The 128,978-nt window shown below is 43.1% G+C and overlaps 4 protein-coding genes and 1 long non-coding RNA gene across 5 annotated transcripts in view; 1 reads left to right on the top strand and 4 right to left on the bottom strand.

Annotated features, from left to right (window-relative positions):
• Positions 1 to 30,880: 30,880 nt before the first annotated feature.
• LOC310867876 lies at positions 30,881 to 33,376 on the bottom strand. Its single transcript, XR_014570035.1, has 5 exons — positions 33,326 to 33,376; positions 32,823 to 33,017; positions 32,008 to 32,052; positions 31,686 to 31,924; positions 30,881 to 30,929 (listed from the first exon to the last, which is right to left on the bottom strand). It is a non-coding gene; the product is annotated as an uncharacterized lncRNA (long non-coding RNA).
• Positions 33,377 to 43,345: 9,969 nt separating this feature from the next.
• On the top strand, positions 43,346 to 45,843 carry foxh1 (forkhead box H1; the record flags this gene model as incomplete). The annotated part of the gene is made up of 3 exons (XM_083777795.1): positions 43,346 to 43,849; positions 44,586 to 44,690; positions 44,875 to 45,843. The coding sequence occupies 3 exons, from the start codon at positions 43,346 to 43,348 to the stop codon at positions 45,841 to 45,843; spliced, it is 1,578 nt and encodes a 525-aa protein (XP_083633921.1).
• Positions 45,844 to 49,574: 3,731 nt separating this feature from the next.
• oplah (5-oxoprolinase, ATP-hydrolysing) lies at positions 49,575 to 78,089 on the bottom strand. The gene is made up of 29 exons (XM_083778170.1): positions 77,940 to 78,089; positions 77,185 to 77,401; positions 75,185 to 75,376; positions 71,597 to 71,711; positions 70,404 to 70,527; positions 69,577 to 69,772; positions 69,253 to 69,418; positions 68,838 to 68,976; positions 68,114 to 68,181; positions 67,519 to 67,691; positions 67,194 to 67,337; positions 65,758 to 65,870; positions 64,090 to 64,260; positions 63,332 to 63,469; positions 62,823 to 62,961; positions 62,007 to 62,119; positions 61,103 to 61,254; positions 60,543 to 60,703; positions 59,106 to 59,207; positions 58,775 to 58,949; positions 56,496 to 56,680; positions 56,055 to 56,201; positions 55,021 to 55,155; positions 53,794 to 53,943; positions 53,361 to 53,518; positions 52,808 to 52,968; positions 52,316 to 52,413; positions 51,438 to 51,645; positions 49,575 to 49,649 (listed from the first exon to the last, which is right to left on the bottom strand). Exons 2-28 carry the CDS (start codon positions 77,353 to 77,355, stop codon positions 51,484 to 51,486), a joined length of 3,948 nt encoding a protein of 1,315 aa, XP_083634296.1. The 5' UTR covers positions 77,356 to 77,401; positions 77,940 to 78,089; the 3' UTR covers positions 49,575 to 49,649; positions 51,438 to 51,483.
• A 4,737-nt stretch (positions 78,090 to 82,826) lies between these two features.
• Positions 82,827 to 102,694, bottom strand: shrprbck1r (sharpin and rbck1 related). The gene is made up of 14 exons (XM_083778700.1): positions 102,222 to 102,694; positions 101,445 to 101,619; positions 99,229 to 99,315; positions 98,503 to 98,644; positions 98,189 to 98,279; positions 97,352 to 97,691; positions 96,689 to 96,807; positions 95,334 to 95,516; positions 88,583 to 88,743; positions 88,048 to 88,159; positions 87,058 to 87,237; positions 86,218 to 86,316; positions 85,075 to 85,218; positions 82,827 to 84,374 (listed from the first exon to the last, which is right to left on the bottom strand). The coding sequence occupies exons 1-14, from the start codon at positions 102,495 to 102,497 to the stop codon at positions 84,294 to 84,296; spliced, it is 2,190 nt and encodes a 729-aa protein (XP_083634826.1). The 5' UTR covers positions 102,498 to 102,694; the 3' UTR covers positions 82,827 to 84,293.
• A 15,684-nt stretch (positions 102,695 to 118,378) lies between these two features.
• The window catches only part of myripb (myosin VIIA and Rab interacting protein b), a gene marked incomplete at its 5' end in the record, with an annotated part of 181,460 nt that continues 170,860 nt past the window's right edge, over positions 118,379 to 128,978 (bottom strand). Inside the window, 7 exons of the mRNA XM_083777794.1 lie at positions 118,379 to 119,259; positions 122,054 to 122,126; positions 122,299 to 122,394; positions 122,714 to 122,875; positions 123,301 to 123,489; positions 127,893 to 127,955; positions 128,255 to 128,762. Of these exons, the coding sequence (XP_083633920.1) occupies positions 119,222 to 119,259; positions 122,054 to 122,126; positions 122,299 to 122,394; positions 122,714 to 122,875; positions 123,301 to 123,489; positions 127,893 to 127,955; positions 128,255 to 128,762 (1,129 nt within the window). The 3' untranslated portion in view covers positions 118,379 to 119,221. The remainder of the gene's footprint in view (positions 119,260 to 122,053; positions 122,127 to 122,298; positions 122,395 to 122,713; positions 122,876 to 123,300; positions 123,490 to 127,892; positions 127,956 to 128,254; positions 128,763 to 128,978) is intronic.

Genomic DNA, 128,978 nt, shown 5'->3' with positions numbered 1-128,978 from the left:
GGCTGCTGTGTTGCAAGATAAATTTCAGTGTGAACTGACAATAAAGTACCATATCATATATATCATATCGTCACCTTATTAAACTAGTGGCCTAAGTAATGGACCAATGAACCATGTAAATACAACACATTGAGCAGGGCACTGCAGGGAGTTGAACCCCGTTCCGGTAAACCAGAAGTCCGACACCAGTGCCTTAGTTTTTGTGTTGTTGTTCATTTACAGGTCCAGGTGTGCATACGCATGTGCGCCTGTGCGTACTGTGTAGGTGCATGTGTGCATGTGTGTGTGCACGCTTTAATGACCACTGTTGGACCCCATGGGGATCAAGGACCTCTGGGAGCCACCCATAATTCACAACGGTCACAGCGAACTCTGTTGCATCACAACTGGTGGCCAACAGTCGTAACCAACACCGCCGCCAACCCACAGGAGAATACCATCGCTCAGTGGTATCAGACCAACCACAATCAGCCAGCCCTCAAACCAAACCCTTCGACTTAGAAGAACGTGAAACTGCAATGGGAAAGTTGAAACCCGGAAAAGCAGCGGGGATTGATGACATACTGGCAGAAATGATACAGCACCTGGGACCTAACGCAAATACCTGGCTTGTGGGGGTGCTGAAAACATGCATAGCACATAAAACCATCCCTTCTGTCTGGAAAAAGGCCAAAGTGGTTGCAATCCCTAAACCTGTCAAAGACCCATTATCCCTGAAGAGCTACCGACCCATTTCCCTCTGCATCACCTACAAGGCTATATGAGAAGCTGCTACTCCAACGCCTTGTTGCCACTCATAGATACCAAGCTGACTAAAGACCAAGCTGGTTTCCGTCCCAGCCGCTCCTGTGCTGGACAGAGCTCAACCTCACCCAACACATTGAGGATGGGTTTGAGGGGAAACAAATAACTGGAGCAGCATTCAGAGATCTCTCTGCTGCCTACGACACTGTCCAACACCGCACAATGGTCAGGAAAAGCCTCCTCAACAACAGGCGCTTCTATGTCCAGTTAAATGACCAGAGGAGTAAATGGAAAGCCCAAAAGAACGGCCTCCAACAAGGTAGCGTGCTCGCCCCCCTCCTTTTCAATATCTACACAAACGACCAGCCACTACCCAATGCCTAATGCCAGCGTTTCATCTACGCCGACAACCTCTGCATTACGACCCAACAAGCAGACTTCCAGAAGATTGAGTCTGTCCTTGAAAGTGCCCTCCAAGAAATGTCAAGCTACTACAATACAACCACCTGAAACCCAACCTATAGAGAACACCTCACACACACATAATTTCCTTTCGTGGCCGTTTACATTCGAGGGTCGCTGGTCCTCTCGAACGGAACAGTTTAACGTCATGCCCAGGACGAAAAGATATAGAGAACACCAACATGTCAAATAACAGCAGGAAGGCATGGGCCACAATCCACCGTCTTGGCAAAAACCACACCACCCATAATTCACAACGGTCACAGCAAACTCTATTGCATCACAACTGGTGTAGTTATTGGATGGAGCCCGCACACCACCAAAAAAAAGAAAAACAACATACTATAGTATGCCCTCCGTGACCATGGACTTTAGCCTTTCGCTTTTCTGCAATTTAACCTTTTTTCAAATCCTCAACAATGATGAAGAATCGCGCACTATAGCGTGCCACTTAATGACCTTGACCAATATCAATGACCTTGAGCAGTATAAATTACCTTCAATAAGACTAGTAAATGACCTTGACCAGTATAAATGACCTTGACAAGTACAAATGACCTTGACCAGTATAAATGACCTTCACCAGTAGAAATGACCGTGACCAGTATATGACTGTGACCAGTATAAATTACCTTCATGAGACTAGTAATTGACCTTGACCAGTATAAATGACCTTTAGAAGACTAGTAAATGATCTTCACCAGTATAAATGACCTTTAGAAGACTAGTAAATGATCTTCACCAGTATAAATGACCTTGACCAGTATGCGGTCCGTGACCATGGACTATAGCCTTTTGCTTTTCCTTGATTTTCACCTTTAAAAAATCCTCAACAATGATGAAGAATCGCACACTATAGCGCGCCGCTCAATGACCTGAGACCATGGACCAATGAATGAAATACAACACATTGAGCAGGGCACTGCAGGGAGTTGAACCCCGTTCCGGTAAACCAGAAGTCCGACACCAGTGCCTTAGTTTTTGTGTTGTTGTTCATTTAAAGGTCCAGGTGTGCATACGCATGTGCCCCTGTGTGTGTAGGTGCATGTGTGCATGTGTGTGCACGCTTCAATGACCACTGTTGGACCCAATGGCGATCAAGGACCTCAGGGAGCCACCCATAATTCACAACGGTCACAGCGAACTCTGTTGCATCACAACTGGTGGCCAACAGTCGTAACCAACACCGCCACGACCCACAGGAGAATACCATCGCACAGTGGTATCAGACCAACCACAATCAGCCAGCCCTCAAACCAAACCCTTCGACCTAGAAGAACTCAAAACTGCAATGGGAAAGTTGAAACCCGGAAAAGCAGCAGGGATTGATGACATACTGGCAGAAATTATACAGCACCTGGAACCTAACGCAAAGACCTGGCTCGTGGGGATGCTGAACACATGCATGGCACAGAAAACCATCCCTTCTGTCTGGAGAAAAGCCAAAGTGGTTGCAATCCCCAAACCTGGCAAAGACCCATCATCCTCAAAGAGCTACCGACCCATTTCCCTCCTCTGCATCACCTACAAGAGAGGCTGCTACTCCAACGCCTCATACCACTCATAGACACCAAGCTGACTAAAGACCAAGCTGGTTTCCGTCCCGTCCTGTGCTGGACAGAGCTCAACCTCACCCAACACATTGAGGATGGGTTTGAGGGAAAACAAATAACTGGAGCAGCAACTGGAGGGCGAAGCAAGCACGCAGGCAGCTTGTGCCTGCCTGCGTGCCTGCCTGCCTTCCTCATGTGGAAGCTGCATAGTTGAGTTTGTGTGTGTGTTTCTTTTTCTGTCTTTCTTTCTTAGGACGAAGATCAAGGTAGACGCCGTTGGAAGGCTCAACACAAGCCGATGCCCCTAGAGATCCATCCCAAAGCTTCCCTCAGGGAGTCCAGCAAGCCAGCTAGCCAGCAAGCCCGCCCAGTCAGCCAACGCAGCCAGCCAGCTCCGCCAGTCAGCCAGTGTAGAAAGTCAGGCTGCCAAGCCAGCGCACATCAGCCCTTGCAGTCAACCATTGTAGCCATACCAGCCTTGCTCAGTCAGCTCAGCCAGGCCTCTCTCGAGGCCTGGCTCTCTGTCTGCCTGGCCCGGTCTGCCCCGCCCTGCCTTGCAGCAACAGAACCAGCCTTGCTGGCAAGCCAGCCAGCTCAGAATACGAGCTCAGCAAGCCAGCGCAGCTGGCAAGCACGCAGTTAGTCTAAACCAGTTTCAGACTGGCAGGCCAAGGCAGACAGACAGGAAGACCGAGGCGCCTAGGCAGGCAGACAGGCCAGGAAGGCAACAAAGTGCAGGCAGGGGGACTGTCCGGCCTAAGGCTGCGCTGCAAGGGTTGGAGCCTGGCCAGCTCCTGCTGGTCTAGACTGAGTGGCTGTGGCTGCACAGTAAGGCTGCGGTAACCTAGTCTGGGCTTGCTGCTGCACTGGCTTGCTCAGCTCGCATTCTGAGCTGGCTGGCTTTCCAGAAAGGCTGGTTCTGTTGCTGCAAGGCAGGGCAGGGCAGACCGGGCCAGGCAGACAGAGAGCCAGGCCTCAAGAGAGGCCTGGCTGAGCTGACTGAGCAAGGCTGGTATGGCTGCAATGGCTGACTGCAAGGGCTGATATGCTCTGGCTTGGCAGCCTGACTTTCTACACTGGCTGACTGGCGGAGCTGACTGGCTGCGTTGGCTGACTGGGCAGGCTTGCTGGCTAGCTGTGCTCCCTGAGGGAAGCTTTGGGATGGATCTCTAGGGGCATCGGCTAGTGTTGAGCCTTCCTATGGCGTCTACCTTGATCTCCGTCCTAAGAAAGAAAGACAGAAAAAGAAAGACACACAAACCCAACTATGCAGCTTCCACCTGAGGAACCGAGACGCGAGAAAAGAACTGAGCGTCACTTGGGATGGTCACAAACTCTCCAACCATACCCACCCCATGTATCTTGGAGTTACACTGGACAGGACACTCTTCTTAAAAGAAACACCTGGAGAACACAAAAGCCACGGTCAACACCCACAATAACATCCTGTGAAAACTAGTGAACTCCCAAGTGGGGCGCAGACCCACAAACAATCCGTGCAACTGCCATGGCCCTGTCTTTCTCTATAGCAGAGTATGCCTGCTCAAGCTGGAGCCGATCACGTCACACCAAATTGGTCGACACAGCCCTAAATGACACCTGTCGCATCATCACGGGATGGGTCAAGACAACACCTGTCCCGTCCGTGCCTTTATGCGCTAGCCGGCACCTCCCCCCGCACATCAGACGACTGTGTAACGCTCAAGATGAATGGAAAACACAGGAGATAGACAGTGAAGTCTGGAATGAAATGATAGAGAACACCTCACACACACAGTTTCCTTTCGTGGCCGTTTACATTCGAGGGTCGCCGGTCCTCTCGAACGGAACAGTTTAACGTCATGCCCAGGACGAAAAGATATAGAGAACACCATAATGACAAATAACAGCAGGAAGGCATGGGCCACAATCCACCGTCTTGGCAAAGACCACACCACCCATAATTCACAACGGTCACAGCAAACTCTGTTGCATCACAACTGGTGTAGGTATTGGATGGAGCCCGCACACCACAGGTATAAGAAAGACGTGATGCAGAGGAGGGAAATGGGTCGGTAGCTCTTCGGGGATAATGGGTCTTTGCCAGGTTTAGGGATTGCAACTACTCCAGCCTTTTTCCAAACAGAAGGGATGGTTTTCTGTGCTATGCATGTGTTCAGCATCCCCACAAGCCAGGTCCTTGCGATAGGTCCCAGGTGCTGTATCATTTCTGCCAGTATGCCATCAATCCCTGCTGCTTTTCCGGGTTTCAACTTTCCCATTGCAGTTTCACGTTCTTCTAAGTCGAAGGGTTTGGTTTGAGGGCTGGCTGATTGTGGTTGGTCTGATACCACTGTGCGATGGTATTCTATGTGGGTCGGTGGCGGTGTTGGTTACAACTGTTGGCCACCAGTTGTGACCAAGACCGCCACCGACCCACAGGAGAATACCATCGCACAGTGGTATCAGACCAACCACAATCAGCCAGCCCTCAAACCAAACCCTTCGACCTAGAATAACTTGAAACTGCAATGGGAAAGTTGAAACCCGGAAAAGCAGCAGGGATTGATGACCTACTGGCAGAAATGTTACAGCACCTGGGACCCAACGCAAAGACCTGGCTTGTGGGGATGCTGAACACATGCATAGCACAGAAAACCATCCCTTCTGTCTGGGAAAAGGCCAAAGTGGTTGCAATCCCTAAACCTGTCAAAGACCCATTATCCCTGAAGAGCTACCGACCCATTTCCCTCTGCATCACCTACAAGGCTATATGAGAAGCTGCTACTCCAACGCCTTGTTGCCACTCATAGATACCAAGCTGACTAAAGACCAAGCTGGTTTCCGTCCCAGCCGCTCCTGTGCTGGACAGAGCTCAACCTCACCCAACACATTGAGGATGGGTTTGAGGGGAAACAAATAACTGGAGCAGCATTCAGAGATCTCTCTGCTGCCTACGACACTGTCCAACACCGCACAATGGTCAGGAAAAGCCTCCTCAACAACAGGCGCTTCTATGTCCAGTTAAATGACCAGAGGAGTAAATGGAAAGCCCAAAAGAACGGCCTCCAACAAGGTAGCGTGCTCGCCCCCCTCCTTTTCAATATCTACACAAACGACCAGCCACTACCCAATGCCTAATGCCAGCGTTTCATCTACGCCGACAACCTCTGCATTACGACCCAACAAGCAGACTTCCAGAAGATTGAGTCTGTCCTTGAAAGTGCCCTCCAAGAAATGTCAAGCTACTACAATACAACCACCTGAAACCCAACCTATAGAGAACACCTCACACACACATAATTTCCTTTCGTGGCCGTTTACATTCGAGGGTCGCTGGTCCTCTCGAACGGAACAGTTTAACGTCATGCCCAGGACGAAAAGATATAGAGAACACCAACATGTCAAATAACAGCAGGAAGGCATGGGCCACAATCCACCGTCTTGGCAAAAACCACACCACCCATAATTCACAACGGTCACAGCAAACTCTATTGCATCACAACTGGTGTAGTTATTGGATGGAGCCCGCACACCACCAAAAAAAAGAAAAACAACATACTATAGTATGCCCTCCGTGACCATGGACTTTAGCCTTTCGCTTTTCTGCAATTTAACCTTTTTTCAAATCCTCAACAATGATGAAGAATCGCGCACTATAGCGTGCCACTTAATGACCTTGACCAATATCAATGACCTTGAGCAGTATAAATTACCTTCAATAAGACTAGTAAATGACCTTGACCAGTATAAATGACCTTGACAAGTACAAATGACCTTGACCAGTATAAATGACCTTCACCAGTAGAAATGACCGTGACCAGTATATGACTGACCAGTATAAATTACCTTCATGAGACTAGTAATTGACCTTGACCAGTATAAATGACCTTTAGAAGACTAGTAAATGATCTTCACCAGTATAAATGACCTTTAGAAGACTAGTAAATGATCTTCACCAGTATAAATGACCTTGACCAGTATGCGGTCCGTGACCATGGACTATAGCCTTTTGCTTTTCCTTGATTTTCACCTTTAAAAAATCCTCAACAATGATGAAGAATCGCACACTATAGCGCGCCGCTCAATGACCTGAGACCATGGACCAATGAATGAAATACAACACATTGAGCAGGGCACTGCAGGGAGTTGAACCCCGTTCCGGTAAACCAGAAGTCCGACACCAGTGCCTTAGTTTTTGTGTTGTTGTTCATTTAAAGGTCCAGGTGTGCATACGCATGTGCCCCTGTGTGTGTAGGTGCATGTGTGCATGTGTGTGCACGCTTCAATGACCACTGTTGGACCCAATGGCGATCAAGGACCTCAGGGAGCCACCCATAATTCACAACGGTCACAGCGAACTCTGTTGCATCACAACTGGTGGCCAACAGTCGTAACCAACACCGCCACGACCCACAGGAGAATACCATCGCACAGTGGTATCAGACCAACCACAATCAGCCAGCCCTCAAACCAAACCCTTCGACCTAGAAGAACTCAAAACTGCAATGGGAAAGTTGAAACCCGGAAAAGCAGCAGGGATTGATGACATACTGGCAGAAATTATACAGCACCTGGAACCTAACGCAAAGACCTGGCTCGTGGGGATGCTGAACACATGCATGGCACAGAAAACCATCCCTTCTGTCTGGAGAAAAGCCAAAGTGGTTGCAATCCCCAAACCTGGCAAAGACCCATCATCCTCAAAGAGCTACCGACCCATTTCCCTCCTCTGCATCACCTACAAGAGAGGCTGCTACTCCAACGCCTCATACCACTCATAGACACCAAGCTGACTAAAGACCAAGCTGGTTTCCGTCCCGTCCTGTGCTGGACAGAGCTCAACCTCACCCAACACATTGAGGATGGGTTTGAGGGAAAACAAATAACTGGAGCAGCAACTGGAGGGCGAAGCAAGCACGCAGGCAGCTTGTGCCTGCCTGCGTGCCTGCCTGCCTTCCTCATGTGGAAGCTGCATAGTTGAGTTTGTGTGTGTGTTTCTTTTTCTGTCTTTCTTTCTTAGGACGAAGATCAAGGTAGACGCCGTTGGAAGGCTCAACACAAGCCGATGCCCCTAGAGATCCATCCCAAAGCTTCCCTCAGGGAGTCCAGCAAGCCAGCTAGCCAGCAAGCCCGCCCAGTCAGCCAACGCAGCCAGCCAGCTCCGCCAGTCAGCCAGTGTAGAAAGTCAGGCTGCCAAGCCAGCGCACATCAGCCCTTGCAGTCAACCATTGTAGCCATACCAGCCTTGCTCAGTCAGCTCAGCCAGGCCTCTCTCGAGGCCTGGCTCTCTGTCTGCCTGGCCCGGTCTGCCCCGCCCTGCCTTGCAGCAACAGAACCAGCCTTGCTGGCAAGCCAGCCAGCTCAGAATACGAGCTCAGCAAGCCAGCGCAGCTGGCAAGCACGCAGTTAGTCTAAACCAGTTTCAGACTGGCAGGCCAAGGCAGACAGACAGGAAGACCGAGGCGCCTAGGCAGGCAGACAGGCCAGGAAGGCAACAAAGTGCAGGCAGGGGGACTGTCCGGCCTAAGGCTGCGCTGCAAGGGTTGGAGCCTGGCCAGCTCCTGCTGGTCTAGACTGAGTGGCTGTGGCTGCACAGTAAGGCTGCGGTAACCTAGTCTGGGCTTGCTGCTGCACTGGCTTGCTCAGCTCGCATTCTGAGCTGGCTGGCTTTCCAGAAAGGCTGGTTCTGTTGCTGCAAGGCAGGGCAGGGCAGACCGGGCCAGGCAGACAGAGAGCCAGGCCTCAAGAGAGGCCTGGCTGAGCTGACTGAGCAAGGCTGGTATGGCTGCAATGGCTGACTGCAAGGGCTGATATGCTCTGGCTTGGCAGCCTGACTTTCTACACTGGCTGACTGGCGGAGCTGACTGGCTGCGTTGGCTGACTGGGCAGGCTTGCTGGCTAGCTGGCTTGCTGTGCTCCCTGAGGGAAGCTTTGGGATGGATCTCTAGGGGCATCGGCTAGTGTTGAGCCTTCCTATGGCGTCTACCTTGATCTCCGTCCTAAGAAAGAAAGACAGAAAAAGAAAGACACACAAACCCAACTATGCAGCTTCCACCTGAGGAACCGAGACGCGAGAAAAGAACTGAGCGTCACTTGGGATGGTCACAAACTCTCCAACCATACCCACCCCATGTATCTTGGAGTTACACTGGACAGGACACTCTTCTTAAAAAAAACACAAAAGCCACGGTCAACACCCACAATAACATCCTGTGAAAACTAGTGAACTCCCAAGTGGGGCGCAGACCCACAAACAATCCGTGCAACTGCCATGGCCCTGTCTTTCTCTATAGCAGAGTATGCCTGCTCAAGCTGGAGCCGATCACGTCACACCAAATTGGTCGACACAGCCCTAAATGACACCTGTCGCATCATCACGGGATGGGTCAAGACAACACCTGTCCCGTCCGTGCCTTTATGCGCTAGCCGGCACCTCCCCCCGCACATCAGACGACTGTGTAACGCTCAAGATGAATGGAAAACACAGGAGATAGACAGTGAAGTCTGGAATGAAATGATAGAGAACACCTCACACACACAGTTTCCTTTCGTGGCCGTTTACATTCGAGGGTCGCCGGTCCTCTCGAACGGAACAGTTTAACGTCATGCCCAGGACGAAAAGATATAGAGAACACCATAATGACAAATAACAGCAGGAAGGCATGGGCCACAATCCACCGTCTTGGCAAAGACCACACCACCCATAATTCACAACGGTCACAGCAAACTCTGTTGCATCACAACTGGTGTAGGTATTGGATGGAGCCCGCACACCACAGGTATAAGAAAGACGTGATGCAGAGGAGGGAAATGGGTCGGTAGCTCTTCGGGGATAATGGGTCTTTGCCAGGTTTAGGGATTGCAACTACTCCAGCCTTTTTCCAAACAGAAGGGATGGTTTTCTGTGCTATGCATGTGTTCAGCATCCCCACAAGCCAGGTCCTTGCGATAGGTCCCAGGTGCTGTATCATTTCTGCCAGTATGCCATCAATCCCTGCTGCTTTTCCGGGTTTCAACTTTCCCATTGCAGTTTCACGTTCTTCTAAGTCGAAGGGTTTGGTTTGAGGGCTGGCTGATTGTGGTTGGTCTGATACCACTGTGCGATGGTATTCTATGTGGGTCGGTGGCGGTGTTGGTTACAACTGTTGGCCACCAGTTGTGACCAAGACCGCCACCGACCCACAGGAGAATACCATCGCACAGTGGTATCAGACCAACCACAATCAGCCAGCCCTCAAACCAAACCCTTCGACCTAGAAGAACTTGAAACTGCAATGGGAAAGTTGAAACCCGGAAAAGCAGCAGGGATTGATGACCTACTGGCAGAAATGTTACAGCACCTGGGACCCAACGCAAAGACCTGGCTTGTGGGGATGCTGAACACATGCATAGCACAGAAAACCATCCCTTCTGTCTGGGAAAAGGCCAAAGTGGTTGCAATCCCTAAACCTGGCAAAGACCCATTATCCACAAAGAGCTACCGACCCATTTCCCTCTGCATCACCTACAAGGCTATATGAGAAGCTGCTACTCCAAAGCCTTGTTGCCACTCATAGATACCAAGCTGACTAAAGACCAAGCTGGTTTCCGTCCCAGCCGCTCCTGTGCTGGACAGAGCTCAACCTCACCCAACACATTGAGGACGGGTTTGAGGGGAAACAAATAACTGGAGCAGCATTCAGAGATCTCTCTGCTGCCTACGACACTGTCCAACACCGCACAATGGTCAGGAAAAGCCTCCTCAACAACAGGCGCTTCTATGTCCAGTTAAATGACCAGAGGAGTAAATGGAAAGCCCAAAAGAACGGCCTCCAACAAGGTAGCGTGCTCGCCCCCCTCCTTTTCAATATCTACACAAACGACCAGCCACTACCCAATGCCTAATGCCAGCGTTTCATCTACGCCGACAACCTCTGCATTACGACCCAACAAGCAGACTTCCAGAAGATTGAGTCTGTCCTTGAAAGTGCCCTCCAAGAAATGTCAAGCTACTACAATACAACCACCTGAAACCCAACCTATAGAGAACACCTCACACACACATAATTTCCTTTCGTGGCCGTTTACATTCGAGGGTCGCTGGTCCTCTCGAACGGAACAGTTTAACGTCATGCCCAGGACGAAAAGATATAGAGAACACCAACATGTCAAATAACAGCAGGAAGGCATGGGCCACAATCCACCGTCTTGGCAAAAACCACACCACCCATAATTCACAACGGTCACAGCAAACTCTGTTGCATCACAACTGGTGTAGGTATTGGATGGAGCCCGCACACCACAGGTATAAGAAAGACGTTCTTTGTTGAAATACTGACAGCGTTTCGATCCATTTGATCTTCATCAGGTCATGTGTACACAAAACATACACTTTTATACTAAGGGAGTGCCCCCATTAAACAATCAAAATACCACATTTTGGTGCCCCTCCCATCACTGCAGGTGTGACACGTCAACCCTGAGTGAGTAGGTGGGGACCCAGACATATTGATGTAAATATAGTCTGTTCAGAAATTGTAGTGCCTCTCATAGAGCTTGTAGGTGATGCAGAGGAGGGAAATGGGTCGGTAGCTCTTCGGGGATAATGGGTCTTTGCCAGGTTTAGGGATTGCAACTACTCCAGCCTTTTTCCAAACAGAAGGGATGGTTTTCTGTGCTATGCATGTGTTCAGCATCCCCACAAGCCAGGTCCTTGCGATAGGTCCCAGGTGCTGTATCATTTCTGCCAGTATGCCATCAATCCCTGCTGCTTTTCCGGGTTTCAACTTTCCCATTGCAGTTTCACGTTCTTCTAAGTCGAAGGGTTTGGTTTGAGGGCTGGCTGATTGTGGTTGGTCTGATATCACTGTGCGATGGTATTCTATGTGGGTCGGTGGCGGTGTTGGTTACAACTGTTGGCCACCAGTTGTGACCAAGACCGCCACCGACCCACAGGAGAATACCATCGCACAGTGGTATCAGACCAACCACAATCAGCCAGCCCTCAAACCAAACCCTTCGACCTAGAAGAACTTGAAACTGCAATGGGAAAGTTGAAACCCGGAAAAGCAGCAGGGATTGATGACCTACTGGCAGAAATGTTACAGCACCTGGGACTCAACGCAAAGACCTGGCTTGTGGGGATGCTGAACACATGCATAGCACAGAAAACCATCCCTTCTGTCTGGGAAAAGGCCAAAGTGGTTGCAATCCCTAAACCTGGCAAAGACCCATTATCCACAAAGAGCTACCGACCCATTTCCCTCTGCATCACCTACAAGGCTATATGAGAAGCTGCTACTCCAACGCCTTGTTGCCACTCATAGATACCAAGCTGACTAAAGACCAAGCTGGTTTCCGTCCCAGCCGCTCCTGTGCTGGACAGAGCTCAACCTCACCCAACACATTGAGGATGGGTTTGAGGGGAAACAAATAACTGGAGCAGCATTCAGAGATCTCTCTGCTGCCTACGACACTGTCCAACACCGCACAATGGTCAGGAAAAGCCTCCTCAACAACAGGCGCTTCTATGTCCAGTTAAATGACCAGAGGAGTAAATGGAAAGCCCAAAAGAACGGCCTCCAACAAGGTAGCGTGCTCGCCCCCCTCCTTTTCAATATCTACACAAACGACCAGCCACTACCCAATGCCTAATGCCAGCGTTTCATCTACGCCGACAACCTCTGCATTACGACCCAACAAGCAGACTTCCAGAAGATTGAGTCTGTCCTTGAAAGTGCCCTCCAAGAAATGTCAAGCTACTACAATACAACCACCTGAAACCCAACCTATAGAGAACACCTCACACACACATAATTTCCTTTCGTGGCCGTTTACATTCGAGGGTCGCTGGTCCTCTCGAACGGAACAGTTTAACGTCATGCCCAGGACGAAAAGATATAGAGAACACCAACATGTCAAATAACAGCAGGAAGGCATGGGCCACAATCCACCGTCTTGGCAAAAACCACACCACCCATAATTCACAACGGTCACAGCAAACTCTGTTGCATCACAACTGGTGTAGGTATTGGATGGAGCCCGCACACCACAGGTATAAGAAAGTCGTTCTTTGTTGAAATACTGACAGCGTTTCGATCCATTTGATCTTCATCAGGTCATGTGTACACAAAACATACACTTTTATACTAAGGGAGTGCCCCCATTAAACAATCAAAATACCACATTTTGGTGCCCCTCCCATCACTGCAGGTGTGACACGTCAACCCTGAGTGAGTAGGTGGGGACCCAGACATATTGATGTAAATATAGTCTGTTCAGAAATTGTAGTGCCTCTCATAGAGCTTGTAGGTGATGCAGAGGAGGGAAATGGGTCGGTAGCTCTTCGGGGATAATGGGTCTTACTCTTTGCCAGGTTTAGGGATTGCAACTACTCCAGCCTTTTTCCAAACAGAAGGGATGGTTTTCTGTGCTATGCATGTGTTCAGCATCCCCACAAGCCAGGTCCTTGCGATAGGTCCCAGGTGCTGTATCATTTCTGCCAGTATGCCATCAATCCCTGCTGCTTTTCCGGGTTTCAACTTTCCCATTGCAGTTTCACGTTCTTCTAAGTCGAAGGGTTTGGTTTGAGGGCTGGCTGATTGTGGTTGGTCTGATACCACTGTGCGATGGTATTCTATGTGGGTCGGTGGCGGTGTTGGTTACAACTGTTGGCCACCAGTTGTGACCAAGACCGCCACCGACCCACAGGAGAATACCATCGCACAGTGGTATCAGACCAACCACAATCAGCCAGCCCTCAAACCAAACCCTTCGACCTAGAAGAACTTGAAACTGCAATGGGAAAGTTGAAACCCGGAAAAGCAGCAGGGATTGATGACCTACTGGCAGAAATGTTACAGCACCTGGGACCCAACGCAAAGACCTGGCTTGTGGGGATGCTGAACACATGCATAGCACAGAAAACCATCCCTTCTGTCTGGGAAAAGGCCAAAGTGGTTGCAATCCCTAAACCTGGCAAAGACCCATTATCCACAAAGAGCTACCGACCCATTTCCCTCTGCATCACCTACAAGGCTATATGAGAAGCTGCTACTCCAACGCCTTGTTGCCACTCATAGATACCAAGCTGACTAAAGACCAAGCTGGTTTCCGTCCCAGCCGCTCCTGTGCTGGACAGAGCTCAACCTCACCCAACACATTGAGGATGGGTTTGAGGGGAAACAAATAACTGGAGCAGCATTTAGAGATCTCTCTGCTGCCTACGACACTGTCCAACACCGCACAATGGTCAGGAAAAGCCTCCTCAACAACAGGCGCTTCTATGTTCAGTTAAATGACCAGAGGAGTAAATGGAAAGCCGAAAAGAACGGCCTCCCACAAGGTAGCGCGCTCGCCCCCCTCCTTTTCAATATCTAAACAAACGACCAGCCACTTGAAACCCAACCCATCAAAAACCCAACTATGCAGCTTCCACCTGAGGAACCGAGACGCAAAAAAAGAACTGAGCATCACAAACTCTCAAACCATACCCACCCCATGTAACTTGGAGTTACACTGGACAGTTTAACGTCATGCCCAGGACGAAAAGTTATAGAGAACACCAACATGACAAACCCTACACTTAAACCCTCTATATTTAATAAAAAACAATTCTGGACAGGAATCCTGTATTGCAGGGGTGCCCAAAAGGTACATCGTGATCTACCAGTAATCACAAAGGCTGTGCAGGTAGACCATATGGCATGCCCCTGTATATAATCTATCACTTGAATTAAGGTGACTTGACACCAGCTCAAATGTTGCACACAAACATCAGTAGCAAAAGTACAAAGTTATTGTGACAGTAATAATTGCTATAGTGTGTGTTCAGTAACAGGAATGTTCCTGTCTCTCCAGCTCTTTAATAAATAGAAAAGGGTTTAATCAGGAGTTGTAGTAGCCACAGGATAATCAAAGCGGTGGATATTGCTCTTGTCTTCATGTCTTTATGTATGTAAATTGTCTTGTTGTTTGTGTTATGTCAAATGCGTGTATACGTGTTCTGCATATACTTGGCTGCTGTGTTGCAAGATAATGGGAGTTACTGATACTATGGGACTGAATGGGAGTGAAAGGGAGGTACTGTTACTATGGGACTGATACTATGGGAGTGCATGGGAGTGGATGGGAGTGAATGGGAGGTATTGTTACTATGGGACTGATACTATGGGAGTGAATGGGACTGAATGGGATGTACTGTTACTATGTGACTGAATGGGAGTGAATAAAAGTGAATGGGAGTGAATAAAAGTGAATGGGAGTGAATGGGACTGAGTCGGAGTGAATGGGAGGTACTGTGACTATGGGACTGTGTTTAACAAAAAGCTGGAGAGACCGGGAGACCTCTGTTACTGAACAAACACTATAGCAATGATTACTGTCACAATATAGAGCTATTTAACACTGTTACTGAACACACACTATAGCAATGATTACTGTCACAATATCTATTTAACACTGTTACTGAACACACACTATAGCAATGATTTCTGTCACACTATAGAGCTATTTAACACTGTTACTGAACACACACTCTATAGCAATGATTACTGTCACAATACAGAGCAATTTAATTTAGGTAACCAAATTGACCCCAATAGTAGATCTTTACACTCTCAATAGTTCAATTGTTGTTAAGCATCTGCTTAATTTCCAAAAAACTACACAATTAGAGAATGTATAAGATTGCTACTTTTGATCCTTCGATTATATAATGCTGATTGTAGCATAGTGGTTAGTGACTGAGCTTTGTTAACGTGAGTGCCATCCCGGGCACTCACGCTAACTCTTTTCACCTCTAGTCGATTATTTATTCAGCATTTGAGCCACGGACCACCATTTGAGCCCATCTAGTCTCTCAGTCAGACCCATTTGAGCCACTGACCACCATTGTGAGAGTCTATTAATGTGAAATGGTGGGTAGCTCAAGCATGTTATCGCTTTTGAAGTTACTTGATGTGTTTATATATGTAAATACTACTACTCTTTAAAGACGTGTTTCAGTAGTCGAGTGGGTACCGTCGACGGTTAGTCAACATTGAGGCCGGGGATCTCCTCCCCGTCCAGGACGGAGAGTGTGTTTTCTTCTTACAAAGCAAAACATTGTTTTTGCATCTAGTCGAGGTCCATTCAGTATCTGAGCCACTGACCACCATTGTGAGTCTATAAATGTAACATGGTGGTCCGTAGCACAAATACTGAATGAATAATGGACCTCGACTAGATGCAAAACAATTGTGTTTGTTTGGTGAAAAGGAAAAACATTCTCGGTCCTCGACCGGGAAGTGAACTCGGGCCCGATGTTTATAGACCGTCGACACTAACCGTTCGGCTACTGAAACACTGTTTAAAAGTTTTGTAAAAACATCATATATAAACATCATAACAAGTAACTTCATAAGTGATCGACGTTTGAACACAAAAACAACAACAGCGTTAAGTATTAAATAACATACCTTGCTCCGAAGAGGGACCCGATGGTGACGTGGCACTTCCAAACAAACACTGACCAAACTCACCTCCACGCATCTCTTCCGTATTTGAGGGTTCCGTCCGTCACTTCCTTCCGGGGTCAAAGGGTGAGGCCACGCCCGCGAGATTTAACCGCGACTTTCTTGTAGTCATTGTAGTCCTCCTACGTTACATCCGGGTCCCATCCGCGTCTCATTGACGTCTCAATACAAAATAGCTACATATGCGTGAATCTTTTATTTTTATTTTTACAATAACGTTATTTGTCAGAAAGGAAGCCATTGAGGGTTACAACTTACAATGGGTCTTAATGCTTCCAACTCGAGTAGAATTATTAATGTAACTGTATAAAGTGTCCATGACAAAGAAAATAGATGACGTGGAACTTCCTTTAGTAGAACCCCGGAAGTGGCTGACGTCACGCTTAAATACCCAATACAGATCCCGATCTCTAACTTGGCAGTGTCCTCGCGGTGGTCTAGAGGACTAGTCCTCTGACTTACAGTCCTAACCTCTTAACTTTGCTTGTTCAAACCCCGTTGGTAAATTTCCTACAACACGGACCACTTGTTTTTGTGAGGTTATGGTTAGGGCTAGTTGTCTCCACCAGGCCGAAGGCATGTGGGGAGAGTATGTTTTGCACTCCGTCCGTCCGTGTGTCCGTGTGTCCGTCCGTGTGTCCGTGTGTCCGTGTGTCCGTGAACAGCTAATCTCGGCCACCGTTAACCCGGTCGATGCCATATTTTGCACACACACTCCCTGGATGCCAACCATGAACCTCTGCCCCAAACTTTCCAGAACGGCCTGTTATAGCGCCACCAGGAGGCCGCTTTGTGCAAAACAAGTTTTTCAATGCCATATTTTGCACACACACTCCCTGGATGCCAACCATGAACCTCTGCCCCAAACTTTCCAGAACGGCCTGTTATAGCGCCACCAGGAGGCCGCTTTGTGCAAAACAAGTTTTTGCACAGTACACCTACAGATTTTGTCCAAACATCACGCAAATTGGTACACAGTCTCTCTAGAGCCATTCAACGAAACGGGTCTTTCAGATTTATCAGACTCCATCCTGATTGGTTAAGATTGGCTTCCAAAGTTCACAGGAGTGCTCAGTTTCAAACAAAATGCTGCAAATCATGAACACATCGCGTGATTTCCGTGAAATTGTGCACCCACATTCCCACTAGGCCGAGGACGAAATGCCACATGAACAATTTCAACTCAGCCTCAAGGTGGCGCTATAACTGGCCGAAAAGTGTTTTTACCTCTAACTGCACGGATCTGTGGATAACCTGGTGGAGACCTGTGCCCGGAAGGGCACTTTTTCTAGTTTGACATGCATTAGACTGCGGACCCCCATTTATAGTGGCATTTCTATCTCTGGGACCCCCAGCCAGTAGCCTAACGGGGGTCCCCGGACCCCAGCAACTGATAGGTAGGTAGGTTTTGATTGATTGATTGAAATATTTATTAACAGTTTGTAGAATTTACAGTACATTTTAAGCACAAACTCAATACAAAGACTGTCAACTGTGAGTGGACGACCCAATTAAGCATTACACTTGTTTACAACAGGGTCCACATTGTTCAATTCATCAAAACATTTAAAGACATACAGACATTTAGAGACATACAAATAGACATTTCTATGTAGCTAAAGTACAGAACAGGAATTCATCATATGGGAAGCAAAAAAGGGAAAAGATACAATATACAGTGAGGGAAAATGGGGGGGGGGGGGGTCTACACTGGCAGGAACTGACAGGTAGGTAGGCCTACTGGGGGTCCCCGGACCCCCCAGTCTGTGACTCACTGTGCTATTGTAGGCTATAGGCCTATTGTTATTATAGGTCAGTCCGTAAACACTGAAGTTGGTGCTTTGCATTAAAGTAAGGATAGCACTCAATACATTGATTCACAATACACTTGTATGGCGTCTATATCGTATGACGCCGAGAGGCTAAAGCGGGGAAACGTTTTAGCTGTCAGACTCGCTGCTTTAGTCGTTGTCTGCATGAGAATCACTGCTCCAGGCCAGGGTGCTGCTTTTGTTATATTGTATTAAAGTTAGAGAACAGTACCACAGTGAATCACAGCATAGTAACTAACCCCTCTCTCCTTCCATTCATGAAATGCCGCCTCGCGAACAGCTGACTTTACTATGAGTGACGTAGGGTCACTCATATCAACACCACGCGTGACCCATATAACTGTCACCAACAACACTTTTAATTATATTTATTACATGAAGCAGACAGCCCTGTGATGAAACCTTTAGCATTACACTGTGGTTAATACGTTTTTATTCACAATGGAATGTTATTGTACTCTTAATATATCATGGTGTAGCACAGCACAGTAGATTCATATTTCAATCGATCTGGGATGTTAACATTGTGCAAAACTCTGTTCAATGAATGGCCTCTTCTGCTACATTAAACATTACTAAACATTAAACGTTACTTATACCTGTTATTGAGACTCCTATAGAGCATGTTGACATGGATAGCTTGGTTAGTAGTATCTCTGTTATAGTTAATGCAGTTTGATTAAATTAATAGCCTATTTTATTAGACAAAAATGTCAACAGATGACCGATGTCAGACAGATGTCAGTCACCCTCTTGGGGTTCCTAGAAAGATGTCCGTGAGGGCTTAGCAGTCACTACTTATAGAAATGACCAGTTGCCCTCTGAAAGATCTGAGGAAACAGCAGTCCTACCTCCACCACTGTACCACACCCCAATATCCCTATCTGGTCAGCATATAACTCAATCCTGGCATTTGAGAAGCCTTTGACAGAGAGGTCTTCGTGCTTTGCATTTGAGATGAGATGAGATTCAATGTATTGTCAATGTACAGTACAGTACAGTGCAGTACAGTGCAGTGCAGTACAGTACAGTGCAGTACAGTACAGCACAGCACAGCGAAAAGTATTTTCGCATCTCACCAAAAATACTTTTCACTGTAGGCCTACTGTACTTGTAGGCCTACTGTGATTTGATTGCAGCTCTACCTTATGAATGGCAACACTGATAACAGTCCTGAAGCAGACACAACGGATGTAGGCCTACTGCATGATCACTGGAATACCGATAAGCTTGGACCCAACACAATAGATAGAAGATTAGTTTATTGTTTGTTTATTGAATGGATCCCCATTAGCTGACGCCGTGGCGACAGCTAGTCTTCCTGGGGTCCATATAAAATACATACAAAAAATACATACGGTAATTACAAATACATTCAACAAAGGTAAATTCATGAAAATACATAACAATTTATTCTATAAAATTATTATTAATAATTGCAACATAATGAGAATAACATTATGGTCATGTGGTCAGCTGTAGCAAGTGTTCCTTTAAAGCATATTTGAAAGATAATTTATGTTGTGTTATATTAATGTGAGGTGGTAACATGTTCCAAAATGATATTGATCGATACATAACTGTTTGTTTAAGGAGGTTCGTTTTTGGAGCAGGGAGTGATAAATAACCAAGGCTTGCAATTCTGGTGTTATGATTATGTATGTCACTCGATTTTAATAACTGTAACTGGCTTGATGGAGCCTGGAAATAGGCACATACAGTATAATGGCCCTACCCTACCAACAAGGCATATACCACCATTAGATCTCCACATATGGAGCTGACCTGTTCTGACATTCCATATGTTGATCTGACCTCATCAAACCCTGTACACTCAAGATACGCTCCATATATGGCCAGACCTCATCAAACCCTGTAAAGACTTAAGACACTGCCCCCGCTGCCACCCTTAGATCTCCATATATGGAGCTGACCCGTTCTGACATTCCATTATGTTGATCTGACCGAATGAAACCCTACACACTCAAGACACGCTCCATATTTTGCATGTTTTATTAAAAAAAACTGTTAGGCGATTTTTCATTCTGTGAATCCATAGTTGGTGTCTTTGAAGGCTGATAACAGCAACTAAGCTACCACTTGGGAACTGCTATCATGTTGAAATATTATCCATTTAAATTAAAAAAACATTTGAATGTCCCTCACTAGTGAAAATCCTGGTCTGAGCCCATGGACTATTTTAAGCAATAATTAAATCACCAAAGCACCAAATATAAATGCTGCAACCTGAGAAGGGGAAAAAAATACATCATTGTCTTCAGTGTGAATCAACTTCTTTATTTTTTTCTTCTTTTTTCGTTGTTATTATTATTGATGTCAGGTCAGCCATTTTGACAGCAAAGGAAAGGTTTCAAAGTGAACTTCACAGGGAATGTGTTCAGTTGATAGTGAGGGACAAGCATGCATGGCAGAGGTAGAGTGGTAGAGTGGTCGCCTGGGAAACGGTAAGGTTCACAGTTCCATCCCTGTGGGACTCCCCCACTGTCGAGGTGATCCTTAATTGAGCCAGACACTTAACCCTCATTTAACCCATTTTGACCTGGGAACGATTCTACAAATGTCTTCTAAATCATGAAAGTTTTCTGAGAAAAACCCCATGTTTTCGTTCTCACACATTCTCATGCCAAGGACCCCCAAAAATATATGAAATTGACCGCCGACCCCCATCTGAAAATATGTTGTTCCAGGGACCCCCCCCCCCTACAAGCTTGTAGATCTGCTATTTTTCAATAGCTATACTATAACATAATCCTTAAAACACCAACAGGTAAAAGGTGCCATATAAATTAGCGGTGGGCAAAAAAAGAAGTGATTCATGGATATAGCGCAATTTTTAATGCCACAATATAAAAATGGAATCGCAAAGTATAGGCCTATAATAAAAGCAAAGTAACTTCGAAACGCAATATAGATCAAATCGGCACCCTAGGTATCAATATCGTCCCACCCCTAATATAAATGCGCCATTTGATGATACGACACATAATTAGCTTGTATATAATACAGATTATACACTAGGCTAAACAAGGCATGAATGAATCACCCACACACATACAGTATGGTGAAACCATACAGTGAAAAAGATGAATAAATATACAGAGAAACTTACAGATGTTTTCTTTTACTTTCAGAAATACCACACAGTGTAGCAAATCAATACTCAAGTCCTGCATTCAAAATTTTAAATTTGAAAAACCTTTTATGATAAAAAAAAAGAAAAAAGAAAAAGCCGATCTACAAGCTCAAATGTTGCGATTCGTTTTGAGCTTGTAGATTCGCTATTTTCACACATTTTGTAAGTAGGGCAATAATTTAAAAAAATGAAAAAGAGAAAATAAAAAGATGTAAACCATGAATTTCCGGGGGTCTGCATCCATACATAAGAGACCCAAACACCTCAAAAACAAAGCGACGTCATGAAAATACATTCCTACAACTGCACAAGTCCAGGACAGTTGGGTGCATCATTATTGCATCATAAGCTTACCCAATATACTAAAGGGGACATTACATTTTGAAGGTACCATAAAAATGTATTTCAGCAGAACAGTCTTTTTTTTCTGCAGTTTTCTGCATGTACAGTACTACCGTTGCCAGGCAATGCAGAGAGAGAGAGAGACCCTCGCGTACCTCATGCCACACCACTAAAAACCAAATGATTGGGGAAGCGTTGTGCATCAATTAGCACCTGAGAACAGACTATAAACAGAATATAAACATTACATTATTGATTGCATAGAAAATCACTGACTGGTCTGGGTGGGAGCATGGAATCCTCTTCGTGTTTGAGTAAATGGTCACGCCCCCCTCCTACTGTGTTTGTATGTTTTGTTTTGTTATGCTTGTTTTGCTTTTCTGTCTGTTTTGTTTTTTTGTTGTATCTTTATCCTTTTTATAGCTATTTTGAATATTAATAGGGCTGACATTATAAGCTGAGGCTTCTGCCAAACACTCCCTTTTGGTCAACAAAAAAATATTGTATAAGGTGTGTTTATTTTAAATGACCAATAAACTTGAAACTACTAGTTTAGGAGTAGGGGATAAAGTCCAGAAGTCCAGTCCGTGACGGAGGGACGCCGTCTCAAGCGAAACTTGAGCCCACGAGAGAGACACCACCGAGCGAGCTAAAGCGCAGCGAGTTGCCGAGTCAAACGTTTGCGAAGTTCGCTTTAAGTCGACTCGGCCCCGTTGGAGTTGCAACCCGATACAGGCACAGAATAGTGAAATCATGTTCTGGCAAAACAAGTGCAGTGGCCAATCATAGCGCGTCCTTTACGCAAACGCCAAGAGGATTCCATGCTTGCCATCTGGGTGGGTTATATAGCCAGCCTTTCCTGGCTATGGGTCCTGAACCCACGCTTGGAGAGCTCCTTGTACCTTGTTGTACTGCTCGCCATGCAGCCTCCATAACATGGCCTGGAGGCCACTGTACCCATTAGGATTATTATTTTACAGTAGTTTTAGAGTTTTAGTACCTACAAGATCAAACCCAGGGATGCTTCATTCATGCGCCCCAACTATATGCAGACGTCCGTGGCTGTGTGCGCCACGAACACAACAAACAAGCTTAACCCATTCTGACCTGAGATCAGATTCTAAAAATGTCTGTTTGAAAATGACAGTTTTCTGAAAAAGCTATGTTTCTGTCAGTCGTTCTTCGATTTAAAAATAAATAGCAGATCTACAAGCTCATATGAGCTATGAGCTTGTAGATCTGCTATTTTTCAATAGCTAAAGCATAACATAATGCTAACACCAAAATGGGTTAAATGTGTGGGGAAATGGAGAAATCACGTGTCAGTCAGTGGCTAATATGCCAATGCATTATGAAGTCCATGCCTCTCTGGGGCTAATATTAAAACATCTATTTTATAATTTTTCTTTACATTGATTTAAGTTATATTCTTTTTTAAGTAGGCCTATTGTCTGTATTATTTGTTTGTTTTACAGACTTGCGGGTGGCCTACAGTATTATATATAGCCTACGATTGAAGAATCCTCTCCATTATGCTGCTATTGCACATATAAAAATAAAACCTCTCTCTTGGATAAAAAATAGGAATAAAAAGGGAATTGATTAATGGGTCAAAGGAGTCCACTTTCTTATCAACTAACGATTAAACAGTTTTGATTTAAGAAATAATTAGCAAACCTAATAATGCGTTTGCTGAGTTTTTTTTCGGGGAATAAAAAAATAAATAAAACGAGAAAAGCCGACGCAGAAAAGAAGTCGGAAAAAGAACAGTCAGTTTATGTGGTACAGTAATTACCTAATGACAGTCAACAGGTGTGACGTTTTCGCACACCTTTAAAATTGACACACACACTGGTGTGGGCGGTTTGGGGATGGGCGGGGCGTTGTCGGGGATGGGCACGTTCTCCAGGTCCAGGAGGCGGAGCTTGATCTCCAGCTCACTGCGCATCGACTCGCTGCTCATGTCGCGCCCCAGGAGCACGCTCAGACCGTCCGTCCACAGGCAGAACTACAAACACAGAACAGGAGAACTACAACAACCACAGAGCAACAACATGGAGCACGCTCAGACCGTCCGTCCACAGGCAGAACTACAAACACAGAACAACAGGAGAACTACAACAACCACAGAGCAACAACATGGAGCACGCTCAGACCGTCCGTCCACAGGCAGAACTACAAACGCAGAACAACAGAGAACTACAGCAATCATCTACTGTTCACATGTTAAACCACCAGGGGGCAGTGATGTGTCATATTCAGAGCTGTCTCATTATGGAATAATAATGCTTCATTTCCAATAATGCTCATTTGCAGTTAGCCGGCCCAACCTCCCTATCTCATTTTAACTGTTCGTCGACTACCTTTTTCCACTGACGAAAATTACATAGAAAATAAATGAAAACTAAGCTATGGTGACTAAAACGGACTAAAACTAAGACTAAATATACTGATGATTTCGTCAACAAATACAAACTAGACTAAAATGTTAGGAAGGGACTAGTGGACAAGAGATCCAGTTCGAGTCATTTTACACATGCATGCTGAAAATAGCCGATCTACAAGTCCACAACGTGTCACGACTCACGACACGTTGTGAGCTTGTGAGCAAGTGAAAAAGAAACGTCCGTCATTACGACGGCATCAAGGCCCGCCAAAATAAATTTTAGTCGACTAAATCAACTGTAGATTTAGTCGACTAAAACTAGACTAACACTAAAACACTCCAGGTGTCTAAAATGTGACTAAAACTGAAGGGAAACGACTATGACTGCCCCCAAAAACAACACTGGACCCAGCTGGACTCACGTCTGTTCTGGATGAGGCGATGAAGTTGAGGCTGTATTCCTCCACGTCGTACATGATGCTGAACGCTGAATCCAGCACTTCCTACAGAGGACACACACACACACACACACACACACACACACACATACACACACACTTAGGACTGAGACCAGATTCAGATTCTACCCCAGAAGCAAAGATTTGTGTTTAAAACTCGCTCTGAAAAAATAAATATTCAAAGATTCGCACCACATTTTCAAGGCTCGTAGCTTGTAGATCTACTATTTTTCAATAGCTAAAAGTATAACATAATCCTTAAAACACCACTGAATGGGTTAAGGCTAGGCTACAGCCACTAACTACAATGAATTACAGCACACTTTTTATTTCGTACATTTCGTATGATATAATATATGATACGCTGCGTACTACTGGACAATGGCAAATCATTGACCATGTTCATAGTTTACAATGGTGGCCATTTTGCCATCACACTGTAGGGTACCGGTACAACTGCTTTCTGTTGTTACAAACTGGAGCTCTGGGTGGGTGTCAGTCAGTAAGTGCCATTTTGACAGCAAATCTGATATCGTTTTAGTCTTAGTCTTTAGATTACATTTGATTTAGTTTTAGCCATCTAAAATGCTTTAGTTTTAGTTGATTAACGGTCATATGACTTTATATAATGCGTTGTCGGAGCACGACACTGTGTGCAACCAAGCATAACATTTTACTTGTCTTAGTTCTACTAGTTTTAACGTTTTAGTCTAGCTTAAATTTGTTGACAATATATTTAGCCATAGTTTAGGTCATCATAGCATAGAGAAGTGTGGAAGGAGAAGTGTGCTCACCTTGGTCTGTTTGCCTTTGCTCTCCTTCATGTGAGGACAGTCTTTACCCCGTTAACAAGGCCTTGATGTCTGCCACGGGAACTGAGAGGAGATAGGAAGGAAAGAAAGAAAGAAAATGAATGGCAATTAGAGAGAGGAAGAGTACAGAAAGTACAGCAGTCGTCAGGGTCAAATTGTAGACCCGTCGAGACCCGTACGACATGGATTTCAAAAGCAATTCTCCTGAACGCTGCCTTCCGGCATGGCATGGAAAGGAGTGCCATTTGCATTTCTTTCACCAGATGATAAAAGACTTCATCATTCACTAAACTCACCCCACACGGGCGGCAGTTTTTTTTTACTGACATAGTGGACTACTAGTGAATCAAACTAGTGTTTACTTTTTGTCGAGTCTCGAACTGGCGCTAATCTTTTCAACAGTGAGAAAGCCTGGACAGATAGTGGCGCTGGCTGATGATGACGTATCAGCAACAACGTGGATACGTAATAGATTAGAGCAGTGGTAACCAACCTTTTCAAGCCCACGAGCCCATTTTATTCCCAATTGTAAGCCAAGATCTACCACTAAAACGTGTTAGAAAAAACACTTGTTTTTTTGCTATTTCTGACAGGCTCAATGCATGTGCACACATCCACACAAAGACTAAAGCTTAAATTAGAATAAAAAAAACTTATAGTAAGTTATATTATCAATGTCAAATAATATTAAGAAATAAAAAATATTAGGACAAAAATACAAATAAACTTCTTTGTTGAGTTTTTTTTTAAATAAAACAAAATGCAAAGGACATGAATTGCTTTTACAGCACAATATTTTGTTTCTCATTTCAATGAATATTCACATTGGCAGATGTTCAAATGACATAGGCATAATGACCATATATATTTGCACAGATATGGTGACATACTCTCAGGGTCAGCCCACCTTTAATGAGACTGCTGTGACTGCACTTTATCTGCAAGCGTTTTGAAATCTGGTTCATATTTAGTGATTGCCAGTCTGAGGGTGTCATTAAGATGTGAGTCAGTCATACGAGTTCATGATAGCGTCCCCGACACGTTGAATACTAAACTTATTTGTAAAGTTCGAACGCCAACTTTTAACCAAACATGGGAGAAACACTGTGCACGGCTGCACGCACAAATAAAGAGTGCACTCGCACACGCACATGACGGATTATTATCGATCAAAACAATCCTTAGCGTCACTTACAAAAGCATGTGTTGCACAGCATGAATGATAAGTAATCACCGACCTGGCTGGATAAATATCAGTGGTCCATATCCATTGTGTGACCTGCTTAACGAGCAACGGTAGGCAGCCGAGTAAGTTAACAGCTTAGTAAATTAATAGTCTACTGTAGCTGTGTGTCAGATGTTCTGTCTGAAGTAGTCAAAGCCAAGGAGAATGTTACAATTTAATTCACAATCGAGCATCTTGCCCTGCATCGAATATCCCATGATAGAACAGCAGGATTTTGATGAATTGAACAATGTGGACCCTGTTGTAAACAAGTGTAATGCTTAATTGGGTCGTCCACTCACAGTTAACAGTCTTTGTATTGAGTTTGTGCTTAAAATGTACTGTAAATTCTACAAACTGTTAATAAATATTTCAATCAATCAATCAAAGGATAAAAACGGATAGTCTGTCTATCATCCATGCATCCATGAGCTAAGCGTCAAGCCCTGTCTAGGACCCACTTCCTTCAAAACTGTGGCTTTCTTGTTCAATAGTTAGAATCTTCAACTCTCACTGTGTTTGATCTGTCATGTTTTGACAGCGGCACTAAACATTTTGACACTTTGTCATAGTGATATTTATCCAGCCAGGTCGGTGATTACTTATCATTCATGCTGTGCAACACATGCTTTTGTAAGCGACGCTAAGGATTGTTTTGATCGATAATAATCCGTCATGTGCGTGCGCGAGTGCCGAGTGCACTCTTTATTTGTGCGTGCAGCCGTGCACAGTGTTTCTCCCACGTTTGGTTAAAAGTTGGCGTTCGAACTTTACAAATAAGTTCAGTATTCAACGTGTCGGGGACGCTATCATGCTGCGTTCACTCTGACGCTCTGTGTGCCTGCGAGGGAACAACAGACACACAGGACACAGCACATGAGCACAGAGTGCTAAAAGGGGGAGGGCCGAGGGCGGTGCGGTGGAAGCAAGGGGAACAGATCTTCAAGCTAAAATGCATCGAGCCTCTACACGTTGTTAGCTTGTAGATCTGCTCTTTTTTTGCGAACGACATTCTGCTGTGTATTGGCAGTGATGGCTGGCTGCCCGTCAGTCTGACACTTCGGGATCGACTTGAAAGGTTCCCGTGAGCTACTGGTAGCTCGCGAACCCCTGGTTGGTTACCCCTGGATTAGAGAGTATGCACATGCATGATTTTCCCATCAGGACACACCCCCTCATCTAGAACCGTCCTGCTGTTTCTAAATGTCACATAATGCAGGAGGCAGCGAAATGTTGTGTTACTGAAAACAAGCACTTCCAAACTCTGACACTTAATAAATAATCAAATGCAGGGCATTTCTTGACAGAAAGTAGCTCGTAATGTTTCTATGGTGGATTTTTATGAAACAAAAACTTTGCAGATCAATGCAATCAGACAGGACTTTTCTGTTTGGATAAATGGGCTGTCAAGACCAGAAAGTAGTTTTTTGCCACTCAGTGGGCGTTCCCGCATAACTTCCAGGTGCGATGATGTCATGCGTATACCCTCTATATGCGACGTTATGAAATATGAGACAAACAGGAGGCTGGCTAGACCGAGTAGCGAAGTGACGAGACAAATCACAGAAGAACGCAGGCGATCAGGCTGGAACCCAGGCTAGGAGTAAAACAGTATAAACTAGAACTGCACTCTGTCGAGTGCATACTTGCTTGTTGCACACTAGTAGGCCATAAATGGCCAACTAGTGCGCAAGCAGAGAGCGCAAGTACTTTCGACTGCTGTAAATGTGGAATCTCAGTATCTCTGTGAAGGAACGTTTGAAATGTCTAATTATTAGGTGTATTTGCTACCTATCTACTTTATGCATGTAAACACCTAGTATTATTAAGTATGGTTCAAGTTTCTATCTATATAAGAAATACACTTTTATCAATTTAGAAATATTCTAGATCACTTTTTAGTTTTTCAAAGAAAAATAAATAATTGATATGTGATGAAAAAAAGGTATATAAACTGAATTAAAATATTTAATACAGTATAATTATTTTATTATTTATTGTAAATTGTCAATTGTTTGAAATGTATTTCATCTTGGACTATAGTGATATTAATACTAAATCATGATCAGAGTAATATGTGTCTCTAACTTCAATTTTTGTAATAATACTTTCACATTTGTTAAAATATACATGATCTAAAATACTTCCGTAATCTGTAGTTGGATTTGTATTTAATTGTTTAAAGCCTAATCTTGACATGAAGGTCTTTATACTTCTATCTTTCTCAGTATAATGGTCTTCATTGAAATCTCCTATTATCATAATTGCAGAAGTCGGAGATGATAGATACTTTACCATGTTTTCGAGAAATGTGTTAAAATTCGAAAGGTCTGTTTTAGGTGATCTGTACATAAGAATGATATATAGATCTTTATCTTTTACATGTATGCATACGTGTTCTACTCTTTCTAATATCCTGATTTCATTTTGAATTATTTCAATGGAAATATCTTCTTTTATAGCAAACATAACTCCCCCACCTATATCATATTCTCTGTCATTCCTGATTCCTCAGTGGTTCTTTAGGTCAGTGGTCCCCTCTGAAAGTATATATTTCTTCTCTTTCTAGAATAAAACTTTAACTTAGTTTTTGCATATATACTAACGTTAAGCTTTATGGTTAACTTTTTGACACTATCGTTACTTTTATACACCCCATCCCAGGCTAGTGTTCTAGTGAAATGGTTTCTCCTCATCCCAGGCTAGTGTTCTAGTGAAATGGTTTCTCCTCATCCCAGGCTAGTGTTCTAGTGAAATGGTACTCCTCATCCCAGGCTAGTGTTCTAGTGAAATGGTTTCTCCTCATCCCAGGCTAGTGTTCTAGTGAAATGGTACTCCTCATCCCAGGCTAGTGTTCTAGTGAAATGGTACTCCTCATCCCAGGCTAGTGTTCTAGTGAAATGGTACTCCTCATCCCAGGCTAGTGTTCTATAGTGAAATGGTACTCCTCATCCCAGGCTAGTGTTCTAGTGAAATGGTACTCCTCATCCCAGGCTAGTGTTCTATAGTGAAATGGTACTCCTCATCCCAGGCTAGTTTTCTATAGTGAAATGGTACTCCTCATCCCAGGCTAGTGTTCTAGTGAAATGGTTTCTCCTCATCCCAGGCTAGTGTTCTAGTGAAATGGTACTCCTCATCCCAGGCTAGTGTTCTAGTGAAATGGTACTCCTCATCCCAGGCTAGTGTTCTAGTGAAATGGTACTCCTCATCCCAGGCTAGTGTTCTATAGTGAAATGGTACTCCTCATCCCAGGCTAGTGTTCTATAGTGAAATGGTACTCCTCATCCCAGGCTAGTGTTCTAGTGAAATGGTACTCCTCATCCCAGGCTAGTGTTCTATAGTGAAATGGTACTCCTCATCCCAGGCTAGTGTTCTAGTGAAATGGTACTCCTCATCCCAGGCTAGTGTTCTATAGTGAAATGGTACTCCTCATCCCAGGCTAGTGTTCTATAGTGAAATGGTACTCCTCATCCCAGGCTAGTGTTCTAGTGAAATGGTTTCTCCTCATCCCAGGCTAGTGTTCTAGTGAAATGGTTTCTCCTCATCCCAGGCTAGTGTTCTAGTGAAATGGTACTCCTCATCCCAGGCTAGTGTTCTAGTGAAATGGTTTCTCCTCATCCCAGGCTAGTGTTCTAGTGAAATGGTACTCCTCATCCCAGGCTAGTGTTCTAGTGAAATGGTACTCCTCATCCCAGGCTAGTGTTCTAGTGAAATGGTACTCCTCATCCCAGGCTAGTGTTCTATAGTGAAATGGTACTCCTCATCCCAGGCTAGTGTTCTAGTGAAATGGTACTCCTCATCCCAGGCTAGTGTTCTATAGTGAAATGGTACTCCTCATCCCAGGCTAGTGTTCTATAGTGAAATGGTACTCCTCATCCCAGGCTAGTGTTCTAGTGAAATGGTTTCTCCTCATCCCAGGCTAGTGTTCTAGTGAAATGGTACTCCTCATCCCAGGCTAGTGTTCTAGTGAAATGGTACTCCTCATCCCAGGCTAGTGTTCTAGTGAAATGGTACTCCTCATCCCAGGCTAGTGTTCTATAGTGAAATGGTACTCCTCATCCCAGGCTAGTGTTCTATAGTGAAATGGTACTCCTCATCCCAGGCTAGTGTTCTAGTGAAATGGTACTCCTCATCCCAGGCTAGTGCTCTATAGTGAAATGGTACTCCTCATCCCAGGCTAGTGTTCTAGTGAAATGGTACTCCTCATCCCAGGCTAGTGTTCTATAGTGAAATGGTACTCCTCATCCCAGGCTAGTGTTCTAGTGAAATGGTACAACCCCCCCCCCCCCCCCCCCCCCCAGGCTAGTGTTCTTGCCACTCACAGAACGGGCGGGGCGAGGGTCTCCTCCTGGTGGAGGCGCTCCGTCTGCCGCAGCTTAAGGATCTCGCTGTAGTTCAGAGCGTTCACCTTGTTCTTGAAGAGCTCCAGAGAGGTGGGCTTACTGGACAGGGTCCTGGTGATCTGCTCACGCACCACCTGCATCACCTGATGGAGCACGCACGCACGCGCACACACACACACACACACGTTAGATCAGGAATGGAAAATACTGTAATCACTAATCAGTGTTGCCATGTCTGTGCTTATTATAAGCAATGTTGGGCTTGTTCTTTTCTATAGTTACTAAACAAGTATAGTTGCCTATTTGGGCTTGCCGTTTAATGTTGCTACATTTATAGCAACAACTAATGAGACACAGAGGTACAGTAGCTCTCTCATGAGAGAAGTAAGCCAACCCACCTCCGAACACAACCCAAATACAAGCCAACTTTTGCGAGATAAATAAGTCAAATCTCCCCTCGAAAAACCAGCCAAAACAAGCACAAAAATATATAAAAAAGATTTGATGCATTTATCATTATAAATACTATGTACTGTATGTCTAATAATGATAAATGTTTTGGTCATTTATTACATTATTACACACATACTTTAGCCAGGGCTTAATAAGTAGATCCAGACCGATTCTGTCACTCAATTTCACACTATTCCCCAAACCTCACAAACCCTTCTGTCCCAATTGGTCATGTCTGTGTAAACAGTATATTTGAACAATTTCAAAACCTTTCATAATTAGCAGATCTACAAGCTCTGACAAATTTTGAGTTTGTAGACTAGAATTGTACTCGAGTAGCTATAGGGCTAAAAACATATTTTCCCCTTGAGGAAAAATGAGCAAGACCGCACTGAAATTATCCACATTTGATAAATGAATGCAGTTCAGTCTGTCAAATAATTTACCATCTTTTGACGGACTGATTGATCCATCAGTAACGATTCTGCCTCATTGAAGTCGTGTTCACTGGCAATTGGCAGCTGGAAGGGGAGCATAAAATGTGTGTTGGCTGGTCCCCGGGTACCACCCGGTGTCACGTTGCCCTCAGCCAACTCCTTCTTGATGAACTGCACATCCCTGGACAGATCCTTTACCACCACAAGTACTTCAGCAAGCATTGAAGTCATCTTCTGGATGGCAAGATCTTCAGAAGAAAATTGAAAATCATGAATTGAAAATAACCTGCAAATGACACATTAGGAATTACACTATGTCCAATAGACTTGCCTTTCATAAGCTGCCCGTCACCGCCGGCCATCTGTGTGGTTCCATCTGTAAAACACAAACATTCATGCAACTTAAAAATCACTGCACACATTTGGAAAGGTTAGACGTTTGTGTGCGTGTGTGTGACAGCAATTTATTTTTCTTTAGTAAACAGAAAAGGCATTTTCAGTATCCAATCAGGAGAGAACTCATACAGATGAATTGAATACACAGGACCACAATGGAAACAAGCTCTGAGGGCTTTTAAACATTGTATAACTGTACTCAATCAATCATAGAGGTGGACAAGAAGTGAACAATGAACAATCATTCGAAGAGATCCAACCTGTCACACATAGATTGGAAAATGTCTACAAATGTTACATGACAGTCTTGTTCACTTACCATTGCAACCGTGATCAGCCACCGACATTGGATCATACTGGTGGTAGAAGTCTAGAGGGAAAAAATGCAAAAAAAGATTACATTTGTATAAATGGATCACGTTACATTTCAGTAGTAAATTGGGTTCCTTAGTGAGGAATACAATGACATACCATGTTGTGCACGTCGTTGAAGACCAGGGGGTGTGTTGTACTCCCCTGAGCAGTATCCCGACATACCTGTAGAAACAAAATCAGTACGTTTCACTATAGCTTGACTGCATTGGATCAAACTGGTGGTAGTTTCCTCTAAAGAAGTCTAGAGGGGGAAACAAATGCTGTAACATTTACACAAAACATGACACTGACAGGGTGATTTAATTTGTATACCAATGGATCACATTACATTTTAGTAGTAAATTGGGTTCCTTAGTGAGGAATACAATGACATACCATTTTGTGCACGTCGTTGAAGACCAGGGGGTGTGTTGTACTCCCCTGAGCAGTATCCCGTCTTTTAGCCCAATAAGACATCTTAAGAGTGATGAGGAGCTGTAGTCAGTGTACATAAATTGTGTCCATTTACTTTGCTGCAACGGGCTGAGGAGTCTTCTTCAATGCTGCTAGTCTTGAAACTGTTATGTGATTCTGGAAGAAGAAAAAAAAGGGGGTCCTGATTAATGTGCTGCATTCCAATGTGAAACAAGCTGAAACATTGCATAATTGTACATTTGGATCAACATCAAGCTTGTTCATTATTATAATTTAATAGTATTGTTAATTATAAAATACCAGCATAACCAAACGTCTAACTATAACAGGACCAATGCAGTCTGACTGAGACTTCTCTATAAAACACACGTCCATACTTCAATGGAAGTTAAGCAAGAGAGGCCATTATTTCCTAATGCATTCTTAAAACTTTATCTTTAGCAGATCAAACAATGTACAATTACTTTTTTCTCCTGTCTATCCACGCCGTCTCCTCAACTACGGCTAAGAGCCGCAATTCTTCCTGTTTTGGTATGGGTCACCCGATATGGTCTGTTCGTTTTGAAGCAACGCCGGTTAGAAGAAGATAAAAACGTTTCAAAACACATCGAAATGTTAAATAATGTACTGGTTATAGGTCTGAGAACAGACACAGGAACCGTACGGTTCCACTTGTACACTCCCGAGTTAAATTAATAAGGACACGCCAACAGATATTAATTTATCTTAATGTTACGGCCCGTGTATCCGATTTGGATGAAATCAGATCAAAATGAAATGACGTCTTCCGTCGCTGTGGAAACGGCGTCTTCGGCGCAGATGTTCTAACGGCGACAGAATGCGTAGCTGTCCTCGCAAATGCCACTTTTTTTCTGTCACAATGCCAACACATACCAAATCCGTTATCCGATCCGATTCTTGGGCAGACGGACACTCACATTGCGATAGCCGCAGATCAGTATAAGCCTGGGAGCGAGGCTACTCAGGCTAGCCGTATGTTTTGTTGTTATTAAAACAGGAAGACAACCCCGTCTTCCTGTGACTGTCTATCTCCAACAATACTATAGCCTACCTACGTTTTAGAAATGCACCTATCACCATTGTTGGAGTAGCCTATAGTATGCAGCCCATGTAATGCGTAACAATAAACGCATCGATGAATGAATAAATTAATTAATTAATAAACGTTTGTTTCTGACGGGGTTCGAACTTTGTCCTCTGTTTGTCGGCATAAAGTTCCCCAGTCATGGAACATATGCCTACTACAGTGAGCCATTCTAGCCATGACATTTTGTAATCGTAATCAAATCATAGGTTATAAAAGCAGCCATCACAACTCAAAACGAACTGGGAACTAGATCAACTTGAAATCTCATTCAGATTCACACCGATTTCCAAAACTGTTTAATAAGCCAGCCTACAGATTTTTTTTTAACATCACCATCTCACCATCATCACCTATATAAGTTCACCTTATGGTAATTAATGTTATACAGGCCACATAGAAATAGTAAATATGATGCATGATAGGTTAAAATAACAATTTCTTTATAACATGACCTAAATATGCCCAAATTAAATGCCACATTACACTGACGTGACTTGGTCAGTCAATGTGCTCCAAATTATCAAAGCGAATGGTGCTAATGTTTCAGTTTCACACACAATATTCTGCCCATTTAAAGCGTCAAAATAAACGCATCAACGGATGACTGAATAAATTAATAATTGTCAACATCTCACAGGTTTCAAACTCCTCCCAATGTCAGCAGGAGCACACCAGTCTGAAGCATAGCCCAGTGTGCCATTATGTGCACTTCATCTCTGAACAGTAAATAACTCATAGAGTACAAACCCAGTTATCACAACTCAAAACAACAGACAACAGAATAGATTAACTTGAGATATCAACAACACTGAATGACTGAGGCCCCTGGCTTAGGGTGCATACTTAGTTTAGACTAGTCAATGGTCTACTCTAACCAATGACTAGTCTAAACCAAAAACTGTCTAAACTAAGTACTGCACCCCCCCTGGCTCCTCTGTCTACCTTTATTCCTTCTATCCCTATTTCTATTTGGTCTTTGGCATCGTTTTTGTTTTCAAAAAGCAAGATTCTGTAGGCTACGATGTTTTTTTAATATTTTATTTGTTCTCACTTTTCTGGACACTTTCTGGATACATTACATCATAGGCCAGCCAAGTGTATGGACTTTAAATGTTTGTTAAAAAAGAGCCCGTATATAAATGTACATCCCAGCCAAAGTCTATGGACTGTTAAATGGACAAATGTTTTAAAAAACTCCTTTAGGAATAATAATAATAAATAATAGGTAAGAATATAGTACAATCCTGTGTTGGTGATTGAAAGTTGTCGTGTGTACCTTGAATTGGCTTGATATGTGCAGTATGCAGATGTGAATTGACACTGATTTTGTGCTTGACTTGTAATAGGTCTACAAATATTAATCAAAGAACAAATTTAACATTAGTTTCAATAATTTCAATATTCAATCATTTGTAAATGGTACCACATTGGCTTCTCAAACACTTTGCCATGCATATTTAGTCTCATGTTTGAAAACAAATCTAACCTATCGTGTCATATTTATTATTTACTATTTCTGAGCAGCCTGTATAACAATGACTATAGGCCAATGGTGAATTTAGGTGATGATGATGGTTGGAGATATGCAACCAATCTGTAGGCTATTAAACAGTCTTGTTGGAAATAAATGTGCCTGTGGTGAATGAGATCTCACCTTAATCTATAGGTCCATGTCCCATTTTTTTTCATGGCTGCACGGTTTTATACTCATCATTTGAATATGATTGCACAATATTGTTGCTAGGAACGGTGTGCTGGATTATGCTCCAGGTCTAGTAAACGTTATGCTGCCAAAGGGAGGGGTTCGAATCCCTTCACAAACTAGGCTCCAGACTTCCCAAAACAGGTCAGGCTCCTACTTGGCCTCACCCCCTGAACCCACCTCACCCCTGCCCATTGACAGGCTGGAATGGCTTAGGATCGACGACAGAGTTTCTGCAAACTGAAATAAATATTTCAATCAATCAGAAAGTGAGAACAATAAAATATAAAAAAAACATCGTAGCCTACAGAATCTTGCTTTTTGAAAACAAAAACGATGCCAAAGACCAAATAGAAATAGGGATAGAAGGAATAAAGGTAGACAGAGGAGCCAGGGGGGTGCCGTACTTAGTTTAGACAGTTTTTGGTTTAGACTAGTCATTGGTTAGAGTAGACCATTGACTAGTCTAAACTAAGTATGCACCCTAAGCCAGGGGCCTCAGTCATTCAGTGTTGTTGATATCTCAAGTTAATCTATTCTGTTGTCTGTTGTTTTGAGTTGTGATAACTGGGTTTGTACTCTATGAGTTATTTACTGTTCAGAGATGAAGTGCACATAATGGCACACTGGGCTATGCTTCAGACTGGTGTGCTCCTGCTGACATTGGGAGGAGTTCGAATGCTGTGAGATGTTGACAATTATTTATTTATTCAGTCATCCGTTGATGGTTTATTTTGACGCTTTAAATGGGCAGAATATTGTGTGTGAAACTGAAACATTAGCACCATTCGCTTTGATAATTTGGAACACATTGACTGACCAAGTCACGTCAGTGTAATGTGGCATTTGGGCATATTTAGGTCATGTTATAAAGAAATTGTTACTTTAACCTATCATGCATCATATTTACTATTTCTATGTGGCCTGTATAACATTAATTACCATAAGGTGAACTTATATAGGTGATGATGGTGAGGTGGTGATGTTAAAAACAAATCTGTAGGCTTATTAAACAGTTTTGGAAATCGGTGTGAATCTGAATGAGATTTCAAGTTGATCTAGTTCCCAGTTCGTTTTGAGTTGTGATGGCTGCTTTTATAACCTATGATTTGATTACGATTACAAATTGTCATGGCTAGAATGGCTCACTGTAGTAGGCATATGTTCCATGACTGGGGAACTTTATGCCGACAAACGGAGGACCAAGTTCGAACCCCGTCAGAAAAAAACGTTCATTTATTTACGGTATGTATTTTCATCGATGCGTTTATATTGACGCATTACATGGGCTGCATAGTTAATGTATGTGACACATGTTTACTCATAGTTGCATTTATAAAAACGAATTGTTGTACATAGACAGTCACAGGAAGAATGCGAGTGTCTTCCTGTTTCTCAACAACAATCACAACAACAAAATACAGGGCTAAAGGGTGTGCAACCACAACGCAATGTGAGTGTCCTTCCGTCTCCCCGACGCTTCTTATTCCAAACGAGAATCAGATCGGTATGTTTTGATAAGTTGGCATTGACGAGGACAGCTACGCAGTGTATGGTCCGTGTAGGACCACAATGGAACATCAGCCGTCACTAGGACGACGGAGACGCGATTTCAAGTTGATCTGCTTTCACGTTAATCTTTGTCACCTGTATCGGGCTACACCAGGCATTTCTCGCGCGTTTTGTGTAGCCCGGCCGTTATGTTACATCACATATTCAGCTATCAAGCTGCAGCATATGCACAAAAGAATGTTATGTCACTAAAGACTAAACACAGTTAATATAAAAGTAATATCGCCAAACTTACTGCAAAAGCGCTCAAAGTAGAATCCGGCAGACAGACGAAAGCCAGCCAGCAACCTGAGGCTCCTGAGCGAGCGGAAACTTCCGGAAAGGGGGTGGGTGGGTGTGTACTGTGTGTGTGTGTGTGTGTGTGTGTGTGTGTGTGTGGTTGGAACATACCACTAGAGCTCGTTTAAGTAGGGGGGACATTTGGAACAGAATCGTCTTTGTAAGAAGAAGTAGTGGAGGCAGGCTGGCAAGTTGAAGTATTTCTATAATCCATATGCATGAAAGAGTTGTGTTTTGGTACATGGCACATGATGGCAGAGAGGAAGGGCAGTGCAGCCACATGTAATAAGGTCTGCACACTGGCCAAATAAGCTCCACTGACACTGTTTAGTGTAAATTCATAATTTTTATCACACTCTGACCTTCATCAGGATTATAGCCACTTGCCCAAATGTGCTGCTCATCACATTTGTGATGACGGCTATGGAGTGTTTTTATGCAAAACTAATGCTTGGAATGGACTCAGCATCGTGAAAACACCCTAGTTTGACATGTCACATGCTACTTAAAGCAAAAGGAAATTTTGAAATGATTTGCCTTATAGCCTATTGGATGTCTATGGTGGCCATACTGTACAGGTCATTTTCAACACTTTCCCCTCAGACAATTCCAGGCAACTTTTTGTATGTTATTCAGGACATATGTATGTTTTTTTGCAATTAGTTGGAGGTTGACCCCTTTTTCCCCATATAATGCCTGTACTATAGATGAAGTAGGAATGCTAAAGTTTAAACACCAAAGTACCGAAACAATGTAATTCATTAGTAAACAATATCCTGAAATATCATTGGTATTCATAATCTCATTTTAATAATTAATATCTAGCTGACCATTTAATTGCACAAAATCATTTGATCACTTTGGACATCTGTAGGTTTGACATAGGCCTACTATACTGATGAAGACAGGATGTTAGCATAACGACGAAGACATTGAAAATGGTTTCTCTCCACTTTTCTCCACTTTGTTGGTAAACCGGCGAGTTCTCCGGTATTCAGTTGGGAATAGTTGCAATATACGCTATTGAACTGATCAGACAAAATACATATATTAGGCTTTATCAGTGGTCTTACGTACAACACGGAGGAAGACCAAGTTGGTTGCTCTAGTCTACGTGGAAATAAAACTCCTGTGGACAATGTGAAAATGACATTGAGTGCTGCTGGGCCTGCAGGGAGGCCCTTATCAGCCGAGGTGCCATAACAAAAATAAATACGACTCTGTCTCTCACAAAGATGAGACACCCTGACGGTAAATGGTAAATGGTGCATTTATATAGCGCCTTTATCCAAGGCGCTTTACAGAGATTGTGCATTACATTCACCCATTCACACACACATTCATACACCGATGGCAGCGGAAACCATGCAAGGCACCAACTAGCACATCGGGAGCAATTAGGGGTTCAGTGTCTTGCTCAAGGACACTTCGACAGTAACTCTGGGGGAGCCCGGGTTCGAACTGGCAACCTTACGGTTACCATCCAGGCACTCTACCCCTGAGCCACCACCGCCCCTGACCCGTGAACTAACTGCACCCAATAGAAAGTGCTCCTCTGCGTTCTTTTTCAAGGATGGCTGTGGAAGAGGAGCACTTTCTGTTAACTCAATTATGTTCTTACCTCACTTATGAACAATGCAGTCGCACCAAAACCACTGTGCCCACACAGAGCAGCCGATTGTATACCACCAAGGTGATTGAGTTTTAAGTTTCTTAATGGCATAATGTCCTCAGCCAGACAGCCACATAAGCTTCAATGTAGACAGCTACTTTTAAGTCACTTGTAGTGTAGCTAGCCACACACAGAAAGAGAGCAACCTTTCTTGGTGACAGTTCTTATTGTGCGAATAGTAGCCTGCGTAATCCAATATCATGTTTATGAGACATTAAATAACATATATTCAGATTTTATTTTGTAGTGAGTAACGATGTGTTGGAATATTAATTGCGAACGCAATGAGCACTAACTATGAGACCCTGCAGATCATGTCTGTCTGTCTGTGTGTCCGTGTGTCTGTCCCGCTGTGACACCACCCGCCCGCCACCAGAGGGCGCAGCTGTAGCACACACACACACACACACACACAGTAGAAAACTACTAACTAAAAAGAGAAAAAAAAGTACGTAATTTATTCTAATTGTTGTTACGAGCTGCGTTCGCTTCACGCGTTTGCGCGTCTTACTTGTGTAGTGGATTAAGAGTATAAGTAAGAGTCATAAAACTACTTACGTACTATAATAAATTACTTGTAATTTGTCATTAGTAGCCAGCTGCCAAATACTCATTGGATCCAAATGTCATGCTTTATATGAAATTGAAACAGTCAAATCTATAAAAATCAACCTCCAAATCAATGTAAACGCAACTTGACTGTCTGTAATGCCTGGAACTCCTTCATTTTAAGTTTCAGAGAAACAGTTGTTAATACATAGACACAATGGTGACCCTGTGCTGTTGACCTCTGCACTGACCTGCAGTCAACACAGCAGGGACACTGCACAAAACTGACCTGTGTGGTCATTGTTAGCAATGCTGGTCCTCTTGGCAAGAAGATAAAGTATAAAATGACAATGACATTGGTAGATTTTTTTTTACAGTTAATTTATATATTAAAAATAAAGGGTATACCTACCAACAATTAGACAAGATAAAAGACACAAGTGCCGGTAGCCATAAGTCACTGTTTCTCAATGTCAGATTTGATGAATCACCGAGATCATCATAATAAAAATGGAATCCAGACGGAGGCAGTCGTGTTTGGTTTAAGAAATAAAATATCAGATGAACGGAGCGAATCAGACAATCATTCCAGTCTATAACACTACAGCTCTGGAGGTCTGTAAGTATTGTAGCTACGACCATTAAACATTCTTATGAATGTAGACATACAATTTATTTTCTCTCTCTCTCTCTCTCTCTCTCTCTGCTGAACTCAGTTTCTTCATCTCAGCTCAGTATCGGTGAGCATATCAGAACAGCTGGGATTTGTCCAGACACAGTCCATGTGCAAACAGCCATGTGCTATTTCATCTCATTGTGTCATGGCTCTCCAATCCAACCAAAACCTGTTCGAGCAGGTTGTATTCAAATCAGTTTGTTTTACAAACCAACCCCCCGGAGAAAGGGAGTGGGTCCCTAGTTTGATATGCATTAGGCCATGGACCACCATAACTCAGAGTGTACACATCAAACCATTTGTACACTTCCAGAGTTACAGAACTGCAAGGGACCATTTGACTTTCTGGAACCCCCTCAAGGGAACCTAGGCTCCACTTTGAGAATGGGTTAATGATTTTGAGCAAAGCTGAGTAGGCATCAACATCCTAGTTTATTATTGTTTATGGGTCTTCAGCACTACAGTACTTGAGTCAAATACACCTGGTCAAATATGACTCAACTATAAGTGAAAGTTGCTCTGTAAATGTATACTTGAGTTAAAGTAAGCTAGCTAGTAAGTACGTGGCAGGTGGCGTTGTATTGAAAAGTAGCCTATGTGCTTTAAAATAAATGCAGATTACAAAGTACATTTTTATTTTAAAATGAATAGCAATGCGACACGTATTGAAATGTATAAGAAAAGAATCTAGTAGGCCTACATGAAAATCAATAACCTGTGAACTTTTTATTATTATAATTATTTAGTACTGTCCTCCACTGGCAATATACACTACACATAAAAAATAGTCAGTGTACAATTTCAACCAATTTGAACACCAGAGAATAAGAATGTCAAGCTTGCGCGCACACGCACAGTTGAAGTTTTCTCGCACAAATATAAATGCGACCATAAGAGGGCGACAGGGTAGCATTGAATTTGTTACATGTGACAAATTCAAAACCAACACCTTTGCATTGCAATCATGACAGGTGATTGAGATGAGCACTTCGCCATGTTAGTTTAAACACTAGAAAGAAGAACCCTACTGCAAAAGCATTACTGGGGGGCAGTTTACGTGGTAAGAGAACAGAGTTAAAAAACGATGTAGGCCTACAACTGAATGGGAATTTGATAAATGTTGCAAAATGTGGGTTGTGATCTTTATTGAGGCATATGCCTGCCTCAATAAAGCGTGCAATCTGTCGACCAGAACAATTCTTGGTTGAAGTTTTACTGCCTGCCTCTAATGAACAAATTGGGCTTAATGCAACCGTACAATTGATCCTAATTGCTTTACTTCGAGAATACCATTTTACAACCTCCCTTGATCCGTGTGATAGCCCACTGGCTTGTTAAAAAGCCGCATGGTACCTGGATTCTGGAAAAGTGTCAAACTGTTGATTTAATCTTACCGCATCATCAGTTGAATTTTGGGTTATGCACATATTATGATACCGTTGAGAAATGCAGGGGGATAGCTATTGCTCCCGTTTAAGGTGTGAATTCCAAGCGCGACACTTAACAGCTTGTAAACTCCACAAAACCCACAAATGGTGGTGGTGAATACGGCCTCCGTATTTCGTCACATGCAAATTGGCTGTGAAGGAACGTCCCCTAGTTTGTCAATGGGAACAGGCCTGGTTCGGTGGTTCCAATCCAACTTGTTTTCACTGTCTTGCTGGGAAGCAAGAGTTTGGACATTAGCACTACATTAACTTGAACAATAGACAACATGCAATTCTCGAAACTTATTCTCTCTCACCCTGAAAGCATCTGCATATTATATGGAGACCCAGCTGCGCGTAATACGCCCCCCACTGCCAAGCGCTCACTAGGGCACTTTTGGAGAGCTCAAATCTTCCCCCATATTCATTTATTTAGAATAAGAATCCGTTGACTAATTATACAGGCACCACACAGGCTGGTGGTGGGTTCTGCTTGAAGTAACCTGCTTATTTATTTGGGGAGTAGTTTTTCCCCGACCTGGAGTGATAATATTTTGATACTTTATAGGTTCACCGGTGAACCTATAAAGTGTGGTGAACCGTTCACCACATTATAAAAGAATGAGATTGTGTTCAAATTATGGTTGCAATGGTAGGCCTACGAGTTTGGATAATGAAATTGAAATTGTGAATATGATAATATAGTCATATTATAATAATCATCTCTAGAATATATAGGCCCAATTAGCATCTTCCAATTGCCAAACTGGGTTATTGGGCGTTTGTATATTCACTGCCCGTATGTATATTGATAGATATCAATTGTTGATTGACCGAAAGCCTCATCCCAAATTCCTGTGTATTTCTCCCCTCCACTGGGTTCCATCCCCCACAAAGCCCACTTTCTCTGTAGCTTTGGAATCCTGTCACTTTCATGTGACTGACACAGCTGGTGTGCCCAGTAAGCTGCAGCAGTGCAGAAAATTATGATTGATTTAGTCCGTGTCCTTACAGACAGTAACCAGACAATACTGTGTATGCCTATATAATAAATATTGATATAATAAATTGTAGGTAAATTAGGGATACGTTTAATCTCACTGTATGCAAGGCACGTTTTTAGCCCTGTTCACTTTCTGTGTAAACTCATTTGGAATTCTGTTTCCACAGTCCAGCTCAGAGTTTCTGTTATAAGTGGTATGTTGATATTATCATGGCTTATTTACACATTTACTGAATTTCTCTCTCGCACACAAACACAGCCCCCCCTCCTCCCCCAGGGCGATCAGTACATTCTACTCGGCAGATAACGCCCAATTTCTGTTGTCGATTACGCAGCGGGGATTTACATGAAACTGTTAATTGTTCTTCAAATAGAGTCAGCCTGGAGCCAGCAGTCTGCCACAAGTTAAGGACGGACTCGTATCCTCCCCCTCTTCATCCTCTTCCACTCGTCCAGTCAGCCCGACAGTGCACAGTATTCCCCCTGACTGATCAGCATGACAAAGCACCAGGGGGGACAGAGTCTCTTGGCACCGCCCGCCCTGTCCTACCTAGGAGCCCACTACGATCCTCAACTTGACTCCGGCAGTAGGCCTAATGCGTATCTACCGACCAGTGTAACGCGGAGCGCACCGTACTGGCCCCACCACCACCAACCGGCACAGCTGTTTGCACAGCAGCCACCCCGACCCCGGCTGGAGAAGCCTGTTGCAGCCCGCGACCACCTCAGCAGACCCTCGTTGCACATGGATAAGTTAATACCACCTGGACCTGACCACCGCAGACCACAGGACTACCAGACGCCCCAAATCGCCTCAAGCCTAGAGGCCGACGGCAATGACCGCGACTCATGGGACAGCGACCAGCGGGATAAGAAGAACAGCAGCGGCACTGGGAGGAAAAAGAATTATCAGCGATATCCTAAACCACCGTACTCATACCTCGCCATGATTGCCATGGTGATTCAGAATTCACCGGAGAAGAAACTTACATTATCAGAGGTAAAAACCCAAATCATTGCTGACCGGTGTGAATTAATATGAGTGGTTCATGGAGACTAGTCAGAGCGCGCGCCCATGCTTTTACGCACGGCAATGTTGATTGAGTGAAACAAAATATCCTCAGTATTTATTTTGAAATTTTGAAAATATGTTAAAATAGGCTAAAGTCTTATAGTATTACAGTGAAACCGCAGCAAGTTTATTTTGAGTTTTCCTTTCAGTAGGATAATGTTTTAATGACAGATCGGTTTACTGTTGATAAAGTGACGCTAAACAGAAACCTCTTGGTGACACCATGGGACCATGCCATTCTGGGTTTGTTCTGATAAGGTTGGACTGTGGTGAAACCAGACACTGATTCTTATCGGAGAGAGTGTGGCTTGATAAGATAGGCTAACTCCAGGTGGTCTAGATTCACCATTGCATTTGCTAGTATTTGGTTACCCCTCTCTTGCACAAGGTAGAAGTGTACACATGAAAATAGTGTTGTTTTATTATAGAAAGGTATCTGTTATTGGGTATTAATTAATATGATGTGCAATATGGTCTGAGTATGTTTTATAAACACAAAGGTCTGTTGAAATTCGGTCGAGGTTGTTCTGCACATATATGGCCACATTTGTTTTAGGCGATAATGTGCTGTGCTGCTACAGTATGTGAGCAGACTCTAAGACAAATTCCCTACACACACTTTGGAAGATGAAGTGATACTGACACCACACTGGTTTGTTTTCAGATTTTGAAGGAGATCAGTACGCTCTTCCCTTTCTTCAAAGGAAACTACAAGGGCTGGAGGGATTCTGTGAGGCACAACCTCTCGTCGTATGACTGCTTTGTCAAGGTATGTGTGTGTTCCTCTTCAGTCCTTTGTCATCATTAGTAGGAATTTCACATTGCATGGTATTGAACCCTGGGGATTCCCTTCCCCATAAAAAATGCATGTACTTTTGATAACTCGTCTTTCAAAGGGGGTGTGTGGGTGCCTGTGTCTCATCTCATTTTGACCATTCTCCACTCTCCTCTAGGTGTTAAAGGATCCAGGGAAACCGCAGGGCAAGGGCAACTTCTGGTCAGTGGAGTTGAGCCGTGTGCCTCTGGAGCTCCTGAAGAGACAAAACACCGCCGTGGCACGCCAGGAGGAGACGGTCTTCGCTCAGGACCTCGCCCCATACATCCTACACGGACAGACCCTCAAGCCGGAAGCGGAGACCCGTCCTGTCACCGTCCTGACACCTCCATTTGCACCCAGAAACCCCTCCCCGCCGCAGGACGACCCGTTCCGACCCAAGCTGGACTCGTCTTTCGCCATCGACTCCCTCCTGCACAACTTGAGGCCGCCCAGTGCTGCCGGGGAGGCGGAGAGGGCTAGCCGGGACTTTTGGGGGTCTGTCTTGCCCCCTAGGCTGTCCCCTCCCCAGCGGTACACACCATCCACCTGCAGTACGTCCGCCAGCTCAGCCAGCCCAGCCTCGTCGTCCTCCGACGAGGATTGGAGGGGGTTGTCGTGCTCGGGGAAGCGCATGCCTCCTTATGGTGAGGCAGGGTCGGACGGTTACGAGGACTGCAGGCCCCCGCTTCATAAAACGGCACGACGGAACTCTGTTGCCCCTCCGTGGGAGCTACCCACCTCCTACGCCAAATACACTCCGCCCAACGCTGTCGCCCCACCCAGCATGCGGTTTAACGGGGGTCCCCTAATGCCGCTGCATGGTGGCATCCCACTTTACAGCTATGGGGGTACACATGTGGCGCCCGGACACTTCTTAAGTCATGCCTATTGGCCGATCCTTCCCAGTGGACGAGTTTCCCTTCAAGCCCCTCCCCTCATTATGGACCTAGACAGTATGCTACAGTCTGTGCCACCCAACAAGAGTGTGTTTGATGCTCTGGTAGCGGCCCCCCACCAACAGTCCCATCAGAACTCCCACCACCAACCGCATTATGCCCTTCAGACTTCGTCTCCCCTGAACATGACTTCAATACTCCATTACTGACTTGACTCTTAATCATCACTAAGGGCAGTGATGTTCTATGTTGAAGGAAACATTACTGCACAAAGAAAGATATTATAGGACTTGAGTTATAGTCAAGTTCTGCAAAGGTATTGCATGTCCCCTCTGCCCCGGATACGGTTCCAATCACTACCTCGTACTCAAGAGAGATGGACTAATACACTGGTTCTCAAAGTGGGGGCCGGGAACCCCCATGGGTCAGTGAAGGGGGTTCCAGGGGTCCCCAGCAAGGGGCCTATTTGGTTCCCCTTTATTAAAAAATAGCCTATCTACAAGCATACAATGCATTGCAACAGCTTGTAGATCAGCAATTTTTGAAAAATCATCTCTTGACAAATCATCTCTTATGGTGGTCCCTGGCACAAAATATTTTCAAATGGGGTCTGCAGCCAAATACATGGCAATTCCTTGCCATGAAAATGCTTGAGAAACACTGGTCTAATAAGCAAAGGAATAATTGTTATGAGAATGTTATTCCAAGTGTTGGCAATACTGCATATTTTCAGATATTAGTTAGTCTACTGGAAACGTACAACTATTCTTCATTATAAAATACAACAGCACAACGATTTACCTCAGAAAGTCAACTGAATGGAACATGTACAGGGAGTTTGCACTGCCATTGTTTTTTGCACTATTTTGATATGAACATGAATTTTCTTATCAGGGAAGCGGTTTTATCTGCCCACCGTGACAGCTGAATGTTTTATTCTCCCGCCAGATTCATGGTTGTGGTTGTCTTTTAAAAGGCTTGTACAGTAGAGTATTGGAATATGAAACATGTGCCTAATGGGCTATGAAATAAAATGTTTTTGTTTTTTAAAACTAAATTATCCTGTGCATTATTGTATGCTTCTCTTCAGATAAAATGGGACACATGAGAAAATGCGATGGTCCGACATGCACTGCTCCCGTGCTTGTGGTTATGGTTAGGGATTGAGGTTTCGGAACTAAAGCCTGTACCTCTGGCATTACCACTTTGGAAAGAGTTTCAATAAACTTGTTTCATCATAATGGCTTGTTCCAAGACACTAATAATAATAATAATAATAAACTTTATTTATATAGCACCTTTCATACATAAATGTAGCTCAACGTGCTTTACAGAGCAGAAAAGATAATAAAAACAAAAGCAAAACAAAACAGCATTAAAACAGGCATGCAGTAAAAACAATAGGACAATAACGCAGTGTCAAATCAGGAGAAGGCAGTGGTACAAAGATAAGAACAGATAAAGCAGGGCAACGACATTAAAAAACAAGCAGTGAATAACAAAAAATAAAAGATCACTTAAAAGCAATGTTGTAGAGGTGGGTCTTGAGCTGAGCTTTAAAAATGTCTACAGAGGCTGCCTGACGAAGGTACAGAGGGAGCTTGTTCCATGCCGACGGCCCGTAGAAGCAAAAAGCTGCTTCCCCGTATTTTTTAGTTGCCATTTTTTTAGGCAAAGCGAGCAGGCCAGCAGTGGAAGACCTTAGGGGCCGGTTTGGGACATATTTAGGCAGGCAGTCATGTAGGTAGGAAGGTGCGAGACCATTGAGAGCTTTATAGACAAGTAAAATAATTTTAAAATCAATCCTAAAAACAACCAGAAGCCAGTGCAGTGATGCCGAAACTGGAGTAATATGTTCTCTCATCTTAGTTCTAGTTAAAACTCTAGCTGCTGCATTTTGGACAAGTTGTCTGTCAGTCGTTTTCTTAGGCAGTCCTGAGAAGAGTGCATTGCAGTAGTCAAGCCGAGAAAAAACGAAGGCGTGGATTAGCGTTTTTGCATCGTCCAAGGACAAATAGGCTCTGATTCGTGCAATATTTCTAAGGTGAAAAAAGGCAATCTTGGTAACATGATTAACATGAATTAAAATTCAATTCAGAATCAATAACCCCCAGGTTCTTTACTGTACTGTTACTTTCTACAGTCAGGTTGCCAAGTCTGCTTATTATTGATTCTTTCTGCTCGCTAGAACCGATTATGAGAACTTCTGTCTTATCCTCATTTAGCTTGAGAAAGTTCTCACTCATCCAACATTTGATGCTAGACAGACAGGTCAACAGCATGTCTAATAAGCATATTTAAGATTATATTTACTGTTAATTCATGTCTATTTCTTAAAACAATCATACAAAACAAGTCATCACCAGTTAAATTATGTCAATGTCAGTAATATAAATACCTTGAAAGAAGCCTGAAAAGTCAATGCAAGTAATAGTCACTAATGGTTGCAATGCACTGTCCAGATACTCAGCATCAACATCGTTTTCATTAATTTAGTATGATTTCTGGGATTTTGCACCAAAACCTTATTTTTACGTTAGGATTTCAAATATTTTGGATATGTTGTTCCCTGATTAATGTCAGTGGTATAAGTGAAATCAAATGTGTATTTAGTTCAAGTACTGGGATACTTGTAAAAAATACTTTCAAAAGCACATGCTTTTAAAATAAAGTACAAATAAAGTAGATTTGTTTTTATATATCTTGGTGCATTGCTGTATAATTAACAAAAGTTATTAAGAGAGTCAAAAGTACAATATTTGTCTTTGCAATGGAGTGAAAGTCACTCCACTACAATTACACTAAAGTGCAGACAATTGTACCATACTCAAGTATGTACTTGGTTACTTTCCACCACTGGCCAAGTGGCCATGACTGCCCAAAAGCCTAATGCTGCAGCTTCAAGTAGTAGAGATAGAAGTGCTCAAGTAGCAACAGCAGGGGGTTAGTAGGGGTCAGTAGGGCATCAAGCCCTTTGAGTGTGATAGATTATTTTACCACAGGAATTGTGATCTATAGAGATCTTCAGATCTATTATCTTTTGATCCACAGTCCATCACCCCTACATTGCGGTTACAGTCTGTGATTCCAACACACACACTCACACACATGGAAGCACGTGTGCGCTCGTGCGTGCACACACACGCACAGACGTGCGCGCACACACACACACACACACACACACACACACACAGAGATGATTTACATCAACAAGTCCAGCCTCCTGCTGTTTTGACTGCAGTGGCCAGTATCTCCTTATCAGGCGGCTTATGCATGCCATTGCCTGCACCCCCAGAACCCCCCTCCCCCCTAACACACACACACACACACACACACACACACACACACACACACACACACACACACACACACACACACACACACACACACACACACACACACACAGAATCCAGTTGGGTCTTTCTCTCCATCTTAAAAAATGTCCTTGTGTGTAACTATGTAGAGTTAATGTAAGACAAATCAATCTGTTTTGATGTTAGTGATGTGAAGTAGTCTTTGTTTTGTCATGAAGGTTTTTGTTTACAACACAACAGGAACAGTGACCCCTCTGGAAAGCAGTGTCGTGTGCAGTTCTGAACACAGGGTGGCAGTATGAGATCAATACACTTAAACTTAACCTATTAACCCTACTTACCCTAGCTGACAGGAGTCCCTCATGGCTCTATACTAGGATAACTCTTCACCGAACGGGGCATTCTAGCAGAAACGTATATGACCACTTGTAAAAAATCTTGTGTTATATCTTGAATCGGAACATTTTGTCATATGGAGGACAAATGTTGAACAATGAGAAACACAAACGCATATCATGCCATCTCAGCATGTTTTTATATTTGAATATGAAGCTATTTGACTGTGACAGAAACAAGGGGATATCCAGTGTTTAAAGAAATTGTTTTATTTGGAGGGCCTATAAAATAACGCATTTCGGCATGCAGGCCTTCCTCAGCGTTTCAAACTGCTTCAAGGACACCCTAATCTCTCACAGTCAGGCCTGTATTGACATAAAGATATGCACTACCTTATACAGTAACTACACTACATTTTAGTGTTCATGTTTCCTGTGTGGAAATGTTATTGTTACATAGACCAGGGATTCTCAACATTTTCTGGATCAGGGCCCACTTGAAAATCTTGAAAGCGTTCGCGGCCCACACATCTGACAACTTAACACTGCAGCCGTTAAGTGGTCAGATGGGTGGTCCGTGTGCATTCTCAGCATGTTTAGGTTGTTGATGATCAATCAATCGATTGTGTCCTGGCTTGGATCAATGGAACCAATGGTTTCAATCCGATTTTCGTCCTTACAGAAAAAATACAAAGATTACACTAGCCAGATTACACTGCCAGTTCCATTGCATTTGTATCTTTCTCCAATAACGGTCAAATAAAGGCTTAAAAATCCCCCCCCCCCCCAGAAGAAATAAAATGTCAAAGATGCTTGTTTGTTTGTTTTATTCTCCTGAAGGTTTCAAAATATGCTGAAGTAACTCAAGGACAAACTGTGTTTTATTTGTCTTGTGCAGAATAAACAGTGGAAGGTGGTTCTACTCGTCCTTATCCTCCCCCCCCCCCCCCTCTCCATCTTTGGTAATGCATGCCGTGCCAAACAGACCTCTTTGTCTCGCTGAGTCACAGTACACAGATTTCTCAAGTTGTAATGTTGTATATTTCTCACTATCCACTGTAGACTGACTGGTCTCTTCTACCCATACTTACATTGCCGAGGTAGATTGTCTGTGCATGTACATTTTGGGCTATTTTCTTTTACACCTTGTTTTATATCTGTAGCATACCTGGTCATGTTTTCCTAATGCCCCTGTACTGACACTTCTTTCTTATATTATTAGGTACGCCAATCTTTATCTCTTTTACCATTATTTGTCCTAGGTTTCTTTTTTAATATATTTTTTATCCCACGATTTTGTAACCCATTTTTCACCCCTGTGTCAATCATCTAATGTGATCCTGGGCTCTACACACCCTCCGCCAACCTGGGGAGAGCAACGGACTTAACTCATGCTTCCTTCATGCTTGAGTGTCCAAGTTGCTCCTTTACACCTGACAGGGGGGAGTTTCCCTGGTTGGACGTAGCGCGTGGAAGGAACACGTTATTCCAACCAGTTCCTTTCCCCTCCATCAGGCGTATTTGTCCTATGTTTCATAAGTGCAGTATTGCCATTGACTACGGAATGTCCCCCCCAAGGGATCAATAAAGTTCAGTGATTAAGTCAGCGGTTCTTTAATGTTTTCATGTCAAGGACCCCCAAACTGATCTATATTTAACGTGATTATTGCCACGACAGTGATGCGGTCAGGAACGAGACGTAGTCGAGTTCCGCAATATTGCAATTGCATACAACAGAAAATCAGAAAATCGCTGAAAAAACATATTTTTTTAATGACAGATGTCATCACTACTACCACAAATGTTCCAAGAAACTAGCTAGCCTAGCCGCCGAGTTTGCTGCGCTCTGGGGAAACAGAATTCTGAATTCTTTGTTTTGATTAGGTGTGGAGTGGTGCTCGTTTGAACCACGGCTAGAAGGCTGTTTCAACCAATCAGATTGCTTCCTCGAAACGACCTGTTGTATAATTGGCCACGGACCCCCTGTACAAGATTTGTTGTTATTTGAAAATAGCTGACACGTATATAAAAAGGTTAAAATGCTTAAAAATTATTTTGATGCTACATCAACCAACTCCGCTGCCCCTGAAGGACCCCAGGAGGGTTCCCCGGACCCCACTTTGAGAACCACTGCTCTAAGGTTTCTTTACAAACCTCCTCCTCCATCCTCTATCTCTCCCTGTCTTGTTAGTATAGTGTGTCACACGGCCTCCTGTGCCATGCGGTACTCAAACACGCTGCCTCTCTCGGCGAAGGCCTCGTTCTGGCGCTTGCGCTTCTTGGCTGCAGGCGCTCCGTTGGTGGCCTCCTCCTCCGCTGGCCCGTAACCTCCTCCTCCAGGGGTGTAGAGACAGAACATGTCCTGCAGGGGGAGACAGAGGTTAAAGGGTATATCGTATATAATGACCATGTGCGTAACGTTACATAGTCAAAGAAGCATCCTAGAACCAGTGTTGTTTTTGGCAGCAAATTTCTATTTTAGTTTAGTCATAGTCTTTGGACTGAAACTTCATTTAGTTTTAGTCTCATTTTGGTCACCTGGAAATGTCTTACTGTTAGTCTAGTTTTAGTCGACTAAATGTCATAAGATTTTAGTCGACTAAATCTACAGGTGATTTAGTCGACTAAAATGTATTTTGGCGGGTCTTGATGCCGTCGTAATGAGTGTTTTTACACTTGCTGAAAATAGCCGATCTACAAGCTCACAACGCATCGCAACGCGACGCGTTGTGAGCTTGTAGATCAGCTATTTTCAGCATGCAACCAAGTGTAAAATGACTTATACTGGATCTCTTGTCCACTAGTCCCTTCCTAACATTTTAGTCTAGTTTTTATTTGTCGACGAAATTGTCAGTATATTTAGTCTTAGTTTTAGTCGTCGTAGCTTAGTTTTCATTTAGTTTCCATTTGTTTTTGTCAGTGAAAAAAGGTAGTCGACGAACATTTTTCGTCTTAGTTTTAGTCGACGAAAACAACACTGACACACACACACACACACACACACACACACACACACACACTCTCTCTCTTACCCCTGGTTCCAGACTGACGGTGGTCTTGGCTCCCAGGTTGAGCACTCTTCCGTCTGCCCTGCGGAGCTGGTTCAGACCTGCTGCACCACTCTCCCCTCCTGAAGGACACGAGGAACATTATTAAATGTCAAATATCGAATTATTTCACTGGGTGAGAAAGAAAGGGGCCATATTGATCAAGTCATAATATGTGATTGAGGAAAAAGATAAAATCGAAAAACAAATTTATGATTGATGACAAACTCAAAGTTAACACCTGGTTGTGTGTTTGTATGTCCAATATGTTTGAATACATGGGCATGTCATAATAGGCAAATATTCAGTGAAAATAGATATTTGTGTAGTAGAGGGATAAAAAAGAGGCGGGCCAAGTAAAGAGCCCTGTGTGACCCTAATCAACTAGCCATTATTGACGCATAAGTGATGAATGGAATCACAAAATGTATCCACCCATCCAAACTTTTGTACAGGCAAAGGTCAAAGGTTATATACCTTTCAGGCCATAGGGTCGGGTGGAGCGCCTCTCCGTCAGCACGGACAACTGAACCTTGTTCCTGAAGAGAAGTTTGCGGATCACGCCATCTCCACCACGGTACTTCCCTGCACCACCCGAGTTGGGCCTCAGATCGAACTGTTCCAAGACCACTGGATACCTGCCAACAAGATGCAAACATCTGAACAGAACTGAACAGAACAGACCACTTAAACCTCCAGCATACTCCGAACGAAGGGGAACTTTGTTCAGCATTCATACAAAAGGACAAAGTTCTAGAGTCTAGAACTTTGTATGAATGCTGAAGCGAATATGAAATTGTTTTGTCCTCTAGAATCTAGAGGACAAAACAATGTCATATTCGCTATGGCTTAGCCCTGAGTTCTGCACTTTAGACACTTTAGCATAGTGTCTGTCCACCAAACTTGCACCAACATGTACCGGAAATGTATTTTACAGTTAATAAATCATGAAAATAAACCTAAAATGAATGTTACACGGTATGACTTTTTGATCTTTTACCGAAGACTACATAAGTTGACGTGTGCTCACCTTTTCTCCAGGATCTCTGGGTCGGTGATGCGTGTGTTGGTCATGTGACTGTGCACGCCGCTCCGCCCACTCCAGCCAGGCCCCGCCCCCGATCCCCCGGCAACCGTCTCATAGTATCCACTCTTCTCACTGCCGAAGGAAATGTTGTTCATGCAGCCCTGAAAACAAATATGTGATTGATAAGTATCGATAAGTGATCAATACTAAGCTAATTATGGTACATACACTTTCCTTTGATATTATTCCTTAACTTTGAATAACTAGTGGTTCTCAGAGTATGGCCCGGGGCCCCCTGGGGTCCTTGGGGGGGTTCCAGGGGGTCCCTCCGTCCTCAGTGGTCTTCCGCCAAAAATTGCAAATCCACAGCACATTTTGAGCTTGTAATTTAGTTATTTTTGCCAAATGTACACTCCTCCCCCCCTCTCTTCCTCACCTGTGACGCGGCACACACTTCAAAGGCCCGGAAGATGACATCAACCACCCTCTGTGATGTCAGCACGTTCCCGCCCACCACTGCTGCATTCTGTGAAGGCTGGAGGATTGAGCCCGGGGGTATGATAACTTTGATTGGAGTGAGGCAGCCCTGGGGAGGAAGGCAGACAGGGGAGGACGATGGGTGAGTCTGTTAGCCTCACATTACCAGGCTACATTACCAGGCTACCGGTATGTGCCAATAGAAAGTTCAAAGCCATGAAGGCAATTTGAAGGCAAAGAGGAAAGGAGACAGATAAGTATAGAGGCATGTTTTCTTTTTTTATAGAAAGCTGATTATGTTTTGAAAGTTCAAAGCCATCAGCTACTTTTAAAGCAATTTTCGAAACGGTTCCAAATTGCTCCCTCTGTGCCTTTCCTCTCAGCTTTCCTCATTATTATCTTCACTAGTCCTTTACCCGTTCCAAGATAGATCATAGGCTATTATTGATATATAGAGTTTGAGGCAGGCGGTCTGTGGACCCCTGAGTGGTCCACGAAGCAATTAAGCAAAGCACTGTCTATACCCCTCCGTCTCTCACACACACACGCACACACACACGCACACGCACACAAGGTAAAGGTGTGTGTAGCGGGGGCGGACTTGTAAGAAATCAGCAAGATTCGGCTTTTGGTTTCTGAATTTTGGTGTGGTGTTAAGTATGGGTATATAAGGATTTCAAAAAGCTGGGCAAACGCGTTGGGAGCGATACATATAGGTATGGTTGAAAACCAAAATAATTGATAAGAGACTTTCAATGGATTCTGTTACTATCGAGTGTGCTAAATAACAATTTAAGAACAACGAACAACCAGAAAGGCATCGTTTTCAAGATGGCTTCCACGGTAGCTAAAATGAGCTAAAATGCTTATAAACTGTGATTTAATAAGAATCATAACAATTATGCACTTCGTAACTACTTTTTGAATTTTGGCATGGTGTTAGGTATGGGCATAAGGTTTTCAAAAACCATTGCAAACTATTTTGGCTCGCCCCCTAGTGGTCGGTTTGCAACTTTGGAATGAAACCATATACTGACATATCTAATAGTGGTTTCATTGCAAACTGGGTTGCATTCCGGTCACACACACAGCCTGCACCGCTCAGTTCACACGGCTGTGATTTTTTGTTTTTTCAGGAGCCGTTGGTCCACCTGAATTGAGTAGATGGGCCCGTGGTAAGCTGTACCTGGTTGAGGGGGATGTCCTGGCCCACCATGCAGCGCAGGCAGTAGATCAGAGCGGACAGTGTGATGGCCCGGGGAGCGTTGCAGTTGCCCCACACCTCTGTGCCTGTTCCTGTGAAGTCAAACACAGCACTGCCCTGCAGGGTGACAGGGACATAACATACCGTGCATTACATTCATTCTAAAACCACTCGTTGTCAAACATTTTCATGTCAAGGTCAGACCCCATAAGACCTGAGGCCTACAAATGCCCTCTAAATCAGTAGTTCTCACACTTTGAAGATTTTCAAAAATGTACAAAAACAGCAGATGTACAAGCTCGCAGTGAAACTAGCAAGTGACTGTGCTTGTACATCTGCTATGTTTGAATAGCCATGGGAAAAATCTGAAATGACAGATGCTTTTCTGGTTTAACGGGTTGTTAATATGCACACCACAATCTGAGTTTGTGCCAGGGATCTAGCCTGGTTGTGGACAAATAGTTAGGGAAAATTTGCTTAAGTTGTGGCAAATCTGGAATACCACTAGCTTTCTTCACAGATGTGTTCATAAAGGTGTCTACTATCACAGAATCTTTCCCCCCCAAGCCAACTCCCTTGGGAAACTTTGTGGGAGCCAATCAAAGTTGGGGTACATGGAGGGCCTAGGATAAATTATTATGAAACATTATGAGCTTCTGAGGTGTGTAAATAGGTTTCTTTTGGGTTTGCTGAATCTGTTCCAGCCATTACCTTTCAGTAAAAAAGACTTAACTGACCATGTCACAAGCTGATATTGGCCAATTTTAAAATGTCCTGCTGTTAGCCTCCGTGTACCCCAACTTTGATTGGCTTTTCTGTTATAGTAGACACCTTTATGAACACATCTGTGAAGAAAGCTAGTGGTAAGCATTTGTTTTTCCAGATTTTCCATAACTTAAGCAAACTTTCCCTTATTAAAAATAATTTGCAGAAAATAGTCTATCTATAAGCTAACAACACGTCACATCTGGCAGAGGAATCATGCTTTTTGTTATGACAAAATTACTCCCACTCACCTCTTCCTCGTTGATCTGGACCCGCAATCTGATTGGTGTTCCGTCGTCCATGTGATCCTCTGACTCCACCTCCAAGGAGCCGGTCTGTTGCCGCCATCGACAGGCAAAATCTTTCAGCATGTCTCTGACAGCCAGCTCTGCATTACTCTGATGCACGGACACGCACACACACACACACAAACACACAATACCAGTAAGACGCCTGAGGGTGAGAAGCGCCCTAAAGGGCGAGGTGGCGTGCAGCGGGGGTTTGATGAGGGTCCAGGTAGGGCAGAATTTCACACTTAAGTACAGTACTTGTTGAATACATGTACTTAATGACTTGACGCCACTGTTAAAACACACACATAGCACGACATGTGAGAGGTTGACCCAAACCCTTCTCACTGTTAAACACACACATAGCACAACGTGTGAGAGGCGGACCCAATCCCTTCTCACCTGTATGTAACCCATGTAGGCCTGGACCACAGCCAGCCCATAGCTGTCAATCAACTCCCCCACCAGCTGGCTGCCTCTCTGATTGGCCGCCACCTGAGCCCGCAGGTCCGACAGGTTGTCATGGAGATTGCGCGTCCCGGAGCAGCCTGGGTGCTGGGCCGGAGCCATGAGGGCTTCAGTTACAGCTGATATGATGGAGAGGAGAGAGAGAGAGAGAGCAACAGGAGGAAGACGTGAAAGGAATTGAGTGAGCTTGTATATCAGCTATTTTAGAATAATTACTGTAGTTAATGTAGTTACTTTAATGAATTTAGTTACTTTTAGTCATTTTACTTTTGTTTTTGTTACTTTAATTCCTTTTCTTTAACCTTTTAAAACTTTTTAACCAATTTTATATTCCCCCCCAAAATCGATAATTTTGTATTAACCCATTCTGGGCGGGAACCCCTTTTGGTGTTTTAACTCATTATGTTATACTTTAGCTATTGAAAAATTGATCTACAAGCTCGTAGCACGCCACTTGGGCTCGTGAAAATGCGGCACAAAATATATATTCTTTCAGAAGACTTTTTTTTTTTTTTCGGGCCTAAATGGGTTAAAATCGATGATCAATTATTTTGTTTATAATCAATGAAATCAATTAGTTCGATTTACTGTTGCACTCCTAAAGGGCACCAAAAAACCCACACAGTTATCACAGAGTCACGTTGATGCTATTGCAATGTTTATTTTAGTCAGCATTCCTCAGATACCGACATGGATTCTTGGGATTTACACAAATCACAGAAGTTCTCGCTTGTCTGAATCCTCTAAAGTCCATTGAAAGTCTGCCTGCATTCTTATGGTTCATTTATGTTCTTTGCAATGTGTGCAGCGTTTCGCAGTGAGACCAGTATCTCCACAGAGGCCTGTACTTAATGCTAATGTGAGTGCAGAATTTGCTCTGGTTATCGACACTGATGCTAATGACCCAACTGGCCTGGTAAATAGTTTCATGATACATATCATATCATTGCATTTTAATGACGTCACATGCACGCACATACACAAACATACACAGAACAGCTGAAAGCCTAGTATGAGAGTTTTACAAATGTAAACAACTTGTGACAAATTAATTAATTAATTGTGTGTGTGCACGCACACACACACACACGTGCCTACTACTGACTAGGCTACAGCCTACTTAACCAGTCAGACATGGACCACTGATATGCATGAGATGCGTCGGCAGGTTTTGTAGCCTGGAAAGGTGCTAATGGGTCAGGCAATTTGTCTATTGTTGTCGGGGGAGCCGACAATTTTCTCACCTCCATCTTTAAGCCTATAGCTTGGGCAAGAAGATCCCCATTGTGTTGTAGCATGCACACGCGTGCACCGTACATGCAAGTGCACATGAAAAGAATATTGGTACCACACCGTGGTACTGCGTTCTACGAGCATGACACCACTGGTTACACCCCTATTGTTTACCAATCATGATGTCTGAAGCGACTACAGCGTTTGTGAAGGCCTCCCCAAAGTTAAAATTTCGGATGAAATCTTTATTTATTTATTTGTTTTCTCCCCAATTTCCTCGTTATGCAAATGTGAGATGCATTGTGAGCTTGTAGATCTGCTATAAAACAAACTTAAAAAACTAAAAACTATCTTGAATAAAATGTGAAATAGTTTTAATATTTTGGAAACACAAATCTTGTATGGTGGTCCCTGGCACAGAATATTTTCAAATGGGCAAAAATGTGGTGGTCCTTGACATAAAAAAGTTTGAGAACTACCGTCTTACGCATCGAACCCACCAAATGAGTGTCCGTCCGCGCAGGTCTATGTCGCTGTATTGCGCGAGCGACTGTTCTCGCCAATCCCGGCCAAACCAGGATGTCGGGTCACCCCATGTAGTATGTAGCCTACAATGTATAATATAGAGTGCACGCCTGCGTGGTATCGCCAGTGAGAACGGCTGCATTCAATAACATGGAGCGGAATAAAAGCAGCGTCCTGTGGGTGGCAGTACCTTCCTCCTGGAACACCCCTCCTGTGACCAGTTCGAAGGAGGTGAACACATACCTTCCTCCTGGAACACCCCTCCTGTGACCAGTTCGAAGGAGGTGAACACATACCTTCCTCCTGGAAGACCCCTCCTGTGACCAGATTGAAGGAGGTGAACACATACCTTCCTCCTGGAAGACCCCTCCTGTGACCAGTTTGAAGGAGGTGAATACATACCTTCCTCCTGGAAGACCCCTCCTGTGACCAGTTTGAAGGAGGTGAACACATACCTTCCTCCTGGAAGACCCCTCCTGTGACCAGTTTGAAGGAGGTGAACACGGCCCCCTCCTGCTGCAGGGTGGTGGAGTGGGGGGGCATAGAGCCAGGTGTGATCCCCCCGATGTCCGCATGGTGCCCCCTGCTGGCCACGAAGAACACCGCACCACTCACTCCTTTTCTAAACACCTGTGGGGGAGAGATGGGAATTAAAGCTGGTCAGAGTTAAATGGGGAGCAGGATCTTTGAGAGTAGGTAAAATGGAAGAGAATGGAAGGAGACTTGCGCAGACAGAAATAATTTCCATAGAGAGAGAGAGAGAGAGAGAGAGACTGACTGACTGACCGGGGTAATGACGGTGAGGTCAGGAAGGTGGCTGCCTCCGGCAGACGGGTGGTTACTCAGAATCACATCACCTTCTTTCAGAGTGTTCCCCAAAACTCTAATCTGCACACGGAGCGGACGAGAGAATAGAACACATGGCGTTTCAATGTGTGAGTGCATGCATGCACACAGGCTGCAGTTTGTGTAAAACAAAACAACCCAAAACAACCCAATGTGTCGCAGCGCGACGCGTTGTGAGATTGATTGTATATCTGCTATTTTGAGCATGAAACCCAGCATAAAACTGGATCTCTTGTCCACTAGTCCCTTACTAACAGTCTAGTCTAGTTTTTATTTGTTGACGAAATTGTCAATATATTTAGTCTTAGTTTTAGTCATCATAGATTCGTTTTCGTTTCGTTTTTATTTAGTTTTAGTCAGTGAAAAAAGGTAGTCGACGAACATTTTTCGTCTTAGTTTTAGTCGACGAAAACAACACTGACTCTGATATGGATGAAAATAAATGACCAAGGGTGTGGAATCAAGGCTACCTACAATGCAGACATATCCGTTTCTCATTTCTTTGTAACTGTTTGTAAAAAAAAATCTATTCAATTTAGATAGCATGTTACTTAACAGATGCTAGGTTAATTGTTTACCCTATAGTTACATGTACAGTTATTTCGATAGTATATTGCTACGCTCTTGGTTTACCTGGGAGATCTATAGTGTATTTCAAGTTGATGCTTTGGCAGTAATCTTGTCTATCATAATCTGACGTGACGGTGTCATAAATCTGCTCATCTCCTATATATTCCAGTTCCTTGCGGCACCACTGTCTCTATGCATTCTATGTATGTGATTACCTTGCATCTGCTAAATGCCAGAAATTGCAGCACTTCATACACATTTCTGCAGTATACAACGTACCTGGTACTGAACAGCCTCCTGCATGGCTCCCAGGTGAACACAACGTACCTGGTACTGAACAGTCTCCTGCATGGCTCCCAGGTGAACACAACGTACCTGGTACTGAACAGTCTCCTGCATGGCTCCCAGGTGAACACAACGTACCTGGTACTGAACAGTCTCCTGCATGGCTCCCAGGTGAACACAACGTACCTGGTACTGAACAGCCTCCTGCATGGCTCCCAGGTGAACACAACGTACCTGGTACTGAACAGTCTCCTGCATGGCTCCCAGGTGAACACAACGTACCTGGTACTGAACAGTCTCCTGCATGGCTCCCAGGTAAACACAACGTACCTGGTACTGAACAGTCTCCTGCATGGCTCCCAGGTGAACACAACGTACCTGGTACTGAACAGTCTCCTGCATGGCTCCCAGGTGAACACAACGTACCTGGTACTGAACAGTCTCCTGCATGGCTCCCAGGTGAACACAACGTACCTGGTACTGAACAGTCTCCTGCATGGCTCCCAGGTGAACACAACGTACCTGGTACTGAACAGTCTCCTGCATGGCTCCCAGGTGAACAGGGATATGTGGGGCGTTGGACACCAGGCCCCCGTCAGGTCCAAACACAGCACAGGAGAAGTCCAGGCGCTCCTTGATGTTGGTAGAGATGGAAGTTCTCTGGAGAACGCGGCCCATCTGTTCTGTAAGCGGGAAGAAGGGGTGAATGGTCTGCGTTTCTACAGCTTTATCTAAATTGCTTCACAATTTGTTGTCATTTGGTGGGCCGACATGTTTAACTCACGGTACTACACTTGTTGACATTCTTGCCGATCATAATCTCTATAAAGCATACTGAAGTGTGACTGTCTTTCTCTCTGGAGACAGTCATGTGATCAAGATCAAGTATGTCTCAGATGTTTCAGATTCCGTTTCGATTGGCTATGATTTGGTTTGTGAGATATCCCTGTACGTGTACGATCTGTTCAAAATTTTGAATCACACATCAAGGGGTCTCTAACAACGCGGGGCGCCACAAAGCTTACAAATGACCGTCAAACTGGGTTTTGATATTCCATAAGGTTTTACTAGTAGCCGCTGACCTGCGATGCTCATAAAGCGGTGTGAGAATATGGACAGCTGGACTGTGTTGAGTTCAGTTCCCAAGGCACAGTACGGGTCCGCGCCCACCGTCATGCAAACATCACCGCTCGCAGTCAGCTGGGCCTGGCAGCACGGCTCCACCAGGATGGTGCTGAAGGGATTAGAGAACATACACATTCATAGATCATTGGGACATGATCTGTCCCAATAATAGAGGATGATAGCCTAGGCATGACATGCTAGGAGACACAGACAGTACACTGTGTTTAGCCGTTGTGAGCCATCTGGTCATCCTCTGTCAAATCTTCAGTTTCTACCCAATTCCATCTTTGCCAATTCCACATATCCATGTTAGACAACCACATGCCACCCTGACACAAAACAACGTAGTCACTACTACGCTAGCCTGGGGTCCACCTATGCTTTCTATGGCATAGGCAGCTCCCGGCCGGATCCGCCGGGAGAATCTAGACACAGCTGCGCGACATGAGACTGATTAATTAGAGCGACAGAGAGAGAGAGGAGTGTGTGTGTGTGTGTGTACATGTGTGCGTCAATTTAACAAAGATGCAGACAATCCGAAATCAGCAGAGAGTGATCGACGTTTGTGCTACTCTATGCCGAATTGAAGTGGACTCGGACCCAGACCTTTTTTTTCCTCCCTGGAAATAAAAACGCATACTACGCTGCTTCTTTTCACCCGGAAAGCATAATGAACCGTGTGGTTCACACTACCTCGCACAGATCCAAACCAGCTGGGGACCGACCTAGGACATTTTGCTGGTTGAGGCTGGGTCTTCTCTGCGCAGTCAACATTTTCATGGTTTCTCACTAACAAATAGCAGGTCCGTTTAGTTTTATGTCATGTGACTAGAAGCCGGGACATCATTGGGTAATGCTCACCTGTTCTTATCAATAATAATGGCTGGTCCCGTGATAGTGTGACCACACTGCAACTCCTCCCATAAATACACACTGGTCTCCAGGTACCCATCCTCAAAGTAACATCTGGTCATCTGCGGATATGAGCGTAAATGAATAATAATGCATGAATATTGTACAGTGATTATCAAAGCTTTTAATAGAAAAATAATAAAACATAACTCAGAGAGCGTACAAATGGAACCAAGTGGACCCGTAAGGGTCCATTTGTCCATTTGTCCATTTGTCCACTGAGTTGCAGACCAGTAAGAAACCCTGATTACTCTAAAATGGGGATTTCACTTTCAAACATGTTTATAGTCATTCTAACATCTACTCTGGCTTTTTTTAGCACGCCAGACAGCGTTTTAGTTGCTTGATTCAACATAAAGCAACATTACTCTTTTCATTTAACTTTTATAATGTTTTGGGAAAAATAAAAAATAAATGGTAATTGAAAAAACATGCCCCGTATTAGAAGGACGATCAGTCAATAGAACCAAGGACGAGTGTTTTGGATGAATCTATTATGTTTAAATTGAGTTTTCCGTTACAATGGGTTTATATACAGTAGGTCTGGTTAAATCAGTATCAAATACCGGTACTGAATCAAGCAACTTGAAAACGGTCTAAAAATGTCTATGTGAGAGTAGACATGTCCATGACCCCAAACATGTTTTAAATTGAAATATCCCATTAATGTTTTGAGTAAGTGAAGTGGATTGCTTTTTGTTAGATGATTTTTAATTGGTTAATTAAGTGGTTAATGCCAAACATGTAGGACAAGCTGACGGGTACCGTGACAGGTTTGGCTTGTCCGTATCCCTGGTTTGACTCAGTGACAGACTTTATGCCAGACTTCCCGGAACCCCTCACTCTGATGTCATCCACCATGATGGCTCTGTCTGGGATGGTGAAACCAAACTCCTTCAGATAGCTGCAGGGAGACAGACAGCGGGAGGGAGAGAGATGTGATAAACATGAGCAGTGTAAACGAGAAAGCTGTACTTGATCACCGAATGGGAGGCTAATGTAACATTATCACCAATGGAAGAAACCCAATGAAATATGAACATGAGTCTGCAGCTATTGATTATTAGCAATTATTCCATCGGTTACTTTTTCGATTCATCCAATAACAGAGATTATTATTATTATTATTATTGTGCTATATATCAATGAATTGACAAGAAAACATTCTTATAGATTATTTTTATAATCAACTAAATATAAAATAAAATAAATATTTTAGCAAATTTCTTCACAAAAACAATGCAGTTTCTACAAGCGGACACACAGGAACTCACCGTGTGGTGAAGGCTGCGCGGAAGTCACCAGATGCGCAGGAATGGGTGTTGCTGGGGTAGCGGTCGGCGGTCACCATCAGAGCGCAGTCGGTGCCTTCATAACGCAGGTGGAGAAACACCTCAATGGTGATCTGAGAGCTGAGAGGAGAAGAAGAGACATGGTCAATGTCTTCACAGGGCATAGCAGTGGCGGCCATTTTCTGGTTCCACCATAGCAGGTTATTCCTAACCCTTCAGCACCAGTTCCCAAAGTGGGGTCAGGCAGGGGACCACCATGGGTCCTTGAGGGGGTTCCAAATGGTTCCCAGCAAAACGAACAACACTTTAAACACTTAAACAACTATTTTATTTTCCGACTGTTCAAAGAGGTTGTCAAATCTTCTCTTATATATATATATATTAAAAAAAAATATATATATATATATATATATATATATATATATATTTTACTGATATGTCCCATATCATGGGCATGCCATGGACATCAGGAACTTCCATATATATCGGCATACAAGGGACACAGACAGAGAGATATACAACTGGTACTCTGACAACGGCCACAACAGGTATAACAGGTATTGCAATACCGGGTGGGGCATGCATTCCCAACTTGAATCGTTCCTGGCACAAAGTATTTTAAACGAGGTCCCACAGCCAAATACATATCAACTTGGGGGTCGTTCATGTGAAGATGTTTGGCAACCGCTGCCCTACAGCAGCGTCACGTGTGTGTGTGTGGTGGTGGGGGGTGCTGGTACCTGTGGAAGCCACGTGCGTGGAGCTCGTCCCGGCAGCGGTGTGACAGCAGCTCCACCCTGCGGTCCAGCTGGTGGAAGGAGCACTGCTCGTACTGCAGCGAGCACGGCTCCTGCACCTCCTCCACCACGTCAGCCAGCGCCAGGCCGTACGCGGACAGCACGCCACTGTACCTGCAACCACAAGAAGGTTAAAAACCCTATATCCAGGCTGTACGCTGACAGCACGCCACTGTACCTGCAACCACAAGAAGGTTAAAAACCCTATAGCCAGGCTGTACGCTGACAGCACGCCCACTGTACCTGCAACCACAAGAAGGTTAAAAACCCTATATCCAGGCTGTACGCTGACAGCACGCCACTGTACCTGCAACCACAAGAAGGTTAAAAACCCTATAGCCAGGCTGTACGCTGACAGCACGCCACTGTACCTGCAACCACAAGAAGGTTAAAAACCCTATAGCCAGGCTGTACGCGGACAGCACGCCACTGTACCTGCAACCACAAGAAGGTTAAAAACCCTATAGCCAGGCTGTACGCGGACAGCACGCCACTGTACCTGCAACCACAAGGTTAAAAACCCTATAGCCAGGCTGTACGCTGACAGCACGCCACTGTACCTGCAACCACAAGAAGGTTAAAAACCCTATAGCCAGGCCGTACGCTGACAGCACGCCACTGTACCTGCAACCACAAGGTTAAAAACCCTATAGCCAGGCCGTACGCTGACAGCACACATTCAATGTACCTGCAAACACAGTCACAGTGGAAGGAAGAACTCTTTTTTTGACGGGCGCTAGCCCCTCATATGTCCAGCTTTGAGGGCGACACAAAAGTGTGTAAACACAAACATTGAAGACAAAAGTGAGGAAAGCAAATTGTGATAGACCAGAATGAGATGATGTTCAGTATGATGACGTATGTTAAGAGCGTCCCTCACTTAACATCCTTTTTTAAAACCCTATATATTACAGTGGTTCTCAGCCTGTGGGCCAGGGGCCCATTGGTGGGCTGTGAGGATATCGCGGGCCCCCAAATAATTGGCAACATTACAATTGTATTGATTTAATTACCATTATGTGCTTGAGTAAATGTACTTAGTTAATTTCCACAACTGCATGGAACAAAAACAAAGTGCAGATAACGGACAGATCGCAAGCACACACGCACGCACGCAGAGAGCAAGCACACAACCAAGCACCCCGCCCACCCTGCACGCAGAGAGTTTCTCTCTCTGCAACAGTATTTCCCGCCACCTGTCAGTGATTTATCACTGAAAAACAGGGCCGATACAACATGCATCTGTCCGTTGTCACAAATCACATCATAATTGACAGCACTAGGCGTTATAACTCCAGCCAAGCACACACTGGGGGCTCGTTTTCACACTCTGTTCAGCTGAATTCAACACCTGTCCATGTTCCTTCTCAGACAGACATACAGTACAGAACATGTTGTACTGTACACGCATGCAGCCCCCATTTATGAATGAACACAGTCTTCACTCCCATTCACACATACCTCACATACCTCAATACAGTACATGTTGTACTGTACATGCAGATGCGGAATGCAGCCCCTTATGAATGACCACATTATTCATTCCCATTCACACGTACAGTTAAATACAGTACATTTTGTACTGTACGTGCAGTCGTGCATGATTCTTACTTATGAATGAACACGGTCTTCATCCCCAGGGCCCGCGCAATAGCACACGCATGCTGTCCCCCCGCTCCCCCGAAACACGCCAACACATGCTGGGCCGTGTCGTGTCCCTTGGCCTGCAGGGAGACGACAGAAGATGAAGAGAGTGAGTTGAGAGCAGTGGTTTTCAAATTCTGTGGCAAGCGGTTGTTGTACCAAAGTCCATGTGTGCTTTGGGATTGTCAAAACTACCCATTATACATAAAACTATAAAAATGTCTCTTCACAGAATGTTTGCCTATTATGACATGCCCACCCTAATAGAGTTAGGGTTGAAGAGGTTAAGACCAGTTTTGTATGAAAAGGATAGCGCACGCACATCCCATGGCCCAGGTGCAAGACAAGCAGCAGTATCACAAAATGAAGTAGTGTGCTTACTGGAAATTCTGCAAAAAGCTCCACTGGATTTTATTGCGTTAACGTTACGATTAATCAGCTCTTCATCAGGACTTACATGTATACAGTATGTACAGTATGTCCTGATGAAGATCTGATTGATGGAAACGTTGACCCAATCAAATACAGCGGAGCTTTTTGGAGCATTTCCAGTGTGCAGACTAAGGTGCTATTTACACGAGGATGGTGTTCATAAAAAACGGCAAAATAAAGTACCGTTTAGCGCTGTCATTTAGACGAGAACGGTGTTCTCAGGAGGTGAAAACGCATCGAAGTGAAAACGCCTCCCAGAGTGCAAATCTTTGAGAACACCGTTTCCTATGGTCTCCATATAAACAGGCAAAACGGTGAATCCGCAAAACTTATGACATCATGGCTCACGTTAATTGGCTCACAGCGGCAGCGCATAGCCTATGTTTATTACATTGATGCAGAGCAATATCATTATGATATAATGGAGTTCCTGAACAAGCCTCCCTCCTCGCCTACAAAGTGCTGCTCATCAGCGATGTTGAATGTAAAACCATGATGTAAATAAAAAGCCTTGTGAAGTTGTGATAGACGGCAGCCGCGGCAGCAACGTTTATTTAATAAATATATATCATCCCGTGGCGCGCCCAGAGCAGTGTTGCGCCGCTTGCGTCTTCTTCTTGTACGTGGGTGACCTGTCTATTTGGCAGCCCGTTATCGCCACCTAGCGACAGTATAGCATAATAGCACATTATATCATAACTTGTGCGTTCTCGTGTAAAGGGTAAGAAAAAATGAGAACGCAACGGGACTTTGACGTGTTATATGGAGATGGTCCCCGTCTAAAAGAGGCCTAAGACACATACTGCTATTAGGCGAACAGTTAATCGAATTAATCCATTAAGACAGTAATCGATAATTAAATCAATCCCTATTTTGGCCATGTCATTATAGGCAAAATGTTTCATTTCAAACATTTTCAGAAATATTGAAAATACAAGTTTGCAGCCCCATCCAAAACTTCAAAACCCAACCTGTGTCAGAGCTCTGATTGGCCTGCACATGGCCTCGTTAGCAACACGGACGAATCCCATGGCAACCTCCTCCACACTCATCTCAGATCGGCTGCCTGCATCTTTGCTTTTGTGTGAGTGGCCAGCCCCATTGGTGTTTTTGGCCTGAAATGAATGAATGAATAACCATAATATTAACACTGTATGTAAAATCTTACAATTGCTGCAATCCTGTACATATTTGTATTACTTCTATCCTAAATTAAATAAGCCATGCATCAGAAATACATCATGGCAGCCAGCTTTGTATTTACAGTAGGTAGGTATGCCTAACACATTTTGGTACCTCCGATTGTTTCGACAGTTCGAAGTTGATCTCCTGGGTAAGAAGGCGGAAGTGCTTCATGGTTTCCTCCAGCGACAGGGGTTCGTTCTCTCCGGGCCCAAAGATTCGAGGGAAGAAGGAAGGGAGAAGCCTCCCCAGCGCTAAGTTAGCATCTGTCACAGTCAGGGGGCCACCTAGAAGAATCGTGCACAAAACAACTTTATGTCATGGAACTAGAGTTCGAGACAGATTCGAAATTGAATCCGGAGTTAGGCCGGTTTGAAGCTTTTCCCTAGCAAGACCAGATTATCCCTCCAAAGAGAGAGGGGTGCATGAAGCTGCCTCTGTCCAGATTCTAAATGTTAATTGATTTTAATCTGATGAAGTGGTAGAAATTAACCGCCGCAAGAGTGCACACATTTGTACACTCTCAGTGTTATGGGGTCTGTGGCCCCATAACTGTGGCCCCAATACATACCAAATTGGGGGTCCTTGAAATTAAAAAATAAATACATTAACTAAACAAAAAAATGTGTACAAGCAAATAAGCAGTAATAGGAGAAGGAAACAGTGTGACACAAACAAAGGATCATGTGAGGAAGTGAGAGAAGGTCACCTTTTCTGTAGCAGGCAGGACCGGGGTGAGCACCTGCAGACTCTGGGCCCACCACAAAGATCCCAGACCTGAAACACAGCAAACACAATGAGAGACAAAAAAATATAATAATACACTTTATTTATATAGCAGCACCTTTTTTGACAGTGTCACAAAGTGCTTAACAATATAAAAACAACAGTGTTACATAACAATCAATAACAATAAAACAGCAGGCAGAATAAAATGACATTATCAAGGGAATTAAAAAGGCTTTCCTATAAAAGTGGGTCTTTAATTTAGTTTAGGAGCCTTTGTCTAGGCCTTTTCAAGCCTAGACAAAGACTAAGAAAGAAGCAAAAACGGTAATGGTATAATCTTATCTATCTATATACTAAATGGAATCTCTTGTGTGTCTGTCTATCTGTCACACAACATTTGGCCCCGGCATAACTCGGACAGTGGAGGTCAGCACATTTAAATTGGGATTATGTTTTCAGTCACGCAGAGGGCGTCTGTCTGCAGCTTATCTTGCAAATCTCTACAACAATCAGCTCATATCTAATCACATTAACTGACCACAGACCTTCTTAGACCAGTGTTTCTCAAACATAGGGCTGCTACCAAAAATGGGTTGCGGAGCCATTTCATTGAGTCACCAATTTGTCAGTGCTGTATACCCAGTGAGCCTCGTCTCATTTTGACCTTCGTAGGTCGACCCTCATAATCACCCCTGTGCACTAACCTGAAGAAGAGGCGTGAACCTCCACCAGCAGCCACAGTGTTGATGTCCAGCTGGGGGGCTTGCAGTGTCACCCCTGCTGTGGTGGCCTCAAACACATGCTCATACTGGCCCGCGTAGCGACTCACGTCGGTGGAAGTGCCTGGAGGTGAACCAGAGAGTCAGGGAAAAGGAATATCTGGACTTTGATAGCAAAATCTATACCTGTATTACGTATAAAATGCAGGATTGTCCGATCTTATGAACCTTTTTCTCTATAACCACCCTTTGAATATCTACAACTACTCTTTGAAGGATACTGGTTCGATTGAATTTGTCCATGCTGAGTAGTGTGGGGTTTTGGGGCAGTCAAGGTTCACATTATATTCCTATACGAGTGTTCTGTGCGTGTAATAATATCCATTGTTTTTCTTCTCACCGCCCATGTCGAAGCCGATGACGGGCCTCTTGTTCGTCTGGCTGTAGGAGGTCATTGCATAACCCACCACACCCCCTGCTGGGCCAGAGAGGACGGCCCGAGAGCCGCAGAACTGCTCCATGGGAGTCAGCCCCCCGTCGGACTGCATGAAGAGCACATCAACATCCTGGCAAGAGAGAGAGGGGGGAGAGAGGTGGTTATTTCACTGTAAAGAAAAGTGTGTTAACCAAGTGGTGGGATGGGTTCGGCCACTAGTAAGTGGTAACACGTGACTGACATATCTGCGTAAAAACCCACAGCACACACACACACACACACACACACCTTCAGGGCACCCTTGAAGCCGGCGGAGAAGCCTTTCAAGTACTGCCGGATCTTTGGGGTGAGATAGGCGTCGGCACACACCGTGTAGCCACGTGGCACTGCCCGCACCATGGGCATGACCTCACTGGACAGAGACACCTGGGTGAACCCCAGGCGACGTGCCAGGGAACCCACCGCTTTCTCATGAGTAGACCACCTGAGAGACAGAGAGAGAGAGAGACAGAGAGAGAGTGAGCACATTGGGAGAAGCAGACATGATTATGTTAAGTCTGACATGCAGCCGTTACAGTAATGCATCTTCATTGTTAGCTTACAGACAGCGCTGTGTGTCAGGGGTATTGTTTATCTTTTAAAGACGTGTAAGAGTGTAAAATGGGTCCTTCCAAGCAGTGGTTCTCAAGTTTTTTTTACTTTTTCTTTTTCAGCTATTCAAAGAGCGGATTTACAACCTCACAATCATTCTATGTCTCATATCTTATTGTCACGTCATTTATCCAGCACTATATGTATTCCCTGTCTGTGTATTAAACTTGTAGAGTGATACTGTCTCTGTGTTGCGTTCTTGTTCTCCCAGGCCCACCGGCTTACCCAAGGAATTCTTCAACTGAATCGTCACACACCACTCAGCCTGTTAGAGCCAGACCGAGGGTCTTCTGGAGATCACAACACTTGCCATGAAAATATTTGACAACCCGTGCATTAGACAAGTGAATTAACACCCCCAATTTTGATGAGCAGAATTGGCCCACTGCAAAGACAAACAGAATGGAGGAGACCATCATGATTAAAGTGACTCTATGATAAAGGTGCATACGACATGTACTGACGTGTATGAGTGCAGCAGCAGAACAGCCACACTAGTGATGCCACGCGACAGAACTCCTCTCAAGTCTTCCTCAACCTGCTCCAGATCCAACTCCCTCCACACCTCCAGAGAATCCCCCGTACTGCCTGAGGACCAACAGTAGGTGTGTGTACATGTTAGAGAAAAAATGCACAGTAGTGAAAAGTGTAGAGGAAAACAAATAAACAAAACTTCCTGGCAGATTTACAGTGAACAGAGAGACAAGAAAGGCAGGAGAAAGACATTATTAAAGAGCCTCAGGTCGAATTTGAACCGAGGAAGGAATACGCTAAACTGTATAGCCTTATGTGGTACACGCGTGACGCTATTACTCTGTGATCCATGGTGTCTGCGTATGTCAATATAGATTAAATTTATTGGGGGGGGGGGGGGGTAGAGTGGCCGGTAGAGCTCCTCCAGATTTGTTGTCGAAGTGTCCTTGAGCAAGACGCTGAACCCCTAATTGCTCCCGAATCCTGATGTGCAGGTTGGTGCCTTGCATGGTTTCATCCACCATCGGTGTATGAATGTGTGTGTGAATGGGTGAATGTAATGCACAGCACAAGCTATGTAAAGAACGATACAAACGCTATATAAATGCACAATTTACACTAAGATAGGTCCTTAACACGTAAGTTTCCTTTTTGTAGCAGATTGAGCTGTGAGTGTGATTAGTATCTTTGTGGGGGACATACAGCACTATAAAACTAGATAAAGTGCCCCTCGGGGCACATGTCTCCACCGGGGCAGGGCAGGTTGTGGCCTCCTGGTGGCGCTATGATAGGCCAATGTGAAAAGGGTGCCATTTCTTCTTACGCCTTGGATGGCAATTGGATGATTTGAGGCATTTTGTTCCAAAAATAATATCCAAAATTGTGTTTTTCAAAAGACGGCCTCCTAGTGGCGCTATAACAGGCCGTTCTGGACAATTTGGGGCAGAGGTTTATCGTTGGCATCCAGGGAGTGTGCATGCAAAATTTGGCACCGACCGGGTTAACGGTGCCGGAGATTAGCTGGTAACAGACAGACGGACGCACACACTCACTAACGGACTCACGGACGGAGTGCAAAACATACCCCATGCCTTCGGTCTGGTGGAGACAAAAATGCTATCATAGCCACTAAAGATATATATAAATATACACCAATTAATTTCACATCATTTGATCGTGATACCTGTAACAATGCGCTTGAGCTCCTTCCTAGGCAGCTGGCAGCCATCTTGTCTGAGAACGACTCGCTCGTCCACCTCAATGACCTCATCGTACAGAACCTCAGGCATTGACACCTCCTACACGCACGCACGCACGTGCACACACGCGCACACACACACACACACACACACACACACACACACACACACACACACACACACACACACACACACACACACACACACACACACACACACACACACACACACACACACACACACACACACACACACACACACACACAGTGCAAAAAACGTTATTTATCCCTTAGAGGAAATTCCTGTGGCAGGCAAAGTAACAAAAGCACACAATGCATGACAATAGTGGTAGGAAGTGTTGTTGCCTGTTGAAAAAAGCCTTAGGTGCATTTAAGATTGCAGATCTACAAGCAGATATACGCGTCACAGCGTATAATTAACATATCATTGAGTACTACTGCACTACATCAGACATAAGGATAAGCTCGTTTATCTAATGCCTCAATGACTGATGTTTACTACCACTGATCTCTCATAGTAATAAAAAAGCAGTGGCAAATTATTATCTTGTGGCAGTCCCTCAAACTGATGACCAGACTTTACTGAAAATGGAGGAGGATAATAACGATGCATTTCAAAGATCAGTTTAAGGACACTGTAGTTCACTTATTTTAGGTTGCTTTGCATAAGAATCAGGGGTGTCTGTGGGGTCGCCTGGGATTGATAAGTGACTAGTAAAACCATTAATGGAACACTGGGCTGGGGGCAAACTCCAAACCTGAAGCCACCATTCATTCCCTAAGACACAATGATGTCCCTCATTGCATCTCAGCTACTAAAGAATAGCATACATGATCCCATGTGTGGCTAGGATATGGCATGTTCTTGTTATTGGTGGTGTTGTTACTGTTGTGTGTGTTGGTGCATGCGTGGTGTGCATGCATCTGTTCAATATTCATGCAGCCAAAAAATTCCAAAAACGCCCAAAAATTCAACAACAGCTGCAGTACTTGGAAACCGGCACGTTTAGGCCGAAACGTGTCAGTCTCTTATTAAAGTTCTACAGTACTGCATTTGTTGCTTAAATGTACAGTATGTCCTCCAGTTTTCCCCCAAACCACTAGTGTTTTACATTCCTTTAATAACACGGAATCTGAACCTGAACAGTGAATTTGTGTCTGACTTCATTCAATAACAGCCTGGCACTCAACTGCTTAAAGGCCCAGTCCAATAATGGCACTTTCCTTTTCTAAAAACCCATATAAAGAGTTAATCAGAGAATTGTATAGTAGATGGAATTCTTCCATAGAAATGGCTCATTACAATAGCTATTTGTTTCAACACAGTGAGACATTTTCCCACTGTTGCAGTGACATACTGTAGCTTGTGAGACCTTGAGGGCGGAACCCATTGACATAGGCAGTGATAATAACACAATGATCAGTATTTGTAAATGTTGGCATTCAATTCCCTATTTCGGTTCAGGGAAACAGCCTAAAAAGAAGACATTCTCTCTCACATTCATCACGACAAGAGAGAACCTTTGGCTCACACAAAAGGCTTTCACATCAGGGGACTTTCATTGTTCCCTTGTCTGTACTGTGGGTCCACTTCCAAGTGACAGGCCAATGTCAACAGAGCAAATCTCCCACCTCAGGCTACTACAGGCTATTACAATTTTACAATTTAGGCATTTAGCAGACGCTCTTAATCCAGAGCGACTTACATTTAAGCAAGAACAAAGCATGGGAATACATCACATAAAAAGCATTTATCATGAAACATGCGTAAGCTAAGAAAGTAACAGTGGAATATTTATATAGTGAAACTATACATACACTATACATATAAACTATACATCTTTACTACTATGCTATATATGTGTACTATGGCGTGCTATGACTACATACAATACAATTACAGTGCTGTCTACATAACATGCTATAAGTCTGTATCAAATGCTATATAATCCAACAGAAATGCTATCTAAGGGTTTAGGGTAAGTGCTAAGGGCCATGATGGAGTCTGAAAAGGTGGGTTATTGCACTATACAGTTTAAATAAATTGTACATTTACAATTCATAGAATATAGATCTAGTATATTTTAAATACTAGAACGGTGCCCGTGGGGCCTCTACAGCGGTGCCCGTTGGGCACTGGCATACTTGGAACGATGCAAGTTGGAAATGCATGCCCCACCCAGATATTATGTCTCTCTCCCTTTTATGCCCATATATGGAGTTCTTTGTAAGGCACTCCCAAATATAGAGTATATGCAGCCAGCTTATGGAGTTCTGTGTCAGGCATGCCCAAATATGGAGTGTATTAAGGCCAGAACAGGCCAGCTCCATATATGGACGTTGGGCAGGGGCCCGGTCCAGAGCCTGGGCAGAGGCCTTTTTGGGGCGGTTCTGGACAACCGTGGGTCCGACCAACTCAACACCAGGCACTGCACCCCCTGCGGTGGTGTGGAACGCGTGTGTCGAATTTGAAGTCGGTGGGGCTAACGATTCTCGAGTTACGTGGATTACACACAGACATACATACAGACAGACAGAGACTTAGTGCATTTATAGTAGATAGATAATATTTAGAATGTTTAAAATATTATATTATTATATATTTAGAGGTTATGCGCGTGACATCATCGTACCCGTAAAGTGTTGGGTGCATAACTTTATATTTGTAATATATTACATATTATTATAAGTAATATATTGTATTACATATTACTGTTTGAGCAAGAGTAATACATTAATATTACTTAAACTTTATTGGCCATGCACCCCGTTACCTCCTGACCTATAGCTGACACCCCCCCCCCCCCCCCCCCCAGCGCTATGTCTCGTTGTATTTGGCCGAATATTATACATTTCTTTAATACGATTATAGCAAATAAATACAGAATGTCACTGCACTGAGAGACATGCAGCTGCTGTTGCAGCTGCTCTATACAGACGTATAGAGGGATGTATACATTCCTAGTATGATTTTGATAATAGATTACTGTTTTTTTGTTAAGTAATGTATTATATTGCGCGTTACCGCATTTCGGTAACATATTACGTAATATATTGCGTTACGTAATGCGCATTACCCAACACGTAAGTTATACGGGAACGCCTACAGAGTGGCAAAAAACTACTTTCTGGCCTTGACAGTCCATTCTCCACAGAAACGTCCTATCTGATTGAATTAAACAATGTTAAATTCACAAACATTGCAGAGTATATGCTATATATATATGCTTTTTGTTTCCTAAAAATCCACCATAGACATGCTATGCGCTACTTTCTGTCAAGAAAGTAGTGAGTTTGGAAGTGCTCGTTTTCAATAATGCAACGTCCTGCTGCCGCCTGCCTTATGTGCAATTTAGAAACATAAACAATGACTGCCTCACTGTAAATTCTGCAGAAACAATGCTGCTTCAAGCCACAGAAGCAGGACCGGTTGAGTGATTTCCAACGAGTGCTTCCAAACTCTGCCTAGATGAGGGGGGCGTGTCTTAGTGGAAAAGTGATGCATGATGTGCATACTCTCTGTAAGTGAAGAGAGATGAAAGCATTACTGACCAAATCGAACAGCTTGGGTCTGGCCTGTGTGCCAATATGCAGCAGGTCCTTGAAGCCCTTGGTGACCAGGAGAGCAGTCCTTTCGCCCTCCCTCTCCAGGAGCGCATTGGTCGCCACCGTGGTGCCCATCCTGATCCAGCCAATCAGAGAGGTGTCCACGGGCTGGTCACGGGGGAAAACCTGCCCCGTTTCCTGTCGAGACAGACACACATAATAGGGGAGGCTGAACAAACAGTCAAAAAGGATGCGCACGTCTAAACCTATAGGCTGGGTGCTGGATAAAAATAAAGTCATAATGAAGAAATGAAGGAATCCACACACCAATGAATGCTCCCAAAATATCTTTACTGATAGGTAACAGCCCGAAACGTTACCTACCAGTAAAGATATTTTGGAACTTTCCACCGAACTGTTCTCATGGACACACATGTCTTTACACACAGCCGCCTTCATCCACCACCCCCCCCCCCCACCACTCCCCCTGCAGCTAGGTATCTTTTTTTCCTCCCCCCGCGCAGCTCATCCCTTCGATGGCTTGCGTAGGAAGAGAGCTTTTTTATGCCTGGCCCAAGCCCTCGCCACCCCCACCCAGAAACGTGCCTGCACAGCCGAGTATTATCATCTTACTTGAAATGTGATGTGATGTCTTCTTACCCCCACCCCCCCCCCCCCCCCCCACCCCCCCTATCCTTCTTCTTCCTCTTTTCTTTTTTTCTGATGCAAGAAAGCTGAGGGCAGCGCCGAAATATGGCTGCAGCTGTGTAGCTCTGATTGTTGTCTCTATCCCCGTAACTGCAATGAGTGCCTACACAATGACAAATTCCTATCAACTTCTTGACATGGCAAATAAATTATTGAATCTCTTGAATCTCTTGACTGTCCTCAGAGACGCGAGGTTACTCCGTGGTGAAATAAATAATAGGCTACAAGAGTGACAGCTTGGCACGCGCAACAGAATGCAGCCTTGTAACTAACTGATTATCGTGTATTAATCTAATTATAGTAAACTAATACTATTACACTAAAATGGATAAAGATGAAGGGAAAATAGATTTGTTATAGTACAATAATGTTTCAAGTTTACACAATCAACACAAACACACCCAAATCAAATCATATTATGGCGTGCATGTTCAATCAATTATTCCATCAAAGCAAGCGGCATAAACAATAATAGTTTGCCTCTTCTACAAAAATAAAACGTACACGTTAGCGTTCTCTTGTATCATACCAGACTATCCAGCAGGACAGTCAAGACAGGCAGTGTCGGTAGGCCAATCACAGGCAGGCAGGGCGTCACCATGCCTATGCTCGGACACAAACGGAATTCACGCATGGGGAAAGGGTCACTCTACCGAATGGGATTTTTTTTAGGGGCACCAAATAGATTGGAGAGCTGTATATTTATGTATTAATTAATTGAGGAGATCTCATGGGGCCCCCTGACTCATTGAGTCCCCATGATGGAACTACTTCACACTTCAGCCACCTGGCCACATTGTTTGTTGTTTTTAGGGGCCCCGAATGGATTGGAAAGCTAAAAAAAAAGGCCCCCTGAATGCTGTTTGGTGCCCCAGGTGGCCGCCTAGTTTGTCTAGAGCTAAGCACGTTAGCACGGCCCTACCTGAATGAGCATGTGACAGACAAATAAAACGTCTTGAAGTGACTATATGTGATATTTTATTTTCAATAGTCACTCAAAAAAAACTTTGCCGTTGGCACAAACGTGGCCACTTACGCCCAATTTCTAAAACTTTTATTTTATATATTTTTGAAATAAAGAAGAAGAAGAATTTTTTTCACCATTTCTGTCTGTATGACATGCCCAAAAAAGCTGGTTAATAGCAATTAAGTGATTGATGAATGAACTGTTGCAGAAACAAAAGGTGGAAGAAATGTGAATAAAAGACCAGAATGTTTAGGTTCAATGTGAAAGGGGTGGCAATTTCCATTCCCTGGAGTGGAACCCCCAAATGACACCCCTGTCAGTCCCTCCCTACCTGCTCCAGGACTCTGCGGATTCCCTCCGTGGGGGCATCCCTGTAGTTCTGAGGGTCTCGGGACAGCAGTTTCAGAACTCTCTCTCGACCATCTGGCAGTCTGGCGAACACATCGGTGAACGTTCCACCACGGTCTATAGCAAAGTCAAATTTCCCCCTTGTCTCAGCCATAGGGAACAGAGGAGAAAACAAGCTGTTCCTGGGTCTGTGTCAAGTTCTGAAACATGAAGGAGACAGAGGAGAAAGTAAACAATGACCGCCTCACTGTAAATTCAGCAGAAACAATGCTGATCAAACGTAGCATACATTATTGACAAATAATCCAACTCATTCAGTCCTCAACACTGCAGTGCTAATGCATAGGTGAACCTTCAAGAAAGCTGCACATTTTCCTTCACTGAATTCTTTGCTTTTGGCCGAATGACATGCCAAACATACAATATAGAAACACAGCTGAATGTGAACCTATAGCAGTATAATAACATGGTGGTAGTATATAGCTTCCAAGCATGCAGGCTCCCACTAAAAGCCTTCCCGAACAGACTACGACATTACAAGTTATACAACTGTAGTAACTACGCGTGAACAGACTGTTGAGTGAGAGCTCACAGCCCTTTCAGGATATACATGCAACGTTTCCAACGTTTAGTTCTTGCTGTGCATGCACGCAGTGTAAACAAAACTGCATATGCCGAACAGAAACAGACTGACGGAAAGAGTGAGTGCTACAGGCTGGCACCTGCTAGCCGTCTTACCTTCTCTGTTGCAGCGAGTTGAGATCTGCTAATCTGACTGTGTGTGTTCACACTGTTAACTCCACAGTACAGCGCGATTGAGAAATCCTCTTCTCCCGGACCCTCCCTCTTTATAGTAGCCCGGCCAGTGTGCGTCCTTCCGCCGTCGTGTTTTATTACAGCGGACACTCACTGGGCAGGCTATCGTAAACCTAATGTTGCTGCGCGTCTGTTTGTGTATTTACGGTACACGCTCTGTGGACTGTGGAACCAGTGGAGCCAGGATCTGGCCAGGATACCTAAAGGCTCTCTCTGTCACATGATTGATTGAACACTTGGATAACACAAAAAGCCCTGAGGGCTTGATTCCATTGTAGTTCTGTGTATTCAATTTATCAAGATCAAGATGTATGGGGATTATTAAACAAAAAGGTCCACTTTACTTGACCTGAATGAACTAAAATGTCTGAAAAATGTGCAATAGCCTACGCAATGCATGTGGGTACAGAGAGGAGAGGAGCAATCTCTTGTCTTGGCATGCAGCAAAAGATGTTGCAAAAGGTTTTGTGTTAAAATGTAAAACTTTAGGAGGAAAGATAATTTGGAACGAAATTATGTAGCCTATGTATGATACACCCCTGAGGTTAACACTAGAGGGTATGCTATGCGCATGCATAACATGAATGTAGCTCTGGTCCATAGCCTTCAACATCAATGGGACAAGTGGCAAGTGGCAAGTCGAGTGGCAAAGTGAGTTTAACATTGTTTAACGTTGTTTAATGCAATCAGATATAGGACTTTTCTGTTTGGATGTATGGGCTGTCAAGGCCAGAAAGTAGTTTTTGCCACTTAGTAGGCGTTTCCGCATAACTTCCGGGTATGATGATGATGTCACGCGCATATATACCCTCTCAGACTAGATTAGAGTGTGTGAGAAGATTTTGTTTTGTTTAAAAAATATTTGTCAAATCTGTCAAATATGTAGGCAAATTACATCCTGCACACAATTCTACATTCATTCAAACGCTGAACTCTGACTGGGAGATAGTGGGTATTACTCAGAGTCTAATGATCATAACAATGTCCTGATGTGAAAAGGAGAAAACAATCAAAATCTGTTGGAAATGTTAGTTTGATTTGATGTGGTGTCAAACTTAAACATATTATGTTGATATGGCATACTATCGAGAAAATGAAAACATGGCATTTCATGTTACTGCATGGGTTCTATAGGCACACACAGGGGTATGTTCTAAAAAGCTTGTGTTTGAAAACACAAAAAAATTATGAGAGCTAACTATGGCTGAAAAGTTACTTTGTAATAATGATAGACTTTTGGAAGATTGGAGCTTTGAACAGGGGCTAAACATTTCTATCATAGAGTTTAGTTTCAGATCGAATCACTACAGAGCACCTCAAGTTTGCCAGCCCAAATGTTCGTCTTGCCATTTGTTTTACTGGGTTATATGACTCATGGTATGTTGCCAGTTGTGACTGTTACTATTGTTCCTGTCATCAAGGTTCCAGCTGGCATGGCTGAGAGCCTGGATAATGATATACCGCCAGGCCAATTGCACTAGTAGCCAATGTGGTACTACTGTATCTAAAGTCCTGGAAAGAATTATCTTATAGTTTGTTAATATATTGATACCACAACCAGCTTGGTTCAATGCTAAGCATACTGATTTGAGTATCTATGCCTTGAAGGAAGTAGCTGAAATGTATAAAAGATGTGATTTCTTTTTTTTAAATTGGCTTTATTTGGTCTGAGTTAAATCACCAAAACATGTTTGCGAAATTAAGTCAAAGTGCCTGGTATCAACTCAACTAAAAAATGTATTGTCACAGCACAAGCTGACAGGTATAAAACCATGGGTGAAATAAAATTATTTGTCGTACAAGGTCCAGCCACCAGTTAAAGAAAGAAAGAATGAGTGCATAGCAAAAAAAAAAGAGCAGTGGGATCAGCTATCAAAAATAGCAGCAGATGTAACTAGAACTGCACTCTGTCGAGTGCATACTTGCTTGTTGCACACTAGTAGGCCATAAATGGCCAACTAGTGCGCAAGCAGAATGCGCAAGTCCTTTCGACCGCTGTAAACTGTCAAATCTCAGTATCTCTGTGAAGGAACGTTTGAAATGATTAATGTTTAGATGTAACTATTTGCTACCTACTTTATACATATAAACATCTAGTATTATTAAGTATGATTCAAGTTTCTATCTATATAAGAAATACTGTTTTATCGTTGTAGATATATTCTGGATCCCTTTTTAGTTTTTCTAGTCATACACATACACACCACGTACTCTGGTCCCAGCAGATCAGGCACAATTTGCTATTTAATTTTTTACTGATTATGTATATAGTATACGTATGACTAGCTCTAAATGATGACGTAAGAAATATATATAGTATATATATAGTATATAGGCATATACTATATACGTATACATATATACTCTATACTCTATACTGTATAAAGTGTGTAGTTGTAAGTTGATTAGCGGTATACTGTGGTTACTTTGCGCCAAAAACCGTGACAGCTGTTCCGCCATTTGAGGCTTACGCAGAAAAACATCAAATCTGTGCCTGTGTTGCTGGACCAAATGACCATATTTCTTACGTCATTATTAAGAGCTAGTCATACACATACACACCAGGTACTCTGGTCCCAGCAGATCAGGCACAATTTGCTATTTTATTTTTTACTGATTATGTATAGAGTATAGAGTCTATACTGTACAAGTAAGACGCGCAAACGCGGGAAGCGAACGCAGCTCGTGTGTGTGTGGTTGTGTGTGTGTGTGTGCGCTACAGCTGCGCCCTGTGTGTGTGTGTGTGTGCTACAGCTGCGCCCTCTGGTGGCGGGCGGGTGGTGTCACAGCGGGACACACACACAGACATGATCAGCAGGGTCTCATAGTAAGTGGCTCACTGCGTTCGCAATAAAGTGTGTAGTTGTAAGTTGATTAGCGGTATACTGTGGTTACTTTGTGCCAAAAACCGTGACAGCTGTTCCGCCATTTGAGGCTTACGCAGAAAAACATCAAATCTGTGCCTGTGTTGCTGGACCAAATGACCACAAATGACCATATTTCTTACGTCATCATTTAGAGCTAGTCATACACATACACACCACGTACTCTGGTCCCAGCAGATCAGGCACAATTTGCTATTTTATTTTTTACTGATTATGTATATAGTATACGTATGACTAGCTCTAAATGATGACGTAAGAAATATATATAGTATATATATATAGTATATAGGCATATACTATATATGTATACATATATACTCTATACTGTATAAAGTGTGTAGTTGTAAGTTGATTAGCGGTATACTGTGGTTACTTTGCGCCAAAAACCGTGACAGCTGTTCCGCCATTCGAGGCTTACGCAGAAAAACATCAAATCTGTGCCTGTGTTGCTGGACCAATGATGACGAAATGACCATATGTATATGTAATGACCTGATTATGTATATAGTATACGTATGACTAGCTCTAAATGATGACGTAAGAAATATGGTCATTTCGTCATCATTGGTCCAGCAACACAGGCACAGATTTGATGTTTTTCTGCGTAAGCCTCAAATGGCGGAACAGCTGTCACGACGAAGGAGACCGGGCGAAAATATTACTTGCGCGCTCTGCTTGCGCAAGTAATAACATAAGGTGTATGGTTCAAAGGAAAATATACATTTAAGAAGCAGCAGATGTATAACAAACGTTACAGAGTATATAAGTGCCAGTGCCAGTGAGCTGGGTTCAACAGCTGCTGAATACATTGATTAATAGGTCAAACGGGTCAAACATGATGGGCAGGGGGGTGCACATGTCTTCCAAACGTCCCTCACTACATTTTAGCACATACTTCTCTCCCTGACCAACAATCAGCCTACAACACTGACTAGCAATAGAGAAGAAAAAATAAAAAGTTTCAGACTTCAGACAGTGCAGCAGCAGACAACAACAACAGTAGAATAGTAATACAAAACGTAAACATATTAAAGAAAGGGAGAGGGTGCAAAAAAGAGAAAGGAGATAAATTAAGCTGAATTGGAGAATATATTTGAAATCATGTCTGAAATATTTGAAACTCATGTACAATTACGCCCCCTTGTGGCTCTATGTGGTGTGACACCAGGAGAAAACGCCTACATTTAAACAACATGCCATGGCTTTTGTAACTTTACTTGAAAACAACATTTAGCTTCAATTATACAATTTACAAGCAAACAATGAAATATGAAATGCACAAACTGAACTATTGTTTAGCATTTAATTAAGCCCCATTACATTTAGGTTTTTTTTTTGTCCTTTAATACGACACACTGAGATGGTAGATCTTTGATTTGATTTGATTTTTTTGAATTAACCATTTAAAAAGGTTATCAGTCGCAAAAAAATATATTAGCCAAACTGATAAATCAGCCGGGCTCTAGACAAAATACCACATTAGTACAATTAAAGTACACGAGACATCAATGTTGTAAACACAAAAGGGATTTATTGACAATTAAGGCACAAAGGTATATCATCAACTCTGAGCTTATATTTTACAAACAAGTAGCATGAACTATTCAGGTAAAGGCAGTAGTAGTGTCGTCAAGAGCATATAAGGGCAATATGTTATATAAATGTAATCACCTTATAGGGTATTTACTAGTGCACACCCATTTCATTTATGTTAAGTTATTGCCATTCAGTGCGTTTACTTGCACAATGTTCTGGATATGACCTCATATCCAGGTTGAGGTCATATTCAGGATATTTCCAATCGCAAGAATCCCTTTATAATGGCCTGGAATATGTATATTATTCCCAAATATTATGTTGAAGACGATAACAACTTAACATTAAATGTGTTTTTACATGGCTTAATTTTTTGGTTTATTCTCTGCTTTCACTTAACCGGAATTTGAGCTTATCCCAAGCTGTTGTTAATGTCATTACACATTATGCCAGTTTTTAAACTTTTCCAAAATAGTAACAGAATACCGAGAGAGGCATGCAAATGCAGCCTTTGAACTATTTCGATGTTGCACCACCTAGTCAGCACTATGACCACATCCTCAATGACCTCACACAGTATAACTCTGTGTCAATTTATTCTAAAGGGCAGTGATGTAAATAGGTTTTCAATGTAATGGGTCCTTTTAGAAGGGTCTCAGGGACATTTTAGTCCTAGTCCTACTTTAATGACATTACAGTACAGTACTGCATCCCAGGAGCCCCGGAGGGTGACATCATAAGATTGTATTCTTTCTTAATTTAGTGAGTCGCAGGATGCAGGCTATTTGCATCAATGAAAGGGTGATTTACACTTAGTTGTTTGCCGGTGTCACACGTTGAAAATATAGCCGATATACAAGCTCACAACACGTTGCGGATGCGAAACATTGTAGATCAAGTTATTTTTGGTGTGTGACAGGGTGCATATTGCCTTGTGTAAATCAGTAATAATAGTGTAGGTCAATGTTTATACCCTCAGAGGTAAATCCCAAATCTGGATTTTAATGTGTACCACTGGTTACCATTAAGAACTATATTGCTTATCGTGTCAGTAATAAATAGTAATAAACAGGATGAGAATAAGAGGCACTCGTTTCTACCTTTGACAAAAGGTATATGCACACACGTACATCAAGCCTGCATGCATGCATGCCATCACACAAAGACACGCACCTTTGGCTATCAATATGTCAATGCAGTCACTATGCAGACAATTGCATGACAACTTCACAGATTACATTGCCCCGAAAACATTTATTAAGGCATAATTTGTGAAGCTTTGTGAAGAAGGAAGGAAGAAGGCTAAAGTGTGTGGTAACTAGCTCCCTGGTAGCTAGCAAAACAAAACCTGCAAACTTGTAATGCTAAGTTTGCAGTGCCATCAATTTTGAAAGGCACACGTGAAATGAAAATTGACCACCATTGCTGTATTTACCTTCAATTAACTTTTGGATACCAGTCAAATTGCTAAATTCAGATATGACGAGGTTAAGTGGCAGAATACAATTGTAGTTGTGATCTGCATAATATTGGAACGGCAAGGAAATAGATTGTTTTATCAGCAATAGACAGTTACAGTATTGGCAAAACAAAAGAGGGGATTTCTTTCGGTTAAAATGTAGTCCAGTGAAGTATTCACTTTTATTGCATATAATTGTCCTGCACAGTCAGCTTTGGCATAAATACACCTTTCCGAAGTCTGCAATTCTCTTTTATCCCGTTTAGATAGCTAATGGCAAATTTATACTTCATCATACATACGACCGTGTGACTTCCTGAAAATAACATATTTTCAGTGGGCGCCGCGGTTGTGTGACTCCATATTATAAATTGTGCCGGTGGACACACCGTGTCGTCAGTGGCAGTTCTGGCATTTAGGATGACATTTTTGCTTGTTGACGTTGCAGCGGCATCCTCCGCTAGTGTCTCCAGGACCCTTAAAAGAACAGGAATAGGATGGTTCTTCAACTTTTATTTTCCTGCCCAGAAACTAAGTTAGAAGCAAGGCCGATACGAACTACTACTGATGTGGAGAAATTACTCTTGTCCCCTTTCACACCTGTCCACCCCTTTCACACCTGTCCAGTGATTTAATGGCTTGTTTGAGCTACAGCATTATGTCTCGTCGTCTTCATCATTGTGCAACTATTCGACTGAAAGAGTTTGGTCAGATGACATGCAGCACAGGTCTTTAGTTGGCTTGTTGAGAGAAATGCATTTCATAGCATAAATTTAATATAAGATGTATTATTAACATTTTATCCAAATGAACCCTAGCATCCCTATTCCATATCATAGGTGTAATGTTTGGCAATGATGTAGATTGGCTATTTTCAATGAAGAGATCTGGAGTAGATGCAAGCTCATATCGCGCCACCGAGTGGCGCGATACGAGCTTGTAGGTCTGCTATTTTTTGAAAAATCGAAGAACGACTGACATTTTTAGAATCTGATCTCAGGTCAGAATGGGTTAATCAGACCAGTGTGTGTCCGGCGGAAACCTCGTATGAATCTGATCTCAGGTCAGAATGGGTTAAGGAAATACATATCAGCGTCAACACTACTGCCGGCAAAACTGGTACAGTATGTTGCTATGGTGATGACAAAACAACCAATGAGAGAGGAGGACTTCTTACCCCTGGCCCCCAGCGTGGCCCCCGTGTCACCCAGCAGATCTCAGTGTGACAGACAGTGCAGCGTAGCCAATCACATCCTTCCTTCTTCTGTACGATGATGCCACACTGGGGACAGTGCATGGCCTCCCCCGAGCGCACCAGAGTCTGTTATTGCAGGTAAAGTGAAGGGAATTTACTCAATTCAAGACTTTCCAAAAAGTTAATTATAGGGATGCACGATATTGAAATTGTGGCCGATATCTAATTACATTTATTTGTATGGTCAAATCGAGTCTCCACTATGGAAATTAGATTCTGGGTGCAGATGCAGAATTCTAATTAGCCGATTTATTAGGCCGACTGATGTACATATTAGTTCAAACAATGAAAACACTCTTTGAATCTGCAGCCTTCATCATCACAAAAGGCTTTTTCAACTTCAAATTCAAACATAAATATTATAAATTAGTAAAAAAAATAGTAAAACTGATATATTATGTTGATATAAGTTTGATACCGATATTGCATTTATTAGGCTGAAATTGCAGATACCGTTAATATCGGTATCTGCAATTTGTCTACTAAGACTAATCAATCCTGCATCCCAAGTTCATTTGTTAGCTGGATGTTGTGTGCAGGACAAGACACAGCACAGCATTGTTTCAACAGCTTTCCTAAATGATGCTTTTCTAGGTTTGGAAATTAGAGCCAGACTGATATAGCGGTCACTCATTATTTGACTTTTGTGACAACTTCGGTGTCTGCAATTATTAAGACTTGACTTCAGTCAAAAACATCTGCAATTAGTGGGCTAGGTTAAAATCATGATCAGATTACCAAATCTGGCATCAGTCTGGCTCTATTGGAAATCGCTGATGATGGGCAGTGTTATGCAAAAGTAGCAAAATTAGCGTGAGCTGCTTTTAACAATATTTTTGAGAATAGAGCTTGAGTTTTAAATGTGTCTCTCTGGGTTTTTATAAATATTGAACCAATGAAAAGTATTAACGGATTGTACACTGGAAAACGTTTTTGTTACCATTTCCTGAAAAGCAACGGTTTAGACATATACACGGTTTCCATCCGACAGAGACATTCACACTTAGCCCAAGTCATCGCACACACGCACGCACGCACACACACACACACAAACACACCACTGACCTTGAGCAGATCCCTTGTTCTCCTAGCAGCAGAGTCATTTATAGCACGAGCCGCAAGATCGTCCTGGTACTGTTTACAGTTCATTCCCTCATGGATGGCCTGGAAAGATAATTTAGGCATTTAGCAAACGCTCTTACCCACTAGTGTAGGAGCCGTTATGATGGTGGTGTATTATTTTGTTGGCAATATTATTGGTGGCAGGCTTGGTCGGAGGCTGGGAGCACACCGCGTCTTACCAGCAACAGACAAAATAACTGGAGAATTGATACATTATCACTGGTATGTTCATTATATCTGCACAAACTTGCAATAAATACACAGAAACTGAGCTCTACGACTGGACATCCATCTTTTACCGTTTTCTTTGTGTACTACGTAGGATCCCTCCCAACCCCTGTTAAGTAAAGGCGTTTTCGGGCGTTACACCCAGAAAAGTAACCGTCCAGACAAGACAAAATGTGAATGCACATGCTAAGCCAGTACTTCAGGCCATGCAGAAACATGCAATCACACACTGCACAATATTCTTTCACAGTCTCAATGCTATCCTGACTGTGAGACTAAAAGCTAAAAGTAATTATCGTTGGTATAAAGACAATATCGTATATAGCATTGGTTCATGTCAAGGACGGATATAAAAATGTATTTGGCTGCAGACCCCCATACAAGATTTGTAAAAAAAGATTCAATTTTAATTAGCAAGCTCGCAACTTGTCAGGTCGCAAACTTGTAGATCTGATATCTTCAAATAGCCAATAGGGATTATGTGGTTAACGAGATTTTGCGATGTGGCGTCATGCTGTCAACCGTTTCCGTGACAGCAACATGTGTGTACTGTACCTTGCAGAGCAGGCAGTTGTGTTTGCTACAGACGGGGCAGTGGAAGACATTGACGGTGTCCTCGTACACACACCAGCCTGGGCAGTCTGGACTGGCACAGTGGTAGCTGCCCTCACAGCGAGACTCTGCCACCGACAGGCCTCTCTGCAGCCAGCGCTCATACTCCTCTGCAGACACCAGCTGTGAGACAGAGATATGCATCATAACGGGGCTGGGGTTCTCAAACATTTTCATGTCGTGGACCCCAAATTTATAGAAGTAGAATTTGACCGTGGACCCCCACCTGAAAAGGTTTTATTCCAGGGACCCCCAACACAAAACATACGGTAAGCCGTTGCCAAAGGGGAAATGTTCAATTATCGTACACAGTTTAAAAAATATAAATATCAATTGTGCATGTTTTATTTATTGGTGTTTTATTTAGTATTTTATTGTAATATGGGGTAGTCAGGGCCAAGCGCAGGAAAAATAATTGTAAAAATAGAAAATCTACAAGCTTACGACACGTTGTGACTTGTGAGCTTATAGATTGGCTATTTTCACTATTTTTGAAGAGGTTTTTACGATATTTGAAATACTCAAAGATTTCATATGCATTAAGCACTCAACAAAATATTTAGGCTTATGTATGAAATATTGACAAAGACTAAATCTCACACACACGCACAAAATACAGTTTGAGTTACTTGTCTTTATCCCATTCTGACCGGGCACCCATTTTGGTGTCAGCATCATGTCATGCTTTAGCTATTTAAAAATAGCAGATCTACAAGCTCATAGCGCGCCACCGAGTGGCGCGATACGAGCTTGTAGGTCTGCTATTTTTTGAAAAATCGAAGAGCGACTGACTGTTTTAGAATCTGATCTCAGGTCAGAATGGGTTCATCAGACCAGTGTGTGTCCGGCGGAAACCTCGTATGAATCTGATCTCAGGTCAGAATGAGTTATAAATGTTTAGTTTTAGGATGCTTGGTAGACAGTGTGACTCACAGCTCTGATCTCTCTCTCCTGCAGAGTGCAGTCACAGGCGTACGTGTCGTCTCTGTAGGGACACGCCACCTCTGGGTCCTCACACAGCATGACCACGGAGTGCAGGCACTCTCTGTGAACGTACGCACGCACGCACACGCACGCGCACACACACACGCACACACACACACACACACACGCACACACACACACACACACGGTGGTGCCACCTCATTCATTTGCCTCAGAGATTTCCAAAATATAAATTCGTTTTAAGCCTGGAACAAAGGCCTGGATGGCTTGGTTCCAGGCTTAAAATTAATTGTAGCTAGATTTCTTATAATATATTCCCGGTGAATCAGTAAGACATTTGATTCTGTGTATAGATAGATATATCTATCTATCTATCCATCTATCCATCCATTCCTATCTCTATATTTACCTTTTTGATTATATGAATAGTAATAAGAAATAGTCTAATACAAGTAATAGACAGAATAATCGGTAAGAAAATAGTGTGCGTTGCACTGCAGCATGGCTACAGACAGTATAGTACCTGCAGAAGCAGTGGAGACATTCCCTAAGCAGCACCCCCTCCCCGGGCTGGAGGTCCAGGTAACAGATCCTACAGTCCACAGCCTCGGGGTTGGGGATCAGGTCCTGGCCGTCCATCATCACCAGCCGGGCAAAGTTGTTCCGTCGTTCCTCCTCCCTGGACTGGGACAAGGGTTGGTGCGTTGGAAAGAACCAGGGTTAATGCAAATGCAGTGCGACTACCGTACTATATCTGCTAGTATTTCCCTCTACGTCGAATCTCTTCTGGGGAAAATAGCCGACATTAAAAAAAGGTGTCAGTTTTCATTGTTTTGCCAGCTTTCATTGCAGCTCAAAAGGCTTCCAACCCGCCCCCCAGAGAAAACTTCAGAAAATCTTGTTCAAAGTTCAGGGTTTTTGGGTGTAATTGAGGTCATAAAGCCTAAAAATAAATGAAAATGAATGTCATGAAACCTTTAAAGATCGGCAAATGTTCACTGAATGCACTCCCCAGAATAAGAGACGCTAGCGTTCTGAATGGGACTCTTGTAAGGGGTTGTGTCCACAGTCCACACTAAGTGTTTTTTCTTTTTTGAGCTGTGAACTAGTAAAGACTCTGGAGAGCAGCTCTTCTCAACGATCGAGCATTGCGCTTAAGCGCTCCTGGCGCCCAGCGTTTTTTGGCAGAGTGCGTAAAAGCAGACAATATGGATAGGAGCACAGGTCATTTGATCCTCCTGATTGTGTCTGATAATCCAGCAATTTATGATCCGACTTTGAATTGTTTGCTTGCGGGCGACGAAAAGCCTCCAACGTGTTCATAAATACATATACAACACTGACTGAATCAATAACTACATGTGCAATTGTGCATTCACACATACAGTATACACGCAATTGCACTCAATTGTGTCAAAATATTTTATTTTGATCCATCCGACAACATATAAACAACTGCTGCCTCATACATTCAACTTAAAGGCAACAATAGCCTTTTTAATACCGACAAGCAAAAGTTCAGTTCTTCACTGAACATGAACGATAACTGCGATGATCCAAATGGATCTTCAACACAAGATTGAAAGAGTAAAACATTTCTTTCTCTCTTCACTGGCTGCGTTGGCATAGTTTGGCAAAAACCTTCTAAAATACACGTGTGCAAAACATTGGAATTGGAGACTTCAATGTTTGTGGCATATATTGGGCCAACACCAGACTCAGGAAGGCCTACAATGGGATTATTAAGTAAAACACTGCAACTCTAATTAGAGTTGTTCAATCACATCATGATCATAATCATAATAACCAATCAAATAATATCATATGGACACACCCCCCCCCCCCCCCCAATGGTCAAGTCAAGCACACAGGACCTGTATTCAGTTCCTACTCAGCTAGGAAAAGTCTGAAATGTTCTTCTTGATAAACAGAGTGCTGTGTGCGTAGTGCAAGTCAGCGCAAAGAGTAATTGTGTGTGTTTGTGTGCACATTCAGTAGTCCTGGTCCAGGTTGTACAAGAGTGAGTTGTTTTGTGCCCCAGCACTCCTCAGCTCCTCTCTTCTCCCTTTCTCCTTCAAAAAACAGAGACAAAAGAGAAGAGAGTCAACCTGAGAGAGCCTCACCCAGCACCCTCCACTGCCCTGCAAAGCCTCACCTATACTTAATTATGCTGTCGCAGTGAAAATAGCTGATCTACAAGCTAACAATACGTCACGGTGCGAGACATCGAGCGCCTGTAGATCGGCTATTTTCGGTGCGCCACACTGGTGCACAAATATAAGTCAGGCTTAACTCTACATGTTTGTTTCACCCCACTTGGAATATAATTTGGGATCAAATCTATGACCGTCTCATTGGACGCAGAGTCCAGAACTCCAATCAAAAAGTTAAATTGGGTCTACAGCAAGATTGCATGGTGCAAAAGAGGAAAACATTGAGATTTGGTCTGGTATTGCAGATTTGGTTAAGGGCATGGTTTAATCATTATTATTATTATTATCATTATTTATTTATTTTTTGTTTCCATTGCACAGTAGTAGAAGTAATGACATTTTGTGGCATCTTTGGTCTCGGGGGGGGGAGGGGTGGGTGGGATTGTTTGTTTTTGTGTTCCTTGCTTTTGCTGTTATGTGTTGTTTTATATGTGTTTTGTTTTCTTTAAGTTATTCATGTTGTTAACGTGTCTTATTGTGATTTTTGTCTTAAAAAAAAAAACATTTGATAAAAAAAAAAAAAAAAAAAAATCCATACGTATAAAACCCTCCATACGTATAAAACCCTCCATACGTATAAAACCCTCCATACGTATAAAACCCTCCATACGTATAAAACCCTCCATACGTATAAAACCCTCCATACGTATAAAACCCTCCATACGTATAAAACCCTACATATGTATAAAACCCTACATACGTATAAAACCCTCCATACGTATAAAACCCTCCATACGTATAAAACCCTCCATACGTATAAAACCCTCCATACGTATAAAACCCTCCATACGTATAAAACCCTACATACGTATAAAACCCTCCATACGTATAAAAACCTATATACGTATAAAACCCTCCATACGTATAAAACCCTCCATACGTATAAAACCCTCCATACGTATAAAACCCTTCATACGTATAAAACCCTCCATACGTATAAAACCCTCCATACGTATAAAACCCTACATACGTATAAAACCCTCCATACGTATAAAACCCTCCATACGTATAAAACCCTCCATACGTATAAAACCCTACATACGTATAAAACCCTACATACGTATAAAACCCTCCATACGTATAAAACCCTCCATACGTATAAAACCCTCCATACGTATAAAACCCTCCATACGTATAAAACCCTCCATACGTATAAAACCCTCCATACGTATAAAACCCTCCATACGTATAAAACCCTCCATACGTATAAAACCCTCCATACGTATAAAACCCTCCATACGTATAAAACCCTCCATACGTATAAAACCCTCCATATGTATAAAACCCTACATATGTATAAAACCCTACATACGTATAAAACCCTCCATACGTATAAAACCCTCCATACGTATAAAACCCTCCATACGTATAAAACCCTCCATACGTATAAAACCCTCCATACGTATAAAACCCTCCATACGTATAAAACCCTACATACGTATAAAACCCTCCATACGTATAAAAACCTATATACGTATAAAACCCTCCATACGTATAAAACCCTCCATACGTATAAAACCCTCCATACGTATAAAACCCTCCATACGTATAAAACCCTCCATACGTATAAAACCCTACATACGTATAAAACCCTCCATACGTATAAAACCCTACATACGTATAAAACCCTCCATACGTATAAAACCCTCCATACGTATAAAACCCTACATACGTATAAAACCCTACATACGTATAAAACCCTACATACGTATAAAACCCTACATACGTATAAAACCCTCCATACGTATAAAACCCTATATACGTATAAAACCCTTCATACGTATAAAACCCTACATACGTATAAAACCCTACATATGTATAAAACCCTCCATACGTATAAAACCCTATATACGTATAAAACCCTCCATACGTATAAAACCCTCCATACGTATAAAACCCTCCATACGTATAAAACCCTACATACGTATAAAACCCTACATACGTATAAAACCCTCCATACGTATAAAACCCTCCATACGTATGAAAACCTATATACGTATAAAACCCTCCATACGTATAAAACCCTCCATACGTATAAAACCCTCCATACGTATAAAACCCTCCATACGTATAAAACCCTCCATACGTATAAAACCCTATATACGTATAAAACCCTCCATACGTATAAAACCCTCCATACGTATAAAACCCTCCATACGTATAAAACCCTCCATACGTATAAAACCCTCCATACGTATAAAACCCTCCATACGTATAAAACCCTTCATACGTATAAAACCCTACATACGTATAAAACCCTACATATGTATAAAACCCTCCATACGTATAAAACCCTATATACGTATAAAACCCTCCATACGTATAAAACCCTCCATACGTATAAAACCCTACATACGTATAAAACCCTACATACGTATAAAACCCTCCATACGTATAAAACCCTCCATACGTATGAAAACCTATATACGTATAAAACCCTCCATACGTATAAAACCCTATATACGTATAAAACCCTCCATACGTATAAAACCCTATATACGTATAAAACCCTCCATACGTATAAAACCCTATATACGTATAAAACCCTCCATACGTATAAAACCCTCCATACGTATAAAACCCTCCATACGTATAAAACCCTCCATACGTATAAAACCCTACATACGTATAAAACCCTCCATACGTATAAAACCCTACATACGTATAAAACCCTACATATGTATAAAACCCTCCATACGTATAAAACCCTCCATACGTATAAAACCCTCCATACGTATAAAACCCTCCATACGTATAAAACCCTACATACGTATAAAACCCTACATACGTATAAAACCCTCCATACGTATAAAACCCTCCATACGTATGAAAACCTATATACGTATAAAACCCTCCATACGTATAAAACCCTATATACGTATAAAACCCTCCATACGTATAAAACCCTATATACGTATAAAACCCTCCATACGTATAAAACCCTACATACGTATAAAACCCTATATACGTATAAAACCCTCCATACGTATAAAACCCTCCATACGTATAAAACCCTCCATACGTATAAAACCCTCCATACGTATAAAACCCTCCATACGTATAAAACCCTCCATACGTATAAAACCCTCCATACGTATAAAACCCTCCATACGTATAAAACCCTACATACGTATAAAACCCTCCATACGTATAAAACCCTACATACGTATAAAACCCTCCATACGTATAAAACCCTCCATACGTATAAAACCCTCCATACGTATAAAACCCTACATACGTATAAAACCCTATATACGTATAAAACCCTCCATACGTATAAAACCCTCCATACGTATAAAACCCTCCATACGTATAAAACCCTACATACGTATAAAACCCTTCATACGTATAAAACCCTACATACGTATAAAACCCTCCATACGTATAAAACCCTACATACGTATAAAACCCTACATACGTATAAAACCCTCCATACGTATAAAACCCTCCATACGTATAAAACCCTCCATACGTATGAAAACCCTCCATACGTATAAAACCCTACATACGTATAAAACCCTACATACGTATAAAACCCTCCATACGTATAAAACCCTCCATACGTATAAAACCCTACATACGTATAAAACCCTACATACGTATAAAACCCTCCATACGTATAAAACCCTCCATACGTATAAAACCCTCCATACGTATAAAACCCTACATACGTATAAAACCCTACATACGTATAAAACCCTACATATGTATAAAACCCTACATACGTATAAAACCCTCCATACGTATAAAACCCTCCATACGTATAAAACCCTCCATACGTATAAAACCCTCCATACGTATAAAACCCTCCATACGTATAAAACCCTCCATACGTATAAAACCCTACATACGTATAAAACCCTACATACGTATAAAACCCTCCATACGTATAAAACCCTCCATACGTATAAAACCCTCCATACGTATAAAACCCTCCATACGTATGAAAACCTATATACGTATAAAACCCTCCATACGTATAAAACCCTATATACGTATAAAACCCTCCATACGTATAAAACCCTATATACGTATAAAACCCTCCATACGTATAAAACCCTATATACGTATAAAACCCTCCATACGTATGAAAACCTATATACGTATAAAACCCTCCATACGTATGAAAACCTATATACGTATAAAACCCTCCATACGTATAAAACCCTATATACGTATAAAACCCTCCATACGTATAAAACCCTATATACGTATAAAACCCTCCATACGTATAAAACCCTACATACGTATAAAACCCTCCATACGTATAAAACCCTCCATACGTATGAAAACCTATATACGTATAAAACCCTCCATACGTATGAAAACCTATATACGTATAAAACCCTCCATACGTATAAAACCCTATATACGTATAAAACCCTCCATACGTATAAAACCCTATATACGTATAAAACCCTCCATACGTATAAAACCCTATATACGTATAAAACCTGTATAAAACCCTATATACGTATAAAACCCTCCATACGTATAAAACCCTCCATACGTATAAAACCCTCCATACGTATAAAACCCTACATACGTATAAAACCCTTCATACGTATAAAACCCTATATACGTATAAAACCCTTCATACGTATAAAACCTGTATAAAACCCTATATACGTATAAAACCCTACATACGTATAAAACCTGTATAAAACCCTATATACGTATAAAACCCTACATACGTATAAAACGCTATATACGTATAAAACCCTATATACGTATAAAACCCTAGTAGTAGAGACTCTATTCACCCGATACTCCTAAAAAACAAGCACTAGCAATTATTTGTAGATGCAGGAGTGCCTTGTAAAGCTGCCCTAAGAAAAACCAACCGCCAGTAAATGTGTCTTGTTGTGTCTGCAAGAAGTTAAGACCAATTGTGTATAATTATGTCCAACTGCCCGCTCCGTTGCAAATGTGTGTGTTACAGTTGAATGTGCGTGTTTAGATTGCATGCTTGTTCATGCATGGCGATATGTGTATGTATGTATGTATGTATGTATGTATAGTATGTATGTATGTGTGTATGTGTGTGACTGTGTCTCCTACCAGTTGGTACTGTCGGACAGCCTCCTTCTCCTGCTGGATGCGTTGGAGCTCCAGGGGGTCGGGTCGGTACCCTCCTGGGACCGCGTAGGACCGGGGCCGGTCAGTGCTGCAGATCTCGCAGCCTGGCCGTGTGGGCTTGTTGATGTAGGTGCAGGAGGGGCATGGCCAACCGTGAGGCGCACCCTGTGGAAACACAAGGTCCTTTAACCCTCTGTAACATTGGCCTAGAACAGTTTCCCAAACAGTGGGAACCATTTGTGGGTCGCAGAGAAATCTTTATGGATCCTTTTATTTTTGGTTTCTTACATTTAGTTTTTAATCATTATTATTTCAAAAACCTTTTCAAAAAACTTTAAAAAAAGAAAAAGAAAAGAAGAATTCATGAATTAACAAAATTCAATGATTTTTCCCAGTAATTTCCTGAAACTAAAACCTACAAAATTCCATAAATTAAAAGACAAATCTGAGATCTTTTACTTATTAACACATTCAGACCGTAGGACGTGCAGTCATTTCTAATCCAACCGTAGGTTCCCTTGGACATGTACAAAGATTCTGATTATTTATGTATTTCTTTGGTTGGCCTCTCCTTCTGCACCATACTCATTGCTGGTTCGCGCATGCGCGCTGCCGTTCACTTCCTTGATTACGGCTCAGAAAGAATGCCTCGTATCTCCTAATCTAGAGAACACTCCATGGGCATACTTCTGTCTTAATTTCTGACTTCAATTATGCCTACCGGTTTTGGTGGAGAACGGAAGTGGGGGACCTTTCAGAGTAAAATCTCCCATATCTGCTGGTACTCTAGCGTTCATATTTTGAAAAACATCCCTGCACTCGAAAGTAGCAATACAGTAATACACAATATACAATATACTATAGTACTTTTCGAAAATAGACGATCCACAAGATAAGCAGTAGATTGGCTATTTTAGAATAGACAAACTATAAAATACAGTTATATAAAATATAGGGCAGTGGTGGGCATTATGAGGCCCAGGGGCCAGAACTGGCCTGCCAGCAATATTTGGCTAGCAATATTTACAATATCTGACCGACAGTCCCACCGACAGCCACACTTACTTGCTGAAGCCTGAAATAGGTCTTAATTGTTCAATGCACGTTGCAACAGTGGAAAGACAAAGGACCACCGGTAGGATTCAAACTTAGGCCAGCTGCACAAGCACTGAGCCGTAACCACTTGAACCCCATCTACAAGCTAACTACACGTCACGTCATGGGCTTGTAGAACTGCTATTTTTGCCTATATCATGACATGCCGAAAATAGAGAGGGCAGGATGATACGGTTAAAATGGTTACAGCCATAGCACAGCAGCAGAGGACCATCCTTTACCTGGACGGCAGGTGTTCTGACGGGGCCCAGAGCTTCATTGAGCTGCAGCATCTCCAGGTTGATGAGGTCTCTGATGTCACTGATGTTCCCCCTGTCAGACCCAGATGATGCTCCAGGACCTGTGCAAGACAGGACAGTTCTACTTTGTACTACACCGCATGGTTCGAATGTGTGTTTAAACTCAGTGGTAGGACCGGTTTGTGATACCTACACACAGTGTTGGCCAATATTACTTTTGGGATGTACAACAACACAAACTGTATAGCCAGCTCCTTTTAGTCACCAATCAGCCAAAAAGGCTATAAAATAAAGCAGCAATCGCTTTTGACCTTTTAAACGAAATGTTTTCAAAAGGCAGCCAAGAAAACCAGAGTAATATGTAATATGGGATATTTTTCAATAGGTACTACGTTTATTTAGGTTTAGGATGGCAACAAGACTAGGTTGCAGCAATCCAAGGCTGATGAAAGCATAGTTCGTAAGCGTGTCCATCCTAAACTTAAACAAGCTGTATATCTATTGAAGAACATAATGTGAGTGCTGGCATCATTTCCCTTTTAGTTAACTTTAGGAACCATGTGCACCAGTTGTGTTGTGTTGTACTGTTCCTTTTTGACAGAAGTCGTGCTCGTATTCCTTCTAGTATGACATGGGCTCTCTCACCACTGTTGCTGCCGGCACCGAGCCGAGGAGGCAGGGTGGAGTAAGGCCTGTGGTCTTGAGACGAGGGGCCATTGCTGTAGAGCGAAGGTGGGACGACAGCTGGAGTCGGAGCAGGAGAAGGGATGGAGGGAGCTGGTGAGTTGACCAGCAGGGCACTCTCCTGGTCCTGCTGGAGGAGCTGGTGGGTCAGGTGGGCGTGGCGGGCCGACAGGAGGTAGAGGAAGGCAGTGTCGCCGCCCCGTCGCACCCCGTACGAGGCCAGGGAGCGCTGGTCCGCACACAAACACTGGCCGATAACCCAGCGCTGCACCCACGGGTGGAAACCATACTGGAGGAACACCTGAGAATAGAGTGGAGGTGGGGTGGGGGGGCAGAAGGATGAGATTATCTGAGAAGTGTCATCCCAAACCCTATACCACTTGTGCAAGGCCAGTAGCCACTTTGAGTGGCAGTGGGGACAAACGCTCTAGCCAGAACAAGATTTATTATTCTGTGCCTAATCGGGTCGCAACTCAAACAGCGCTGAGTCGGTTCAATCTAACTTTGCAATGTTCGGCACGACAACCCGCTCGCTTTAGCTTGCTCGGTGGTGCCTCATGTGGCTTAAGTACGCTTGAGACGGCGTGCCTCCGTTGCCGTCTAAAACGGTACTTTATCGGCAAAAAAAGTCCACAATTGTAGCCGGCGAGAGGCACTTCCATGTTGGCCATAGAAGCGGACATGGTTATACGCACAACCAGTGTAGGGTTTAGAAGAATGTCGCATCTGAGAAGATAAGAGAAGTTACTGTGATGCTCAATTTTTTTCAAAAAGCAGCGGGACATTCGGCAGACATACCTGCTGCTTCAGCGCTGCAGTAGTCGTATTGGGGAAGACTTTCACCGTGACACAACAAGAAGAGGAAGAATCTTCGATAACAACAGCCAAGCTTAGGGACAAAATGGAAATAAAAGTATTTTTGTGTGTGGAAGAATGTCAACAGGACTTGAACTCAGACATTACAGATATCTAGTCGGCACATTGACCATTAAGGCTACCCATTACATTTGTATTTTTTTATTAAAACTTAAAGGTTATATCTCATTGAGGTATAGACTAACAGAGCAGCACAATAAACACAACACACATACAAAATACAAATATGAGCCTACTTGATCTCGGTGTCTTCATAGTTCCTGACAGCAGGCTGGATCTTGAGTGCCGTGTGTTGGCTGGCCAGACTGCTGGCAGCTACAGAGGCAGCCTGCATGTCACCTGCCTCTATGGCTCTGGTCAGCTCACTACACATTTCCTCTGTAGACAGACAGATAGAATTATAAATAGACACACCAAGCAGCTATGCATTGCAGTATAAACTATTTAAACCATATATACTTAGTTGTCCGGGGTCCCCCAGTACACTAGTATTTCCCACTACACCAAATCCCTTTATATATTCACCCCAGAATAGGGACAGACGCTATATGCTTTTTCTGGAATATTAAATGAATGACGATTTAAAAGTCTGGAGTGGTTACTGTAAGGAGTAACTGTTATCAACATTTCCATCTTCAAACTTAATTTCCTTTCAGAGTGGTTTGTGTAATACTGCCCAGGGTGTACTGTATGAACTGCTGAGGATTTGTCACAAAAACCTACGTTACACTACGGCCTCTATTTTGAGCAAGGTTTGGATTGCAAGTCCCAAAGGGCAGAGAAAAGTCTGTACACTGTAGCTCCCTTAAGTAACATTTTGTTAGGCATCAACGAAATAAGAACTTAGTAGTAGTAACTTATTTAGTGGATGCCTAAATAAAGTCACTTAAGGGCACTACCTACGGTGTGCCGGTTTAGTACTCTGTAGAGGCCTGTGTAAGGTAGGAAGGAAGATGATGTACCTGTGCGGGGTAAATCTGTAGAACTCTGAGATATGACGTCATCCAGAGGCAGGCCTCCTGAGTCTTCAGCTGAAACAATGTCTGCCACTGTAGGATGTCAGGAGACAATCAGGACATTTAGACATGTGGATATACAGTAAACATACAGAGAGTTAAAGAACAGAAACAGGCAAACACACACTTCCTCATTCTACCCAACCAGAATACTTGATAGACTTCCCCACAGTGATCAGGCTTAAACTGTTTGTACTCTTACATAGAGAGATTCAATGAGAGGTGAACAGTCAGATCATCTCTTAGTGCCGCTGATCTGGAACCTGTTTTGCCTTTCAGATTAGGAAGAGATGGTCATCCAAAGCTGACAACACAGGCTACCACACAGGCTTACGTTTCTGTATGTACAGTACAGTGTAGCCTGTAGGGGCGCTCTCATGCGTTGGTGCTGTTGCACAAGAAACGGCACCTTTGTTCACAATGGCCTGTATGACAATGCTGCACAATTATGTCTCACCTGCACATGAGACTATTATGTGAAAAGGTCTATATTGTTCTAGTTCTGTAAATGTTCTAAAGATCATGTACATACCTGCATATATGTACGTATGCTTTTGAATATTTCTCTTCTGCTCTTACTCTATCTTCTCATGAAAAACGACTAATGAAGGACCACACAAAAAAAATGAATTTCCCCCACTTCTTCATACCTAAACTCTGTGATGTGACAATTAAGCTGTCATTGCGACTTTGCTAGGAAGGATGGAGGCTCAGATGACTGAATGTAATATGAATATCCTCGCTTTAAATGCATTGTAGATTAAATATCATATACTGTACATCCTCTCCCTAATGTAGGACGAATGGTGCATTCACACAGGCAGATGCAAAGATACAGATACAGCCAGCGACGTGAAGCTATGAAGCAAATCTGACGTTTGTATCTGCTGCAAAAGCTACAAATTGAAGCTGAGCTGGGTTAAACTTCCAGATGCAAAGCTACAAAGCTACAACTGTTTATTCCCCCTCCCTGCTTTTTTCCACCCTGTTTTGACTAACAAAAACTTGCCACATCTTCTTCTAGTCCGTTTCCATCATTCCCAATGCATATAAATAATCCCTAGGTCCAAAAGTGCTTGCAGTTGAGACTCCATGCCGGATTGTTGTTGTTTTTTCTTGATCTCCAAGCAACAGATAGACAAAGTGACAAATGTGCTCTATGTGATCTTTGCATATGCCTTGTGTGAATTTAACATAAATGGTGGAGATTAAATGCACTTTGAAGCTGAAAGTTGGAGAGTGATTGCTTGGATAGCTGCTTCGGAGTTAAATTGTTGTACTGCGGTGGACATTTGATGAAGAGTGGGCACCTCAATGTAAAATTATCTAATTTGTCAAACATTTTTCAAATATTTACTTTAACATTTTGGACAATAAACAATTTTACATTGAGGTATCCACCCACTCTTGTATCAAGCACACACATGCGTGAGCGAAGAGACACACACACACACACACACACACACACACACACACACACACACACACACACACACACACACACACACACACACACACACACACACACACACACACACACACACACACACACACACACACACACACGAGCAGAGCAGTGAAAAGCTTCTTTGTTCTGTTCTAAAATGCTGGTTTTGTTACACCAAAGTCAATATGCACCACCCCACATCACCATGGTGCAAATTAGATTCCAGGCACTACAAATGGGCGGCTTGGAATGGTTTCACCATACGGTTTCAACATGACCTGTGGTGCATGCCCTGTTCCAGATCTTCTCCCCTGTGCCGTCAAAGAAAGTTACCATGAAGTCATATTTATTTGAGCTCTTATTTTCTACTACAAGAACTATGCGGAAAATACCGTGGGTGGGTGCCATCCATGTAACATATTTCACAGGTTCAGGATTTCCACATGCTATGGCTGGGTTTCATATATGGTTCTCAGAACCTCATTTGGGGCCCTGCGCATGAGGTGGAGTTCTGGGAACCTAGAACGTATACTTATACAAAAATAGCTCAAATACCCGATCTACAAGCTGTGTCACGATCTGACGCGTTGCACGCTTGTAGATGGCTATTTAATGGAAACGTTACGTTTCCATGATTTTTTTGTTTCAGGTTATGGAAGGTTCCGGATTACCCTTCATAGTCAAAAAGAGCCATTTGAGGACATGGTGGACTGACCCCTGTGTGCTTCTCTCAGCGATGAGATGACGACGGTAGCCCACTCCTGTGCCTCCCGCTCGCAGCGGAAGTTGAAGCTGATGCGGTCATGTGGAGGTGCAGCCAAGCTCAGCTCATGACAGCTGGGGGACTTCACCTCGTAGTGTATCGCCCTCAAGTCAAAATCTGAAATCGACTGACATTAGAGGAAGGGAACATAGAAAAAGGATATTAAAAGACATGGAAGGTGAAAGAGAGAAAGGAGAAGGAGGCACGAGAGAGGAAGCAGAAAATCATCACAATTTTAGTATACTGCAACCGATTCATGAATTATGTAGCCAGGTCATATCAAAGATTTATGTCACTCTGTCATAGTTGCTGAGTTGAGGCTAAATGTAGGCTGTGTAAAAAAATAAAAAAGAAGAAAAGAAACAATATTGTTTAAGATGGTATAAAATCATGTGACATGTCAATACATTATCAATAACAGTCTGTATTTCATGGTTAATTAAGTGGTTCTCAGGGTGGGGGTCCGGCCCGGGACCCCGCTCTGGACCAGGGAATGGGATAGGGGTCCATTTAAATGAGTGAATATCATCATCACACAATCAGTTATTCAGTTTGCATACATTAAAATCTTGTATGGGGGTACTGGCACAAATCATTTTCTGATGGACATCCATCCGCGGCCAAAATGTAATACACAATTAATGCTTGTCCCCAAACCCCAAGGTGGGGGAACATGATGTTGTTGTAAGTTGTTGTTTGTTGTCAATGTGTTGACTGAACTTAACTTACCACACTTCGGGCTGATTGGCTGGCGTCCCGCAGTGAGAGGCGGAATTCCCCGGACTTTCCCGGGTCCATGCTGAGCTGCAACCGGAGTGACTCATCGCCTCCTGCCCCTGGAAGACACAGTGGCCGAATGCCTGAATGGCAAACTGACACCCGCACCGACATGAGCACGGTGTGACAGCCAGCAGCAGGCTGCGACGACGCTCCATATCCTCCGGAGTGAGAGGCGGACGGCTCCGCTGTGGGCGTGTGAGCCCACCCGTCTGAACTCAGCGACATGCCGCCGCTGCGGTCGCACTCATGCGGGCTAGTGAACGTCGACGACACACAGAACACAGCGCGGGTTGTTCCTGGCGGTCAGTCGCCCGCCTGTCGCTCAAGTCGCTGTGGTTTGGGTGGTCAAAACTAAAGTAGTTCAAAGTGTGCCTCTTCTGCGTCCCATAGCGGTGCCTCGATACAGACTCTAACTAACTACAATAACAACAACAGGAAGCGTGAGACCTTGGTAACACTTGAGAGTCCCATGGCCCGGGAGGGTGGGACGTTGCTGCGATTGGCTGCTGATCTTCATTTGTTTACGTCTGGCAACCAGATAGCCAATCAAAGCGTGGCCATCCCGCCGGGATATGGGATCTAGGGGATCTACAGTATCACGTCAACGCAATGCACTGTGGTCCTTGTGGTGTAAAATGTAAAAGGTCTATGATTGTTATTGAGGTTTTTGGCCACGAGATGGAGGCAATGCGACAACGAACTCTACGTTTAAATCTTTAATATTAGATAATAAATAATAAATCACAGTATACATCAAAAAATAGGAATTAAAAATTCCAAAAAGGTAGCACATCCAAAAATTAAACAAGCGGGGGACAGGCTGCATAGCCGAAACGCGTAAGCGTTCCTTTTTGGTGTGTGCCAATAAAGAAATGGAAATGTGAGTACCTTGTCCCCCACTTGTTTAATTTTTGGATGTGCTACCTTTTTGGAATTTTTAATTCCTATTTTTTGATGCATACTTGATTTGGGTTTGGCACTCCACTGAAAGCCATTGCTGATGCGCAACCTCTTTTTCTCATTTAATAAATCACAGTATTTCAGACACAGAGAACACAGTAATAATTAAAACTAATATATATATATATATATATATATATATATATATATATAAATATATAAAATGTTGGGTTTACTAAAAAAAAATAGGCTATGCTATGGAATATGGTGGCATTGTGTCAATCATCCTGTACAGGATATTTAATTGAAATTCAGAATGGATCAACAGGATTCTGCAATGGGCCAACCCATTCAGGCATTCGGCCACTAGCTGTGTCTTATATTTTGACAGCATAATTGAACTAGGAGTATATAGCATATATCTATGCCTCTTATTACAGCAAGATAAAGAGATATTAATTTGGGTTTCTCTTCCCTTTCAATTAACTTGCTCCTGATATGAGTTTTGTTGAGACATATGCATTGATGCGAGATTTTTGGTATATGCCTATAGTCCAGACCCTACACTAGGCAGGCATGTATTTAACTGTGGACCCCCATCTGAAAAATATTTTGTGCCATTACAATTTACAATTTAGGCATTTAGCAGACGCTCTTAATCCAGAGCGACTTACATTTAAGCAAGAACAAAAGCATGGGAATACATCACATAAAAGCATTTATCATGAAACATGCGTAAGCTAAGAAAGTAACAGTGGAATATCTATATAATGAAACTATACATACACTATACATATAAACTATACATATTTACTACTATGCTATACATATGTACTATGGCGTGCTATGACTATATACAATACAATTATAGTGCTGTATACATAACATGCTATAAGTCTGTGTCAAATGCTATCTAAGCCAACAGAAATGCTATCTAGGGGGTTAGGGTAAGTGCTATGGGCCATGAGTCTGAAAAGGTGGGTTTTCAGGCTACGGCGGAAGATTGGGAGTGATGCTGCAGTTCTGACTGCAATGGGAAGTGCATTCCACAGTTTTGGAGCCAGAAGGGAGAAGAGTTTGGGACGTGTGGAGCGTTGTCCCGGCGTTTTTAGTGAGGGGACTTCCAGTTTCCCTGCGTTGGCTGATCTGAGTGCGCGGGAGGGTTTGTAGGGTTCAATCATACTTGCAAGATATGGGGGAGCCATACCTTTGGTTGCTTTGAATGCCAGCATCAGAGTTTTGTATTGACATTAGTGTCACCGGTGCCCGGCTGTAGAGAACTGAGTTGATGGATGATTGACCAGTTCCACCCATCTGTCTGTGTACCTTTTATGCCCATATGTAGAGATATCTGTATCTGTCTCTCTGTGTCCCTTATATGGAGTAATGTGTCAGGCATGCCCAAATATGGAGTGTTGTGATGTCAGAACAGGCCAGCTCCTAGCCCTACAAGCAGAACCCAATGCTACTGAAGTTTCTGACATTTTTTAGACCCAGAGCATTGGGTCCTATTCCACCTCCACCCTGCCACCGGGTACGCACACATGAATAAACGTAAACACCTTCGGAAAAGTCCTTCTGCGCTCTTTGACGGCTTCTTTTCCTTTGAAAAGAATCTGTGAACTATAAGTACCTATAAATACCGCTGCGAATATCTCCTGTGGCGTGGAAGCCGTTAAAGGGACACTTCACCCTTTTTGCAAAAAAATATATGTTAACTAGAAAAAGTGCCCTTCTGGGCACAGGTCTCCACCAGGATTTCTTCCTCAACCTAGTGTGAATATGCGTGCACAGTTTCATCGCAATGGGGCGCTGCGTTGAGGAGTTGTGGCGATTTGTACAAAGCGGGCTACTCCTGAAAACTGTAGGAGCCAATCGTGGCAAATCAGGATGGAATATGATAAATCAAACAAACCTGTCTTGATCACATGACTATGGAGATCATGTGTAGCGATTTGCGTGAAATTTGGATAAAATCTTAAGGAGTAATAATAGAGAATGTGTTTTACATATGTCGGCCTCCTGGTGGCGCTATAAAGAGCAGATGTGAAAAATTCCAGGCAAAGGTTTTTCCTTGGCCTCTAGGGAGTTGGCATACAAAGTTATCCACAGATCCGTGCAGTTAGAGGTAAAAACACTTTTTGGCCAGTTATAGCGCCACCTTGAGGCTGAGTTGAAATTGTTCATGTGGCATTTCGTCCTCGGCCTAGTGGGAATGTGGGTGCACAATTTCACGGAAATGACGCGATGTGTTCATGATTTGCAGCATTTTGTTTGAAACTGAGCACTCCTGTGAACTTTGGAAACCAATCTTAACCAATCAGGATGGAGTCTGATAAATCTGAAAGACCCGTTTCGTTGAATGGCTCTAGAGAGACTGTGTACCAATTTGCGTGATGTTTGGACAAAATCTGTAGGTGTACTGTGCAAAAACTTGTTTTGCACAAAGCGGCCTCCTGGTGGCGCTATAACAGGCTGTTCTGGAAAGTTTGGGGCAGAGGTTCATCGTTGGCATCCAGGGAGTGTGTGTGCAAAATATGGCATCGACCGGGTTAACGGTGGCCGAGATTAGCTGTTCACGGACACACGGACACACACACGGACGGACGGACACGCGGACGGACGGAGTGCAAAACATACTCTCCCCACATGCCTTCGGCCTGGTGGAGACAATGACGTTTAGAAGCTTTAGAACACTTTCCTGGGGGTCTTTATGTGTGTAATCTGTGGTTTTAGATATTTTAGATTGTAGCAGTGAGCCCAGTGTCTCTGATGTCATGGACACTGGTCTCACTACCTTCCTGGACTACATGTTGTCTCAGTAAGACAGCTCTCCCCCCTATCCACAAGGAGGAGCAGTGCACCAAAGAATGGTGGGAATTGTAGTCCAGGAAGGTAGTGAGACCAGTGTCCATGACATCAGAGACACTGTGCTCACTGCTACAATCTAGAATATCTAAAACCACATATTACACACATAAAGACCCCCAGGAAAGTGTTCTAAAGCTTCTAAACGTCATTAACATATATTTTTTTGCAAAAAGGGTGAAGTGTTTGACCGATTTGGTCGCTTTGATTCTTCTTTTCCTTCCTTGTTTATTGACACCTCATTGTACCGCCTATCTGGCTAGCTAGTGGCGCTATAGCTATGACAGAGCAGATCAGAGGCAGGAACGTAGCCGGCACAAGCCAACTGCACATCGAGAGGCGGTACAATAAACGGTAAATAAACAAGAAGAATCAAAGCGACCAAATCGGTCAAACAAAGATTAAAAATACTTAACGGCTTCCGCGCCACAGGAGATATTCGCAGCGGTATGTATAGGTACTTATAGTTCACATATTCAGAAGCCCTCAAAGGAAAAGAGGCTGTCAAACGGCGCAGATACGATGTTACCGAGGATATTTATGTCCACGTTCCAACATTCCCATACGAAAATATAGATACGCACAGGGACCCTACGCAAAGCGACATCCAAATTTCAGAAAAGCTTTACGGAGGGTTCCGAGAGGGGCTAGCCAGCTCCATATATGGAGCCCGGGCAGGGGCATTGTCAAGAGCCCAGGAGCCTTTTGTGGCCTGTCAGTCACACACATTGTTCAAAGTAATTGAGAAACCTGTGAACATTCCCACCACAGAAGATCACACTTCTTGAGAAAGCATGGTGTTTCATTCTTTCTGTCGACGTCTGCTCTCGGCAGGTTAGCTTGAACAATTTCCAATTGCTCTTACACCTGACCAGACAGAGGGAACTAGTAGGGTTGAGGAGATGACTAATGAAAAATTGGGCATCACAGATCACACTGTGATGGTGTGGAGCAGACTCCATGTTTCATCTGAGGAGAAGGAAGAAAGACAATCAAAAAGTGTGATCCTATACCTGAGTGTTCATAAGATTCTCAATTTATCCTAACTATCACTCCCTCTGCTCTTGTCCAAAAACGAGTCAGTTGTTCAGTTGTTCAGTTGTTCAGTTGCACACAAACCAACGTCGAACTGATAAACAACAAAACATACACAAATGCTTAGTATAACATGGCATAAACAATGCAGCATAAAAGCATGAATGAAATAAAGAAAATACACTCAAATAACATGCAAAACAACAACATTAACATACCTTACTGGCTGCATAGGGGAATGAGATAGCTGTGCTGAACACAGCGATGCATAAATTTGGGAACTTCTGTCTGCATCACGCTGTCAAACAGACGTGTGCAACCTGTCTACCTGTCTCAGTGGTTCCAGAGTTCCGCATTAGCCAAACAATGGCACTTAATTCCGGCCTGACTTATGTATGAATATGAGAGCAATAATTAAATACAAATGAATTGTAATAATTGCAGCAATTATACGAACCCTTACTGTGACTGTAAAAGACTGTGATAGGTATTTCAATTAAGTGACCGATGATAATTATCAGACTGGTCAAATTAATCAAGCTTGCAGTGGTGGACACACAAGTACTGTACTTTTTTGGAGTACAGGTCTCGATGGCACGAAAAACACTCATTCGGCTAAAAAGATTGTTTTTTGTGCAATGGGGTTCTATGGGGTGGCAAGTAGACTAACGAGCGAGGAAGTAGGCTACTGCATGGGTCCCGGGGTGAAGAAAGACCCCAGCCAAAAGTCAGAAAAGATTATTCTGGTTACTTTAGAAGTGTAAGAAATCAACTTAGAATATTTTAAAACCTACAAAACACCACTAATATTATGAAAATCTGACATTAATTGTCTGGCATAGGCTACATAAAAATATCTCTCTCTCTAGCGACGGCTCGCCGTGGATATCCAGCTTGTAGATATCCATCTACAAGCTCCAAGTGTTGCCGTGCGTACACATGCAGCGCGTTGTGAGCTTGCAGATCGTCGGTGCCCCACCCCACTCACCATGAATCCAAGCAGAGGTCCTCACAAATATAAAGGCCTATAGGTAAAACACTGCCACACGGTTTTATTGAAGCAATATAAATGACTCATAACGGTGCTCAAACATAAAGCAAAAATCACACAAGTACGGCTTCCCACACACCCCCTCCCTCCCTCCCTCTCTCTCTCTCTCACACTGTGTGCTCAGCAGGTGAACAGGTGATGTTAAAGATAACCAGGTCCGCCCCTATGCCCGTCACTCAATCATCCACTTTAGGGTGTGTGGGAAATATCCGTGGTATTTCGTCGACAAACTTCTCAATGCAATAAATTCAACTATAGCTAAAATTTGAACCCCATCATTTTCTGACAGTTAATTTGGTCTCTATCAAAGCCAAAACAAATTTAGCAAAGAAATCCTACAAGTACACCTCGTACCACTAAAATGAAATCCTTGATTTTGTGATGAAATATGTGGGTTTTTTTTTATCAGATTTGATGTGATGAAATATGCGTGATGTTTGCACAATTATACTTGTGTATAACCCAATGTTTCTGGAGGGTCCCTGTCTTGATGGGAATTTCATGAATGAATGTGCAAACACAGCAGCAAGATTTGTGAGTTTCTGTGATAGGAGAAGGATATCAAATGGAACACAACCACCCTAAAGACTAATCATTGTGTATATTCCTGCACTATATACCTGCATTGAGTGACCTTGGTACATAGAATTTGATCTATTGAAGATTCTGACCTTCAAATGTCATTTTTGTTTTGATTGTATTGCTGTATTGTTCTTTCTGCTTTGGCAATGTAAACGTATGTTTTCTCATGCCAATAAAGCCCTTTGAATTGAATTGAATGATATACAATTGAAATGGATCCAGGATTAATATGAAATTAATCAGTAACCCAGGTGGGACTTGAACCCACAATCCCCAGCTCCGGAGGCTGATGCCTTATCCATTAGGCCACTGGGTCGTTGTAAATAAAAGGTCATCACACCTATGTGAAATAAGGGGCGCTCTTGTCATTGTTAGCAGACATTGACATTGCTACAGGTAGGTGGTCCCTTATTGGAAAAGCGCTCCCACCAACATAGCCGATTTGCTCGTTTACATATGACGTAAGTTTTCCCTTCAATGTCAATGGCGTGTAATGCGTTGATGTTTAATTTACGTCATAAATAGCGGAGTTATCAGCTCGAAAAAAAAACATGGGCTAGCAGTGCTATATAGCCCATGTTTTTTCTCAAGCTTTTTTATTTTTAAGGGGTGCTAGCCTAGCACCCCTTAAAAATAAAACATATCTGGCTGCATAATTGTAAGTAAAACGTGTGTTGTAAGCACATACCAGTATATTTTGTATTGTCAAAATACAGATTATAGTACAGTGGAGTAGTAGCCACATTTCTCAAATCTAAACACATTCTAAATAAAAGTGTGCTGAATGGGTGCCCACGCCACCAGAAAACACCCATGGCTAACCGACCATTTAACAGGCTTTACAAAGCAGATCAATGCAGGCCTCAGCCCACTCACTCCCTCTGTAGGCTTAAATTTATGAGGCAACTCATTAACAAAAAAACACCATGGCAAATAAGGGGGATAACTTAGAGCCAAAGGCTTTAGTCAGGTCAAACTATTAATCATGCTGCAGCCAAAGATTTTCTCAATCAATGGGTGAAGGTGTCCAGCCCATCCCGCATCCCGTGCGTGCGTGTGCGAGTGCGTGTGCTGTGTGCATGCATGGTGCAGATATTTACTCTTACCTCTGTGCTGAACTGAAAGTGGAGTTAGCTGATTAATTATGTACCTTAAACCTTGAACCTTGCAAGCGCGGAGCAAAGATGGTGATAACCTACTATTACTTACTTACTTAGGCCTTGAGGCCATTTATGAAATGCCTCCATCCCCTTCAGTCTTGTGCCCTCCACTCCAGTTGTTGCCTAGTTGTTGCCATGACAGCTTTTGTGCCTTATTCATCTACCTTTTCTGTAGTGCTTCGATCTCCAGTTGGCTCTAGACCTTTCTGGCCTTGAAAGCCCATTCATCCAAACAGAAAAGTCCTGTCTGATTGCATTAAATAATGTTAAACTCACCAACATTGCAGCTGTACGAAAAGCTTGATTTATCCTATCTATCTGCAAAGTTTTTGTTTCATAAAAATCCACCATAGAAACGTTATGAGCTACTTTCTGTCAAGAAATGCCCTGCATTTGATTCTTTTTCTAAGTGTCAGAGTTTGGAAGTGCTTGTTTTCAATATTAACATAGCCTCGGTACCAGGCTTTCATTTTTGTTGGTGCAAAAATGGAAAGCCTGGAGGAACGCATTGGCCGCTCTGGTCTAAAAGTGGGAGTCAACCCTTCCGGGTGGGCGTCGCTCCAAATTATGTGATGTAGCGCTGCACTAGGGGGGAGAGGGGCCGGGGGTGACGGACAGATCGATGAGATCCAATCAGGGCGTGCGCAAATCTCAGCCGCGACCCGCCCCTCTAGACCAGAAACCTAACACGTTAGCTCAGGCTAATATTAACACAACATTTTGCTGCCTCCTGCATTATGTGACATTTAGAAACAGGTGTGGTACGCAGGACGGTTGAGTGATTTCCAACGAGCGCTTCCAAACTCCAACACTCAACATGCTGCTCAATGTTTTGCCACTCAGTCTAGATGAGGACAAAGGTCATACTAGGGGGAGATTGTAATTTGAATCCAGAATTATAAATCTCGATTGACCAAGAGAGAGCTGAATAAAAGGGAAAGAAGAGCGACGAAGAGCTTTCATTATCAACAGTACAGGAACAAGAGAAGGACCAGCAAGTAATTAAATACGTAGCTGAATAATCTAGGATCGAGATACCAAGGACTTAGCCTGGTTAATAAACCAGACTAATATCGCACGGACCAATCTTTTTTTGCCAACGGCTGATTCGGTCTGGTTTATTAACCTGGCTACCAAGGACTTGCCTTCCCAATTTTGGGGGGCAATAGTAAGTCGGTACTTGGCACTCGAGTTAATATCTGATTATTTGGTTCTTGCGATAGGACAGTGAGGATGGTGGACAACTGCACATACAACACTGGCCTCAAGGCAAGTACCCAGAACATATTGTAAGCATTGCAAAGCTTGCTGAGTTACAAAGGCAGCCTCCATATACAGGTCATGACTGAAACTAGAAGGACACCCTTTGTGGACTTTCCTCATAAAGAACATCATAGCAGCTGGAATACAGCTCATACCAGTTCTGAGAGAAATTCAGGCATCATAGCAGCAACATTGACTCACTGTAGTGACTAATCCTAGTGCGAAGTACGTGGATGCGTGTGGGATTTATTGTAGCTCCTGTAGGTCAATAGTATAGAAAGAAATGAAACCCAAGTCTGGACAAGATGGTGATCACCAAACACACAATATGTCACATGCCTTCTGAGCTTATAAATCAGCTATTTTCAACAAAGAGATTTTTGTTATACTATAGGCTATAAAGGAAAAAAGTAGAGGGCCTAGTATAGATCCCTGGGGGATACGTCACACCGGTCAAAAAAACACTCCAGTGTCTGACTCTGGACCCCATTACCTAAGTGAAGGAAGTATGATGATCTTACTCAGGGAGAATTATGATGCAACAGAGCAGCAAAAAAAGAAAAATCTCATCAAGGTATTCTGGGGATTTGAGCCCAGATCTCTGACAGGCAGCCTGTGATATAGCACTATACCTACTTGAAACCCTGTAACAAGGTTACTGTGTTTGAACTTTGAAGTTGGGTTTTCACTCAGTATATCTACCATAAACCAGCTGGCATATAGGCCTACACGCCACCTGTTGAAATTATCCACCCACTACAGGACCTATTTCTATTTGCATAATGATTTATGCAATTGATTAATGGAAGACATTTTAATTAGACTTTAAACTACATTGACTACTTATATGGGGACTGGCACATTATCAGTTTATTTTATTGATGATCAAAGAGAAAACTAAATCTATTTGAGAACAATCAAGAGCTAAAAAAATACCTGTTAAAAATAACAAATTATAAAAATGTATCTTTAAGACAATTGCTGTGATCATGGTGATTGCAGTGCAGCTGGGCCTCATCCCAAACCACCCACCACATTTCCTAGGTCACCGTGACAGTTCTACTTGACGTGGGGTGTGGGATGCCCCCCAAGTTAACTAATTTAATGTTGTGCACATGTCACTGAGTCTCTGATGGACTGCCCTGCGCCGTGCCAGACAACAGGAAAACTCCCAAACCAAATCCCCATTAAAGGCCTATAGGTCTATTCTCAACAGGAAATGTAGTCAGCGAGGAGGAGGGGGCAGTATTGCAAAGTAACTAAGTACATTTACTAAAGCACCGTAGGCCCACTTAAGTACAATTTTCATGTTCTTTTACTTGAGTGTAGAGTTTCCATTTCTTTGATATACTTTGTACTACACTACATCTCAGAGGCAAATATTGTAGCCTACTTTTTACCTCTATAATTATTTGGTATCTTAAATTACTAGTTACTTTACAGATTGAGATTATTAATACATAACTCAGTTATGATAAATGGACTGCATTTATAGCAATCTTCCAATGTGCTTTACATTACAATGTACTTGTATTGTTGTCACCCATGCATGCACACACCGATGGCAGAGGAGGCAGGAGTTAAGGGTTTAGTTATGCCCTAGAGCTTGTAGATCGACTTGTATGTTTAAGTAATTTGTAATTTGTACGCCCCCAGCCCCCCTGGAAGGGTGGCTGGGGGCGTCCAGCCCATTCTTGGATCCACATAATTATGTGACTGACGTTCACGTTCCTGACTCATCACCAAACGACCCCACCAGTCACAGCGACCATCAGGAATATATAGCCACCTGCTGCTCCAACTCCGCCAACTAACTCCAGCGTGTGGCCAAAGTTAGCTGTAAGTAAGTAGATAATGTTTGCTTCTTTGGTTTTTACAGACACTATACTTGTCTTGAATTGTAAGCAGAAATAGGCTACAAGTTTTATCAATTTAAATGCTATTTCATCTTAATGTGGGCAAATTCCTTTATTTGGAATACCGTAAATCATCTAGTGGTTCTCAACGTGGGGTCAAGACAGGGGTCCTTGGGGGGATTGTATTGGACCCTTACATCAAAAAGGTTGAGAGCCACTGAGTCTAAACCCGTGTCATTACTGCTTGCTTCACTCTAGTCTGTATTCGGCAGTCAGCCAGTGCATTGAGTCAGTGCGATGCTCGCTGGAGGAGCACTCAGAGATGAGATGTGTGTGCTGCTGGCTGTTCTGCAGCTCCTCTCCTCAGCCTGCTCCGCTCAGAGCACCACGGTGGAGCACAACTTCCACATCATCCACAACGTCGACAGCAGAAGTAAGACTTTCTTCAGTTTTATAAACCTGCATTATTATTAAGTGGCTTATTTTGAGGTTATACCTGGCTAAGATCTTTGATGATCGATTGGACTGTGAGTAACATATTGTCAGTGCTTTCTAGGATGGATAAAAAAAAGAGTTGGAGGCTATTAGTTCAGAAATAATTATCAGTTTGGGAATCACACTTTTGAGATAATATGCCTCATGCAGCTTTAACTAATTACAAAAGAAATGCTCTCTTTCTTCAACTAATGACTTCTTTACATTACATTATGCTTATTGAATTATGAAAAACTAAGTTCTTAAAAAGAAATAAAGACACAAATACCATTTCCGTTGCTATAAATGGTGATGGAATTCATATTTGTTGTCTCCATATTTGAATAGCTGAAAATAATAGACACAGATGTTTAGATGTCCTTCATAATTATATTATAACTAGTGATAGACATCTATAGTATCTGCAACATTAAGCTCTGGATTCGGACACAGATTTATTTAAATTTTCTTGACATTTGTATCATCTAGGGCTACTATGTCAGAGATACAAATATATATAGTTGACAAATCCAGTGTACAAGATCTGGACACATGTATGTTCTGGTTCATATTAGGGCTAATAAAGTAGTAGAGATACTTTTAATACGGACCAATCCTTTAACTACTAAAATACATAATCTACAAACAAATGTACAGGTTCTCAAAGCATACAATGCCTCTTAAAAACATAATTCATGTGATGCATTCCCATATACCACAGAGCTTTACAGCAGAATTACATTTACTGCTCAACCCCTTGTGGGTGAAAACATATATATACTTGTCAAAATATGCAGTTATAACACTGAGGATCTCACTTGTGCACGCTGGTCCGCAGGTCCAAATATAGACCCGTTATGGTACGTGGGACGTGGGGTCCGACCGATCGGCCGCTTTGGGAAGAGGCACAGCGGCAGGCAGCCTGCAGTCGTCAGCATCGTGCAGCTTCTCCTCACCACCCTCCGAGACAAGAAGACCCAGGAGAAGAGGCTGGATGAGGGGGAGAGAGACTGGCTACCATGACGGCCCCACCCCCTGGTGCTTTTCATCTTTCTTATTCACAGTTGGATAAGAGTTGTATATTTTAGGGCGGGGCGGTATGACTTCAAATAAATATCACGATTATGTCAAACGTTTGCCTCAATTATGATGAATGAACGATTGTTACAAAAATACAGTACATTTATAGTGAAAATAGCTGATCTACAAGCTCATAACGCGCTGAGCTTGTAGATTTTTGCACACGACCATAGTACAACAATGTATAATACAGGACTTAAAACTAAAAATATATTAGATATAAGACATTTGAAAACGATCATGGAAACAAAAACCTGCACCTCTCGATTATTCGACTAACCTATGTGTCAGTTATTGATTCAAAATGTTGGTTTCGATATATTTTGGGTTAATTGTCTGACCCCTATAGGGCATAGCAGTGGGCGTGGCTTTCTGGTTCCACTGAGAAATCGCCAATTAGTAATTTCTCCCATAGAGATTTACAAAAATATTTATATAAATTATTTTAAGCCTAGAATCAAGCGATCCAGAGTCCGGTGAATTATGACCATAAAACCTTTGAATCTGTAAAGGTTTTGGTCATGAATCACCAGGATCCTGGATGGCTTGATTCTAGGCTTAAAATAAATAAATGTCCGATCCATCTGTAATGGCAGCAGAAATATGGAATAGTTGTGATAATGACCACAAAAGTTTGAAGAAAATGTTTAAAAAATATATAGTTTAAAAATATAAAACATTATAAACCTCTTATAATGCATTATCTTTATCTCCACCCTTGTGATTCTACCAAATGCCTTCCTTTGTTTGCCTGTTGTATCAACGTTTTGTTGTTCGTTTTGTTATTACTTTAGTGTAATATAAGTTTAAAAGGGTAGGCACTATAAGCTACGGCTTCAGCCTATACACCTTTTCAGTCCAAACATCTTCTGTATAGTTTGCTGTAATATACATGTTTTAAGACCGAAATAAACTATTCAAGTGAATTGTTGTCCAAAATGTAAAACAAGTTGTAATCTGTACATTATGAGACATTTAAGCTATTGATTATGTTCCAATTTCACAACCAGTCCCCCTTTTTTCTTCCCAAAGTTTTAAATCATAAAGGTAACAAATCCGTTTTGACAGCTTCCCTGTATCTGTTGTGTTGAAGATTATCACACACACTATTCAACCATTTTGTATAGTTGGCTGGGCACATGCCCTAACCCTGAGCCAAATTCCAATACCGCAAATCTCGGGCACTCGCTCACTCACACTTGGTCACTCCAGCATGGCAAAATATGGTGAAATTGGTGCCCTGCCGAAATATGTGACCATCTTGTGGACTTCACACAACTTATACATGGAAATCTTAAATACGTGGCCTAAATACCGCTAGGTTGAACTCTGATAATGAACAAACTGCAATGATTTACTGAAATTATGTGACGTCAACACGATTGTGCCATATTTCAGCAGGTCACCAATTTCAACGTAACACCACCAAGCTGGAGTGACCGAGTGTGAGTGAGCGAGTGGCCGAGATTTGGGGTATTGGAATTGGGCTTAAGGCATTTGTTTTTAAGATAGTTTCAAGACAAGGACACTTTTTTTTTTAGGTTTGCAAATTTTATTTGTTTCTTATTACAGTTTTGTGGCACATAGAGAATCTGTATTTTTTGCTTGATAATATTTCGCCCATTGCAACACAAGAATGGTCCAACCAAGGAGCTGTGCACAGTGCACCAAACTGTAGTCATTCAAGCTGGATTAACACAACTGATTATGACACAGTAAATGTACAGTAAATCAGGTTAGACACCTGTGTAAATCCAGCCTCAGAAGTCATCACAGTTCGCAGTTGTCTTCTGCAAACAACACTGAATGTTTGGGCAACTTATGATTCGGCATTTCATATATTATTCTATATCATATCCATCTTTTCACACATATACAAGAAATTCTGAGATGAGATAAAATATTTGTTTTTAGTTTTTAGTTTCGTTTTTACAATAGAAAAATACAGGACATTAATGATTGGACCCCCTTGACTGTGCTTCTCATTTGTACATCTATTTGATAAAACCAGAAACATGCTTTTATACATGGACACCTGTGTGAACAAGACCTACACAAATGCACAGGAACATTATGCAAATGATGTGTGAATTGTTTTCCTTTGAAAATAGCAGATCTACAAGCTCGCGGCAATTTGACATCGCCGTACAACCAAGTATACTGTATATAGATCAGACATAACACTTAACCCCTCTAGTCTTAGTAAACTGGACCTGAGTTACAACTTTTCTTGGACCTCTTTTTAACCGTCTGCCCAAAAATAGCAGATCTACGAGCTCACAAATCACAATGTGTGCGTTAATTGTGAGCTTATAGCTCTGCTATTTTTGCTGAATGTTCCCCCCAGGATAGGCATGCTGGGATTCATGGCAGCCAGTTCTGTATAGGGTGGTATAACGTTGGTTCTGTACATATAACGTAAGCGCAAAATGGCTGCCAGGTGAATATGATCAGTTACGCTTTAGTTCAGATTGAGATCATTTCAAGCCTGCACTTCAGCTGCACTGATAACACTGATAACCTGGCAGATATCGATTTACTCAGAAATGGATGTGGCTATGAGGAAGTGCTGTTAGAATCTGAAAATCTGGCAAATGAAACGTTATATCTCATCTCCAGAGTCCTACCAGTACAAATGCCGGTGGCATTCCAAAATATCTTTGTGTTACCCGTTTTCGGTAAAAATAATAATACAAAATAAATATAACACACACACACACACACACACACACACACGCACACACACACACACACACACACACACACACACCATGATTATGAGAGCAAATATTCCAAATAAAGTCAGGCCTACAGTGAAAGCACAGTCATAAAACATAAGAGAGTCAGACAGGACAGAAGACGGCTCCTTTAAGGAGAGAATAAAAGCTTTGAATTTGCAATAGTACCGGTTTCAGTGATACTTGCATAAAAACCTTTAATAAGTACAAAAATAAATTGCTCGTAACAAAAATCTTGGTTTCATGACATTTGTTATAAAGCCTGTCACACTGGATGGTGTTTAGATCTTCTTCAGGAGATTTCCGACCGCAACACAAAATCTCTGAACTTTTATATGGCAAAAAGGTAAAACAAGTGGAAAGCCACGTCATTTGAAACATTGTGGAGTGTATTGTATTCAAATGGCAGAATTGAGGATGCTACGATTCTCGTAGGAGGGAAGGACATGATCAGAAATGAGTACATTAGATCAGCCCAGATTAGAAGGAGGCGAGGTTGAGATAGTTTGGACATGTGAAAAGGAGTGATATGGGGTAGGCTACATTGGGAGAAGGATGCTGAAGACTGCCAGGTAGAGGAAGAGGTTTATTGATGCAGTGAGAGACAACATGCAGGTGGCAGGAGTCAAGAAGGAAGACGCAGAAAACGGAACCAGATGGACACAGATGATCCGCTGTGGCGACCGCCCGATGGGACTTGGCCAAAAGAAAAAGAAGGATTATAGTGGCCATTTTGATTGATTGAGTGGCCAGTGTCTCACACCAAGAATAGTCAATTTACAATCTCTTGTAGATCGGCTAGGATTAAATACCGTGCTCTGGTAATAAAACACCTCCCATCAGCAGTTTGCCTTCTTAAGCAAACTTTGGAGTCAAACAATTATGTGTATAATTAGTAACATTTGCATTCATTTGTTACATTGTTTTTGTTACGTTAACGTCCTCCTTGATAGTAAAATAAAGACACTGTTTTAAATAATTTCATTGGTCAGTGTTCTTTGCTTTCCACTATTGGCATCAATCATAAATCATAGATTAAGGGCAGTTTTAGTTAACAAAAAAACAAAAAGAAAGGAGGACAGAAATGAGTTTTGGCCCTGGTAACTGTACTATACACACACATACCAATAATCCTTTCTCTGGTAATGCATGAAATTCATTTAAAAATGTTAAAAAGACATGACAATCAGTTCCCAACTGTTGTTAACCTGATAGCCAAAATGTGGAAAGCGACACAAACATTCATGAGGCTTGGTAAGGGCTCTGCTGTTCCTCAAGACATTATATTATGTTTGCGTGAGGGATGCAGTAGGTATTAAATATGGTTTAACTTCTTTCTTTTTGGGGGGGAATTAAATTATGTACTGAATTACATAATTCCCCCTGCGCATCTTTATTGTACATTATTTAAAACACCTACAACAATCTTGCAAACAGACAGGAAAAAAAATAAACCCTTTCCCCCTCTATACAGCGATTCTTTTTTAAGATGGAAATTCTGGCCATGTTTTGGCCAGGAAGGTGTCTCGCAAGCAGGTTTTAAGGCAGAGACATGCCATCTGTCGGCCGGTGTAGTGCGTTGTCTTAAGTTAGTAAGTCCGTCATAGCCGGTGTTCAGAGGGCAGACAGGTTGGGAAACGGAGGATGAATTGATAACAGGGGAGACACACTGTCTTGTTCTCAGGTCTATAGGTTGAAGGTTCCAGGGCTGGGTGTAAAAGGACTGTTGTGTTAGTATTAGGATGCCTGTGAGCGATTGGTGCCGTGCCTGGCTCACTGATGAGTGCTGAGTGGGTTGTTGCACAGGGCAGGTGTTGGCACCCAGCATGGCCCCAGAGTTGGAGGTGGACACTGGATCAAGGCACTGGGTTGGGCGGGCCCCATCCGTCAGGGGGTCTAAAATGTCCCACCCCCGGGGGGCTGTTTGTGCTGTTGACTGTCACTATGGTTGTAACACCTGTTGCTCTGGCTCCAACGTTTCTAGAAATAAAAATGAGGACATCACAGGTAGTGTAAAAAAGATGGGAAGTCTGCCTTCATCACACCAACGGCCAACAACGGCTGAAATGTTGTGAAACTGTGATATGCCAGAGTTTGTTTTTAAATAAACTAAACACTGTGGAGCTGATTTGTGTGCGGACTTCCCATCTTTTTTACATTTACTATATATAGTCCAGCACCAGCCAGGAAGTGAATGTGTGCAAACTACCTGCTTTAAACTTGACACCAGTTAGTAACAGTGAAGTAATACATGACAAGTCAACAAAATCCACCCGCTTCCTCCCATTTGGTGCGCCCCCCAAATCCATGGATTATGGCCCAAATCTCCTGCCGCGTTAACTGGTCAGATGGTTGCGCCTACGACGTGCATTCTCAGAGTACCGTATGTTTATTTTAATGATCAATCAATCTATTGTGTTCCGGCTCGGATCAATAGAACAAACACAGTACACTCAAAGTTCTTATTTATCGATACCACAATGAAAACAACATTTTCAAGGTTACCCCCGTTGACAGCACATGATTAAAATTAACCTTTTAGGAGAATCCGAGAACCCGATCACCTCAAAACCTGCTTATTGTCGTTGAAAGGATCGATGCACTCATCTGCTATCAATGCTATGACATATATGCCACGGGGCGGCGGTGGCTCAGGGGTAGAGTGCCTGGATGGTAACCGTAAGGTTGCCAGTTCGAACCCGGACTCCCCCAGAGTTACTGTCGAAGTGTCCTTGAGCAAGACACTGAACCCCTAATTGCTCCCGATGTGCTAGTTGGTGCCTTGCATGGTTTCCGCTGCCATCGGTGTATGAATGGGTGAATGTAATGCACACTCTCTGTAAAGCGCCTTGGATAAAGGCGCTATATAAATGCACCATTTACCATTTATTTACCATTTATGCCATAGTCACTGATTCAACTCTATTGTCTCTCTCTTTGGAGCTGTGAATGACTCACAGTGAATCAGAGCTAATGTGTGGACATTACTGAAGGGCATTTTTTACAAGTAAAAGAAATGAAAAGAAAAATCCATTAATTTACATGAAATAAAACAGACTCCTTGTTGGCGTCAAAGGAACCGTGCCTTGCTATATTCTGTGTGTCCATTTGCTGGCTTCTCTGTTACTTAGCCTCCGTCTAGCATAGCAGTATGCATTCATTCAGCATCCTTTTTCAGCATCCATTTGCTCTTTAAATCTGGAAAATACTGTGTGAACAAAAGTCCCCTCCTCCCCCCAACATCTCTCGCCCACATATAACATTCGTACATCAGTAAGTAAATCTGTAGAATAAGGAAACAAATTATAACATGTCTGTTGTCTCTCTGTGTGTGTGTGTGTGTGTGTGTGTGTGTGTGTGTGTGTGTGTGTGTGTGTGTGTGTGTGTGTGTGTGTGTGCGTGCGTGTGTGTGTGTGTGTGTGTGTAATCTTTGTGCCATTAGACCACGGCAGTACCTCTATTTATTTTCCAACAATTAATTAAGTTTTATTTTTATAATTGGCGACAGATGACTGACAGTCATAGATCCCTAAAGAGGAGGATGAGATAATACATACGAGTCATACACTGTAGCAGGTATTGTATTGATGCTAAAAATAGAGGAATGTTAATAAATATGTAGAGGTCAGTCTGCTCTCTTGCCAATTTATGATCGGCAGGGACAAGAGATTTGAAATAAACAAGAATGACACTCAAGTCATAACTGCCAGGTGCGTGTCTCTGTTGTGCATCTTTTACCCTTATTTTGATTATTTAGGGGAGAAAAGTGCCGTTCGGACTAGAGACTAGACGATTCATGCCGTTCAGATGATGATTATTATTTTTTTTTTTAATCTAAACTGCGGAACTGTGGAAAGTGTAACAAAATAACTGGATAATGGGTCACAGTTAAGGCCAAACTTGACAATGTGTGGGCATATTTTCATGAAATTTGTTGTATGAAGAGAGAATTAACTTTTGTGGTCATACATAGTCATGGTCATACATAGAGCAAAGGCTACCTGAGTGCTCTCAATTAGCGTTCATAAAGCGGCAACTCCAGTCGAGGGCGTGAAGAGGTACCCACATTTCATATATGAAAGAAAGCAATTAGGCAAACTCCAATAACAAACAGGACGAGCAAGGATAAAAGTTACAAAGCCTTAAAATCAACAAAAGTGCCAAGGACACCCTTGGTGTTTTTATTGATTTGAAATTGAATATGTATAAAAGCTGTATAACATTTATCCTTGCTTGTCTTGAAGTTCACCTAAGGGCTTTCTTTCAGCAAGGTCATACAGAATGAGGGGGGAATGCCATTATATTATTCAAACCCTGAAGACTGGATCATCACCTGCTATAGCCGGCTAGCAACTTGACATCTGACCTCATGGACACCAGATTAATAGTTTAACTCCTGCTTCTTAACTGTGCCGTATTAAGAAGCTCTGTTGTTTTAGGGCAAGGTCGCTTCATACCCTCAGGGCGTCTTGTACTGGTATTGACAATATCATAGTGTTGGTGCAGGGATCCATTCTTGTACCAAGTGCAATCCATTTAGTTCTCATCTTATTTTTTTAATTTGACAGCCATGTTCACATCAAACACATTCAAAGGATGTTATTCCTACTTTTCTTCACTCCACTCTCACATCAAAATCGTCAAATAACTAACAAACAAACAAATTCATTTTCAGTTACACTTAGAGGCAATAATATTCAATATGAAATTATTGCCATAATTACATTTTGATGCATACAAAATAGTTTTGTGTTTAGGCCTAGTTTTTGTTTACCTTGAAGTGCACCTTTAAGTGGAGGGGCTGGTAGCTTCCTCCGTTGATGACGTGATGAGTCGATGGTTTGAGGCTGTAAGGAGAAGTAATATAGTAGAACACGCTTAAGAATACTGTTCTTATTTTAATATACATAAGACAAGCATAAAAGGTGGGGTGGGATGAGAGTGAAAAGGATGAGAGTGAGAGGGAAAATGGACAGAGTGATAGAGATTATTTTAAAGTTAACTTTACTACAGTTATACCTTAGGTTTTGGCTTGAACTTGGAGAAACGATTGCAGGCAGTGACATTCAAGCCAGCTGTTTTTAGAGCTGATATCCTGGCCTCGATGTTTGATATCTGGAGGGAGAAGATACCCTTTACCAGGAACTGTCTGACTGACACGCAGCATTCACATGATGCTAGTGAACCAAGCAGAACTTCATTGGTTACCCACAACTCTGGGGTGAGCGAAATGTAATTAAAACTGAGGAGTGCCAGACCAATCTCCTCAGGTATTTAATTCTTTCCTGTGGCAGATTCGTCTGGTTTCCAGGCCAGAACATCACTGAGTTAGAACAGTGCAGGGCAACATTGTGCTGATATAACCACTCCATTTGAATGTGTCCTTTTACAATTATTGAGGCTCTCTCTCTCTTTCCACAGCGACTCCCTGTACCTTTAGTTCAGACTGCTGGACCTGTGCAGCTGCCGTGGCCACCTGCTCCTCCAGGAAGGCCAGCTCCGTGTCCGTGGTGCCACTGCTGACAGAGCGTGCACACTCCTCCAGGTCCCCCAGCGCCCCCTCCAGCCCGTACACTGCACCCGCAGCCAGGTATACCTGCAGAGAAACGGGAGAATGAGTTGTCCACAAGCCCCCAGTAAGGCTATCCAACGTTGAAGATACCACTACCTACTGGCGAAATGTGGAATTGCAGCTCTTTAATGGGGGCTAGGCTAGGCTAAACTTCCGCTCGCTCGAGCCATTGAGTTATAATTATACTTCCGGCAGTCTTCCGGGTGCTTCAAAACGCCACTGAGCAACTTCCACTGAAATGAATAGCGGGGGGGCGGGGCTAACGCTCCAGTTCGGTCTCTATCCTTCTTTATACTATATGGTTGTCCATTTTCCCTAGAGTAGAGTTGTGTTCGAGTCGACCTAAAGCAGTGCTTCTCAAACATGTTCATGTCAGGAACTCCAAAACGGATGTATTAGGGCGCGGTACAGTAAACTTAGTGGGGGAAAAATGCCATATGTGTCTTTACGTTCTCCTCCATCTTGGTAAGTCTCTGGTCCAGCTTCGAGGTCTCGGCACTGCTGGAGATGGGGGAGGCGCTCATGGATTCTGCGGGGGTGTGGCTCTCGCTCCCAGCCTCGCCAATCAGCTCCTCTGTAGCGTTGAGCACCTTCAGCACCTCTGTGGTGATGCTGCAGAGAGACGCCGCAGAGTACTTCTGCTCCATGCACACAACACACACAGACAGTCACACGGATAAAGATACAAGATATATATATATATATATATGATTATGTTCTGACCATCTGAATATTACATGGTACAGGCATCTGTTGTTTTGGGTAAGCTGATCCCGTGACCAGCAAGTTCCTCTCTCATCTTTGTATATAACTGGGCTCTCTCCCTGCCCATCACCCTGCATGTTTAATGGCCGTTTTATGAGCTCACTTCTATCTCGATTACTGAGCAGTTGATACGAATAACAGTCCAAGTCCACGCTAAATTATCCATAATGTAGACATTATGGATAAGGGCGGGGTCAGGACAGCTAGGCCTTTTCAGGGAGGGGTCAGAATAAATTATGGACTTAGACTGTTATTCACCTTCCATTGCAAATGGACGGACATGCATAATATTAAAATCAACAAAAGTGCCAAGGTGTTGGTGTTTTACAGTGTATGGTGTAAAGATGCCTTACGGGTTTGTTAAGTTAAGGTGGAAATGTTTTTCAAAATGAAAATGAAAATTACACACACAAACTCAGCGCTGTTCAACTGATACATAATGTCAGCAATGCATTAATTCATTGGTTGCAATGTGAACACACACCTCCGTCCTCCGACCATGTGTGTGCTCAGCCTGGGAAAAGCACTGAGTTCAAAAAAGCGAAGAAAGAAGGGGGTGGGGTGACTGTGGAAGGTATCAAAATGAAGATGGATAGAGAAGTGATTTCTTCCCCCCACACAGTGGATGACACTCTCCCTCTGTCCTCCCTGCTGTTTATGTCAAGATGTTCTTCAGTGATAATCAGCCAATCAGCCAATTTATTAGGTACAGGTGGAACCTAATACATTTTCATTGAACTGCTAGTACCGCATTGGACCCCATTTCGCCTTTAGAACTGCCACAATATTTCAGGGCACAGATTCAATAAGATGCTCAATTAGTACCAAGGAGCCCAGATAAATATCCCCCACTGGCCCACTCCATTACACCACCACAAAGGCAGGATGGATGCCATACCCGGTGCCACGGAGGGGGCCTGGCACGTATGGTGTCATGTACATATTGTTTTACTATATAATAATATGGATGCATTCTTTCATGTTGTAGATCACCACCTCACCATCCCAATGTCTCAGCAGAAATAGAGAATTATGAGACCAGGGAAGGGTTTACCAATCTTCTATTTTAAATCTTATCTTAAATTTAAGCCTGTGCTAATTGTAAACTCAGTTTTCCTGTTCTTAGCTGGCAGGAGTGGCACCCAGTGGGTTTCTTCTGCTGCTGTAGCCCCGTCTGCCTCAGAATATTTATCTAAAAGCTGAATGATTATCTTTTGCTGCTAGAAAATCTTTACCATCACCACTTCATGCTATAGGCCCAACGGAAATGTTAAATGCATCCAAACAAACAAAAAGAGAAAAAAGAAAAGAAAAGCTTGCAGTGTATACTGGTGTATTTTTAATGTGAAAGGGGATAATCTGTGCTCGTGGAACTGTGAGCACAACATGTGAAGGTGACAGAAAACAAATGTCTACTCTAAATAGATGAAAACAGGGGGAGTAGGAAAGAGAGATGGACGTGATTCAATAATGTATTAATCATCAGCTGAAGCTTTGATCATTGAGAGCAGGCGATGCATTGATCCTCTCTCATCTCATCTAGCCACGCTAGCTGTTGATGGTCCAAAAAGGCTGGGGCTTTTGGCACGCTGCCACTCTCATGAAACATGAAACAATACAAGATAAGACCAAAATCTTACACACTGTGACATCATTAGCCCTGGAACATGACTGCCATGATGATTATCATGACAGTCATGCAGTAACTTTCCCCTTTTTTTTGCGCTCGCTGCATTTACAAGATTTCCGTATATATAAACATTCAGATTTCAAATATAAAGTACTCACAAAGTGTCCCACGGGTGTTAGTTAGTAGCAGCGCCAGCGATTAGAATTGCTGCGTCCCGCGTTTAATAAAAAGCATTTTTGTCCGAGCTCCCCGGCTACTTTTTTCAAACGGGGTTCGTTTGGGAAATCCACAGTTGCACACCGGGAGCGCACTCGCCTAGGCTATTAGTCTGTATTGGCAGGGCGGTCAGCCTACCTATATCGAACACACCGAGTGCCACCCTCCTCCCGACCGATAGGGGCGCGTAGTTGAAAGCCAATGGCAAAATAACCTTGGATAAAAATGCTTTTTATTAAACAACGCAGGATGCAGAAATTCTAATCGCTGGCGCTGCTACTAACTAACACCCGTGGGACATGTTTATATATTTTAATTCTTTGTAAATGTAGCGTTCGCAAAAACCAGGGTGAAGTTGCGTCATGACTCTCGTATGAATACGAGAGTCATGAATCATGGCTATGACATCATGTACTTTCACCGTCTCCCAGTACCACGCATGAGTTACAAAAACACAAGTGAAAAGCAAAGGAGGACTGTGAGATAACGTTATTGACAGGGCAATGTCGATGGAGAAATGGGTCCTTGTTGAGAGCTGGTGCTCTCAATACACTACAAAGAGCAAAGCCAGCGCCATCTGACTACTGTGAAGGATCGGTGTGTAACTAACACAGATTTGAGACAAATCAACAATCTGACACAAAATTGAGTTTCTATCATTTCTGGCATGAATATTTAACTCAATGGAATACGATTAAAGTTATCATCAATGTGATCTTCTTTTGACCAAAATGATGGAATATTGGGGTGCCCGCTGGCCTAGCGGTCTAGCATATCCCAATATATTGACAAAGCGCTTTGGATGAAGGCACTATACACACAGTGCAGTATCATTTACCATCATGTTAGTTTCCAATGGAAGCTGTGACAACGGACAGAAATAAACCACCGCCATAGAGGTGTCATGTACCGTAAGAGAGGTCAGCATTGGCCTTTGACATGTTAACATGTGAACATGTATAATTACAACTACCGGTTGAATCATCTTGGCTCAAACGTGTGTGTGTGTGTGTAGTGTGTGTAGTGTGTGTGTGTGTGTGTGTGTAGCTTGCTGCCTGCCTTTATGTAGCCAACTTGATTCTGTCTCTGCCAAATGCCAAATGCCAAAAAGGTCGCCAGGCAACAAGGTATACGCCTTGTCCTGTTAAATAATCTCCCTATCTATAAAGGTCACACTCCAGTTTTTAATGAATTAGCTCCCTCACTAATAAGCCTAGCACATGAACAACCCATAACACACTAGAATCTAGTGTGTTATGGGTTGTTCATGTGCTAGGCTTATTAATGAAAATGAGTGTGGCCTTGTGATTAGGACCGTCGACGAACTGGAGTCAAATATCCTACGGCAAATAGTCTCAGTATACACTCCTGTGTCTGAATAGGGCTTTTTTTTTTTTTTTTTTTTTTTTATCCCACGATTTTGTAACCCAGTTTTCTTTTCACCCAGTGCCAATTATCTAATGTAATCCTGGGCGCTACACTTCCTCTGCCAACCTGGGGGGGCAGCGGACTGACCTCATGCCTCCTTCTATGCATGATGAGTCCAAGCTGCTTCTTTTCACCTGACAGAAGGGAATTTCCCCGGCCGGACGTAGCGCGTGGAAGGGACACGTTATTCCGACCAGTTCCTTTCCCCTCCATCAGGTGCCCCGGCTGGCCAGGGGGAGGTCGTTTTAGAGACCAGGATTACGGCATGTTATTGTGAGGGTATCTACCCTAGGGGACACGGGGAGAACATGCAAACTCCACACAGAAAGGCCCTATCGCCAACCCCCGCCTCGGGTATGGGCACTGATGACGCGGAGGAGGGAACACGCCGCCAGTGCCCACAGCGTCCCCAGCGGGAATCGAACCCAGGACCTTCTAGCTGTGAGGCGACAGCACTACCAATGAATAGGGCTTTTTAGTGAGGGAGCTAATTCATTAAAAACTGGAGTGTGACCTTTATAGATAGGGAGATTATTTAACAGGACAAGGCGTATACCTTGTTGCCTGGCGACAGGCTTTATGGAATAAAAGTATAAAACATAAAAGTACATTATCTATATGAGAGCAACAATCCACTTAGTCTTAAGGTTAAAAAGCAACAATCCACATCTCATCTGTCTTAAGGTTTAAAAATTGAAATCTCCCTTTAACATATCGTGTGTGCGTGCATGCACAATTGTGTTTGTAAAGACGCTGGTCAAAGCCGGATGCACCACATTGGATTAGAACCAGTAGACTATGCGTCGCGGTGGTGGTCAGGTACTGTAACACTGCTCCACCCACAGCGCCACAAATCTTCCCCTCCTTCCTGTCGTGTCACTGTTGTTTATCTGTGTCAGGGGAAATTGCGTAGAAGAGTGAGTGTGCCTGAGTGAATGTTTTGATGTGTTTAAGTCAGTCTTCAAACAGAGCATCTTGCCCAGAGATGCTGCTGGTTCTCACCTGGTGTAAGAGAGAGTTAAGCAACTCAAGCCGCCGTTGTAGTGCCAAGTCCTTCTGTCCCTTCTGACACGCACACGCACACACACGTACGTACACAGCCCCACAGGGAAGCATCCAAGGACAGAGTAGACAGCAGAGATGCAAGAGAGAGAGAGAGAGAGAGAGAGAGAGAGAGAGAGAGAGAGAGAGAGAGAGAGAGAGTAGAAAGAGGACATTGAATGCCACATGAATAAGAGAGGAAGTAGGAGACACAGTGAGGATGGGTTAGAAGACACAGGGGGAAGAAGAGATGACAAAGACAACACACAGACTAGCCTCCAAACATTTGGTGAAGACAGACATTCACATTTAACATATCTCACCTGTACGTCCAACAGCGCCCCCTCCAGAGGAGATGGGGTAACAGCAGGGGAACTGGCGCTGGAGCCGCTCCTCCTCTCCCCCCGTGCCCTCCGCTCTGCTCCCTCCTCCTCCACTTCTCGTTTCTGTTGTCTCTTGCTTTGCCTGCCTCCCTCTGTCCTGCTCCCCTCGCCTCCTCGCTTCTCCACCTTGTCATTGGCCTCCTCCTCAGAGGTCTTCCCTCCTCCTCCTCCTCCTCCTCCTCCTCCTCTCTCCAGCCTCTGCACCCTCGCTCTGACCTCCACGCTTGCTTGCTCTGCCGTTTCGCCGCTTCTTTGTCCCTCCCTGCTGCTCGACCTGTCCCGCGGTCTCCCGACCGCCTCGAGCTGGCTTCTGTCTCTGCCGTTGAGCCTGTGTGTGGGTTTGTCGTCCTCAGAGGAACTGTCTTCGTCCTGGCTGCTGGCCCGGCTGGCCAGGCGGCTGAGTTTGGAGTGGAGCTCTTCTTCCCGGGGGTGCCCTGGTCCTGGACTGCTGGTGGGGGAGATTATGGTTTATTAGTTAGTAAGTTAGTTAGTTTATTAGTTTATAAGTAAGTAGCCCTGCCGAGCCATGAGGCCCATAGGGCAGGAGCCTATCTCCTGTTTCTGTAGCGTGAGGCAGCTTGAAGTACACCCCCTGGACATGACGCTAGTATGTCGCAGGGACTTACCCCTAATCCAACCTTTGATGCTGAGTGTCAAGCAGGGA

Source organism: Protomyctophum parallelum (assembly GCF_964188405.1).
Source record: "Protomyctophum parallelum genome assembly, chromosome: 12".
Taxonomy (NCBI): Eukaryota; Metazoa; Chordata; class Actinopteri; order Myctophiformes; family Myctophidae; genus Protomyctophum; species Protomyctophum parallelum.
This window is presented reverse-complemented; position numbering and strand designations above follow the sequence as displayed.

Coding starts and splice junctions, on each gene's coding strand:
- oplah (XM_083778170.1), bottom strand. CDS start 77,355: ATGGCTGAGACAAGGGGGAAATTTGACTTTGCTATAGACCGTGGTGGA. Junction 67,692..68,113: donor TCCTGCCTGCTACAGAAAAG/GTGACCTTCTCT, acceptor CGATTCTTCTAG/GTGGCCCCCTGACTGTGACA. Junction 56,202..56,495: donor CCTACATGGGTTACATACAG/GTGAGAAGGGAT, acceptor TCCGTGCATCAG/AGTAATGCAGAGCTGGCTGT.
- shrprbck1r (XM_083778700.1), bottom strand. CDS start 102,497: ATGTCGCTGAGTTCAGACGGGTGGGCTCACACGCCCACAGCGGAGCCG. Junction 98,645..99,228: donor TACAGATTTACCCCGCACAG/GTACATCATCTT, acceptor GTCTGTCTACAG/AGGAAATGTGTAGTGAGCTG. Junction 96,808..97,351: donor CGGTGCCGGCAGCAACAGTG/GTGAGAGAGCCC, acceptor TGTCTTGCACAG/GTCCTGGAGCATCATCTGGG.